This window comes from Hyperolius riggenbachi, chromosome 7 (genome assembly GCF_040937935.1).
Source record: "Hyperolius riggenbachi isolate aHypRig1 chromosome 7, aHypRig1.pri, whole genome shotgun sequence".
NCBI classification, from domain to species: domain Eukaryota; kingdom Metazoa; phylum Chordata; class Amphibia; order Anura; family Hyperoliidae; genus Hyperolius; species Hyperolius riggenbachi.
Genome location: NC_090652.1, coordinates 117,405,280 through 117,549,458, shown reverse-complemented (window position 1 = coordinate 117,549,458; position 144,179 = coordinate 117,405,280). Strand labels below are relative to the sequence as shown.

Below are 144,179 nucleotides of genomic sequence, written 5' to 3'. Positions count from 1 at the left end.
TGTAAAATCTCTGCAGCAATGCTCTCCTACAGAGATAAGAAATTATACACACAGATACATGGTGTTACTCCCCCTCCCTTTAGGACAATCAGCTCTGCTCAAATGCCTCTGAGTTCTGTTTGTGATGTTCACAGTTGGTTCCCATCATTGCTGAACTTATTGGCCTTAATTTTATCACCCTAGTTAAGCAAAAATATCTAAAGCTGGCTATACACACATCAATTTTGAACACTGATTCAATCTGCCAGTAACCTTTTGCTCATACATATCCAACCGATTAGCTTTCAAGCGATATTGTGCTGTTTATCAATCTTTGTGTGATGGGGCAGGGCAGGAACAGTGGGGTATCAATGGTCTATAACTTTTCCCTGCAGCAAGCAGTACAGCACTTGCAGTTTGATGGAAGCTTGATAGAGTTCTGCTGAAACCTATCAAAAATAAACTTGCTATGATAGAGGTTGATCACTATCCAATTGAATTCTAATGGAATAATGATCAATCAGCTATGCATATTGGGGCATTATTGACCTGTGTATGACTACTGGGAATGAGGGAGTGAAACTGACAAATTTGGTCTTGCAGTGAATCGTCCCCAATCTTGCTTTGTGAGATCCTCACAACCTGAATTCATGGTACACACCATGCAATTTCCCATCAGATAGACGGGTCATATGGAATATTTCTGACAGATCAGATCCGATTTCCAATCATTTTTTTTATCAATTTTGTATAGAAATGTGAAAGTGTGGAAAAACGATTAGAAATCCATTTGGACCTTCCGGAAATAATTTATTCAACATGGTATGCATGGTGTGTACCAGGCATTTCAGTCAAATTTGCCACATAGCAGGCTTAGGCAACAATGAAGAAGTACAAGGGGCAATTACATTTTCTGTGTAAACAAACATGAAGTTGGTGATCTTAACCACTTCCCGACCGCCCACTACACAGGGGCGGCGGGGAAGTGGAGCCCTGCAGGACGGCCTCACCCACAGAGGCGGCGGTCCATTTAAGGGCATGGGCGGAGCGATCGCGTCATCCGTGACGCGATCCTCCGCCGGCGCCTGTCACCGTTCGCTCGCCGCAACATCCCGCCGGCTATACGGAAGCGCCGGCGGGATGTTAACCCCGCGATCGCCGCATACAAAGTGTATAATACACTTTGTAATGTTTACAAAGTGTATTATACATGCTGCCTCCTGCCCTGGTGGTCCCAGTGTCCGAGGGACCACCAGGGCAGGCTGCAGCCACCCTAGTCTGCACCCAAGCACACTGATTTCTCCCCCCCCTGCCCCAGATCGCCCACAGCACCCATCAGACCCCCCCCCTGCCCACCCCCCAGACCCCTGTTTGCACCCAATCACCCCCCTAATCACCCATCAATCACTCCCTGTCACTATCTGTCAACGCTATTTTTTTTTTATCCCCCCCCCCTGCTCCCTGCCCCCTCCTGATCACCCCCCACCCCTCAGATTCTCCCCAGACCCCCCCCCCCAGACCACCCCCCCCCTGTTTACTGTATGCATCTATCCCCCTGATCACCTGTCAATCACCTGTCAATCACCTGTCAATCACCCGTCAATCACCCATCAATCACCCGTCAATCACCCCCTGTCACTGCCACCCATCAATCAGCCCCTAACCTGCCCCTTGCGGGCAATCTGATCACCCCCCCACACCAATAGATCGCCCACAGATCCGACATCAGATCACCTCCCAAATCCATTGTTTACATCTATTCTCTCCTCTAAACACCCACTAATTACCCATCAATCACCCATCAATCACCCCCTATCACCACTTGTCACTTTTACCTATCAGATCAGACCCTAATCTGCCCCTTGCGGGCACCCAATCACCCGCCCACACGCTCAGATTGCCCTCTGACCCCCCCTTATCAATTCACCAGTGCATTAATTACATCTGTTCTTCCCTGTAATAACCCACTGATCACCTGTCAATCACCTGCCAATCACCTATTACCCATCAATCACCCCCTGTCACCCCCTGTCACTGCCACCCATCAATCAGCCCCTAACCTGCCCCTTGCGGGCAATCTGATCACCCACCCACACCATTAGATCGCCCGCAAACCCGCCGTCAGATTACCTCCCAAATGTATCGTTTACATCTGTTATCTTCTCTAAACACCCACTAATTACCCATCAATCACCCCCTATCACCACCTGTCACTGTTACCTATCAGATCAGACCCTAATCTGCCCCTTGCGGGCACCCAATCACCCGCCCACACGCTCAGATTGCCCTCAGACCCCCCCCCCCCCTTATCAATTCGCCAGTGCATTAATTACATCTGTCCTTCCCTGTAATAACCCACTGATCACCTGTCAATCACCTGCCAATCACCTATCACCCATCAATCACCCCCTGTCACTGCCACCCAACAATCAGCCCCTAACCTGCCCCTTGCGGGCAATCTGATCACCCACCCACACCAATAGATCGCCCGCAGATCCGACATCAGATCACCACCCAAGCGCAGTGTTTCCATCTATTCTCTCCTCTAAACACCCACTAATTACCCATCAATCACTCCCTATCACCACCTGTCACTGTTACCTATCAGATCAGACCCTAATCTGCCCCTTGCGGGCACCCAATCGCCCGCCTACACGCTCAGATTGCCCTCAGACCCCCCCTTATCAATTCGCCAGTGCAATATTTACATCTGTTCTCCCCTGTAATAACCCACTGATTACCTGTCAATCACCTATCAATCACCCATCAATCACCCCCTGTCACTGCCACCCATCAATCACCCCCTGTCACTGCCACCCATCAATCACCCCCTGTCACTGCCACCCATCAATCAGCCCCTAACCTGCCCCTTGCGGGCAAACTGATCACCCACCCACACCAATAGATCGCCCGCAGATCCGACATCAGATCACCACCCAAGCGCAGTGTTTCCATCTATTCTCTACCCTAAACACCCACTAATTACCCATCAATCACCCCCTGTCACTGCTACCTATCAGATTAGACCCCTATCTGCCCCTAGGGCACTCAATCACCCGCCCACACCCTCAGAATGCCCTCAGACCCCAGCCCTGATCACCTCGCCAGTGCATTGCTTGCATCCATTCCCCCCTCTAATCACACCTTGAGACACCCATCAATCACCTCCTGTCACCCCCTAGCACACCTACCCATCAGATCAGGCCCCAATTTGCCCCGTGTGGGCTCCTGATCACTCGGCCAAACCCTCAGACCCCCTTCCGATCACCTCCCCAGTGCATGGATTGCATCTATTTTCCCCTCTAACCACCCCCTGAGACACCCATCAATCACCTCCTGTCACCCCCCTAGCACTCCTATCCATCAGATCAGGCCTAATACAACCTGTCATCTAAAAGGCCACCCTGCTTATGACCGGTTCCACAAAATTCGCCCCCTCATAGACCACCTGTCATCAAAATTTGCAGATGCTTATACCCCTGAACAGTCATTTTGAGACATTTGGTTTCCAGACTACTCACGGTTTTGGGCCTGTAAAATGCCAGGGCGGTATAGGAACCCCACAAGTGACCCCATTTTAGAAAAAAAAGACACCCCAAGGTATTATGTTAGGTGTATGACGAGTTCATAGAAGATTTAATTTTTTGTCAAAAGTTAGCGGAAATTAATTTTTATTGGTTTTTTTTCACAAAGTGTCATTTTTCACTAACTTGTGACAAAAAATAAAATCTTCTATGAACTCGCCATACACCTAACGGAATACCTTGGGGTGTCTTCTTTCTAAAATGGGGTCACTTGTGGGGTTCCTATACTGCCCTGGCATTTTAGGGGCCCTAAACCGCGAGGAGTAGTCTAGAAAACAAATGCTTCAAAATGACCTGTGAATAGGACGTTGGGCCCCTTAGCGCACCTAGGCTGCAAAAAAGTGTCACACATGTGGTACCGCCGTACTCAGGAAAAGTAGTATAATGTGTTTTGGGGTGTATTTTTACACATACCCATGCTGGGTGGGAGAAATTTCTATGTAAATGGACAATTGTGTGTAAAAAAATCAAACAATTGTCATTTACAGAGATATTTCTCCCACTTAGCATGGGTATGTGTAAAAATACACCCCAAAACGCATTATACTACTTCTCCTGAGTACAGCGGTACCACATGTGTGGCACTTTTTTACACCCTAAGTACGCTAAGGGGCCCAAAGTCCAATGAGTACCTTTAGGATTTCACAGGTCATTTTGCGACATTTGGTTTCAAGACTACTCCTCACGGTTTAGGGCCCCTAAAATGCCAGGGCAGTATAGGAACCCCACAAATGACCCCATTCTAGAAAGAAGACACCCAAAGGTATTCCGTACGGAGTATGGTGAGTTCATAGAAGATTTTATTTTTTGTCACAAGTTAGCGGAAAATGACACTTTGTGAAAAAAAACTATTAAAATCAATTTCCGCTAACTTGTGACAAAAAAATAAAAACTTCTATGAACTCACCATACTCCTAACGGAATACCTTGGGGTGTCTTCTTTCTAAAATGGGGTCATTAGTGGGGTTCCTATACTGCCCTGGCATTTTAGGGGCCCTAAACCGTGAGGAGTAGTCTTGAAACAAAAATGACCTGTGAAATCCTAAAGGTACTCATTGGACTTTGGGCCCCTTAGTGCAGTTAGGGTGCAAAAAAGTGCCACACATGTGGTATCGCCGTACTCGGGAGAAGTAGTACAATGTGTTTTGGGGTGTATTTTTACACATACCCATGCTGGGTGGGAGAAATACCTCTGTAAATGACAATCTTTTGATTTTTTTTACACACAATTGTCCATTTACAGAGGTATTTCTCCCACCCAGCATGGGTATGTGTAAAAATACACCCCAAAACACATTGTACTACTTCTCCCGAGTATGGCGATACCACATGTGTGGCACTTTTTTGCACCCTAACTGCGCTAAAGGGCCCAAAGTCCAATGAGTACCTTTAGGATTTCACAGGTCATTTTGCGACATTTGGTTTCAAGACTACTCCTCACGGTTTAGGGCCCCTAAAATGCCAGGGCAGTATAGGAACCCCACAAATGACCCCATTTTAGAAAGAAGACACCCCAAGGTATTCCGTTAGGAGTATGGTGAGTTCATAGAAGATTTTATTTTTTGTCAAAAGTTAGCGGAAATTGATTTTAATTGTGTTTTTTCACAAAGTGTCATTTTCCGCTAACTTGTGACAAAAAATAAAATCTTCTATGAACTCGCCATACTACTAACGGAATACCTTGGGGTGTCTTCTTTCTAAAATGGGGTCATTTGTGGGGTTCCTATACTGCCCTGGCATTTTAGGGGCCCTAAACCGTGAGGAGTAGTCTTGAAACGAAATTTCTCAAAATGACCTGTGAAATCCTAAAGGTACTCATTGGACTTTGGGCCCTTTAGCGCAGTTAGGGTGCAAAAAAGTGCCACACATGTGGTATCGCCGTACTCAGGAGAAGTAGTATAATGTGTTTTGTGGTGTATTTTTACACATACCCATGCTGAGTGGGAGAAATATCTCTGTAAATGGACAATTGTGTGTAAAAAAAATTAACAAATTGTCATTTACAGAGATATTTCTCCCACCCAGCATGGGTATGTGTAAAAATACACCCCAAAACACATTATACTACTTCTCCTGAGTACGGCAATACCACATGTGTGGCACTTTTTTGCAGCCTAACTGCGCTAAGGGGTCCAAAGTCCAATGAGCACCTTTAGGCTTTACAGGGGTGCTTACAATTTAGCACCCCCCAAAATGTCAGGACAGTAAACACACCCCACAAATGATCCCATTTTGGAAAGTAGACCCTTCAAGGTATTCAGAGAGGGGCATGGTGAGTCCGTGGCAGATTTCATTTTTTTTTGTCGCAAGTTAGAAGAAATGGAAACTTTTTTTTTTTTTTTTTTTCCTCACAAAGTGTCATTTTCCGCTTACTTGTGACAAAAAATAATATCTTCTATGAACTCACTATGCCTCTCAGTGAATACTTTGGGATGTCTTCTTTCCAAAATGGGGTCATTTGGGGGGTATTTATACTATCCTGGAATTCTAGCCCCTCATGAAACATGACAGGGGGTCAGAAAAGTCAGAGATGCTTGAAAATGGGAAAATTCACTTTTGGCACCATAGTTTGTAAACGCTATAACTTTTACCCAAACCAATAAATATACACTGAATGGTTTTTTTTTTATCAAAAACATGTTTGTCCACATTTTTCGCGCTGCATGTATACAGAAATTTTACTTTATTTGAAAACTGTCAGCACAGAAAGTTAAAAAAATCATTTTTTTGCCAAAATTCATGTCTTTTTTGATGAATATAATAAAAAGTAAAAATCGCAGGAGCAATCAAATAGCATCAAAAGAAAGCTTTATTAGTGACAAGAAAAGGAGCCAAAATTCATTTAGGTGGTAGGTTGTATGAGCGAGCAATAAACCGTGAAAGCTGCAGTGGTCTGAATGGAAAAAAAGTGGCCGGTCCTTAAGGGGGGTAAAGCCCTAGGTCCTCAAGTGGTTAAAGGACACCCAAGGCGAAGATAAACTAATGAAATTAACGATTGTATCCTACTTCCTTCTCCTAAAAAAATGACTTTTTAAGATATTCCACAGTTTTATTTTATGTTTAAATCTACTTTTTAAATTTTAACTGTTTTATTGCTTTTGTTGAATGACACATTCGTTGAAGTATGCCAGAGCTAAAATCAATGAACTATTGACCCTTTTTATCTCTTTCCTGGTCTCAGAAGCCATTTTCTGCTAGGAAAGTGTTTTATAGTTGGAATTTCCTACCAGTGAGGGTCACACTGTAGTCACTTCCTGTCTGAGTCAGGACTGAGTCAGCCACTTACATACCTGATATTTAACTCTTTCAGAAAGAGAAAGAAAAAAAAGAACACAGCATTGCCATTTGTGTGCTAGGCACTGTACATACCCATGTCTATCTCATCATGTCACATGTCACCTGGTGTATCCTTTAAATCTGCCTCGCTGTACTCACTTTTGTTGCCAGTGGGTTAGACATCAATGGCTATGTGTTGATGTTATTTTGATGGCACAGCAAATAAATTTACACTATTACGCAAGCTATACACTGACTGCTATACATTGTATCACAGCGTCATATCTTCCATGCTGTCTGTCCCATAAACGGTGAAATACAATATTTACAAAAATGTGAGCGGTGCACTCATTTTTGTGAGATATTGTATACTGGGGAGACATGCTTTCAACGGGGCTAAATTTATTGCTCTGCTTGGGGCCCTCCATGGTTGTAATATGGCTCTGGATTATAGTGGTAAACAATCAGTAACAGAAGTACTGTGGAAGATGCCAGCCCTATATAAATGCATAATAATAAAAAGAATAATAATTACCAGTTGCAAAGTAACATAAACTACCTATGCAGCTCAGCTACTGTACTGCATAGAACTGGAAAGGTGGGAGAGTCAGCTTAATTGTGAAAACATCAATGCATAATGATTAGGCTATTAAGGTTATTCTTTTATGCTATTTTAAACACTTTTATAGATGACAACAACATTAATGATCTGAGCTCCGCCTAGAGAAATATATGCATAAAACCATAAGGCTGTCAATCCAGTTATTGCACTTTGTTTTTCTTCTTCTTCAGTTTTCTTGCTGATCACAAAATCTGTCAGCGGGTATAACAGCTTTTTGGAGTCTGTTAGCTTATTTTAATTTCTCTGTTTATAGATATAATTTATATTAATAGTTTATGTTAAAGGTAATGTGTTACAGGAAGAACACAGTGTTACTATACACACTGACACAGTGCCAAGCCTCTTTCTTCATTCCTAGGGACGTTGCCAAGTAATTCATTCTGGGAGACTGAATTGCCATTTCAGAATAAAAGGTGATGGGAGACCTCCAGGACACTGGGTTGGGGATTCTATGACCCTCTATGAAGTATGTGTGGTTGTCTGTAGGAGATACCACAGGATGCAATGCATTTCACATAATATAACATGTCACCTCCAGCAATTTCACTCATTCCTAGCCTCGAACGGTAGCTTTTCCTGACCTTCCTTACCTCAAATAATATGTAATAATACTAATTCAGAATAAGGAATCCCAATAGTAGCATCTGTGCCATTCTGAGAACAGAAATTCATATGAATTTGCACATGCCTGTTATCATAAAATATTTTGTTTCATAGAAGGTACACTTCAGAGGCTTTTGTAGCAACACCACCCCCCCCCCACCCTACATCTAGGGTAAAAGAATGGTCCACTCCAACTTGGGATTGGTAATAGAGTGCTAGCTGTACATCCTAGTTTAGGGGCGTAAATAGAGGTCACTGGCCCCCCTGCAAAATTTTGGATGAGGCCCACCTCCTCTCCAATCCCGCCCCCACCCCTCCCCCACTCCCTGCTTATTGCACAGTTAAACTTTGCAAGTATTCAGTTGGCTAGTGCACACTTGAATGTGTTTTTCTGACGCAGATAAAAACAGACAGCAGTTAAGCACTGCATGCATTTTCTCAATCAATTACATTAGCTTCTGTAATAAAACATGCAAGTTTTCACACATACAGTACAGACACATGGTGTGCAGAAAACGCACAGAGAAAACCGACAGACAAGTGTGCGCCTAGCATCAGCTTATTACACTCACTCTGTCCATTTTTGATGGAGCATAACTGCCTCTGCAGATTTCTTCAGCATCACTACATTACAGAGCACTTGGGGAGGGGTAGAAAGGCTGGTGGCTGGGCACTGTACGTACACAAGAGCCTGCTGAACACTGAATAGGGACTGTCTACAAATCTTTGTCTGCCAAACTTGATGATTCCATATCAGTGGCTGAGCAGATACAGTCATTAGAACAATCGTGCAGAGAGCAGAAAGCTTTTTCTCTAAAAACTAACAACATTTTCTTGAAGTTATATTAGCCAGCAATGAGCACATAAATGAAGAGTATCTTTATTAGGTAATTTATTTACAAAATATATCTAAAGTAACCCATATATAGAAAACTAGTACAAGAGACAGCCAAATATAATTTGAAATTAATTTTACAAATTTATTTTTGACCTTTTTAAAAACCCTTTATAGGATAGGTAATAATGTATGTTAGCAACAATATACAGTTGATTTGTAACAGTTTGAAACTCAAGTTCTAGAGCATGAAATATTCTCTTACATGCTTACTATGAGTACAAATTTTGCATACTTGTAATTTTGCATAGCAATTTGCAATTACAATACAAAATTGTAATGCAACATATCAGGAAAAATCTTAATTCATTTAATTTGTAACCCTACTCAGGAACTGTCATTTCTCAATTATGCATTATTTTCGCATAAGTTAGTGCCAGATTAAGCAGTTAATAGCAAAGCTTCCATACATGCAATCATGACCAGATTCCTACCTATGTTAGAGGGAATTGTGTGGTAACAGGTAAAAAAAAAACTGTTCAAAAAGACCTTGTAGTTTTTGAGAAAATCTATTTTAGAAATGCAAAGGAAAAATGTTTTTTAAATTGCAATTTTTCTGGGTTTAAAAACAATGTTTCCTTAGTTTATTTATCAATTTTCTCAAAATCTACAAAGTGTTTTTGAAACAATTGGCCTTATTTCCACAACTTCCCTTAATATACATGGCAATTTTGGTAACCATAGCTTGTATGAGGGCTTAGCTATTAATCGCTAAATTCAGAATAAAATTATGCGAAGTTTTGCGCAAGTATGCAAATTTACAATTGGATTATGTAAACATAATTGACTTAAATCGGAATTACCTATGGCCCTAATTTGGAAAATGTATGCAAAATTTTGCATAATCATAATTAGCAGATTACGATCATCATTAATGCTGACTGAATAGTTAAAGTAGGGGCCATTTTTAAGTAGGGGACCTCATATTGGTGTATTGGCCTAGTACAAAATCACTGCTGTCCATTTTAGAAACTAAGATCCTTCATTCTGACATTATCAACGTCAGAGTTCCAACTGCTGTGAGCGAGATTACTGAGCACAGACAGTTACAGTCTTTTCACTCCACTACATTCTCACATCCTACTTTCTACCCAACAAGTGTCATCAGGGTGACATAGAGGGAAGCATACCATCTTTCCTTTTGAAGTTCGCATTAAGCTAGGGATATAATGGCTGCAAAGCAACATATATACTGGAAGAGTAACAACTGCTATGACTTTGAACAACCTGTGGATATGGGTGGGGCCACTGGTTCTAAGTCATAGCAGTTGTTGCACAGCTATGTTTCTAAGCTTGAGAGGAGAGCACCTCCATAGTGATTATAATACAGGGTTGCAGGGTTGAATAGCTAAGTAATTCAATACAAATTCAGAGAATAGTTAAAAGACACCTGAAATGAGAGGGACAATTCCAGTTGCCTGACATCCTGTGGAGCTTTCATGCATCAGTAGTGTCTAAATCACACACCTGAAACTAGCATGCAGCAAATTCAGTCAACCATCTGATCCATGCTTGTTCAGGGTCTATGGCTAAAAGTATTAGAAGCAGAGGTTCAGCAGGATAGCCAGGCAATTTTCATTGTTTAACAGGAAATATATATGGCAGCCTCCATATGCCTCTCAATTCATGTGTACTTTAAGTAATTATTTAATTAATTTAATTTCATTAATACACAATTAATAGGAGTATATCTTGCTACTCACTGTGGTAGGAACACCATAATTTTTTTTCAAACCTTCAGTTATTCAGTGAAAATATATTGTAAAATAGATATAGCTGTAAAGCATTTACCACTCCCAGTGATTTGTGGGCACTAGCAAGGGATGCCTGAAGCCATCTTGACAAGTTAAAGTGCTACCCCATGGGGCCACTCTCTATCTATCTATCTATCTCTCTCTCTCTCTCTCTCTCTCTCTCTCTCTCTCTCTCTCTCTCTCTCTCTCTCTCTCTCTCTCTCTCTCTCTCTATCTATCTATCTATCTATCTAGCTATCGTTTCCCTCTCTTTCATCTTCCCTTTTCTCTCTCTCCATCTCCTTCTTTCTCACTTCCTCTCTCTCACTTTCTGTTTTTCACTTCTCTCTTTCTTTTTTTAATATTAAAGAAAGCTTTATTGAAGCATAAAAAAACAAAGTGGATATACAAACAGACAAACAATGACCAGTACAATATTCATAAAAAAAAACAGGGGGAGCATATACATACAACTTAAATAAAGTACAAATCTGATCCATCTGGAAATTGGGGGACTAAAACAACCCTACAGCGATTTCAGGGATCATCTCAAACATAAAGTCCAATAAAGTTTATAAGCTGACCGAACCTGTAGAAAAAGAAAAGCAAAAGCAAAAAACAAACACAACAAAATAAGACAAACCATGGCATGCCAAGTAGCATCAAATATGGGTCCTGATAACCAAGGGAGGGTGTAAAATAGATTAAAAAAAAAGAATACAGGGAGTTAATCGCGCATGCGCCGGACTTTCACGCCGGCCGCTGTGATGACGCGAGGCGGCCGGCGTGGTGACGTCAGCCGCGTCATACGCGGAAGAAGGAGCCCGACACTCGGCCGAGTGTCGCCGGGCTACCGCCGGCCAGCCATTCCGGAGCGGGGACTAGGAGAGGAGCCAGGATGCCGTCGTGGGACCTCCCGACCAGCACTGGGCTGGAGAAAGCCCCGGGTGAGTACAATTTTCATTTTTTAGTTGAGCTCAGTGTCCCTTTAACAGCTGTGTCTTTAATAATATTAGTGTAACCGTGCTTAAATAAACCTCTGCAGTGGAGTGCCAGAGACCGCTTTTCTTCATTTCATATTTAATAATATTAGATTTGAGTATCTTAGAAATCGAGGCCCATTAAACTGACCAGTCTGATAAAGAAATCTGAATTCCCAATTCACGTTTCTAAGCGCTCATATATAGCATCTACTCATCAGGATTATGTCAAAGAAGAAGGGTGTAAAGTAGCGAAATGAGACCCTTAACCACTTTACCCCCAGCGGTACGAATTTCTCCGCCCCTTTTTCCCCCCTAAAAAACCAGGGACGGAGAAATCCGTACCTTCCGCGCTACCGCCGCTGTCCGCGCTCCCGACGCTCGTGCGCGCACACCCGCCGCTCGTGCACGCCGCCGCCCGCTCGCCCGGAGATCAATGAACGGGAAAATCCATTCCCGTTCGTTGATCTAGCCCCCGCAATGATCTGCTGCTTCTTTCAGAAACATCATTGTGAGTCTCCCAGCCTCCTACTGCTTCCTGTAAGCGTCCTTCCGGACGCTTACAGGTCGCATGTAAACAAACACTCTGTGGCCATCTTGTGGCCAAATAGTAAACTACACCCTAAAAGCATTTTACATATTCAAACATAACATTTACACAATAAATTAACTCATTACCTCCCACACTCCCCAAATTTTATTTTTTTTTGTAATTAAAAAAAAAAAATACAATAAAAAAAACATAAATAGTTACCTTAGGGACTGAACTTTTTAAATATTTATGTCAAGAGGGTATAACACTGTTACTTTATAAACTGCGGGCTTGTAATTAGGGATGGATGCAAAACTGAAAAAAAATGCACCTTTATTTCCAAATAAAATATTGTCGCCAAACATTGTGATAGGGACATAATTTAAATGGTTTTATAACCGGGACAAATGGGTTAATACATTTCATGGGTTTTAATTACAGTAGCATGCTTTATTTAAAAACTATAATGGCCGAAAACTGAAAAATAATAATTTTTTCCCACATTTTTTCCTATTTCCCCATTAAAACACATTTAGAATAAAATAATTCTTGGCATAATGTCCTACCTAAAGAAAGCCTAATTGGTGGCGAAAAAAACAAGATATAGTTCATTTAATTGGGATAAGTAATGATAAAGTTATAGACGAATGAATGGAAGGAGCGCTGAAAGGTGAAAATTGCTCTGGTGGTCAGGGGGTAAAACCCCTCAGTGGTGAAGTGGTTAAATCTAGAAGACCCAAAATAAAGAGATTCAAATGTTTATAGTTCAATATTGGGAGGGAAGGGAATTGGAAACAAATATTTTTTTGAATTTGGCAATATCGCAAGGTTTCGCTAAGAGGGGCATCTTTACCAAATCTGAACACAAAAAAAGAAAAAAATTTCCCTCCCAACCAAAATTTATTAGCTGAGGTTAATGCCCGTTCTCTCCACCAGGAGAATACCTGAGGACTATTAAAAGCAGGGGGAAATTGCAGTGACTGGTATATAAAACTGCGTGCTGTCACGCAGGTGCAGTGAACATGAACAGGTATGCATGGACTGGTATTACAAATGTGCAGCTGTCACACACACAGGTACACTGAACAGGTATGCTGTGGCTGGTATATAAAACTGCGTGCTGTCACGCAGGTGCAGTGAACATGAACAGGTATGCATGGACTGGTATTACAAATGTGCAGCTGTCACACACACAGGTACACTGAACAGGTATGCTGTGGCTGGTATATAAAACTGCGTGCTGTCACACAGGTGCAGTGAACAGGTATGCACAGACTGGTATTATAAATGTGCAGCTTTCACACACACAGGTACACTAAACAGGTAGGCACTGAATGTGCTGGGCCTGGAACAGTATAGCAATTAGCAAGGGCCAGCTGCGACAGACAGGGCTGTATATGCAAGTGTCAGCGGGCCACACGAAAAAAAAAACACATCACAAGAACATTAGCTCTAAAAGAGGTGTTTTGGGGTGCTTTTTAGCAATAAGTATCAGCAAGGAGCAAGCTAACAAGCCTAACAACAGCCTAACTAAGCTTTCCCTATCTCATCTCCAATGTCCCTTCCTTCTCTCCCTAATATCTAAGCAGACTGAGTGAAAACATGGCCAACGCTGTTGCCTTTTATAAAGGGGGGGGGGGGTGGCTCCAGGAGGAAGTGTAGCCTGATTGGCTTCCATGTGTTTGCTGACTGTGATGTAGAGGGTCAAAGTTTAGCCCAATAATGTAGTATAGGGGGCGGGTCGAACTCGCATTAAGTTCACGTTTGATCGCGAATCCGAACCCGCGATGTTCACGTGAATAAGTTCGCATGCAAACCATTTGGGCCATTTCTAATGAGGACCAGCTTTTTAAAAGTTGAGAAATCAGCTTAAAGGGAAGGTTCAGGGAGGGTGGGTTAAAAATCAAAATCAAATTCCACTTACCTGGGGCTTCCTCCAGCCCGTGGCAGGCAGGAGGTGCCCTCGCCGCCGCTCCGCAGGCTCCCGGTGGTCTCCGGTGGCGCGCCCGACCTGGCCAGGCCGGCTGCCAGGTCGGGCTCTTCTGCGCTCCAAGGCCCGGAACTTCTGCGTCCCACGCCGGCGCTCTGACGTCATCGGACGTCCTCCGTGCTCTACTGCGCATGCGCAGTAGTTCTGCGCATGCGCAGTAGAGCCCGGAGGACGTCCGATGACGTCAGAGCGCCGGCGTGGGACGCAGAAGTTCCGGGCCTTGGAGCGCAGAAGAGCCCGACCTGGCAGCCGGCCTGGCCAGGTCGGGCGCGCCACCGGAGACCACCGGGAGCCTGCGGAGCGGCGGCGAGGGCACCTCCTGCCTGCCACGGGCTGGAGGAAGCCCCAGGTAAGTGGAATTTGATTTTGATTTTTAACCCACCCTCCCTGAACCTTCCCTTTAAAGAGAATCTGTACTCTAAAATTCTTACAATAAAAAGCATACCTGTAACGATCTGCTAGTGTGTGTGGGCACTAGCAGACAGATAAATAATAGACTTTTCCAGAAAGGGTAAAGTCTTACAGACAGTAGCAGTAGGGTATTGTATGAGCCGATGACCGATGACCGATTAATAGCAGAAACAAAATTTATAAATTGATTCAAAGCTGTGCAGAAGGGTTTGAATAAGGACAACAACTTTCTATATTGGTATGAGATTGATGATATATGAACTGTCTCAGCCACCCTAGCTGAACTTGTGAACTAAGAATTTACGATACCTCTGGGTCAATCCTAATATCAGGTCTGTGAGCAATAGAGTAAACAAGGATCCTTATCTTACCCCATTTAGATGGTCTGTTTGTATTAAGGTATCTTAATGACGTATTTATGCTTGAAAAAAATATCTGTTTTCCCTTTTGATGTTGCATGTATATAAGCTGTCTGTACCACCAGCTTGCAAACTAACAGGATGTAAACCTGACGAAGGCTGCAAGGCCGAAAGCTTGTTTATTCTTATTCATTTGTAGTTAGCCAATAAATGGTATCATCCTGATTTAACACTTCTTGTCTTACAGACAGTGTCAGTAGAAGGCATCACTAACACTGTGTACAGATAAACAATGGTCAGGTAAGCAGGGTCGGTAACAGATCTGACAGATACGGTAGAAAATCGGCAGACAAATACAAGGTTAGTGGACAGGCAGAGATCGGCAATAGATCAGATTGGCAAAGGTACAAAATCGGCAGGCAAGAGCTAAGTGAGTGTTCAGGCGGGGGTCGGCAACAGATCAGATTGGCAAAGGTACAGAATCGTGAGGCAAAGGGTAGTCAGTGAATCAGGCAGAAGTCAAACACAGTGTAACAATCAGTAATAATAATCTATATATATAATAGACTTATGCTTCATACACACTTGAGATAACAGTCTTTGGAAAATGAAAGATCACAGACCAATTTTACCCCATTCCATGTAGTATGAGAGCCATACTCTACACAGTCTATTCTATGGAGCTGCACTCCCCATCAGATAAAATCTTTGCAAGATGCTGCACACAAAGATGCCCGTACACACTCAAAAGATCATTATCTGCAAAAGATCTGTTCCTGCAAAAGATCCATTCCATGCAAAATGCATTATAGTCTATGAGATCTGCAGTTCATCATACACACTTGGTTTAACAGACTTCATCTGCATATCTGGCAATCATCTGCAGATCTGAAAATCCACCCTGTTGAATCTGATCTGCAGATGATTGTCTGTTAAACCAAGTGTGTATGATGATCTGCAGATCTCATAGACTATAATGCATTTTGCATGGAATGGATATTTTGCAGGAACAGATCTTTTGCAGATAATAAATCTTTTGAGTGTGTACGGGCATCTGTGTGTGCAGCATCTTGCAAAGATTTTATTTGACGGGGACTGCAGCTCCATAGAATAGACTGTGTAGAGTATGGCTCTCATACTACATGAAGGGTGGTAAGATTGGTCTGTGATCTTGCCTTTTCCAAAGACTTTTATCTCAAGTGTGTATGAAGCATAAGTGCCTCAACCTTCAAACAAGAAGAAGAAGTACTTTGCATGAGAAAATTTATGCGTGATCAAACACCAAGTTTAAGGCCTCTTTTCCACGGACTGTTGAGCTGTGTGCTCAGCAAGCAGTTACCAGGCAGCAGTGAGCAGTTACCAGGCAGCAGTGAGCAGATACCAGGCAGCAACAAGCAGTTACCAGGCAGCAGCAAGCAGTTATCAGTCAGCAGTGAGCAGATACCAGGCAGCAACAAGCAGTTACCAGGCAGCAGCAAGCAGTTACCAGGCAGCAGTGAGCAGATACCAGGCAGCAGTGAGCAGATACCAGGCAGCAGTGAGCAGATACCAGGCAGCAACAAGCAGTTACCAGGCAGCAGCAAGCAGTTACCAGGCAGCAGTGAGCAGTTACCAGGCAGCAACAAGCAGTTACCAGGCAGCAGCAAGCAGTTACCAGGCAGCAGCAAGCAGTTACCAGGCAGCAACAAGCAGATACCAGGCAGCAGCAAGCAGTTACCAGGCAGCAGCAAACAGTTACCAGGCAGCAGCAAGCAGTTACCAGGCAGCAGCAAGCAGTTACCAGGCAGCAGCAAGCAGTTGTGAGAGTTTGAGAGCCATTTCACTGCCTATTCACAGTCCATGGAAAAGAGGCCTTACCCTAGCAAGTCTGACATTGCAAATCTGGCCTAATTGGATATTCATGAGGCAATGCTCATGCAAATGCATGCACAAACCAATACCACAAAGCAGTCACCCTGCTACATGCTACATTAGCACTATCCGGCTTAGTGCACACCAGAGCGGTTCGGCAGCGTTTTGCGATCCACTTGCGGCTGCGGATACGCTTGGGTAATGTATTTCAATTGGCTGGTGCACACCAGAGCGGGAGGCGTTTTGCTGAAACGCATACTCCCGAGGTGAGGCATTTTTTTGGATTTCGGATGCGTTTCTCCCTGAATGTTAAGTATAGGAAAAACGCAAACCGCTCTGAAAAACGGCAGTTCAGAGCGGTTTTGCAGGCGTTTTTGTTACAGAAGCTGTTCAGTAACACCTTTACTGTAACAATATATAAAATCTACTACACCAAAAACGCTTTACAAAACCGCAAAATGCTAGGTGAAATGCTACAGAAAAATAAGAAAAAGCGGTTCAAAATCTGCTAGCATTTTGCGGATCTGCTAGCAGTTTTTGGTGTGCTCCAGGCCTCCAGGAGCGCCACGGGGAGGATTCCCAATGCCCCCTTTTTATACAACTGGGGGGACCGCAGGGTCCCAGGCTCTATCACTGCCTGGAAACCACAGCGGCACCCCGGAGGGGGAGGCTGGGTGGTGTTATAATTTAAGTAGGCCTCAGTTACTTGGCCTGAGTTTTATGGAAAAGGCTTGTCCGCAGTATATGCTTTTAAACTAAATAGAGTTTGTGATGCAGGCAGAGGCATCTCAGGGTCTGCGTGTAGCAGAGGATACACGCAGATACTGAGAACATGTTCCTAAAAGAAGGCCATCGGCCACTCTGACCTCAAATACGTACACCACAGGAACAGTAAACATCGGCCTTATTTACAAAACATCCACGTTCCTGCATCTGGGTCAAATGCCTCATTGATTATTAATCAAGTAGGTGTGTATGATGACACCACGAGTAGGGTCCACCAATAATCTGATCTAGGGGTGGCGAATATGATGTCACGTTTAACTCTTTCCTAGTCGGTATTAATAGCCGGACGAGCTGAAAAGGGGTCTCTCTCTCTCTCTGATTCCTGCTATGCTTCAAATACTGACTGGAACCCAATTATTTCTCTAAGTATGTTCTTCCTTTCTGTAATCTGATATAATGTATGCTGTACATAGGTAGTCTAGATGTAACATAGAGTAGATACAAGAAGACCTGGGTACTTTCAGAAGGAAGGTACTCACGCTGCTGTAACGCAACATGGAAGTCTGCTTTGCAAGGAGATGATAAACTGTATCTATCTGTATTTCTGTTACTTGAATAAATACCGTAAACATTGAAGGAGCCTGAGAAAGTCTATCTCCTGCTTGCTGTGTGTGGAGAGTCAAGTGATCTCACAGTCTGTGAGACGCAACTGTAAGAAGTTAATGGTGTCGAAGCAAGGTGATATAGAACAGGTTCTAACAGGTGGCGTGGACGACCCCCCCCAAGTTTGGCCAGCGCCGGGGAGAGCCGTCTGCACCCACCTCCCAATATTAAAAACAGGCACTTACCTTAACGTCCATTGCGTTCTGCTACATGCGCATTAATTTGGGGGCACCACATGAGAAAGGAGAGAAGCATGGGTCACCCCGAGCTTTAGAGCTCAGGGCTGGCTCACATACAGCACTCCAGAGGGGGGGGGAGGACAGGCGCACTCACTCCAGGGTTCACACCACCGGAGCAAGCCATCCACCACCTGCCTCCAAAGGATACAAACTGCACAAAATGCTTTCCATGAGAAAATTAATGCGCATGTAGCAGAACCCAATGGACGTTAAGGTAAGTGGCTGTTTTTAATATTAGGAGGTGGGTGCGGACGGCTCTCCCCAGCGCTGGCCACGCTTGGGGGGGGGGGGGGGGGGGCAGCTGCAGGACTCTGGAAAGAAGAGCTTCTGTCAGTTTTGCAGCTTGTGCTTGCAGAGGAATTTGCATACGTTGTCATGCAAATTGCCTGGCCACATTCATTGGAGGCGTGTACTATAAGTACTATGTCTTTCCCACAATGCTTCGCTGTTCATAAGGATTTCGTCCTATGTAACACTCCTGGTGGGGTGTCAGCCTTGCTCTCTGTTTGAACATCAGCTTAGAGTAATTCCTAAATCTGCGCTAGGCATATTTCCCTAGTGCTGTTAGGATTGTATTATCTGTATTGCCTGTTCTGTCTTGTCTTGCCTGTTTGCCATTGTCCTGTCCCTATGGTGGTTGACAGGAAATGGTTCTGATCTCTGTTCTTGGAGTATAGCTGGTGCAGCAGTTGCTACCAGCTATCTCTTCTGTTCTGTCTCCTGGGATCGCACTAGCTACTTTTTGCTAGCGCTGGGGATCCTTCTGTTCTGTCTCCTGGGATCGCGCTAGCTACTTTTCGCTAGCGCTGGGGATCCTTCTGTTCTGCTACTCTGTACTTGGATCGCGCTAGCCACTTTTCGCTAGTGCTGTGGATCCTATCTCTCGCTTGTCCCTGTTTTCGTGTGTCTGTCTGCTACGCTTGCTGGAGGCTCGGTGAGGTAACCGTTAAGCAAGCGCTCGCGTCCTCTGTTTCATGTTTGTCTGTTAATGGTTAGTTAGGCGTGCTTGTCTCTATTGTGCTTATCACGTGGAGACCGCGCATAACCGCGTGCACTGTTGCGAATGAGTGCGGTGTTCGCGGTTAGCTAGCATTTGTTATTTTCCGTATCTCCTCATTGTAGTATTTGCTGTGCCTTTGCTAACCTCGTATTCTGTTCTGATCTGCCTTGTGTCTCGTCTGGCGATCGCACCTCTCGCGATCGCGTTCCTATTTCATATCTGCTGTTGTGTGTGTGCGGTTGCGGGGTGGCGACTGGATTGGCACACACACATACAACCTGTCCCTTTGCTCATTCTCATTCGCAATCGCCTCTCTTGCGATTGCGTTCTGCGTTTTGTACAATTCCTGTCTGGCATTTGTGGGGGTACAGAGGATTGGTTCCTCTGCACTCCCCAGCGCCATCTGCCGACAGGAATTTTCCCTCTACGGGTGCGTAGCACCTTTTGCTGGGTTCCTGCAAATTATACGCTTGTGGAGGATTTCCGCCGTGTCAGCGCACGCGTTGTGCGCTGATCACGGGGAAAGTTCCACAATCGTTACAGTATGAACAGCCCAACCCAAAACCCCAGTGTAGACGGAATTTCTGATTTGTACGATTTTGTCGAGTTTGGGTCCTGTGTCTTTAAGAGCTTTAAAAGGCTAAATTCAGAGACCAAGGTGGAATTTCTTTCTGCATGTGTGAGGTTTTGTCTGAATCCCACCTTTCAGATTTCTGATCCGTCCACGTCGGCTCTTCTGTTTGCCTATGTGCTCTTAAAAGACGATTTGTTCACCTGGGCATATAATCTGTTAAAAATCAATTCTTGGAATGGTAATCTGTATCAGTTGCTTGCAGTGATATTCTCTCACTGGTTTAAACTGCCTGGCTTACCACCTGCTCTGATTGAGTGTGTAGCTGCTGATAAGTCAGCTGATCTTTCCCTTCCATGCAAAACTTTGCAGTATGACAATCAGTTCAATGTGTCTGTTGCCACTTCAGGTTTTATACAGCAGACATGCAAAGTGGCGAAAAAGAGAAAAACTAAAAAACGCAAACATCGGAATAAAACACTTCCTATTGATGTTTGTAATGATGTTGTTCCGTCTCCGGCTTTTTTGCCCCAATCCAAAGCTTATGTGGATCCTGCTATAGGTAGGATCGCACACTACATTAAAGCAGTTAAAAAATCTGTTCTTGTTCCTGAACTCCAACCCTATGGAGATTATCTGGATACTGGCCTGTTTGAACCCCCATTTGCTTCCTGGGATGTTGGGGCCTTGCTGGAGGAATTCGATTTTGATTGGAAAGCCTTTTGCGATTTTTACATCGCAAAAAGTGAAGATGTCTTGAATACTTGTCTTGACTCTATGTACCTTCTGATTGATTCTGATGAATGTGACAAGGATGATGTGGATCTGGTGATCTATGTATGGCAAACGATTTTGGATGAGTTGCGCACACACACCAACCAATTGATTCCAATAAAGAGACATCGTTGTCGGATGATTGTTCCTGCCTTTCTGGGGTAAAGCATGTGAGTCTTGACTTTGTGCAATCTGAAATGAATGAGTGTGCCGCTGTGGTTGATTCCTGTGCGAATCCTGAAGGATTCGCTTCTGACAGTGTGCAGTTTGAATCTGTGCGATCTGATGCCTGTTTCTCGGATGTTCCTGCAGATTGTGATCGGCATGAGTCTGCCGGTTTCCTCAAGGATGTGTGGGATCCTTTGTCATTTAGAAACAGATCTTTGAGATCTTCCGTCTGTGACCCTGCTATGGGGAAAAGTTCTCGACTATGCAGCGTCAAAAGTAAATTTAATATGCCTAATAAAGTTTGTCCTGTTGTTACTATTTCTTCTGTAGATGAGTCTCTGTCTCACCCTGTTCACACCTGTAAGGGCCCGTTGCCTGGGGACAGTTGCTTCAGGGTTTCGGTCCTAGATGCCTTGCAGTCTGCTCCGCAGATCGCGGAGGTTTGCGCTATAGAAGCGTCAGTTTCACAACCTAAAGTGAATTTTGATTCGCAGGTTTTGCGTTCTGATTCTTCGGATTCGACATTGTTAGCCGAATCTAAGAGTGAGATAGCGCTTCGGTTTTGCGAATCTGATGCTGAACCCTCTTTGCCTTATTCAGAGACGCTTTCTCTGAACCTGCCCTGTACCATGAATAACAATATGATGTCCAATCACACTGACATTTATGAGTCCCTTTCTTGCTCTGAGGGAAGTTTTGACTCTCCACCCTGTACTCTGGATGAGTCAACATTGCCTTGTACAATATCTCCTGCCCTGCCCCTAGAGGCTCGTCTAGGTATTGCTGCTATTTTTACTTGTTCTTCTGCAGTTTTGGAGTTACAAGCTAGTTTGACTGCCACACAGAATTCTGGGTACAGTGAGAATGAAGTTAGGGAGTCAGTGTGTGTTCCAGTAAATATACCTGTACATTCCCCTCATGATGATGAGATCCAGTCTCAGGTTATGGTGGAACCATTCCTGGGACATCTGCCCTGTCCACAAAATAAAGTTCCAGTTTTGCCCTGTAACATGGATAGTTCAGAATCCTTCCTAGAAAACTTGAAAAATGATGTTCCTGAGGTCTTGTTTGATGTTCTGGAGGTCTCCGAGTTCCTCCCAAAGGGTGCAGAACTTGTAGGAGATGTCTCCTGTCCCCCAAGTCCTTCTGAGGTGTTGCCCTCTTCCGTAGGCATTGCTGCCTTGCTGGCTACCTTTTCAGCTCTGGTGGAGCTTCAGTCATGTGTAGTCAATGATGATATTGCAGTCACAGAAATTTCCGAATTTGAATCCGAGTCTTCTTTTGAAAGTCCAGTGCTTGAGACCATTGCTCGTGATGATTCTCTGCCCAGTCCTGGTTTTGGTTTCCTCGTGCCGGACTCTGAGGTTGGCAGTTCCCCGACATATCCTGAGGTTTCTCCTGTGCTGGTGTACCCCAGTGTGCTCTGTGACCCAGAAAGCCCAAGTGTGCCTCGGTTACCAGCGTACTCAGATGCTTCCTCGGTGGAGACATGCTCTGATTTAGCCTGCCTGCTTGCATGCCCAGAAGTGGTCCCTGAAAGTCTTGATCTTGATGGGTGTCCTCGTAATTCTGAATCCAGAATTGTCATTGGTTCCATGGGGGTTCTTGGTAATTCTCCATGTGAGCCTGGTGATTGTTCTGCCCTCTTGGGATCTCTGTGGAGCTTCAAAAGGCTCTGGGAGATTCCGGGAGAAATTTTGCTTGGTCCCCTGGATAAGATCAACGGTGGCTTTTGTGTTGTAAGGGACACTTCGAACAGGTATTGTGGCAGGTTTGGTATTTTCGGACGCTCATTGGAAGGTGGTGGGTATTGTCTGGAGGGTGTCGATGGCTTCTTCTCTGGCAGTCACAGTCCTGATGGGTGTTATACTGAGACTGGTAGTACTGATGGGCATGTTTCGGTGGCTTCTCTTTCTGATGAGGTCGGTTTCGGGTGGACTGACTCTGCAATTGGACCTTGTCGGGCTACCCCGACCTTCATGAGTCTTCAGTTTGAGTCTGTTGCTAATAGCAGTTTTGAGGGTCGTCTGGAATTCGACCCTGGAGGGGGGGGTACTGTGATGATTTGCTCAGCTGCCTGTGCAGGCAGCCAGCCTTTTGACCATTGTTTTGATTTGCATGCTGCAGGACTCTGGAAAGAAGAGCTTCTGTCAGTTTTGCAGCTTGTGCTTGCAGAGGAATTTGCATACGATGTCATGCAAATTGCCTGGCCACATTCATTGGAGGCGTGTACTATAAGTACTATGTCTTTCCCACAATGCTTCGCTGTTCATAAGGATTTCGTCCTATGTAACACTCCTGGTGGGGTGTCAGCCTTGCTCTCTGTTTGAACATCAGCTTAGAGTAATTCCTAAATCTGCGCTAGGCAGATTTCCCTAGTGCTGTTAGGATTGTATTATCTGTATTGCCTGTCTTGTCTTGCCTGTTTGCCATTGTCCTGTCCCTATGGTGGTTGACAGGAAATGGTTCTGATCTCTGTTCTTGGAGTATAGCTGGTGCAGCGGTTGCTACCAGCTATCTCTTCTGTTCTGTCTCCTGGGATCGCACTAGCTACTTTTTGCTAGCGCTGGGGATCCTTCTGTTCTGTCTCCTGGGATCGCGCTAGCTACTTTTCGCTAGCGCTGGGGATCCTTCTGTTCTGCTACTCTGTACTTGGATTGCACTAGCCACTTTTCGCTAGTGCTGTGGATCCTATCTCTCGCTTGTCCCTGTTTTCGTGTGTCTGTCTGCTACGCTTGCTGGAGGCTCGGTGAGGTAACCGTTAAGCAAGCGCTCGCGTCCTCTGTTTCATGTTTGTCTGTTAATGGTTAGTTAGGCGTGCTTGTCTCTATTGTGCTTATCACGTGGAGACCGCGCATAACCGCGTGCACTGTTGCGAATGAGTGTGGTGTTCGCGGTTAGCTAGCATTTGTTATTTTCCGTATCTCCTCACTGTATTATTTGCTGTGCCTTTGCTAACCTCGTATTCTGTTCTGATCTGCCTTGTGTCTCATCTGGCGATCGCACCTCTCGCGATCGCGTTCCTATTTCATATCTGCTGTTGTGTGTGTGCGGTTGCGGGGTGGCGACTGGATTGGCACACACACATACAACCTGTCCCTTTGCTCATTCTCATTCGCAATCGCCTCTCTTGCGATTGCGTTCTGTACAATTCCTGTCTGGCATTTGTGGGGGTACAGAGGATTGGTTCCTCTGCACTCCCCAGCGCCATCTGCCGACAGGAATTTTCCCTCTACGGGTGCGTAGCACCTTTTGCTGGGTTCCTGCAAATTATACGCTTGTGGAGGATTTCCGCCGTGTCAGCGCACGCGTTGTGCGCTGATCACGGGGAAAGTTCCACAATCGTTACAATAAGAGGGGTGGCGCTGCCAGCGCAGTGTCCGCCCTCATTTTCAGTCAGAGTACCATGCGACCGGATCCCCGCAGGCATGCTGCTGACATCATACCTGCCACTGCGACCGGGTGCAGCAAAAGCCCCAGATGCGCTACCAGCGGAGGAAACAGCAACTGAGCTGGTAAGCGTAGGATTACTGACATTACTCCACCCCATGACATTGCTTTAGTACAGTTAGCCGTAAGTGTAAAGGAACAAATAATCGCTCAGAGAGTCTCCCCGACGGGGACTCTGCCTGAAACTGGGCTAATGATTACAACAGATCAACTGATAATTCAGTTGCCGAAACAACAATATGTTCAGGAAGTATATTAGGAGTGGTGGGTAAAGACTCTATAGGGTCAAAACATCCGGATAAGGCATCAGCCTTGATGTTCTTGCTCCCAGGTTTATATGTTATAATAAACCTGAACCGGGAAAAGAATAAAGACCAGCGTGCCTGCCTGGGGTTCAGTCTCTTAGCTCCCTCTATATACTCCAGATTCTTGTGATCCGTGTATACAGTAATGGTGTGTTCTGCCCCCTCCAACCAATGCCTCCATTCCTCGAATGCCATCTTGACAGCCAGCAATTCCCTATTACTAAGGTCATAATTTCTTTCTGCAGAACTAAACTTCCGTGAGAAGAATGAACAGGGGTGCAAGCGTTCTGGTTGACCAGAATATTGAGATAGGACAGCACCTACCCCTATCTCTGAGGCATCCACTTCAACGATAAAAGGTCGGAGGACATCGGCATGCATGAGGACGGGGGCAGAACAAAACGCTTCCTTCAGAGTCTGAAAAGCCTGGGAAACCTAATCAGACCAGTGAGAGGGGTCGGCTCCTTTTTTAGTCATGTTTGTCAAGGGAGCTATAATAGTGGAAAAATTGCAGATAAACTTGCGATAATAATTCGCAAAACCAATGAACCTCTGTAATGGTTTCAGACCCAGTGGTTGAGGCCATTCCATCACAGCATCAACTTTCTTTTTGTTCATGGACAAACCGGAATCTGAGATATATCCCAGGAATGGAATTTCCTTGACCTCGAACACACATTTTTCAATTTTAGCATAAAGGGGGTTCTCCCTCAGCTTCTGTATCTCGAATTTCACATGTTGGCGATGAGCATCAATATTTTTAGAAAAAATAAGAATGTCGTCTAAGTAGACGATAACAAATCTACCACGTACATCTCTAAAAAACTCATTCACGACATCTTGAAATACAGCAGGTGCATTACACAACCCAAAAGGCATCACCAGGTACTCGTAGTGACCGTCTTGTGTATTAACCACTTCACCACTGAGGGGTTTTACCCCTTGAACACCAGAGCAATTTTCACCTTTCAGCGCTCCTTCCATTCATTCGTCTATAACTTTATTATTACTTATCACAATGAAATGAAATATATCTTGTTTTTTTCACCACAAATTAGGCTTTCTTTAAGTGGGATACTATGCCAAGAATTATTTTATTCTAAATGTGATTTAATGGGAAAATAGGAAAAAATGTGAGAAAAAATTATTATTTTTCAGTTTTCTGCCATTATAGTTTTTAAACAATCCATGCTACTGTAATTAAAACCCATGAAATGTATTTGCCCATTTGTCCCGGTTATAAACACCATTTAAATTATGTCCCTATCACAATGTTTGGTGCCAATAGTTTATTTGGAAATAAAGGTGCATTTTTTTCAGTTTTGCATCCTAATTACAAGCCTGTAGTTTATAAAGTAACAGTGTTATACCCTCTTGACATAAATGTTTAAAAAGTTCAGTCCCTAAGGTAACTATTTACCCTATTTACTCACTGATAAGAAATTCCAACTATAAAACACTTTCCTAGCAGAAAATGGCTTCTGAGCGCAAAAAAAGAGGTAAAAAAGGGGAATTTCTTATCAGTGAGGGTCACACTGTAGTCACTTCCTGTCTGAGTCAGGACTGAGTCAGCCACTTACATACCTGATATTTAACTCTTTCAGGCAGAGAAAGAGAAAAAAAAGGAACACAGCATAGTTATTTGTGTGCTAGGCACTGTACATACACATGACTATCTCATTATGTCACATTTCAGTTTGGGTATCCTTTAAAGCTCTGTGTGTAACCCTTCCAATGCTGGTCTAGTAAAAAAAAAAATGCCGGTTGCATATAATATGCTGTAAAATAATGTTTTAGAGCAAAGTTGAACTGCTGGGTTATATTCCACTTTAGGTTATAAGCCCCTCTGAGATCTAATTTAGAGAATATCTGTGCCCCAGTGACTTGTGAGAACAAATCCTCAATAAGAGGCAAAGGATATTTGTTCTTAACAGTGATGTTATTAAGACCCCTATAATCAATGCATGGTCTAAGACCTCCATCTTTCTTTTGAACAAAAAAGAACCCTGCTCCGGCCGGAGAAGTAGAAGGGCGGATAAAACCTTTCTCTAAGTTTTCTTTGATGTACTCTTTTTATAGCTTTCTTTTCAGGACCAGACAGGGGTAGATATGACCTCTAGGAGGCATAGTACCTGGACGTAGATCTATAGGACAGTCGAAGGAACGATGCGGAGGCAATTTGTCCGCTGATTAGTTGGAGAACACATCAGAAAAGAGAGCATACTGCTTAGGAACCCCCTCTACAGACAGACATAGCGTGTGTAATTGTAGATTTCGTAAACGATTCTTGAAACAGAAGGGAGACCAGGACATACGTTGTCCCGAGCTCCAGTCAATTTGAGGAGAATGTTTTTGTAACCAGGGAAGACCTAGGACTACGGAACACCATGACATTTTCAACACACAAAATTGCATCTCCTCTACATGAAACAACCCAATCTGACATGAGAGTAGGGTTATTTGTGAAAGTGGCTGATGATCCTGTAGAGGAAAATCATCAATACTAGTCACGTAAAGTTTTTTTCTCCATGGGGATTAAGGAAATTCCCCATTCCTTCACTAACCTGGCATCAATAAAATTCCCTGCTGCTCCTGAATTGATGAAGGCTTGAAAAGTGTACTCACAATCCTTCACAGATATCTTAATAGGTAGCAGCAGTTTATTATAAGTGTGGGGTGATTGTGCATTGCCTATGGGTACACCCCTGACAGAACCTAGGCGGAGAAGTTTCTCGACCTCTTGACACAACCCTTCCTGTTTCCTTCTCTGTCTCTCCTGATCAGACAATTTGGTGTGTCCCAACTGCATGGGTTTGTCTGAGAGGGAGACAGAGCTGGAGGTTAACATGCCGGAACGTGAAAATGACCGGGATCTGCTTTGGTGATGATACCGGATCCTACGGTCAATCTTAATGGCCAAAGTACTGGCTTCCTCCAGAGTGCCAGGCTCAGGATGACCAATCAAGACTTCAGACACTTTATCAGATAAACCCAACATAAATTGATCTAACAGAGCAAAGTTTTCCCACCGAGAAACGACCAGGCTGCCAGATCAGGCTTCTTCTGCGCTCCAATCTGCATTTCACGCGGGCGCACTGACGTCATTGGACGTCCTCCGGGCTGTACTGCGCAGGCTCAGTTGTTCTGAGCCTGTGCAGTACAGCCCAGAGGACATCCAATGACGTCAGCGTGCCCACGTGAAATGCAGATTGGAGCGCAGAAGAAGCCTGACCTGGCAGCCAGCCTGTCCAGGTCGGGTCGGCCACCGGAGACCACCGGGAGCCTGCGGAGTGGCGCCGAGGGCACATCCTGCCCGCCACGGGCTAGAGGAAGCCCCAGGTAAGTGGATTTTGATTTTGATTTTTTTTTTTGCCTCACCCTGAACCTTCCCTTTAAGGAGGGGTTTACAGTAATCATGAAGCTTAATGAGGCAAGTGGGATATCAAGAAGGATGGTGTTTTAGTTTAAAACTTGGAGGGGTATTTGTTGCAACAGGGGCCCCGTAAGTCAGACATGTTAATAAACAGTTTTCTAATATATCTGGATGAGCCTTTGTGGAAGGAGTAGGGTAGAGGGCTGGTGGAGTGTGTCAGATTAAAGAGGACGTAAGTAAAGCTATTATACATACCTGGGGCTTCCTCCAGCCCCATACGCAAGGATCGCTCTCACGCCGCCGTCCACCGCTTCCTGTTTCCGCCGGTACCGGGTCCCGTAGTTTTGGCCAGTCAGCCAGTCGGCGGCAGCACGCGGCCAATTGTCCGCATCACAGGGGCTCCCTCCATACCCGTACGCGTGCGGCGCCATACTGCGCAGCCGCATGCGTAAGGGTATGGAGGGAGCCCCTGTGCATGCGGACATTTGGCCGTGTCCGCCGGAAGTAACGGGACCCGGTACCGCCGATAGAGGAAGCGGAGGACGGCGGCGTGGGAGCGATCCAGGCTTATGTGGCTGGAAGAAAGCCCCAGGTATGTATAAAATCTTGTTTCATTTTCCCTCTATGGCCATCTCTGGTTCCCTTTAAGTTCCTTCTGGCTCAATCTGAAAGTGTATATGCTTTCCTTTAGATGATTGTAACCAAGGGTCCCATATTTTGATGAAGGAAGTAGTGTCCTCATTAAGAAGGCTAGAGAGATAGTCATTTAAACATATTGTGTTAGTTTTCTGGATAATCAAGTGCCAATGGATGTCTTGTTTGCGCCAATGGGCAGCTATTACTTGTTTCGTGGCTGTGGAGATTTTTGTCAAAACAATGTTTTTACTTCTGGTGAGAATAGGTAATGGGAGGTTAAGTAAAGTGTTTTGTTATTTCGGGGCATACCTCTTTGTGAGTGGTTAAACTCATCCACTTGTATACCTCTGACCATAACATTTGGGCTATAGGACAGTCCCACCAAATGTGTCTAAAGCTGCCTCTAGTGGTACAATTTCTAAAACAGTTGGGGTCCTTGTCTGGAGAGAATTTATAATACCTATCTGGGGTTAGGTAAGTACGATGCAGCACTTTGAGGGATGTTTCTGTTAAAGAGACGTTAGTGGAACATTTAGGGGTCAGGTGCCATATTTTTTTCCCAATCCTCGTCAGCAATAGGGGATAAAAGGTCTAATTCCCATTGTAGTTGTGAATGAGATTTGTCCTCCAAGTTAAAGGGTGATAGTTGTTTGTAGATAACTGAAATTAGATGTTTAGGTGGTTTTCCAGAAAGATACATTTTTTCTAATGGTTTTTTTATCAAGTATTTGAGTTTTGGTGTAGGAGTTGTCAAAATAGTGATATAGTTGGCAGTAGCTATAGTGTTCTCTCAATGGGATATCGAGATTCTGGCAAAGTGATTGAAAGGAAATAAATGTGTCTTCTTTTTAACAGGTTAGAAAAGTTCTCTATGTGGTTGGAAGTCCACCAAGTGAAAGAAGTAGGGTTGTTGCCTGGAGGAAAGCCTGGGTTCATAACTATTGGGGAAAGGATGGAAGGAGCCGAGACTAGTTTGTATTTAAATTTACGTCTATTCCAAAGTTTGAGGGCATCAGTGGTTGTCGGGAGGGCTTGAGACCTTAGGGAAGACAGAGTAGTGTGAAGCCAGAAGGAACCTTGAAGTGAGTGAGGCGAGATGAGGGCGTTTTCCAACTCTTTCCATTTAGGGTTATAGGGTTTGTGGGTGGTTTAAAAAAGTTGAGCAATCCTAGCTGCTTGATAATATTTATAGAAGGACGGGATTCACAACCCACCCTGGGATTTATTCCTATACATTATATTAGCTTTAATTCTAGATCTCTTAAAGTTCCAAGTGAAGGAGTTAATATAAGACTGAAAAGATTCTTTTTGAGATCTAGGAATCTATGGGTAGAGATCTAAATAGGTACATTACTTTAGGGAAGATCACCATTTTTATTATGTTGATTCGGCTATCCAAGAGGTTGTCAATTTATCCCAAGCTTTGAGTTTAGTTCTCAGGGATTTAAACAGTGGTGGGAAGTTCAGATCATACATGTATCTGGGATTTTTAGGGATTTCTACTCTCAAGGAGAAATTAAGCTTAAGATGAGATTCATTGTCTAGTGACATGTTTAAAGTTAGGGCTTCTATTTTCTCATGATTGTATTGTAGGCCTGAGAGAAGAGCATTACTATTTGGGAGGGAAATCAGTGGTTGTTGAATTGTTAAAAGAAGATCGTCCGCGAAAGCGATGCTTTATATTCTCTGCCCTTTATTTTGATTCATTTAATCGAAGAGTTGGAGCGTATTGATTTTAATAGGGGTTCAAATGCCAGGGCAAATAGGGCTGTGGAGAGGGGGCATCCTTGCCTCGTGCCTCTATGGATAAAAAAGGGGTCTTAGTCCAGGCCAGATACCAAAACAGTTGCAGAGGGATTTTAGTAGAGGGTGCGGATAGTATCAGGAAACTGCCCTTGAAACCCGAATTTCTTAAGCACTTGGAATAGGTACTGCCAGTTCAGGGAATCAAAGGCCTTTTCAATATCAATGGCCATTAATATAGTAGGTGATTTGTTTCTACTGCTTTAATGTATCAAGTCCAGCAGTTTCCTGACATTATCCGGTCCTTGCTTAGATGGGATCAATCCACTTGGTCTGAGTTAATTAAGTCAAGGAGAAGAGTTGAGGCGATCTGCTAAGATTTTGGTCAATAATTTGTGATCTATATTAATTAGTGATATCGGGCGATCATTTTTACATAGGGATGCATCTTTATTCTCTTTGGGCATACCTACTACGGTAGCTTTGTTAGTTTCTTCGTTAATGCATTCTCTTTTCTTTATTGAAAGAAAATATTATTTATATAATTGAGGTGTCAGGATTTCCTGGTATTTTTTGTAGTATGTGTCAGTTAAACCATCGGGTCCTCGGGCTTTAAATGGTTTTAGGTTCCTGATCGCTGATTTGATTTCCTCTTCAGTTATGGGATTGTTCATAATTTAATTCTGTTGGGCAGAGATTTTGGGAAGGTGTAGGTCTTGGAGGAATCTATATCTCTTGGGTCAGATGATTTATTATTAGAGTACAATTTTTGGTAAAATTCTTTAAATAATGAAGAAATGTTGGTAGGGTTATGTGTTAGTCCACCATGGGGTAGTCTCAAGGGGTGGGAGGTATTCATTCTTTTTTTAGCTTGAATTTTCCTGATCAGTAGTGAGTGAGCTTTATTTGCTAGGGTAAAGTATTTGTGACCTATCGAAAGGAAATTCTTTGCTACTTCTTTAGTTAAGATGGTGTCTAGTTATTTTATCTTCTGGATGTGTCTAAGTATTGTAATTGACATATTTTAGGCATGGGTGGACTGCAATATGTTGAGTTCCCTTTCTAGATTTTCTTTAAAGTATTGTTTATTTCTCTTTAGATGTGATGTAAGGCCTCTTGCACACTGCAAGTGATTCCGATTCAGATTCCGCTTTTTAATCAGTTTTTACATCCGATTCAGATTCCGATTTGCAGTGTGCAGGGAGCAAACTGCAAATCGGAATCTGAATCGGATGTAAAAACTGATTAAAAAGCGGAATCTGAATCGGAATCACTTGTAGTGTGCAAGAGGCCTAAGCAGGGCCGGTCCTGGACTTTCTGCTGCCTGAGGCAAAGATCGTGAAGGCGCCCCCCCCCCCCCCCCCGGTCGACCCGCCCCCCCCTTAAAGCAAAATTAAAGAAGACTGCTTCAGTCTGCCCCTCTCTCTCGTGCCTCCTTCTTTGCCACTCTCCTGTGCCTTCCTTCTGTGCCCCTCTTCTGTGCATCCTGTCCTTCCCTTCTGTGTCCTTTCCCCATGTGCCTCCCTTCTGTGGCCTCTCTTGTGCCTCCTTCTTTGCCCCTCTCTCTTGTGCCTCCCTTCTGTGGCTTCTCTCTTGTGACTCCTTTGCAACTCTCTCCTGTGCCTCCCTTCTGTGTCCTCTCCCCTGTGCCTCCTTATTTGCCACTCTCTCTCCTGAGTCTCTCTGTCTTATGCCCCTCCTTGCAGTCACTGCCCACCTCCCTCTCCATGTTTTGATCCCCACTCCCATGTCACCATCTTCCTGCTCCCACTTAGCCCCTTTCTTGTGCCCGACCCCCCCCCCCCCCTTCCTTTCGACTTTGTCATCCCCTTCATTGATTCCTGTTCCCCTTGCCAAGCCCCCCCCCCCATATGTCTTCTATACTGATTCCATTCCAATTCCCTCCCCACAGTATGCCCACCATTACTAATTCCCTACTGTACGTCCATTACTGCCGGTGGTGCCCTGTATTATACCCCCGGCCCCATCTGCTGTACATAACATTACATAACATCCCCCACACGACCGACCAACCGACCGTGAAGAAAGCCTGAGTGAGGCAGCAAAGTGACTGACTCACCGGGGATGGGGTCTCCTCCCTCCGGGTCTGGCGGTGGCGATGGCGAAGGGTGGGCGTCGGGGATCTGCAGGCATTCAGCATGCATCCTGCACTGGCTGGCACTGGCAGGCAGGGGACAGACGGCTGCGGCGGCCGCGGGCATGCTCCATCCATCTCGGATCTCGCGCTGGCGGGCAAGGCCGGTGAGCGGCGGCAGCCAGGCTCATCATCAGTCACGGTCACGTCGGCGGCGCTCAGTGACTGACCGTGACAATCAGGCAGGGCAGCAGAGCGGGCGGCAGCCGCCGCCATCAGCAGGCTTAGGCAGCGTGCAGCCTTGGAGGAGACAGAGGCCGCAGAGCTCGGAGTCGTCGGACTCGGAGGCCGGCGGCATCATGTGGGTGACACGTGGCATCAGAACTGGCGGGCAGGCGGTGCACAGCCTAACGGGGGACGGGGCGGGTCAGCCAGAACACAGTCCGGACGGACTCGGTCTCGGCGGCGGAGGGTCACTCCCGGTGTGTGCAGCCAGGCACGGGGTCGGAGGCATGGTCGGGCACCACAGGAGCAGCCGGACTTCACTGCAGAGTCTGCACTGCAGCCTGCACAGCACTCTCTCCGGCTCCGCAGTCACTTCCTCTTTATGTCTGGTGCTGCTCCTCCACTTCCTGCCGCCTGAGGAACCCGCCTCACCCCGCCTCATTAGCGGGCCGGCCCTGGGCCTAAGGCTGATAATTTGGCCCCTTATAAAGGATTTGTGGGCATTCCACCAACAAGAGGTTGAAGTGGAGCCTGATTGATTAATTTGGAAGTATTCTTGGAGAGAGGAGGAGATTTGTGCTACATTTTGTTTAGAAGAGAACAAGAAGGGTGGAATTCTCCACTTTGGGCGTGAGGGAAAGTTTGTAAAAGATGAGATCTTGGTAATGACCATGGAATGATCTGAAATAGAAATGTGTACTATGTCTGATTGTTTCAAGCCTTTAGACAACAAAATGTAATCAATGCGAGCCACGCTCAAGTGAGGGTGAGAGAAGTGGGAAAAATCAGAGGTATTAGGATGGGCCTCTCTCCAAGAGTTGACCAAAGTTGATTCCCTGATAAATCTAAAAAAGGATCCAGGAGGTTTTGGCCTGTTTATCTTGGCCATTGAGCTTGAGCAATCCAATAAGGGGTTTAGAATCAGATTTAGATCACCTCCTATAATTAAACTTCCCGTACCATATTAGCTCAAGGCAGGAGGTATAGAATGTGCTATACTTAGTGGATGGCCCATAAATATTGATTATTGAGATTTTCTTATATTCCATAGTGTCTGTAACTATAAGAAGTCTACATTCTTTATCTCTTACTTCTTACTTTGTCACAAGTAAAGGAGGTATTCCTGTGGATTAAGATTGCCACCCCATTAGTTTTAGTTTTTGCATTATTGCAGAAATAAAAAGTGGGGTAATCTTTATGAAACAAAGCGGGAGTTTGCTGGCCCTTAAAATGGGTTTCTTGGAACAGAATGATATTTGGAGATTTGGCAGAGTAAACTTTAAAACATTTTGCTCTTTTAAAAGGGCTATTAAACCCTTGAGTATTATGTGATAACATTTTCATGCTCTGATTGGGAAAAAGAGAAAAATATTGGCAATAAAATCCACAAGTTGTACCTCGTCCAGCTCTTAAGCATCAATAAGCGTAATGGGATACCATCCAATAACTTCTTCTTATGACTACTCTTAAATACAATGAGAACATAATAGTAAAACAAACAAACGAACAGTACGCTGTTGTTTAACCTTCTATAGCGTAGAACAAAATGAAATAACATGGGGTCTTCAGATGTCAGGTATTGAGCATACCCGACTAGAAGAGCCAAGTGGAGTGCCATTTACTCTATCCCAAGATATGAGGGATATCTTATGAAGAAATGGTAGACCGCCTCCTCCTCCTCCCATCCATATCATGCAGTAGGGAATTGCAGATTTTCAAAACAGCTTATATACCATAGCTGGGATTTGAACCCAGGACCTAGTGTGTAGTAGGTATCTGTCTTACCCTCTAGACCATGACCCACACTACATGCTAAAGCTGGCGGTAGCATAAACCATACTTCCATTATGATCAATTCGATAGAAAAAGTAGCATGATTAAGGATTTGTACTTTTTGAAAAGCATGCTTATATACCATAGCTGGGATTTGAACCCAGGACCTAGTGTGTAGTAGGTATCTGTCTTACCCTCTAGACCATGAACCACACTGCATGGTAGTAGGTATCTGTCTTAGTGGTGCTCAAATACCCCTTTTCAAAATTCGAGTTAGGTCGAATTCGAATAGTAAATTATTCGAGATCAGTCGAATATTCGAGTCGAATAATTTTTACTATTCGATTCGACCTCGGAATTCGAGCTCACTATTCGAGTCGGTATTCGAGCTCATTATTCGAGCTGACTATTCGAAATGGCCTTAAATAGCTTCCAACACTTGTTTTGAGGGTGAATGATGCAAGAAACCTCTTTTTTTCCAAGTAACAACAGCAAGTGATTATGTGGGGATGTTCCTTTAAAAAAAAAAGTTGAAAAGAGAAGTTGTGTCCAGAAATTTGTTCAGTACTGTATATACTTCTTCTTCTTCTTCTTCTTTATCTTCTATATCTTCTTCTTCTATATCATCTTCATCTTCTATATCTTCTTCTTCTATATCATCTTCATCTTCTATATCTTCTTCATCTTCATCTTCATCTTCATCTTCATCTTCATCTTCATCTTCATCTTCATCTTCATCTTCATCTTCATCTTCATCTTCATCTTCATCTTCATCTTCATCTTCATCTTCATCTTCATCTTCATCTTCATCTTCATCTTCATCTTCATCTTCATCTTCATCTTCATCTTCATCTTCATCTTCATCTTCATCTTCATCTTCATCTTCATCTTCTATATCGTCTTCTTCTTCACTTATTTCTCTTTTCAAATTTTTTTTTTTTAAAGAAATGCAGCTATTTTTGAGCGTAACAAATAGCTGGTGGCGCACGCATGTTGGAAGCGCCATTGTATGTGCTCCCTGGCAGTGGAAACACACAGACAGCAGGAGGTAAATTCAGCAGCAGGAGGAGGAGGATGAGTGTGTGACAGCAGGCAGTCAATGAGGCAGGCAACGTGACATAATAGCCCTGGTACCTAGCGGTGATACCAGGGCTGTAAATAAACACAGCAGGCAGGAGGTCCCAGACAGCGGTCGTGCAGCCCACATTGTGTCCAATACACAACTGGGACAACACAGTTTTAAACCTGGGCACCTCAGAAAAATTAAACCTTTTTTTTTTTTTTTATGGTTTTGTAGTTTTGTTTTTACAACAAATTACACAGACAGATATAGCTATTTTTTGACGTAATAGCTGGTGGCAGAGTGGCAGCAGAAGGTAAATCTGTGTACCCTGGCGTTGGGAAACACAGACAGACAGACAGCAGCAGCAGCAGGAGGAATGGAGGAGTAATGTGAGCAGCTATTGTTTGACGTAATAGCTGGTGGCAGAGTGGCAGCAGAAGCTGATTCTGTGTACCCTGGCATTGGGAAACACAGACAGACAGCAGCATCAGCAGGAGGAATGGAGGAGTAGTGTGAGTGTGGCAGCAGGCAGGCAGCGTGACATAATAGCCCTGGTACCTAGCGGTGATACCAGGGCTGTAAATAAACACAGCAGGCAGGAGGTCCCAGACAGCGGTCGTGCAGCCCACATTGTGTCCAATACACAACTGGGACAACACAGTTTTCAACCCGGGCACCTCAGAAAAATTAAACCTTTTTTTTTTAATGGTTTTTTGGTTTTGTTTGTAAAACAAATTACACAGATATATAGCTATTGTTTGACGTAATAGCTGGTGGCAGAGTGGCAGCAGAATGTAATTCTGTGTACCCTGGCAGTGGGAAACACAGACCGACAGCAGCAGCAGCAGGAGGAATGGAGGAGTAATGTGAGCAGCTATTGTTTGAAGTAATAGCTGGTGGCAGTGTGGCAGCAGAAGGTAATTCTGTGTACCCTGGCAGTGGGAAACACAGACAGAAAGCAGCAGCAGGAGGAATGGAGGAGTAGTGTGAGTGTGGCAGCAGGCAGGCAGCGTGACATAATAGCCCTGGTACCTAGCGGTGATACCAGGCCGTAAATGAACACAACAGGAGATCCCAGACAGCGGTCGTGCAGCCCACATCGTGTCCAATACACAACTGGGACAACACAGTTTTCAACCCGGGCACCTCAGAAAAATTAAACCTTTTTTTTTTTTTAATGGTTTTTTGGTTTTGTTTGTAAAACAAATTACACAGATATATAGCTATTGTTTGACGTAATAGCTGGTGGCAGAGTGGCAGCAGAAGGTAAATCTGTGTACCCTGGCAGTGGGAAACACAGACAGACAGCAGAAGGGCAGTACACAGCAGCCCACTGTAGGTGTAGAATGTGTGGCTGCAGGCGACGTAATAGTCAAAGTGAACCAGGCTGGCTTAGTGAGCAGGAGCCAGGAGGTGGTAAAGGGTGGTAAGGCACATTAACGATGGTTCTTAGCCAGTTCATGTCCCCCTCTCGCCGACAACAGGGGCCAGGAACTCGCCTTCCACCCACGCCTGGTTCATCTTGAGAAACGTCAGTCTGTCCACAGACTTGTGAGACAGACGTGAGCGTTTCTCGGTGACCACACCACCAGCTGCACTAAAGCAGCGCTCGGACAGCACGCTGGAAGGGGGGCAGGACAGCACTTCCAGGGCGTACTGCGCCAGCTCGCTCCAGATCTCCAGGCGCTTGACCCAATACTCCATGGGATCAACAGGGGCATCGCTGTCAAGCCCGCTGTAGGACCCCATGTAGTCAGCCACCATGCGGGTCAGGCGCTGGCTGTGACCGGTGGGGGATGCTGCTGCATGCACCTCCTCTCTAGTCACTGCTGCCGGAGCCTCTACAGTCCTGTAGAGCTCGTGGCTGAGAGACAGCAGGTCTGTGGGGCGCTTGCTGCTGGATGCAGGCACCTGCTGCTGCCTCTGTGCTGGCTGCTGGACAGTGGGGGTGGAAGGCTGGGGGAAGGCTTCCTCCAAGCGCTCAACAAGGGCCTGCTGCAAGCTCCTTATTTGTTGCGCTGGGTCTGCTCCTGCAGGCGGCAGGAACTGGCTCAACTTCCCCTTGAGGCGTGGGTCCAACATCATGCTGATCCAGATGTCCTCCCTCTGCTTCATCTGGATCACCCTGGGGTCTCTGCGCAGGCACGTCAGCATGTGCGCTGCCATTGGGAAGAGGCGGGCCACGTCTGCTGGCACATCGACGGCAGTGCTGCTGTCCTCATCCTCCTCCTCTGCCTCGTCAGCCTCATCCTCTCTCCACCCCCGCACCAACTCAGCTGCACTGTGCTGATCCCCCTCATCAGCAGCAAGGTCAGGGACCTCCACCAAGTCCTCCTCCTCCTCCCCCTCAGAGGTGGACTGTGCAGCTGCTTGCCGCTCCTGCTGGTCCAAGGCTGCCGCTCCCTGTTCCAGCAAAGCATCGAGGGCCCTGTTCAGCAGACAAAACAGGGGCACCCACTCGCAGACCATAGCATGGTCCCTGCTCACCATGTTAGTGGCCTGCAGAAAGGGAGCCAGCACTAAGCACACCTGCTGCATGTGCCTCCAGTCATCATCGGGGACGATGGACGGGATGTTGCTGGTCTTGTCCCTTCTCTGAGCGGCGGAAACAGTGGCCAGGGCAAGGTACTGTTTGACAGCGCGCTTCTGTTCAACCAGACGCTCCAACATCGCCAGGGTGGAGTTCCAGCGAGTCGAAACGTCAAGGATCAGCCGATGGCGTGGCAGATCCAGCTCCTTTTGCACGTCTTCCAGGCTCGCACAGGCTGCAGCCGAGCGCCGGAAGTGACGCACAACGTTCCTTGCCGTTTCCAGCAGTTCGCCCATCCCCTGGTAGGTGCGCAAGAACTTCTGCACCACCAGGTTCAGCACGTGGGCAAGACAGGGGATGTGGGTCAGGTTTCCCCTGTCTATTGCGGCAACCAGATTGGCCCCATTGTCGGCCACCACCTCTCCGACTCTGAGGCCTCTGGGGGTCAGCCAAATCCTCTCCTGCTCCTGGAGTTTGGCCAACACATGGGTTGCCGTCAGCTTGGTCTTCCCAAGGCTGACCAAGTGCAGCAGCGCTTGGCAGTGGCGGGCCTTCACGCTGCTGCTGAGGCGGGGGGTTTGGCCAGGTGTGCCGGAGGATGGCAGAGGATCGGAGGAACCTGCTGCAGTTCCCCTGACCCTGCGGGGTGGCACCACCCACTGTGTTGCTGCTGCTCTCCCATCCTCACCCCCTTCCACCAAGCTGACCCAGTGGACAGTGAAGGACAGGTAGCGGCCTGTCCCGAAGCGGCTGCTCCAGGAGTCCATGGTGACGTGGACCCTTTCACCAATCGCTCCACATTGGCCATCACAAAGCGGTGCAGTGCAGGAATGGCCTTGCGGGAGAAAAAGTGTCTGCTGGGGAGCTGCCAGTCTGGGGCTGCGCAAGCAAGCAGCGCACGAATGTCGCTCCCCTCCTGCACGAGCGTGTACGGCAGGAGTTGGGAGCACATGGCCCGTGCCAGCAAGCCGTTCAGCTGCCGCACGCGACGGCTGCTGGGAGGCAGAGCCCTAACCACCCCCTGGAAGGACTCGCTCAAAAGGCTCTGGCGTGGCCTTTTGCTGGCACGGGAATCAGCAGACACAGCGGAGGAGGCCACTGAGGACTGTCTGCCAGAACAGGCCTCAGTGTCGGCGGCAGGAGTTGCAGAGGGGTGAGAAGCAGTGCGTTTCCGCACTCCTGCTGGTGCTGCTGGAGGAGCAGGAGGGCGGGTGGCTGCTGTTGCTGCAGCTGCTGAAGGCTGTGCAGTGATGGGTGTGGTGCCACTGCCAGCACCAGATGCCTTCAGCCTCTGGAACTCCTGATGCTGGTGGAAATGTTTCGCAGCAAGGTGGTTGATGAGCGAGCTGTTGCAGAACTTTAAGGGGTCTGCACCTCTGCTCAACTTCCGCTGACAGTGGTTGCAAGTGGCGTACTTGCTGTACACTGTGGGCATGGTGAAAAAGCGCCAGATTGGTGACAGAAACATCCCCCTACGGCATGGAAGCGCTGCTGCCTGTCTCCCTGTGGTGGTTGGGGGGGGGGCTTGGGGGGCTTGGGTGCGGCTGGTGGTGGTACTGGCAGATGCTGCTGCTGCTGCTGCTGAGCCTGAGACACCAGCAGGCTGTGGGACCTGCCTACTGCTGCTGCCAATGCTTGCAATGATGCGCCTCCTTGCAAGGCCCACAAGAGCATCCTCCTCCTCCTCCTCCTCCTCAGAGCTGCTGAGGACGACATCCCCTGGAGGTGGTGGCACCCAGTCTCTGTCTGTCACCGGGTCATCATCATCCTCCCCCTCCTGAAACATGTCCTGCTGGGATGAGGACCCCCCAAACTCCTCTCCTGATGCATGGATGGGCTGCTTGACTGTCGCCACAGTCTTGCTGTCCAATCCCTCATCCCCCAAAGTGCCCATCAGCATCTCCTCCTCAAAATCGCCAACAACAGCAGACAATTGACTCATGATGCCTGGGGTCAAAAGACTGCTGAATGACAGGTCGCCAACTGACGGTGAACTGGCCTCCTCCCCAGGCCCTGCTGGGTGGCTGCTGCGAACAGGGGTGGTGGTGAGGGTGGAGGCCTCGGATGCAGAGCTGATGGCGGGCTGCTCATCCTCTCCGTCATCAGTTGCACCACAGTGTCTGCATGCTTTTCCTCAATGGGACGTTTCCGACCCGGCTGGAGGAAAATCGGAGCAGGTGCTACACGCTGCTGCTGCTGTGTCTCTGCAGCGTGAGTTGCAGATGCTCCTGCTGGGCGGCGCCCAAGGCGTCCACGGCCAGTGGCTATGGGAGGAATGTTAGCCACTGACGCTGCTGCTGCGGAACTGTGCATGGTGGCGCGCCCGCGGCTTGCCACAATGCTGCTCCCTCTCCTCCTGATTCCCTTGCTGCCCTTCCCCTTGCCCAAACCGCGCTGGCTGCCACTTCCAGACATCTTCGATGTTTTGGGCGTATAGACAAAAGTTTTTTAAAAGGGCGGGTGAAAAGTGGGGTACTTTAATGGAGTGGGTTGGTGGGTGAGGTGACTGAGTGAGTGTCCCTAGTACAGTAAGTAAGTAGTAACAGTCAGGAAGTACAACTAGCAGTTACAATAATCAGTAGTAATCACAAGTAAATTTAGTGTGTGTACACTACAGACAGTGAGTGCACGCACGCGCAAACACGCGCAGGAGCTAGCCTATGAACAGTGACTGAGTGAGTGTCCCTAGTACAGTAAGTAAGTAAGTAGTAACAGTCAGTAAGTACAACTAACTAATTACAATAAGCAATCACTTATCAGAAGGAAATAGAGTGTGTGTAGTGTGTGTACACAGACAGTGAGTGCACACACGCAGGAGCTAGTAGCCTATGAACAGTGACTGAGTGTCCTAGACTCCTAGTACAGTAAGAGTAAGTAGTAACAGTAAGTACAACTAACTAATTACAATAAGCAATCAGTTATCAGAAGGAAATAGTGTGTGTAGTGTGTGTACACAGACAGTGAGTGCACACACGCAGGAGCTAGTAGCCTATGAACAGTGACTGAGTGTCCTAGACTCCTAGTACAGTAAGAGTAAGTAGTAACAGTAAGTACAACTAACTAATTACAATAAGCAATCAGTTATCAGAAGGAAATAGAGTGTGTGTAGTGTGTGTACACAGACAGTGAGTGCACACACGCAGGAGCTAGTAGCCTATGAACAGTGACTGAGTGTCCTAGACTCCTAGTACAGTAAGTAGTAACAGTAAGTACAACTAACTAATTACAATAATCAATCAGTTATCAGAAGGAAATAGAGTGTGTGTAGTGTGTACACAGACAGTGAGTGCACACACGCAGGAGCTAGTAGCCTATGAACAGTGACTGAGTGTCCTAGACTCCTAGTACAGTAAGTAGTAACAGTGAGTACAACTAACTAATTACAATATTCAATTACAATAATCAATCAGTTATCAGAAGGAAATAGAGTGTGTGTAGTGTGTACACAGAAAGTGAGTGCACACACGCAGGAGCAGCTAGTAGCCTATGAACAGTGACAGTGAGTGTCCTAGTACAGTTACAGTATATAACTACAATACTAATACAATCAGTAGTAAAGGACAGCAGAAATACTGGTATAGAATAGAGAGAAATAAACAGAGGACAGGAGGACAGCTGCCCACACAGGCAAGGCCCTGAGGCCTAAAGCTGTAAGCCTGCAGCAGCTGGCCTGTCTCTATGTAACACAAAAGCTACTAACTAAAATACAATGTCTAACTAACTAACAACAATATAGGTGTGTATAGGAGGTGTATGTGAGCAAAAACGCTAGGTAAATGACCACAATAAAGCTCTTGCTAAGCCAAAGCACAAAGGAGCAACTCTCTCTCTATGCAAGTCTCAGGCAAGGACGGAGAAACGTAACATGGCGGCCGCTATTTATAGGGTAGGGGCTGGCCAGGGTCCCCCTCTGTGATTGGCTGCCGTCAGAGGGCCTGGGAGCCCTCTGATTGGCTCTAAGGACATCAATCTGGGCTATGACGCTATTCGAGCTCGGTACCGAGCTCGAATAGCGCCGTTTGCTCGAATAGCTCGAATAGTGAATGGGCTATTCGAGTGTACGCGAATAGCCCATTCGAATAGCTACAGCTATTCGGAGCTCGAATACCGAGCTCGAATAGCTGGAAAAGAGCTCGAATATTCGAGCTACTCGAATATTCGAGCTCTGCTGAGCATCCACTGATCTGTCTTACCCACTAGTAAGGCTGAGGCTGGAGAGGCTGCAGCCTCAGGGCGCAGTGTAGGAGGGGGTGCACAATTCATTCAGCTGTCATTCCCAATTGTGTTTGAAGCAGAAAGAAATAAGAAAAGGTGATACATGGCAGCGACTGCAAGCCAGATAAGTAGAGATTAAGGTGTTGGGGGTGGGGGCCCTGGGGAACCTCTTAGTGTAATAGCAATCAGTGTGTGACAGCTGGGGTGGGAGGGATGGGGGGGCGCACTTTGCTGTCTCAGCCTTGGGTGCTGAAGGACCTTGTCCCACCTCTGACCACACTACATGCTAAAGCCTGGCCCTGAGTGTGGTTGATGGTCTAGAGCAGTGGTCCTCAAACTAAGGCCCGCGGGCCGAATGTGGCCCCCTAAGGCTTTCTTACCGGCCCCCCACACAGAAAATGTATTGCTTATAAATGCAGTCAGCTACATCTTTAAATATTGGTGGTCCACATATGGAATAGCAGTGCAGCACCCCCCATCCACATGGAAGCCAGAAAGCAGAAATTTTGCTGGTTTCCAATCAAATTCCACATCAGGTGACACTGCTGTCCAATTGGCTTGCAGATTGTCACCTGGGTATGCTTCACTGTCTGGTCCGCAAAGACTTCTACATCATTTTATGTTTACTCCGGCCCACCAGCAGTCTGAAGTATGTTGACCCGGCCCTCAACCCAAAACGTTTGGGGACCCCTGGTCTAGAGGGTAAGACAGATACCTACTACACACTAGGTCCTGGGTTCAAATCCCAGCTATGGTATATAAGCATGCTTTTCAAAAAGTACAAATCCTTAATCATGCTACTTTTTCTATCGAATTGATCATAATGGAAGTATGGTTTATGCTACCGCCAGCTTTAGCATGTAGTGTGGGTCATGGTCTAGAGGTTAAGACAGATACCTACTACACACTAGGTCTTGGGTTCAAATCACAGCTATGGTATATAAGCATGCTTTTCAAAAAGTACAAATCCTTAATCATGCTACTTTTTCTATCGAATTGATCATAATGGAAGTATGGTTTATGCTACCGCCAGCTTTAGCATGTAGTGTGGGTCATGGTCTAGAGGTTAAGACAGATACCTACTACACACTAGGTCCTGGGTTCAAATCCCAGCTATGGTATATAAGCATGCTTTTCAAAAAGTACAAATCCTTAATCATGCTACTTTTTCTATCGAATTGATCATAATAGAAGTATGGTTTATGCTACCGCCAGCTTTAGCATGTAGTGTGGGTCATGGTCTAGAGGGTAAGACAGATACCTACTACACACTAGGTCCTGGGTTCAAATCCCAGCTATGGTATATAAGCTGTTTTGAAAATCTGCAATTCCCTACTGCATGAGATGGAGAGAGAGAGAGAGAGAGAGAGAGATAGATATCGGAAAATTTCGTTGGAATTTCGTTGGAATTCCGTTTGAGAGGTATAGGAATTCTGATTTGACTATCGGAATTAACCTAATTCCGGCCGGAATCACGGAATTAATAAATCCGTGGAATTTTCCGAGCATCCCTAGTAAGAGCCTGAGTTGTCCACCTTATATGGGATTGACAATTACAAAGGTGTCGCTTAATAGGCAGACAGATGATGGTAAGGTACATCGTAATCACCAGGAAATAACAAGTGTACGGAAATTATATATATTTCAATTTTGCAGAGATAAAGTTTTCCTTGTGCTGGGGATATTAGAGGGGGTTAATTGCTTCTCTTTTAGTTTCTTGGAGGAAGAGTGGGGGACTTCAGTCCATTCTCTCTGGACTCTCTCTGGAATTCTTTTGCTGCTCTTAGTATTAGTTCTCTGATCTCAGGATAGTGGAGTTTCATTATTATGTCTCTTGGCTTGTCTGGATCTCTACCCAGTTTCAGTGCCCTGTGAATTCTCTCCATACGAAATAGTTCATCTGGCTGATTGGGCACCAGAGCTTCAAACATGGCAAAAATATATTCTTTATAGTCTTTGATACTTTCTGGAACTCCCTTGACTCTCAAGTTCTCTCTGCGTCCCCTATTATCAAGGTCCTCTAGCTTTGCTTCTGACATTGCACTAGCTTCCTCTTGTACTGCCATTTTATCTTGCAATCTCTTTAAGGCCTCTTGCACACTGCACGCGATTCCGATTCAGACTCCGCTTTTTAATCAGTTTTTACATCCGATTCAGATTCAGATTTGCAGTGTGCAGGGAGCAAACTGCAAATCAGAATCTGAATCGGATGTAAAAACTGATTAAAAATCTGAATCTGAATCGGAATCGCGTGCAGTGTGCAAGGGGCCTAAAGTGTCAGACATATCGTCCACTCTCTTCTCTAGGTTATTTGTTCTCTCCCCTTACTCCTCAATCTGAGAAGATAAAGTGTGTACAGCTGAGCGGATTTCCATTCTCAGAGTCTCTTTTAGATCAAGAAGCAGCTCTGAAATGTCTTTCAGCATTACAGTACTCACTGTGCTCACTGCGGGCGCTTCTTTAGCAAGCGCATCTTCCTCTCCTTGTCCTTGTTGTTTACCAGGTGCCATCTTGGAGCGTTCTTGCGGCCTGAAGAAGTCCAGTGAGGAGGGGAGTATATCTTTGTTCTTCCCAGTTTTAGATGTCATGCCCGGGTGCAGGTGGCTCTTATCCACCTAGCGGTGTGTGTATTGGGGTTTCAGGTGGGCATTGAGATGCGTAAAAGCCCTCCGAAGTAGGGTCAGATGCGGAGCTTACGGGAGAAGAATCCTCCTCGTGTCACGCCGCGCATGCGCTGAAGAATTACCTTTAAGGTCAGAAAAAGTGGCAAATTGTTCTTATAAATTAAACAGGTTAGGGAGAGTGGTAACTAATCTAGTTAAAACAGGAGAGCATCATCTGCTTATAGAGCCAATTTGATATTATCTGCACCATAACCAGCAATATCAGGATGTTGTCTAATGACAACTGCTAATGGTTCTAAAGCTTATGCAAATAGTAAGGGTGAAAGGGGGCAGCCCTGACGCGTGCCCCTTCTAAGAGTAATGGGAGAAGAGGTGAAACCTGGGATACGTATCAGTGGAGGGATTGTTATATAATGCTGACAATGCTGATAAGATAGAACTAGATAGGCCGAAGCCTTCTAAGGCTGTAATCAAGTATTATGCATTTGTTTGAACATTTGCATGCGAATGTGCGAAGGGTCAAATCTTTTTTGTAATCAAGTATTGCGATCCAACAGAATAAAAGGCTTTGCTAATACCAAGACCTAACTGTAACGACCGGTGAAGCACAGAGAGGTCTGATTACCGGTGATCTGCAGTATCACAGGAAATACAGACGTATACCAGATTATATGTGATCTGCAGTATCACCGATAATCCAATATACTAGCTAACCTCTGGTCACCTGAGTAGAGTGTTGTGATTGGTGCAACAGTAATACAGAGGACAAGCCTCAGTGCAGCAAGGAGAACTGCACAGATTCCTTCCGCAGATCTGAGCTCTCCAAGACGGGAGGAGTCAGACTGACAGTAGGAAGGACAGACTGAAAGTAACCTTCAGGAGGAAGGATCACTAACAGAGCGAGGAACCGCCTCTAACAGTAAGGTCGGTTCTCGAGGTCGGGCAAGCCAGGTCGTACACACACGGACAGATAAAGTACAAGATCAGGAGGCAAAGGCGGAGTCAAAGTACAGGCAGGGTTCAGCAACGGGGTATCAGATATATCGGGGTACAAAATCAGGAGGCAGAAGCAGAGTCAAGGAACGAGCCGGGGTTCGGCAACAGAGTATCAGAAATATCGAGGTACAAGATCAGAGTTCAGGAGAATAGTCGAGGCAGGCAAAAGTCAAAACAGATAATCACAATCAAACTAGTACTTTAAGCTATCAACAGAATCTAGCTTAGTGTAGGATTACAGCTCCAGCTGGTCCCGGCACACTAACGGATCTGACTACGGATCTGGGTGCTCCCACGTATGTGATCGCAACGCCAGACAAGATATGAGTGAACAGCCGGCAGTATATATACTCATACGTGTCCCCCAGCACCTCCCTGATTGCTGGACCAATGGGGAGCGGAGCTAGAGTCAGCTGACCTGCCTGATCAGCTGACTCTCTCCCGGATGTCATAAAGCTTGTTTGAGTGCGCGCGCGCGCGTCACTCTAAACCCTGTGGGACTACGAGTCCCAGCTACAGCAGCCCCGCTCTGTGGTGTCTCCGCAGCGGGGACATGTGTGCGAACCGCCGCGTCCAACGCGGCGGTTTCGCCGCGTTGCACAACATGCTGCACGGAGGCAGCCGCCTCATGATGTAAAGAGGCGGCTGCCTCTCCGTGTGATGCGGAAAGAGCCGCCCGCCGCTGGCTCATGGCGGCGGCTCTTCCGCGATTCCTCACACTAACATTAAAAATCTAGAATTAGTCAACTCTGCATCTTGTAAAATAGTAAGACTAGAACGAACATTGTCAGAGCCTTGTCTATCTGGGATGAATCCAGTCTGAGAAGGAGCTATACGATTGCCTACCATAGAGCCCAAACGCACTGCCAAAATTTTTGCAAATAGCATGGTTAGGAATTGAAATAGAGCAAAACCCACCTGGAGAGGAGTGATCAGCACAGGTTTAGGAAGTAATGTTGTATTGGCCATAAGCATTTCAGAGGGAAAATGTTTCCCTTTAAGAACATCATTAAACATAGTAGCAAGGGGTACAGAGAGAATCTCTGTGATTTTTTTTTATAAAATGTTGAAGTAAATCCATCTGGGCCAGTGGAGGATTTCAGAGATTTAATTGCAGTAGCAACCTCAACGACCGTAATAGAAGAGTTGAGAAGCTAAAGCTGATCAGAATTCAAAACTGGTAAATTAAGAGTGGAAAGCCAGGACTTAAGTGCGTTGGAGTCTGTGGAGACTTCTATAACTAAAAGTTTGCGATAATATCCCTTAAAGATTTTCAGCACACTGGAGGGAAGGTTTTCCACATTGCCTCTAGCACTAAGCAGTTTGTAACCAGGAGGTTTATAGTATTGGTTGAGTTTACAAGTAAACTGGGTTGAAGAATTATTACCTCTCAGTAAAAATTCAGCTTTGGAGAACTTCAATGCTTTTGCATGAGAATTGTCAAGCAGGGTATTAAGCTCCACTCTTTTGAGGTTAATCTCACGCAAAACACTATTATCCATGGCATTAAAGTGACGTTTATAGAGGGCATCTAAGTCAGCAGCAAGAGAAGAAATTCTCTGAGATCTATGGGCTACCCACCTGAGGGATGAAGGAGTATTATCAGTATTATTAAAGAAAAAATATTCATTACAGGCAGCCCTGCACCAGAGACAGCCGAGACAGGGGGCTCCGGAGCCCAGTTTGAAAATAAAAACTCTGCTTAGTAGATTGACAATTGTCCTTACATTTGAAACCATGGTTATGATATATGCAAATGTATCTAATAATAACAAGCAATACTTTTAAACAAATATTACAGCTCGCCTTCAAATTTTATTTATGTTTCTAAATCACTATTTTGGCCTTTTGGAAGGCATGGACATGATCAAGTTTCGAAGTAGAAAGTGGTGATAGGGTGTGTGACACTTTTAGGTGGTGGACCACAAGAACCAGAGCTCTGCAACCATTGGAGGGTGAGTATAAACTAGAAAGGCAGGGAATGTGCAGAACAGTAGGAAAGGTATATAACTAAGCAGTGTCCTCTTTGTATTATAATGTAAATGGCAATGTTCCCTAGCACAGTACAGTAGAGAGCAGCAGAGAGCTGCAGAACACAGCAGAGCACAGACACACACAGAGTAGAGAGAGGAGCTGCTTTCACTATGGAACCAGCTCCCCTGGCCAGGAGCTCGCAGGCACAAGAGCGCAAACAAGTAGGCATGCATCTGTGGCCATGCATGCACAGTAGCCCATGACTGGTTCAATTGGCCAGCTTTCGAGTGGCACAACGCAGTAGACCGGGAGGAAACCAAGGGACCTCTACGGGGCTGGAAGAAGATTGGCTGGTGTGCCCATAAATGATGCAATCTCGATTGTATGTACAACTGGTAATAAATTTATCAATTTCATACTGGAAATCAAGGTAATTTTGCTGCCACCGCTCTCTCTCTCTAGATTGAAACAGGTAGAAAGACCTCAGTGTAGCTATTCCTAAATGGAAAAAAGTGTTATTTGCAACCTAGCTAAGAAATCAACACTTTATAAAAATAAGACAATGCGGTAGTGTGTATCTTCTTGAGGACAGAGAGTTCTGGCATGGATCAGAATAAACAGATCAGAAGAGCAAAACTGGAACTATTAAATCGTTAGTTTTATTACTATACACAAACAATATACATTGGAGCTGACAAATAAATATATCTAGCAGCTGAACAGATTGGTAGTATAGAATCAAGTAAGAGATGAGAACATGAGGTAGGATGTCTGAAAGTTCTAAATATTGTGTTTGACTGAGTCCAATAAGCGATAAACTCTTTGTGCTGAAATAATCCAAAATGGCAACTGCCCTTGTCCTGCAGGTGTGTCGAGATGGTATTTCAACAACAGATGATAGACAATGAACCCAAGACAAATTGTGTCCCTGGGTTTTATTCACTTCTCCAGCTGGGAGTGGCTATGACAAGCAGTGAGTCCAGCCTTGTTGCAATTGGAGCTGGTGGCAATGCTTGACCCAGAGAAAGAAAATCTTGCAGAATATATGGATGTCGATTTCTCAATGCCCAAGAGTCATATTTGCATTTAGCAAGGCATATGCAACATGAATATTAAAGTGTAGAGTTGCACTGAGAACCTGTATTACTCCCAGTTCTGGAGGTCTGATCCGCCTTGAAATTTGTGAGAATGTGTGTCAGATTAACCTTTCTAGCTTGTCAAAAAACGAACATGTCATTGTTTCATGTGTATATTTGTAGAGCCTAGAAAAACTATTAAAGAGAATCTGTACTCTAATATTCTTACACTAAAAAGCATACCATTCTATTCATTATTTTCTCCTGTGCCCCTCTGTGCTGTTTCTGCCACTCTCTGCTGCAATCCTGGCTTGTAATTAACAGTTTTAGGCAATGTTTACAAACAAACTAACCAGCTTCTAATAGGCTCAGCTAAGCATAGTGTGTGAGTATGCAGGGGGCCTGCAGAGGGTGTGTATCGCTTCTACCAATCACAAGCAGCCCTGCACATTCCACACAATCAAGCTTTAGCCCGACAAACAGGACAGAGGAAAGATACATTGATTTATTACAGAGACAGTGTAATTAGGAAGAGCTGCAGTAAGCCCCAGCACATTAGAACAGGCATAGGAACTCATAGGATAGAAGAACTAAGGCTGAAAAAATTGTTACAGAGTCTCTTTAAATATGAAAATTATTAATTTTACAGTAAATCTTGGGTCACTGACCCTCGTACAGGCAGCTGTGTGAAAGAGGAGTACAGATAGGAATCAGTTACTCTTCTTTCTGCTGGGCAGAGGTGTGAAAAGTGCAGACAACTCTCCTGGGAAGATTGGACTTAAAGTGGACCTGAACTCAGAACTTCCTCTCTGCTTTAAAAAACAAATAAAACAACATTAAAACCTTTAAAACAGGGGTGTAAAACTCAAATAAAAAGTGGGCCAAAATTGAGCTCTGGGACCAAATCGTGAGCCAACCTCAATGTCTAGTAGCCTCCTCCCTCCCATATAAAGTTCCCTGGTGTGTAATAACCCCCCTCCATCCCCTATACAGTTCCTTGGTGTCTAGTGCCCCCCTTCTTCCCCTGTACAGTTCCCTGGTGTCTAGTGGCTCTTCTCCCTCTCCTATACAGTTACCTGGTGTCTAGTGCCCACCTCCTTTCCCTGTACAGATCCTTGGTGTCTAGTGGCCCTCATCTATACAGTTCCCTGGTACCTAGTGCTCTCACCCTCCCCATATGGCTTCCCTGGTGATCTAGGGTTTACCCTCCAATATAGCTTCTTTGGTGGTCCTAAGTGGGCCAAATATAATGCAAAGTGTGGAAACCACTTGAGGGCCAAATCTGATGGCTTCAAGGGCCAGATTTGGCCCACGGGACGGAGTTTGACATGTATGCTTTAACCTCCTGAGCGTTACGCCGCTCAGGAGGTTTTGTTACTTTGTCCCCCAGGATGATTTCATTTGCTGTAATGGCTGCAAAACCTTTAGCTAGCACTAGGCTAGCTAGTACAAATGTCCGGCACCCCCCGATCCAGCCAGTTTATACATTACCCAGCCTGACTCCAGCGATCGCTCAGCCTCCCCGCACAGCTCCGGTCTTCACTATGGGAAGGATCGCACATGACATCATGACGTCGCTGTTAACAGCCTGTGTTTACCGATGAACTTGCGCTTAGTTACAGATGAGGGGGAATTAGACAGGCTAAACTCTCTAAATATATACAGGGTGCATTTCTCTACGTTTTCTTTTTGTCTTGTGCAAGAGTTTAGGTCCACTTTAATGATTTCTGCCAATGTTAAAAGTAGATGCATGAGTTGTTACAGGGTGCTGAGACAAGTGTTAATTGCACTTAGGAAAGACCCTAACTCTAAAAGCCAAGCTAATTCACTCTGTACTGGAAAAGTTTAACTCTTTTGCTGCTGTGGCTTTGTTGTGATCCTATAATTGAAATATGATTGCATTAAGTTTATGATGCATTCAATATGAAATATTTCAAAGGTGTCACACCCTGAAGCTCCTATTTCCTGTGCCCTCCCCTGAAGGACAGGGGAGGATACAGGAAATAGATCTGTCTGAGAATTTCAGTTGGGCCAGTATTTTGAGAGAACAGGTTAGTTTTCCTTAGTATGTATAGTGGGTTTTGGATGGATGTCCGCCATGTGGTGGAAGTACTGTCAAGAACATTCACATGGTCTGTAATCCTCTCTCAGGGCTCGTTCCCACTAGAGGCGTTTTTCAAAATCGCCCTGAAAGCGCTTACAACATGAATCTCTATGAGAACGTTCACATCAGAGCGGTTCTTTTCCGATCCGCTCTGAAAATGCATGGGCCATTTTTGAGGCGATTTTGCATCAGTGGAAGGTATAGGAAAAACGCAAACACTCACAAAATTGATTTGTGCAGCGATTGCGTTTGCGTTATTAAGAATATATATATTGTATTTATTCTTTTCCGGATCAAAGAGTTAAATTCCTGACTGACGTCAGGAAGTGAAAATACGCAATCGCTCGGCAAAACCACTTAGAAAAAAAAAACAGCGCGTATGTAAACGCCGGGAATCGGATAAACACAACTCCACAAAACCCGGCCAACGCAGACGGACACGTGGACGTAACGCAATGTGAACAAGGCCTAAATGAATACCTTATGCTGTGAAATTTTATTTGTAAACTGACACGGATGCTTGTGTATTACTGGACAATGTTTGCTTACTCTTGTCTGTTAAAAAATGTCTCTAAATAATAACTAATATTTAAAAAAAAAAATACAACACTAGATTAAAACACCATGGCCCATATGCAATTCACTTTTTCACCCATGTTTTCTCCTAGGTGATATTTTCATTACTTGTAAATACAATGCATTTTAAATCACCAGCAGGCAAGAAAATACTCAAAATAAGTTTGATAGAAGTTTTTCAATTACTTTTTGGTACTTTTTCAGTTGGAAAATGCTGAAAAGTTATTTTAAAAAGAAGATTAAAAATTATCTCTGAGGAGAAAACTTAGAGGAAAAGGTGAATTGCATATGGCCCATGGCCCACATGCAATTCACTGTTTCTCCTGAGTTTTCTCCTTGGAGATCATTTTCATCTTCTCTTTAAAATAACTTTTAGGTATTTTACAATTGAAAAAGTACCCAACAGTTGGTAAAAAGTACCATCAAAATTGTTTTGAGTATTTTCTTGCTTGTTGGTGGTTTAAAAAATGTTTCATGACAAGGTGTGAAGCTATCACCTAGGAGAAAACTCAGCAGGAAAAGTGAATTGCATATCAGCCTATGTGCATAACCTTCTTATAGCTGCATACATGATTACATTTTTGGCAGAGATCTGGAATTTAGATGTGTTGTGGGTGGGAAAAAAACATCCAAGCCTGGAGGAAAACATTTACCGTAATTAATTGTGATCATTTAGCCTCTGAACAGGATCAATGCATCTCATAGGTAGAGGTGGCAGTGATGTGGATGATATCAATCCAGATCTCTGCTGAAAATCTAATAATGAGTGAGGAAAACTGATAAATGGTACCAAATAGATATTAACAGTTTATTTTGTTTATCATATGTAGTAATGGTCAATAAGATGTTAATAATACCGACTTGCATGCAAATTAAATTTAAAAGATTTGTATTGAAAATAATAGAACAGTATAGAAATCCCTGCACAGCAGGTTGAATTGTTACAAGTCTCACGTACAAGTTATTCAGTGCAGGCTGCATATGCTAAAACAACTTGTAAAGCAATTCGCCTGGGTCCTTAACAGCAGAAATGAAAACAGTAGGATATAACAGAATCCAAAAAAACAGTCTAACAGGTCAGGTGCTTCCAGTTGCAATAAATCACCGTCAGGAAGGTATGAACAAGGAACAATCAGTACTTATCAGATACCCAATCTTAAAGGACCACTATCGCGAAAAAAGTAGGCAGTTAAATTGACAGAACCGACAGGTTTTGGGCCAGTCCATCTCCTCATGGGGGATTCTCAGGGTTTTCTTTGTTTTCAACAGCATTTCCTGAACAGCAGTTTAATTGCCAAAATAGTAAGATACCAGCCAGCCTCACTACCCACTTGCACACGACTTTGTCAGTTAGACTTTGCAACTGCTGTTCAGGAAATGCTGTTGAAAACAAAGAAAACCCTGAGAATCCCCCATGAAGAGATGGACTGGCCCAAAACTTGTCAATTCTGTCAGATTGTAACTGCCTCCTTTTTTCACGATAGTGGTCCTTTAAGGCTGCAAGGTAAACACGAAAATGGTTTAAAAAAATGGCATCGCCATAGACTTGCATAACTTCCAGTCCACCGCATGTCGCTGCGCATGTTGCCCAACAATGCACAGATGCTCTTGCATTAGATGCAATGCTTGCGGTGCATCACATCCAGTGTGAAAGATCCCATAGGTTTTCATTGCCCTAGCGTCAACCTGTGGTAAAAAAAAGGGTAATGCACCGCAATGAAAATATAGCCTTTATGGTCAGGCAGCGTTTGCAGCATACTCCATCCATGGATCACAAGTTTTCTGGAATTGTTCTAACCTATTGTGCATAACTGCCAACATTCTTTCATAAATCATCAATGTATGTACTCTATGGATACCAGGCTCTAGAACCAAGGTGGGTTGCCACCACTGAGATGCTTGGTATGATTTGGCTGCCATGGCTATTAGTTGGCTTAAAGAGGAACTGTAACCAAGGATTTAACTTCATCCCAATCAGTAGCTGATACCCACTTATGAGAAATCTTTACCTTTTCTCAGATAGTTCATCAGGGAGGTCAGTATGGCTGATATTGTGGGGAAACCCCTCCCACAGTGTAATGTCACTCATGACCAAGGTCCTGACAGTTTCCTGTCTGTGAGCCTTATTGCATTGTGGGAAATAACAGCTGTTTCCAACTGCCAAGCAATCAGTATCTCCTCTGGGCATATGTAATTCGATAGAAAAACAACCTTTTAGCCTATTCCATTGTTAGGGGGTGTGGTTATAGATATTGTCAGTTGGTGCTGTCTGTTTTGTTTTTTTTTCATATCTGCCAGTAGTAAAGATGATTATGTGCAGGCTGCAATGTATCGATTCACTTTTTCCCCTTTTCAAGTTTCTCTTCAAGTGATTGGTTGGATACTTAGTCACATGTTTCTTATGACCCAGTAAAATTATAGCCATGTGCTTGGTGAAAGGCCTCTGTATCACTTGGGAAATAAATAGTGAAACTCTTTCCCAGAGCCTAGAGGCCATGGGGTATACCCACCACACATGACAGAGGGTGCCCTCCCTAAACCCCTAAAGCAAAGACTAGAGTTATCAGACGAGAGCTGATGTAGTCTGGAGGAGGTCATATAATTTCTATATAGTAACCTCACATTAGTTTCAATGGTAGAATAGTACTAGCTGCTTTTCATTTACGTGTGAAAGCGAGGTTGCCAAATAGAGGGAGTGAAGGATTCAGTCAGGTCCATTTCCTTATGCTCAAATGGGTTCTTCTGTGTCATTACAAGCTCCTAATAAAGATAGGAGATTATGCCCCCCTCCAGAAGCGAGTTGGTACACCAGGTCACCGTTTGTCAGATAGCAATTTCCTCCAGTAATAGTAGACCTGAACCAACAAGACATGACCATTAGGTAGGAGAGATAACCTGGGGAGAAAGGTTTGCATTTGTATTTATCGGCTGATATTCAGCACCACAGAATATGTTGGCGCTTTATAAATCAATAAAAATAATAAAGTTTTCTAAATGAAAACGGCTTCTGGTCAGTAAATCAAGCCATGTTTTAAAGGGTGCCTGGCATAAAATTAGCATTGCTTCTCATATCTACCATCAGGGAGGGCCTCGCTTGTAGACCCAATTTAAACCTAAATTGCCTTCTTTGGTCTATTGGGGCATTTCCCCTACACAAAAACGAAAGTATGACCTCCTGCAGAGGCTGCAAAGTACTGCAAAGAGGTAACCCCCACCAGAAGCACTGTAAAATAATAATAACATTTTAGGAGTCATATGTGTGGCTTTGATCCTTCCCAGCCACCATATCGGATATGGAACCCAAGTTCTGAGCAAGTGGAGAAGCTGCTTAATGAGAGGAACATAGTTAGTGGAGTATAGGGCGTTATAATAGTGTGCAACTTTAACCCATAGATTTTTAATGTAGTGGTTTCAAAATTGAAAGCCCGTGAAATCCAGGACTGCTGTCTGCGCAGATGTAGGAACATTGGTGAACATCATTTCAGAATTAGATTTATTCAGCTTGAGAAAGGCTAAAATTATCAAGAAAGTTAAGGAGGGCCGGGATCAAAGTTCGGTGATTTGTTAGGGTAAGGAGTGGACAAGGTCATCTGTAAAGAGTCATGACTTATATGATTACCCACGAATAGTATAGCCTAAAATAGCCGAGAGTTGACAAATTTTAGCAGCCAGAGGCTCAATGGCCAAGGCAAATATTGCTGGGGAGAGGGGATACCCCTGTCTTGTACCCCTGTATATACATATGGAATTCCATTCAGGGAAGTGTAGTTAAAGAATAGCTTGGGGAGAAGAGGGTCAGTATAAGAAAAGTGTTTATTAGAATAAAGCACCAGGCCACCAAGTCTATGGACAGTATCCAAAGCCTGGTGCAAAGGGATGAAGCCCACGTGGTCCCCATGCCAATGCCCAAAGGAAGTGATTCAAATGTTGGACCAAAATAGAAGCAGAAATTTTATAATCCGTATTTAAGAAGGATATTGGACACTCGTTTTTTATGGAGAAAGGGATCCCGATCAGGCTTAGGAATGACAGTCAGGGGAGAATACAAAGTTTCAGGGCGAACAGGTTTACCTGTGACCTGCATGCAAATTTAATGCAAAGTGTATGCAGCTTGGAATGAGGCCAGTTATAATCAGCAAAAAGTGAATTTAATTTGCATAATTCTGTTAAATTTGCATGCAAATATGATGTATTTGTATCTCATTACTCATTTCTCATCACCACCTGTAATCGTATCTATGATTAATGAATTTGGCAGGGATGAGATTCTTAACTTCTCTGAATGACAGTTAGCAATATGACTAGGGATGGACAAAATCCTAAAATTCTTGTTTTGGATTCTGTTGTGATTCTGTTGTGAACTGCAAGGCCAATCTCAGTTTCAAGTTCTTTTGTTTTGCAATGAAATGTACGATCAAGGTTAAAAATGTCCTATTATTCTAAATTGACAATAAATACATTTTTTTTAAATTAATAATCCCATGCCAAATATCCTCTAGAGCTTGACTGAAGAGGCCCTAGATGAGTGTATGCACTTGCTGCTCACCTGACCCACTATGTTAACAAATTGTGATGACTATGTCTAGGAGAATTCATGGAGAACTATGTGATTTGTTCATTCAGCTGAAAGAGTTGCAAAGCTCTGATTTGCTGTGATCACATCCTGCTTTAGAACATGATGATGACTAGCAAATCAGAGACTTACATATCTATCACCTGACCAAACTGATCACATGCTTCTCCATGAGTTCTCCTAGACACGACCATCACCATTAAAGTGGACCTGAACTCTTCCACAGGACAGAAGGAAAACATAGAGAAATGCACCCTGTATGAATTTAGAGAGTTTAGCCTGCTTAATTTCCCCTCATTTGAGTCTAATCACAAGTTGTAATTTGACCTCTGCCCTGTGTCACATGACTGCCATGGCAGAGATGGCAGATTAGCTCATTTGAAAGCACTGGATGGCCATGGCAGAGATGGCAGATAAGCTCATTTGAAAGCACTGGATGTAAACAATATGTCTGCTTCCATGAAAGCAGGGAGTAGACACACTGCAGATTTATTGCAGGATTTGTTTCAGCTGTAACAAATAAATGTTTTTTGTGTAAAGGTTATTATGCTGTTGCATATCTTTTAGAGCAGAAAGGACATTCTGAGTTTAGGTCCACTTTAAAGAAATTCACACAGAAGAGAGTTTATCAGCTATACCCTGTCCAGTCTGTTTTGTCAGTACTTTTCAGTCAGTCATGCCAATCCCTTTCCTTCAGTCAGCTATGTCAGTCTTTCTTTTCCAGCCAGTACTGCCAGTCCCTCTTGTGTAGTTGTTCCTGCCAGTCTCATCAATCCTGTACATTCAGCCCTGCCGGTCCCTCTGGTCTAGCTAGTCTTACCAGGATGTTTTGTCCAGTCAATCTTGTGTAGTCAGTCCTACCAGCCCATCCTGTCAGTCTAGTTCAGTTCTGTCTTGTGCAGTGCAGGCATCTGATCATGAGGCAGCTCACTCCCCTCCCAGAGAGCCTCTGTCCTTTTTTATGTAGAGTCCTGATTAGAGTGTAAAGAGGTTACTCACCCTGCTCTTGGCTTTCCACTACAAGATCTCCCTTCAGTCAGAGGCACCTCTAGCCACTTAAAGGGGCACTATGGCGAAACATTGTAAAATCTAAAATGTGTACAAACATAAACAGATAAGAAGTAAAAAAATTTCCAGAGTAACATGAGCCATAAATTACTTTTCTCCTATGTTGCTGTCACTTACAGTAGGTAGTAGAAATCTGACAGAAACGACAGGTTTTGGACTAGTCCATCTCTTCGTAGGGGATTCTCAGGGATTTATTTATTTTCAAAAGCACTTAGTGAATGGCAGTTGCTCTGTCCAACTGCCAAAAAACTGTGTAGCGAGCAGGGAAGCTGGCCAGCATCATTGTTTAAGTCCTTTTTAGAGAATATCTTTATAAAGAATAAAAGCCTTGCTGAGAATCCCCTATGAAGAGATGGACTAGTCCAAAACCTGTCACTTCTGTCAGATTTCTACTACCTACTGTAAGTGACAGCAACATAGGAGAAAAGTAATTTATGGCTCATTTTACTCTAGAAAAAAATGTACTTCCTATTTGGTTATGTTTGCATATATTTTAAATTTTAAAAATTTTCGCCATAGTGCCCCTTTAATATAGTAGTTCCTCTAGCTAATTAATACTTGAGGGCACCACTAGCTACTTAATATTGAGGGTACCTCTGGCTACCTAATATTAAGGGGCACCTGTAGCTACCTATGACAGGCAAGGGAAGTAAGAGAGAAGTGATGGCTGGGCCAGTCAGCACACTTGCAGTGCAGTTCAGCGGGGGTTTGTAGGTTCATAGAGGGCAAAGTCTAAGGCAGGCATGGGCAAACTTGGCCCTACAACTGTTAAGGAACTACAAATCCCACAATGCATTTGCCTTTATGAGTCATGACTGTGGCTGTCAGACTCCTGCAATGCATTGTGGGACTTGCAGTTCCTCAACAGCTGGAGGGTCTAGTTTGCCCATGCCTGGTCTAAGGTGTCAGGACATCTGTACTTATAGGTTCCTGTGAGGTAAATCCGAACCTGGCAGTGCAGGCCTGTCAATCCTTTCTTAACCACTTGCCGACCGCACGCTTATACCGTGCGTCGGCAAAGTGGCAGCTGCAGGACCAGCGACGCAGTATTGCGTCGCCAGCTGCAGGCTGATTAATCAGGAAGCAGCCGCTCGCGGCTCGCAGGCTAAATGTAAACACAAGCGGAAATAATCCGCTTTGTTTACATTGTACGGCGCTGCTGCGCAGCAGCGCCGTAAGGCAGATCGGCGATCCCCGGCCAATCAGCGGCCAGGGATCGCCGCCATGTGACAGGGGACAGCCTGTCACTGGCTGCACAGGACGGATAGCGTCCTGTGCAGCCCGGTTCACCAGGGGGGGGGCCAAGTAGGAGAGGGAGGGGGGGGATTTCGCCACGGAGGGGGGCTTTGAGGTGCCCCTCCCCCCCCCGCAACACCCGGCAGGCAGGAGCGATCAGACCCCCCCAGCACATCATCCCCCTAGTGGGGAAAAAAGGGGGGCGATCTGGTCGCTCTGCCTGCACCCTGATCTGTGCTGGGGGCTGCAGAGCCCACCCAGCACAGATCAGCTAAAACAGCGCTGGTCCTTAAGGGGGGGTAAAGGGTGGGTCCTCAAGTGGTTAAAGGAGTTATCAGTCATTCAGTAGTAAAATAAGGGCTACTTACCCGAGGGCTTCGTCCAGCCCCAAGCTCCCAGCATGTCCCTCGCCGCAGCTCTCCCCGCAGCCGTTCGCTGCCTCTCCCTCCCGGTCCGCGGGGATGACGTCAGGCCGACCTGGAGGTCGCCCTGTACTGTACCTGCGCGAGTGGCACTGTCAATCACCGCCACGTGGATCGGAGCGTACTGCGCAGGCCTGACGTCACCACCGCGGACCGGGAGGGAGAGGTGTCGAACGGCTGCGGGGAGAGCTGCAGCGAGGGACATGCTGGGAGCTTGGGGCTGGACGAAGCCCCGGGTAAGTAGCCCTTATTTTACTACTGAATGCCTGATAACTCCTTTTAAGAAAGTCTGAAGTGAAAAAATGTTGCTACATTTACCTTTTAATTCGCTTCAGTACTCTCATTAGCGGTAACACCCCCCCCCCCCAAACCCCGGGGGGGAATCTGGCCGGCGCTTCCTGGAAGGAGCAGAGCTCTCTGCTGTAGCTCGGCCTCTTCTGATGTCAATTGTGGCAGATCGCCGCCTCTCCCCGCCCCTCTCACTCTTCCTTCACAGAGAGGGGCGGGGAGAGGTGGCGATTCTTCCAGCGATTGACGGCAGGAGAGGCAGAGCTACAGCTCATAGCTCTGCCTCTCAGGGCAGCACAATCCACAACCAAGTTGGTCATGGATGTGTGCCGGGGGTTTGGGGGGTCTGCAGCCCTCGTTTTGAAGCGGGGATGCAGCGGTTTACCGCTGATGAGACTTCTGAAGCTAATTAAAAGGTAAATATAGCACAAAAAAAAATTCTTTAACAGTCCAGTCCAATGCTATCCAGTCACTTCTAGTCCTGTGTAGTTCAGTTCAGGTCTGCCAGTCAAGTCTAGTTTAATTCTGTCCATCCTCGGACTGTCAGTCAATCCTGTTAGTCAGTCCTGCCCTATCCTTCCTACAGTGCAAGTTTTGTCCTCCTGTTCTTCTAGTTATTGGTAGACCCTGGTGAAGACCCATAGCAACTTAGATTCCATGCCTCGGATGAGCCTACGCCTACTGCCAAGTAGGTTAAATGGTTCTCTCCAAAAGTGAGTTTTTGGTAGGGACATTAGATTATAGGCAAGAATAAATAAAAACAATACATGTAGTTTCCTAGTAAGGCCCCGTTCACACTTGCGGTTTTGTCAAAACCGCACCGGATGTCCGGACCGCACCGTATCCGGACCGGACCTGATCCGTACGGTTCCTATCCGGATCCGGTCCGGATCCGGTCCGTTTGCATCCGGTTTCCGTGCGGTGTGAACACGGTTGCGGTCCGGATCCGGTTTCTTAAGGAGATAACAACCTGTTATTACCTGGGGTCTGGGAGGTCAGCAGAAGGGTCTGGGGTCATTGTTGGAGACAGGTGGACGTGTGGAGACCATCCGTGGATACAGAGACTGCAGTTGGGACCATGGATCCAGGCATTTTTTACTCGTATACCTGGGAATTCTCTGTTGTTCGCCTCCTCGTTATCAGACTAATCAGACATGTTGCTGCCTAGAGCTCCAGCATGAAATCGCTGCTGCCCCACCTGAACGCTGGGCCCATGTGGTCCCCATCCAAAATGCATAGGAAGTGGGGTAGAACGTCCGGTTTTTGTAGCCAGTGTGTTGTGCGCTCTCCGGTTCTCATTGGTTTCCATTGGCCGGATGGTGCAGTCCGGCTCCGCCCCGGATACGGCTGCCGGAGGAGCCGGACCAAAAAATAGCGCATGTTGGAACGGACGCCGGAGTCCGGATCCGGTCCGGATCCGGTCCGGCTCCGGTCCGGCAGAACGGACGCATGTGAACGGACGCATAGGCTTTCATTGCTATTGCCGTGCGTCCGTTCCGTCCGTTCTGCAAGCGGTCCGGCTCCGGCACGGCGATCCCGGACGGCCACCGCTAATGTGAACCGGGCCTAAGGCACACGTGTGTGGGATGTCATATACATGCCCTTACTAGGAAACCATGTGGGGCACACATGTATGTAGAGAGGAATGCGCCAGGAGCAGCGGAAGGACAACCGCAGGCCACGGACAGGTAATGTATACTTTATAAGGGGGCTCTGGGGGAACATTCTTCATTAAAGAAAACCTGTACTGAAAAAAAGTTCCCCTGGCGGGTACTCACCTCAGTAGGGGGAAGCCTCTGGACCCTATCGAGGCTTGCCACGTCCTCCTGAGTCCCACGCAGCCCCCGGAACGCACAGGCGACAATTTTTTGCGCTGTGCAATATTTACCTTTTCTGACTCTTCTGATGGAGATAGGTGGAAATAGCCGATCTCCGTCGGGTCCGCTCTACTGCGCAGGCGCAGGAGACACATTTTAATGTGTGCATCAAACCAAGTAAGCCTGACAAATCTGGCTTTGCAAATTTGGCCTAATTGGCTTCTCACGAGACATTGCTCATGCAAATATGCATTTGGTTTCGCATGCCAAAGTTTGCAGGGTTTAAAACTAATACCGCCAAGCAGTTGCCCTGCGGGGATTAGTTCATGCTACATTAGCACTATCCAGGAGCACCATGTTTAGGCTCCCCAATGCCCTCATACAACCGGGGTGCCGCGGGGTCCCCGGAGGGGGAGGCTGGGAGGTGCAGGCGCCCCCCAGCGTGGCCAGCACCGGGAAGAGCCGCCCGCACCTGCCTTCCAAAATTAAAAACAGGCACTAACCTTAACGTCCATTGCGTTCTGCTACATGAGCATGACTTGGGAGCTAACACATGAGAAAGGAGTGAAGCATGGTCCACCCCAAGCTTTGGAGCTCAGGGCTGGCTTTCACACAACACTCCAGGGGGAGGGTGGACAGGTGTAGACAGCTTGCTCCAGGGTTCTCACCTCCTAAAACAAGCCATCCACCACCCGCCTCCAAAGGGGGGATAGATGTGAAACACTACACAGAGAATTTAATGTGTGCATCAAACCAAGTAAATCTGACAAATCTGGCTTTGCAAGTTTGGCCTAATTGGTTTCTCACGAGACATTGCTCATGCAAATATGCATTTGCTTTCGCATGCCAAAGTCTATCCACCTTAAGGTGGCCACACACCATACAGTTTTTTAAATATCTGTTCAATTTAAGAATTGCAATCAATTTTTCTGACTGATTGTAACATTTCAAAAATATGACCAATGTACCACACACACATGTTTAATTTTTTCCCCAATTATGATAAAAATGATTGGAAATTCTGAGAAAATTACTAGGTTGTGTATATTAACAAACTGACAATCTAACACACACCATACCATCTTTAGAAAAATTAAAGAAAAATTTCCAGCATTCCGGATCAATAAAAAATCGAAAAAAAACAGGAAATCCGATCAGATTTTTCAGTCGAATGTAAAAAAGCTTTAAATTTTTTGGGGAGACCCGATCATATTTATCGAATTGCCATAAAATCTTTGCCTTCCTTTTCTTCTTTTGCCTCCTCTTCTTCATTTGCCAGAAAGATGCAAATAATTGTAACAGAAATATTTAATGTTAACGTGCATTCCGTTTGGAACTGGACTAATCAGATTCAGCAGAAAAAGGCATTTAATTGACTTTATTCAAAGCTGCAGCCAATCTGTATTTAATTTACATGCAATCAAAAATGATTTGTATTTTACTGACAATCTCTAATATGTAATGCATAATAAGTGTATGCAGGGGTGTTGCAATTGCACCCACAACACCATCGTTGCATGGGGGTGCAGAGTTTAAAGGATACCCGAAGTGACATGTGACTAGTGTTGGGCGAACACCTGGATGTTCGGGTTCGGGCCGATGTCAATGGGGACCCGAACATGCCGCAATACGGCCCCCCTATGGGGTCGCAGGCATAAGGGGGGAGCATGCCCCGATCGCGGGGGGGGGGGGGGTCGGAAATTCCCCCCACCCCCTCCGCTAGCGCTCCCCCCTCTGCCCGCTTCCCCATAAAAAAATTTGCGTAAAGTTAAATAGTACCTGGTGGTGGCTGCTGCAGTGGTGGTTGGCTGTGGCTGGCAGTGGTGTGAGTGAGGAGGAGGAGTCCGAGTAGGACGCGTTAAGGCCGGGCAGCGGGCGGTTCAGCGGTAGTACCCTTGTGGTACTTCCGCCCTTTCTCTGACCTCGCGTCCTCTACGTGATGACGCATACGAGGGTACACCACTGCCAGCCACAGCCAACCACCACTGCAGCAGCCACCACCACCAGGTACTATTTAACTTTACGCAACATTTTTTATGGGGAAGCGGGCAGAGGGGGGAGCGCTAGTGGAGGGGGTGGGGGGAATTTCCGACCCCCCCCCCCCACGATCGGGGCATGCTCTCCCCTTATGCCTGCGACCCCATAGGGGGGTCGTATTCGGCCGAACAGGGGCCCTGTTCGGCCGGGCATTGAGCAGTTCGGGCGAACCCGAACAGTTTAGCCGAACACCATTAGGTGTTCGGCCGAACTCGAACATCACCCGAACAGGGTGATGTTCTGCAGAACCCGAACAGTGGCGAACACTGTTCGCCCAACACTACATGTGACATGATGAGATAGACATGGGTATGTATAGTGCCTAGCACACAAATAACTTTGCTGTGTTCCTTTTTTTCTTTCTCTGCCTGAAAGAGGTAAATATCAGATATGTAAGTGGCTGACTCAGTCCTGACTCAGACAGGAAGTGACTACAGTGTGACCCTCACTGATAAGAAATTCCCTTTTTTATCTCTTTCTTGCTCTCAGAAGCCATTTTTCTGCTAGGAAAGTGTTTTATAGTTGGAATTTTTTTATCAGTGAGGGTCCGCTGTAGTCACTTCCTGTCTGAGTCAGGACTGAGTCAGCCACTTACATACCTGATATTTAACTCTTTCAGACCGAGAAAGTAAAAAATGGAACACAGCCTAGTTATTTGTAAGCTTGCCACTGTACATACACATGTCTATCTCATCATGTCACATGTCACTTCGGGTATCCTTTAAGGGAGCCCGCTTCTGATGAGGTGCAGATTGCTAATAAAAAAAAAAAAAGGAAGGGGGAGGTTAGAGGAGAGTACTGTTAAGATTGCTAAATTATTGTCGCAACCTGTAGCAGTATATTACCAATATTCGTACTATCAGCAGATAGTACTGCTAGTATGGCTAATATTCGTACTGTCGGCAGATATTGCAGCTAATATAAATCTGCACCATTTATCATATCTTTTTACAAGGTTTTCAATCCTCTTTTTGTAGTTGTATCACACATCTCACCTATGAGTTAAAGCAGTGGTGTAGCAATAGGGAGTGCAGAGGTTGTGACTTGGGCCAAAGGGGACCTGAAGGACCCACCCTCAACCATAGTATTAGCACTTTATTGGTACTGTGCCGGCAATTATATAGATGCTTTGAATAGTAGTGATCAATAACAGACTATTTCCTATCCTCTTCTTGCACCTCTCATATTGTGGTCGTCCTTGGTAGGTTTTGGTGTGCCATATCAATTGTTTTGTATAGAGTGGTTGGGGGGGGTGGGGGGGTGGCAACATAATACTTACACTGGGGCCCACAGCTCCTTAGCTACGCTGCTGAGTTAAAGGATTTAGGGGATGGGGGCTTCATGTTGTGGAATGGACCCCATCATTTCTTCTTTGCTCTAATTAGATTATTTACAGCATATTATAGACAACCAGCATTTTTTTTTTTACTAGAACAGCATTCACACAGGACTTAGAAGCTTCCCTGCCAGCGAAGCTGGACGCATACAAAGTTGTAGATAATTGGCCTCAATTCACTAAGCTTAACTCCTGTCTTTAATAACTCTTCAGAGCTGCTTTACAGTTATTACAATTATATCACTATGGTGATAACTGTAAAACAGCTCTGAAGCTTTATTAAAGACAGGAGTTAAGCTTAGTGAATTGACGCCAATGTTATCTTGTGTTTAATTGTACCAAGTGAGGAATGTAAATAAACACTTCTCTGACACTGCCGGGTCCCCTGAACACAGTCAGACAATTTAGAAAGCATTTCTGCTTGTTAGAACACGAATAAAGCAGTTATTATGCAATAAAATGCAGAGTCAGCTTTCAGAGCAAGAAAAGTGTTTTTTGGGAACTTATAATTTCTAAATGAATACTAATACTTATGCACAAAAGCAAATATGTAGGAAAACATGTTTTTATTGAATATTATGTCAGGGTTTTATACCGCTTTAATGCTATCGGATAAGTAGTTACTGGCATTCTGCAGTCACTGTGCCAGGATAGAAGAGGTTAAACTGACAGGCGCAGGTTAAATTACGCAGAAAGAATATTTTGTGTGCTAGATAAAAGCAAACGGCTGTTACATTATGGACCTCTGTATGACCGTCACACAGGGTAAATTAATAAGTTCTGACTCTAAATAAATAAGAAATATATATTCTAAAGTTAAATATCTTCTCCTACAATTCATGCAGTGTAATGCTGGGGGTCATACTTTCTGACCACCCAGCACAACAAGGCTAAGAGCTGGATAATGGAAGAAGCTACACAGGCTGCCCAGAGCAACTGCAGCTCTGGGCTCCCGATATCGCTACAAATAAGATGCAATGGCAGCACAGTGTGATGTTGCGCTGCTCTTGCGATAGCAAACATTAAGACAGATATAAGACAGGACTATAGATTGGAGCAGAACTAGTAGCAACCGCAGCTCACAGTCACATCCACAGAAGCAGAGCAAGCAGGCTAACGAAAGTAACCAGCAAGCATCCACACAGGCAAGACTACAGGAAAGAACGTAACTAATAGCAACACAACTACTGTATGCTAGCTAAGCATGGTCACGATAAGTGCAACCTACCGAAACGTGCTAAACTGACTAGCTAACACAGTAACTGAGAAATCTCCGTAACTCGAATAAACCACAACAACAACAACAACAAATAACATTTGTACAGCGCTTTTCTCCCGTGGGACACAAAGCGCATAAGCATGGCTCCGACCATCGTGGTACAGGGGAAGAATTTTATAAATCTGGAAATGCCAGGCTAAACAGGTGGCTTTTCAGTCTGGATTTGAATAGCTCCAGGGATGGTGCTGTCTTTACTGGATGTGGTAGGGAGTTCCAAAGAGTAGGGGCAGCATGACAGAAGGCTCTGTCTCCAGATTTTTTGAGGTGCACTCTGGGAGTGATCAAGTTTATAGAACTTGCTGATCTGAGGTTGTGAGAGGTGTGGTGCAGCTTCAGCAAGTCCTTCATGTATCCAGGGCCCAGATTGTGCAGGGATTTGAATGTCAGCAGTCCAATCTTGAAGAGTATTCTCCATTCTACTGGTAGCCAGTGCAGTGAGCGAAGGATCGGTGTAATGTGACAGTGGCGAGGCTGGTTTGTTAGCAATCTGGCAGCAGCATTCTGCACTAATTGCAGGCGGCGCAGGTCTTTTTTGGGGAGGCCAGCATAAAGGGCATTGCAGTAGTCCAGCCGTGATGTGATGAAGGCGTGGACTAGGGTTTGAAGATCCTCTGGGGGAATCAGATGTTTAATCTTTGCAATGTTCTTCAGATGAAAGAAGGAAGATTTAACTACAGATGAAATTTGGTTTCTGAAACTCAATTCCCCATCGATTAGTACGCCAAGGCTGCGCACAAGGTTGGAGCTGTTTATGTCTGAATTCCCAATCCTGATTGGTGTTGCTTTAGGATAAAGTTGCATAAAGTTGAATAAAGAAAATAACAAACAACTCAACTAATGGATGAATATATATTAGCAAGTCTGCATATATATTTATCAAGAACTAGCTAAGCACAAGTAATGGTGATTAACAAGACAGACGACAGACAGACAGACGGAATGTTCAGCCAATCTATTCGCTGTTTCAGCGACGGTGACATTCACACTGAGATAGACAAGACTAACAGGTAGGAGCAAACTAATGGCAACCGCTGCTATAGTTCGTTCTCAAGAACAAGGCTAGAAGGAATACTACCAGTCACCAACGTGGTGCTGGCAGAATCTAACTATCAGGATCAGAAGGATTTCACTGAGCCCCCGCAGGTCAGTAAACATCCAGCAGACATGAGAATGCAGAGCAAGGCATTATACATTTACAATAACAACTTCCACAGCATAGACCCAACGACAACTCAGAGAGCTGAACGCTATGATGGGCGAGGTCTAAAAGAGGAGGCAGACTTTTATGCTGGCATCAGCCAATGGATGCAAGCATGCAAATCTCCACACAGCTGAATGGTAATCATTCAATCCTGAGCTGGCTTGATTACCATTTGCTAGCTGAAAGACTATCATAACAAATGCATGCAGTACTATGCAACAACATGCATGCAGGAAATCCAGGGCTATCTGGCTGCAGTTCAGCTGTAGTAAGCCATTGGTGGAATAATGACAGCATCCTGAGCTGCCCAGAACTGCAGAGCAATTGCAAATGACAATGTGACTCATTGCGAATGCACAACCGAATGCAGGCTGACAAGCCAGAACTGTCCGTTTGCGGCTCCGCCGCAATGGACAGAAGACGCCACAGGAGGAATCCTTACATGCAGATAGACAACATGGGGGTTGATGCACAACATTGTGGTAATATTGCCGTGCAGTAACAGCGCACAGGAGTTTTACCCTTACGTCCAGCAGCAAGTACCATGACTTACACTATTAGCACATCCTGCGGTACTCAAATAGCACAAGCGTTGCTACTATAACTTGTGTTACTAATGGTAAAGCTCGTTAGTAACGTACGTCACCATAGCAACGGTCACGCTACTCTAGTACCGCGGTTTGTGCTAAAAGGGTAACTGGATGTACTTGCTACAGGAAATAAGGGTAATACTACCATGGGCTGTCTGTGCACAGCAGTATTACTGCAATATTGTGCATCAACCCCATGGTCTCTAGGTCCTACGTTCAGTACAATGTGTCAAACTTGAAAGGTTTTTCTTTGCCTTGCTTTTGTTTTATTTTTTTACATTAACCTCTTTTCCTGTTTGCATGGCCAGCCCAGCATAATTGTCTTCTGAACTCCACTGGATACACCACAAGGAAGAACCACTCATGTATCCTCCTCCTTCTATTGCTCTTACAGGGTACAGTCATGTGCCTTGATGTTTTTAGTCAAACACTACTTGCCCACTTCCTTATCCTTTCACTTCACCAGGAAAGCCCCAGAGAAGATTTCCCTTGGCCAGCTGCTTTGCAAAACCAGTTCTTTATTGAGCAGTAGGCTCTTCAATCACTGCACAGCTTTCTTCTATTCTAACTTTAGGTAGGTGCTAAGGCAACTGGATGCAACGCTGCTCACAGCAAACGGTACAATATTTCCAATGCAGAGAGCAGACACAGCCAATCTTTATGTTCCTTAAAGGGGCAGTATGGCAAAAATTAGGCTATTAGGGTAACCTGGTAGCATGTACATAATATTAAGAGCATCGGTTACTAAGCCTTTTTTTTTTAATGTGGGCTTGAAAGTTTTTTTGACAGCATATGCAGAGATTCTGCCCATTGTTTCAAACTATGCGACCTACTCCCCCCCCCTTCCCCCCCCTCAGTGCTGTTACACCTGATTTATGCTCTGCTTTCTCTGTTCTCAAGCTGTACTGGATATGTAGACTGCTCAGGGAGTGTCTAAAACCTCTCAAGCAGACATTTAAAAATACTTAATATCTGATGCTCCTACTATTAGGCACATGCTACCAGGGTTATCCTACTAGCCTAATGTTTGTGCCATAATGTCCCTTTAAACAGAGAGTCTAATTGCCCAGCAATAGCCTTAAGTTGGTTTTGAAGATTGACAAACATCCTACTAGTTTGGCTTTGTTCACACTGTCAGTTTTCTAGGCAATTAACTACATCATTTTGCTGACCTGTAACCAATCAAGTTAAAGCGGACCTGAAATCTTGCACAGGACAGAAGGAAAACAGAGAGAAATGTGCCCTGTGTATTTTTAGAGATAGGAACCTGTTTAATTCCCCTTTATCTTCAAGTAATCACAAGTATAATTTGATCTCTCAGCTGAGTCAGCACAAAAATGTGTCAGTCCTCGGCAGACAGCTAATATGTAAACACAGGATGTTAACTGTTTCTCTGCTTCCATGAAAGCAGGAAGTAGACACACTGCAAATGTATTGCCGGAGTTCAGTAAGCTATAACAAAGAAATTTATATATATATATATATATATATATATATATATATATATATATATATATATATATATATATTACTAGCAAATACTGTTGCCTAACTTTTAGAGTAGAGAGGAAGTTCTGAGTTCAGGTCCGCTTTAAATGCATTCAAAATGGGGCTGCACACTGATTAGTGGAGGTCATGCTTAACAGCAGCCAGGAAATCACAACATGCAGCATTGAAAGTAGCAAATGCCTAATTAGGCAGTTTTATTGAATTTATTGAGTGGTTTGCCCTGTAAAATGTACAGTGGAGATTGTCCTAAGGCCCCGTTTACACTTAATCAGTCGGTGTGCGTTAGTGTGCGTTAGGGCGCGTTGCTATGCGTTTTTCCATAACAGTGCGTTGGGAAGAAGATTTCAGTTAAAACGAGTTAAGTGTAAAAGAGACCAAAGGCAAACATGGGCATTACTTTCAGTTATAACTGAGAGCAACTGATTAAGTGTAAAAGGACCCTTAGGCCCCTTTTACACTTAATCAGTTGGTGTGCGTTAGTACGCGTTGGTATGCGTTAGTGCGCGTTGGTACGCATTTTTTCCATAGCAGTATATTGGGAAGAAGATTTCAGTTAAAACGCGTTAAGTGTAAAAGGTGCCATAGGAAAACATGGGACTTACTTTGAAAATCAGTTTTCTTTCCGTTTTAACTGAGAGCAACTGATTAAGTGTAAAAGGACCCTTAGTGGACACAAAATACTTAAAGAGGAACTCCAGTGAACATTTTACTGTTGGCAGGTGATGTAGCTGCTGCATGGTTTTTGGCAGTTGGAAACAGCTGTAAACAGCTATTTCTCACAAAAGTTCGAACTTTTCTTGTGGGAGGGGTTACTTGTGGGAGGGGTTTCACCACAATATCAGTTATACAGCTCCCCCTGATGGTCTGTTTGTGAAAAGGAATAGATTTCTCATGTAAAAGGGGGTATCAGCTACTGATTGGGATAAAGTTCAATTTTTGGTCAGAGTTTCTCTTTAAATAGTCTCAAAACTGCCAAAAATCATTAATACATGCTATATGTGATTTTACAGCTGTTTGCTAAATGTTTTGGGATGCTGAAGAAACCTATGGAAACACCGACCGAACATACAGTAAAGATTCCATGCAGATAGTGTCCTTAGTGAGAATTAAATCAGGCATCTTAGAGCTGCAAGATCAGAATGCCACCCATTATCTTTTTATAATCCATCAATATACAGTATAATTTTATGTGTATACACCAGCAAATACTGAAATATATGCACATGCATTACCATTCTTTCCAACTATTATTCTGATATTAATTGGGGCTTAAATAACAATCATTATAGGCGTACACATCAATTGATATTTATATCTGGATTAATATTGAGTAATTGAATACATAATTTCATGAATTTACTGCCAAGATTTTGTTCCCAATCTATGATGACCATGCAAATTTTAGCATTTTCTCCATGCCCTACTGAACAAATATTTTAGTTAAAGTGGTATAAAACCCAGCATTTCTTATTTGCACTAAAATATTATTTACAGCATATAATATACTACCACATTTTTTTCTTTAGCAGAACAGTTTTCAAAGGTTAAAACACAGGACTTACTTTTTCAATAGAATTCTCCCTGCAGGGAGATCCGCATCTGAACTGGTGATAACATGATCTTGTGTTTACTTAATTGTAGCAGAGAGGAATGTAAACATCCCCTGACTGTGTACAGAAACTTCTTCTAAAGGGGCCCATACACTGGTAGATTTCAGCCATCAATCGATCGATCTATAGACCCGATCGATCAGAAATCAATTCTATCGAATTAGCAGATTGATTTGTGGCCGATTTCCATCGATTTGATCTATCTGACTGGATGGAAAATCTAGGTCGATCTGCTGCTGGCAGCAGATCAATGGCCAATAGAGTTGCATTGGATCTAATGGTCCGATAATGCATTTAGATCGATTTCCAATAGATTTAATTCTGAAATCTATTTTAAATCTGTTCTTAGTGTGTGGCACACATCAGATAGATTCCTGTCAGATTAGACTTGACAAGCATCTGACAGAAATCTATCTGATGGTTGAGTCTGCTGCAAATCTATAAGTGTATGGCCACCTTAATGTGTCCTGAACCGAAACACTGCTCAGAAATCATTACTGGGTACATTACAATATAAATACACCAGTTATGAAGAAAATGCAATGGCAGCTTTCAGAGCAAATAAAACTATACTTTGGGAACTTGTAATTTCTAAATGAATAATAATACTTATGCACAAAAGCAAATATGATAACTGTACGGGATATAAAAATTAGGAAACACATATTTATTGAATATTATGTCAGAGTTTAATACCGCTTTAAGACTACCTTATTCATATAGTTTTTTCAAGAACATGGCTTGCAAAAAAGCCATAGAGTAAGGCTATTTTATGGCATAATAATTAAACCATATTTAATCATATAATACTTTCAATTCAAATGTACAGTGCCAAACAAAAATGTACAATTAAATGCGGTAAAAATGTTTAACATTTCTACTAAATATACAGTGGGTTGCAAAAATATTCGGCCCCCTTGAAGTTTTCCACATTTTGTCACATTACTGCCACAAACATGCATCAATTTTATTGGAATTCCACGTGAAAGACCAATACAAAGTGGTGTACATGTGAGAAGTGGATCGAAAATCATACATCATTCCAAACATTTTTTACAAATAAATAACTGCAAAGTGGGGTGTGCGTAATTATTCAGCCCCCTGAGTCAATACTTTGTAGAACCACCTTTTGCTGCAATTACAGCTGGCAGTCTTTTAGGGTCTGTCTCTACCAGCTTTGCACATCTAGAGACTGAAATCCTTGCCCATTCTTCTTTGCAAAACAGCTTCAGCTTAGTCAGATTAGATGGACAGCGTTTGTGAACAGCAGTTTTCAGATCTTGCCACAGATTCTCGATTGGATTTAGATCTGGACTTTGACTGGGCCATTCTAACACATAGATATGTTTTGTGTTAAACCATTCCATTGTTGCCCTGGCTTTATGTTTAGGGTCATTGTCCTGCTGGAAGGTGAACCTCCGCCCCAGTCTCAAGTCTTTTGCAGTCTCCAAGAGGTTTTCTTCCAAGTTTGCCCTGTATTTGGCTCCATCCATCTTCCCATCAACTCTGACCAGCTTCCCTGTCCCTGCTGAAGAGATGTACACCCCTCCCCCCCCCCCCCCCCGAGCATGATGCTGCCACCACCATATTTGACAGTGGGGATGGTGTGTTCAGAGTGATGTGCAGTGTTAATTTTCCACCACACATAGCATTTTGCATTTTGGCCAAAAAATTCCTTTTTTGGTCTCATCTGACCAGGGCATGGCTTGTGGCAAACTGCAAACGGGACTTCTTATGCTCTCTGTTAATAATGCCTTTCTTCTTGCCACTCTTTCATAAAGGCCAACTTTGTACAGTGCATGACTAATAGTTGTCCTATGGACAGAGTCTCCCACCTGAGCTGTAGATCTCTGCACCTCGTCCAGAGTCACCATGGGCCTCTTGACTGCATTTCTGATCAGCGCTCTCCTTGTTCGGCCTGTGAGTTTAGGTGGACGACCTTGTCTTGGTAGGTTTACAGTTGTGCCATACTCCTTCCATTTCTGAATGATCGCTTGAACAGTGCTCCGTGGGATGTTCAAGGCTTTGGAAATCTTTTTGTAGCCTAAGCCTGCTTTAAATTTCTCAATAACTTGATCCCTGACCTGTCTTGTGTGTTCTTTGGACTTCACGGTGTTGTTGCTCCCAATATTCTCTTAGACAATCTCTGAGGCCCTCACAGAGCAGCTGTATTTGTACTGACATTAGATTACACACAGGTGCACTCTATTTAGTCATTAGCACTCATCAGGCAATGTCTATAGGCAACTGACTGCACTCAGATTAAAGGGGGCCAAATAATTATGCACACACCACTTTGCAGTTATTTATTTGTAAAAAATGTTTGGAATCCTGTATGATTTTCGTTCTACTTCTCATGTGTACACCACTTTGTGTTGGTCTTTCATGTGGAATTCCAATAAAATTGATTCATGTTTGTGGCAGTAATATGACAAAATGTGGAAAACTTCAAGGGGGGCCGAATACTTTTGCAACCCACTGTAAAAGGTAAAACACTTATAAAGAACAATGACATTAAATAACAACAAATATTTTTGTTTGAGGTCCTTGTCAAATAGGTTTGTTTGAGGCCCTTGTCAAACTGGTGTGTTGCATTACTGTTTTACCGCAAGGTATTGCTGCGCCAATGAAAGTCTATGGAGCATTTCATTCCTGTCACAGTGTGAAGTGTTCCGCCGGAAGTGCCCTATTTGCCACAAAGGCAACAGCGCATTGTCAGGCAACTTGTGCGGGGACCTGCGGTGACCGGAAATCATTTAAGTCTATGGCAACATGTTTTTTTTTTATTTCGGCATTCGCATGCGGAAGCATATTTTTTCTATACACTCTTGCGCAATTCAAATTTTGGCCACAGGAAGTGGGCACTAGAGAGTCTCACTTCCTGCTTGGCCTGCAGCCAGTAGGGTGATTACCATGCATTGCCACGTGAATCCCCAAAGGCTCTTTTTAGCATTGCGGTGCAATGTGGTCATCGCATCGCTCCCATAATGACGATTTCCAGTGTGAAACCGGCCTGAAGCTGTTTAATTTTCACTATTTTCACTATATCATGTTATAACAACTTAAAATACTTTTATGCTCATATATTATGTACATTTTATCATATTGTATATATATTTTATCGTATCAGACTTATTGCAATCTATCATTTGTGTTACATTTCTAATATTCACAATATTGTACTTCTGGATAAATGATCGAATCATGGATCATCTGTATAAATAAAGTATAAAAAGAAAATGTGTTTGGGCAACATAAAAATATGTAGCTGTAAATAGCAAATGTATATTTAATTTACATAGACATATGATATTCATGTAGAATATACAGTGGGATGTGAAAGTTTGGGCAACCTTGTTAATTTTCATGATTTTCCTGTATTGTTTGTTACGATAACAGCCGTTTCGCGCTGTCTCAGCACTTGCTCCCGTGCTTGGCCGGGCCTGGACAAGCACGTGAGCAAGCACTGAAACAGCGCAAAACGGCTGTTGTGCCCGTCCCACCACAAATGGAAGACCACAGGCTCAGTTCAAGTTATGGCTTGAAGTGGCAGACCAAGCAAAATCTCGGATAAACAGAAGCGACGAATGGTGAGAACAGTAAAGAATAAATACAATGGGCTTGATTCACAAAGCGGTGCAAACTGTTTAGCACGGGTGTGCTAAACAGTTAGCACGTGAAGTGCCATTCGCAGACTTTTGCACACGCAAAGTGCCGCAATTTGCGCGCGCAAAAGTCCGCGATCGCGCAAATCGCTGAACTTTGCGCGCACAAAAGTTCGCGAACGGCACTTCACGTGCTAACTGTTTAGCACACCCGTGCTAAACAGTTTTCACCGCTTTATGAATCAAGCCCATTGTATTTATTTTCTGGATCAAAGGGCTTGATTCACAAAAGAGTGCTAACTGTTAGCACTCTTTTGTGAATCAAGCCCAAAGAGTTCACTTGCGTCAGGAAGTGAAAAACCGCATTCGCTCAGCAAAACCACTTAGAAAAGCGTTTTAAAAAAAATTGCGCAGGTTATCACCGGGAATCACAAAAAAGCTACAAAACCCACCCAATGCGGACAGCCACGCAAACAAAACGCAATGTGATCAAGCCCTTAGGCCTCGTTCTCATTAGGTGCGTTGAGAAACGTGTAAAATCACATGATAAAAAATGCATGCATTTGTGTGCCCTTTAGTGAGCGTTTCAGTGCGTTGCGGTGTGCTTTTTTTTAAAGTTCTGTGGAGGGGGTTAAAAAGATAAAATCCGACACTTACCTGGGGCTTCTATCAGCCCCCTGCAGCTGTAATGTCTCGCGCTATCCTCCTCCCATGCTCCGTTCCCTGCCGCCAGTCCCGGTCTAATCACGCGACTAATTACACTGCGGCTGAGCAGACGAAAATTAGACCAGGACCGGCAGTGGGTAACGGCGCATCGGAGGAGGACGGCGTGGGACATTACAGCTGCAGGGGGCCGATAGAAGCCCCAGGTAAGGATTTTATCTTTTGAGCCCCTCCACAGAAACCCTTTAGGGCTCGTTTCCACTATAACGAATCCGCATGCGGGCACCGCACGCGGATTCGCATAGGCAATGTAAGTGGATGGGGCCGTTTCCACTTGTGCGGCTGCGGCAGCGTTTTTAGGTGCGGCAGAAATCTGCACGGCAGGGCCGTCAGATTTCGCGTGCAGAAGGAATGTGCGCGAATCGCCGCTAATGTAACTAATAGGGAAATCGCATGCGGGGTGACCATGCGGTTTTTGATGCGATTTCGCATTGGTATTAATGTTAATTTACACAGGCAATGACATGGTTAAATTCGCATACAGCCTTACCTATGCGGAATCGCATGCGAAATCGCACCCGCATGCGATTTCGTCCACGGTGGAATGCAGGCGATTCCGCACCGCACTAGTGGAAACTAGCCCTTAAACATGTTTCCCTTATTGTAGCAGTAGCAGTTATCAAAGATTTGTGTTCAGATGAAAATGTGTTTGTTTTTTTCTTCAGTTAGAGGTAAAAAAATGCATGCACTTCTATGCATTTCTGTGCACTTCTATGCGCTAAAAAAGCGCACCCATTCTCTTGCATTGATGTGTGCTTCACAGTTCAACGCACAGAAATGCATGCAACACTACGTTTTGGTAACGCAGCTCAGCGCAGCGCATAGATGTGAACCAGGCACATTATTTACATGGGTAAATCAATACCTTGCTAAACGCACATGGCAATGCGTTGTGGAAAACACACAGAAAAGGCACTAATGTGAATGAGGCATTAGGCCTCATTCACATTGCGTTGTGCTGACGCTATCGCCGGCGCTGAGCGGTTTCTTTTTTTTTTGCTTTTGTTTTTTATCGCTCTGCTCTGCATGTTATAAGCGCTTTTTTAAGCACTTTAGCAGAGCAATTATTTAAAAACTTAGCCCCTGGAAGTGAATAAATACAATGTATTTATTAATTAAAGCGCTCGGGAAATCGCTATACAAAGCACTTTTTCAAGCGCTTTGCGATTCCCCTATACCTTCCATTCATGGCAAATCGCCCCAAAAATGGTACATGCAGCGCTTTTGTTAGTGGCAAGCAAGCGGAACACCCCAATGAGAACTGTCTCATTGGAAAGCATAGTGTAAGCGATTTTCCTGCGATTTGTACAAATCGCCTGCGCTTAAACATTCCAAAAAATGCCTCTAGTGTGAACGAGCCCTCAGACATTTATATTTGGGCAAATCCCTGTGCTTATATGAGACAAGGCAGGATAATTAGAAAGGCCATCCCTAAGACAGCTGAACAGGGAAAAGGGGTCCCTGTATATGGAAGAGGACTAAAGGGGAGCAACACATGGACGAGAGAAGCTGCTACCCAAGGGAGATGTAAAGCGTATATGGATTTTACACATGGAGGTGGGACTACAAATGGAATAGAAAAAGGGCTTCTGCATGTGGATGCTACACATGGAAGAGGGGGCTGCACATGGAATAGGAGGGGCTGTAGAACATGGAATCCAGCCTTGCATGTTCAGAGCAGTGATGAGCGAAAATGCCAATATTTTTTTCGCATTCACAAAAATAATGTTAAATTTGATACGAGCGAAAATGCCATTGATAATAAGTTTTGTTATTTTTCGCATTTTCAGTGTAAAATTTTGAGTGGTAAAAATAGTTTTCTGGAATTTTGTATAAAGTTTTGCGGGACAAATATTGATTCTTCCTGTTTTCGATAAAACCACAAAAACGTGAACATTTTCTCAAAATAAAAAATGACTGGTGAAAATTTGCAAGCAACACTGGTTCAGTGCAGGGTGAACTTATCTCCTGACAATCATAAATTGCCCAATAAAATGGAAAACCGAGAGCCCAATATAGTGTAGTATGTCAGAATTGTCTGATTGAATGATAAGGTGAGAACTATTATACTCACAAACATGGGTTACCGTCCAGGTAACCACTACAAAGGCAGGTGAGGAGATAAAGCCTGTCCTCACTCAGGGCTAAGAAGTCGCTCTCTGTAGAGTTGAGAAAAGGGGGTAGCACTCCCCTCCACCAGGAGTGGACACAAAGTGTTTGTATGTTGAACAGAGGCGCCAGCAGGATAAAAATTCATAAAAATTTTAAAAATTGCTTGGAGGAAGTGGTGGGCTTGCCTCCCATAAGCAGACAAGACGTCCTGTTTTTATATAAGTAAACACATTTATTATACGATACCCATCGTATAATAAATGTGTTTACTTATATAAAAACAGGACGTCTTGTCTGCTTATGGGAGGCAAGCCCACCACTTCCTCCAAGCAATTTTTAAAATTTTTATGAATTTTTATCCTGCTGGCGCCTCTGTTCAACATACAAATAAATTGCCCAAGTTTAGCCTATGCATAATTCTCCCAATGTCTATATCCTTAACCAGGGGTGTTAAGGGGGAGGAGTTCCAGAAAGTAATGCAGATCCAGTGAGAAATGCAAGTAGAGCGTTATACATTACCTGCTTTCTGCAGTGGGAGTGGGACAGGTGCTCTTCACACCTCTTCAGTGTACAAGCACTGTACACCCAATCACCATGCAGCTTCTATCCCTGTCACATGACATGCAGGGATGGAAGCCACATAGTGATTGGCTGTACGGTGCTTTCACACTGAAGTGGAGTGAACCAGGGGGGGACTAGAACCTTTTAGCCTGGGGGGAAAACACAAACTAGAGGCCTGTTTTCACAGCAGCCCCAGCCCAAATGACATCACATATATGCCAGTTGTCACGTGGGAAATATAGCAAGGACACTCGAGGGACAGCGTGACAGGTAAAGCATAAATGCACTGGCACCGGGGGCACATAATACATTTTGAGTTACAACGGCCGCAGTTCTCATCTCTCACACATATCCTGCCAGCAGCCCTCCTGGAGTCTAGGGACTGTCTTGTAAGCATCCCTTCTGGAGTCTAGGGACTGTCATAAACTTTTTAACCTAGACAATATCTTATGTAGCTGTGCACATGCAGTTAACAATAGTGAGAGACCAGACAGATTCTTTCCCATGGACCCTGCAGGCAAGCCTCTGTTCTGCATCATGCTGTGTATATTTACCAGTTTGCCCGACCTCTAACTGCTCTGTAATTGGGCATTTATTTCCCTCAGCCAGCCTAGTGGTTCACATTGCCTTATACAAAAACCTAAATGCCCCAGGCATTGTACCAGCCCTAAATCATTAAATGAGAGGCAGCCTGGGGGGAAATCTCCCCCCTTCCCAGTCCTCCCCTGGAGTGAACATACTGTACATTACTTGTCCGGAACACCTGTCCCTGTCCAGAAGCCGATAATACCGGTAGTTACGCCCCTGCCCTTTACATACTGTAATTTTAGGCAAGTGGATAGAAATGTGCCCACTTCACCTGCTTTGCAGTGAATTGTAGCACCAACTTGTGAATGTGTGGCACCTGTGTCCATGAAACTGTAGGGAGCTACACATTGCTATGCATGTGTAATATGAAATACTGAGTGCATTAAACATGCAGCTCTCTTAAATCCATAGCTGAGCAACCAGATATAAGAAACTTGCTTTGCTACATGGGTTTTGCATAAATAACTATGGGATCATTAAACGTGTTAGGTGTTATGTAACTCTAAACTAGATGATTAAGAACTTTATGTTCTGTACTCCACCTAAGGGGAGTATATATATTGTAAACATTTTAGCAATATACTCCATACGATATTCACTGACCACATACAGGTGAGAATCTATGAATGTTTTTCTTCATTTATTTGATTAGTGTGTTTGCGAACTCACTCTGCTGTTTATTATTACGCCTGTCTTTGCTGCAGTACAGACATTGTTATCACCCAAAAAATCTGTGCTAAGGAAAGAAAAAAACAAGTGCTTGTGATCGAAGGGATCACAAGCAGTTGTTTTTTTCTTTCCTTAGCACAGATTTTTTGGATGATAACAATGTCTGTATTGCAGCACAGACAGGCGTAATAATCAACACGATCCCCTGGGCAATTTAACAGATTTTAGGATATTTTTGTGGTTTCCTGTAAGCGCATGATTAGAGTTATCCCCTGTGAACAGGGGATAACTCTAATCATGCGCTTACAGGAAACCAGAAAAAATATCCTAAAATCTGTAAAATGCCCAGGGGATCGTGTTGATGCATCAGATATGAAAACAACCCCTTGCAGCACAGGAAGTGCACTACACAATTACTTTATTACTGATTATCTTTCTGAATCTTTATTACTGATTATCTTTATGAATCGGAATTTCAATGATTAAAGCAGACCTGAAGAGATTTTTTTTTTAAAAATCACTTTCCTGGGGCTTCTGCCAGCCCCCTGCAGCCGGCCTGAGCCTACGAAGTTTTAATTATTTAATTTATTTATTTAAGTATTTATATAACGCCAACATATTACACAGCACTGGACAGTATATTGTCTTGTCACTATCTGTCCCTCAGAGGGGCTCACAATCTAGTCCCTACCATAGTCCTATGTCTATGTATGTATCGTGTAGTGCATGTATCTTAGTCTAGGGCCAATTTAGGGGGAAGCCAATTGACTTATCTGTATGTTTTTGGGATGTGGGAGGAAACGGGAGTGCCCAGAGGAAACCCACGTAGACACAGGGAGAGCATACAAACTGCTTGTAGATGTTGACCTGGCTGGGATTTGAGCCGGGGACCCAGCTCTGCAAGGCAAGAGCGCTAGCCACTATACCACCATGCTGCCCAAACAATGTTACCAAACGATACTCCGTTCCCCCGCCGAGGCTCACTTTTGCTTCTGTCAGTCACCGTCCACTGAGCCTGCGCGCGCATGTCCTCATTCACGCTCCCGTTGCCGGTAACGTACTGCGCAGGTGCAATAGTTTTTCTCATACTGCGCTTGCACTGCGCGTACGAGGATGCGCGCAGCCAGAGCCGTGCAGGGGCAGTAGACATTGACTTACAAGTTGATGTGAACAAAAGTGAGATGTGGTGGGGGAACAGAGGATCATTCCATTGTGGGCATAGGAAAGCTGCAGGGGCTGGCAGAAGCCCCAGGTAAGTTTTTTTTTTTTTTTTTTTATCTCTTGAGGTCCACTTTAAGTAAAGCGTGAGCACTGCCTGCTCATTTGCAATGAAATGAAAGTTATTATTAGGGATGAGCAAAAATCATCACTGGCAAGTTTACAAGATTTTCATCAAACTTCTGATCAGTTTGCGAGAATCTTGCAATTGGCTAGCAAAAAACAGCAAACTATAGAACAGCCAACTGAGAGAAGCATTATAGACAATGTTAACTACAACATGATTCCTTTGCGTGCGTGCGTGCGTGCGTGCACACGAACACACACCCTCGCTAGATGAGCAACATAGAGGCTATTCTAATCCTTTTAGGCCCCGATCACACTGGGAATCGCAAAACACTAGCAAAATCACTAGCGGTTTTGCAAAGTGATTTTCTTGTGATTTTTCACTGTACAGAAATGCAGAAATTTTGGAGTGATTGCGTTCTGTGATTCTTTCAGGGCCAGTTCACACTCCGCGCTTTGCCCGCAATCGCTTTCGGCTCCTTGATTCAGCGCAATTTGCGCTTGTGATTCCCGTTCAATAGAACGAGAATACATGCGCAATCGCCCCTGAAAACGCTGCATGCAGCACGTTTGCAATTAATCGAAATCGCAACCGCTGCACTGTGAATGTATCCATAGGAATACAGTAGTAGCAGCGCTTTGCTGATCGCCGGCGATCAGCAAAGTGCTGAAGAATCACCCCAGTGTGAACCAGCCTTAACACTGAAATGCAATCGCTACAAATATGCTGCATGCACCATGTTTGAGATTTCAGCAAATCGCTAATCACTAGGTATCGCTACAGTGTGAACAATGCGATTGATTTGCACTGCCATAGCTCTTTTTCTGGCGCTAGCGATTTACAGACAAGCTGAAATCGTTAGTATAGCGCTCCAGTGTGAATGAGACCTAAACCAATGTCTTTCACACCTACTGCCATGCTCCTGACAGAATGATGCAAAGTTGCAAACACGCACAATTTTATGATAGCGTTTTAGAGGCAGAGTTAAACATCTTTAAATACTTTAGAGCATGGAGCAATGGCTACATGTATTGGGCAGTGAAAGGCCTGCTTGTTGGATATGCTGAGAACATTAACCACTTTACCCCCGCCTGTACGAATTTCTCAGTCCCTTTTTCCATCCTTTAACCCCCAGGGACGGAGAAATCCGTACTTTCCGCGCTCCCGCCACTGCCCGCGCTCCCGCTCGTAAACACGCCGCCGGCCGCTCGTAAACACGCCGCCCGCCACTCGCCCGGAGATCAATGAATGGGAAAATCCATTCCCGTTCGTTGATCTAAGCCCCGCAATGATCCGCTGCTCTCCGATGAGCAGCGCGATCATTGTGAAAAAAAAAAACACTTACCCAGCCTCCTAGTATTTCCTCCAAGAGTCCGGAAGGACGCTTGGAGGTCGCATTAAACAAAAAGTTACTGTGGCCATCTTGTGGCCAAATAGTAAAACTACACCCTAAACATTTTTCACATACAAATAAATTACTTTTACACAAAAAATTAACTCATTACCTCCCACACTCCCATTTTTTTTTTTTGTAATTAAAAAATTTACAATAAAAAAAAATACATAAATAGTTACCTTAGGGACTGAACTTTTTAAATATTTATGTCAGGAGGGTACAACACTGTTACTTTATAAACTATGGGCTTGTAATTAGGGATGGACACAAAACTGAAAAAAATGCGCCTTTATTTCCAAATAAAATATTGGCGCCAAACATTGTGATAGGGACATAATTTAAACGGTTTTATAACCAGGACAAAAGGGCAAATACATTTCATGGGTTTTAATTACAGTAGCATGCATTATTTAAAAACTATAATGGCCGAAAACTGAAAAATAATGAATTTTTCCCCACATTTTTCCTATTTTCCCATTAAAACACATTTAGAATAAAATAATTCTTGGCATAATGTCCCACCTAAAGAAAGCCTAATTGGTGGTGGAAAAAACAAGATATAGTTCGTTTAAGTGTGATAAGTAATGATAACGTTATAGACGAATGAATGGAAGGAGCGCTGAAAGGTGAAAATTGCTCTGGTGGTCAGGGGGTAAAACCCCTCAGTGGTGAAGTGGTTAAATGATAAAGAATTCTTGATCCAAAAGAGCACTGCCAGTTATCACCGTAGGTGTGGAGTGTGTCCTGTCATAGGCACCAGAGCTAAACAAGGTTTTGAGTGATTTTACATGGTTTAAGAGAAATACAATGTGTTTGAAATTTCCTCTGACGATTAGGGATGCTCTTTGCAACTATACTGCTACCATTGTTGTGCTAAGAAAAAATAAATGTGCATTACTGCATCTTGCCGTATATTGTACTGTATGTATGGGTCTAAATGACTGAAAACAGAGGTTGCAGGAATTTATGCTATGCAACATTTATTTTCATAAGACAGCCAAAAAGCAACAGGTGATGGGCTAAGGTGGCCTCTTATTGCATTGCTGGAAGTGACAGAACAAGCCCACCAGGGCCGGGCCGAGGCATAGGCTGGAGAGGTTCCAGCCTCAGGGCGCAGTGTAGGAGGGGGCGCACAATTCATTCAGCTGTCATTCCTAATTGTGTATGAAACAGAAAGAAATAAGAAAAGGGGATACATTGCAGTGACTGCAAGCCATATAACTAGATATTAAGGTGTTGGGGAGGTTGTGGGCTCTGTGGCCCTCTTAGTCTAATAGGAATCAGTGTGTGACAGCTGGGGTGGGAGGGGTGGAGGGGCGCGCTTTGGTGTCTCAGCCTTGGGTGCTGGAGGACCTTGTCCCTGCTCTGAAGCCCACTGACCTTATACTGTCAGTCAAAAGCCTGCAAATATCTTATACCCCAGATTACTAAAATGCCCATCAATAAAGAAAGAAAAGTTACAACTGTGCTAAATGCAATATGAAGAAAGTTTGTAAACAGCAACCAAAGTGAGTGAATTAATCTCAGTCATTACATAAAAAAGAAAATTACACAAAAGTAACAGGTAAATGGAACAAACACAAACTACAATAGTTTTGAGAGGGAAAGGGCATAGAAGGCCACTATCAAATATGGGGAAATAACGTACTTTATGATCTTCCACATCACACGTTGAGCAGCCTGTGTTTCGATGTCCTGTACAGCTTCAGCAGGAGGAGAGGAGAGCTGTTACAGCACAGCCTGGGTCATCAAAGGGGTAAGACAGGCAGGGTCTCTGCATATGCTGTCTATAACCTTTCAAGTACACATGTAAAAGAAAAACGCTTAGTATCTGTTGCTCCTAATATTATTAATATTGATTTATAGAGTGCCAACAAATTCTGTGGCGCTGTACAAAGTAAGAAACAAACATGGGGTACATAGTAAAACAGACAATGGTGTACACCAATATACAAAATACATAATGGGTGACAAAATACAAAAATGACAGAATACAAGATACAGAATTGGTATTGACAGTGATAAAAGTAACATGATGAATAAAATGTATATTGAGTTCCAGGACACAACAGGAGGAGAGAGCCCTGCCCTTGTACCAATATTAGATACATGCTACCGGGGTTATCCCAGTAGCCTAATTTTAGCCATACTATGCCTATAACTGTACTTCTATTCCCATTCTCATTACAGCAGTCCATGTTCTGGTTGGTAGAGGATATATCCATATTTATGTAACCCCACTTCCCTAGGATAAGTATCACTTACATTATGCACACAGGCAAATGTATTAGGGTGTGATCATTCAGGGCTACACCTTTGGTTTTCTATGGGGTTGACTGCCTATACTGAAGGACACACCTTTGGTTACCTATGGGGGAGAGCTACCTATACTGGGGGGGGGGGGGGGGCACCTTTGGCTACCTTATATGGGGCGGGGCACCTTTGGCTATACTATACTGGGGACAGAGTGAGGGCTCTGTGGGAAAAGGAGTGCCCTGTTTTGAGTATTTGAGTAGAGGCTCTGATTGTGTGAAGGGGTTGCTCTCCCTATGAGGGCAAGGTAAGATGCTGTCATTCAGGTGGTTCTGACTGGGGTGGAGGGGAGGGAGCTATTTCACAGGCGACTTCAGGCCCAACTCGCTGATTAACCTTCCTGCTGGTTAATTAAAACCGCCAGGGGGCAGCGCAGCACAATTTTAATTTTTTTTATTTTTTTAAACATGTACCTAGCCTAGCGCTAGCTACATGACAGCCGCTGTGCAGCGGCATCCCCCTACCCTCTTCGATCGCCTCCGGTGATCAAGCCCATCTGGAAATCCCGTTCTGAACGGGATTTCCATTAGGGCTTCCCCTGTCGCCATGGCGATGGGCGGGATGACGTCATCGACGTCGTGACGTCAAAGAGAGTCCCGATCCACCCCTCAGCGCTGCCTGGCACTGATTGGCCAGGCAGCGCACGGGGCCTGGGGGGGCGGCGTGGCGAGCGGTGGCTAATCGGCACGGAGCGGCGGCGATCGGAGTGCACACGCAGCTAGCAAAGTGCTAGCTGCGTGTTGCAAAAAAAAAAATGCAAATCGGCCCAGCAGGGCCTGAGAAATCAGCTCGGGCTTACCGCCAGGAAGATTAACTGAGCAACCAGCGGGACCAGGAGAGGATGCCAAGGAATTGTGATTTTAGGCAGAGCTCAGGGTCTCTTTAATTTATGTATCTCAGACAGGTAACCAATCCCACTAATTAGCCCAGGTTTGCTCAGCACAAAGCCTGCTTACGAGTGTTATAACATTACGTTTAAAAAAGTGAAGCTTCAGGCAGTTCTAGGAGTCTACATTTTATTGTTGGCGTGGTCCTCTCCTCCTGGGCTTTTATACACTTTACTCCTTGGTAAGTTCGTTTTTTCTCGATCTTCTCCAACTATTTAATATGTCATTTTCATACTCTTACCCCTCAGATTTACTCATCTGATACAACTGGGCTACATATTCCCACTTGGTTTCCTTCTATCTCTGCTTTTTCACTCACTCATTCTGAATCACTGTGATAAACACTTTCATTACATAAATAGGGAATACTCCCCTTATCTTCACCTACTCTTTATATATATTCGGTTTCAATTACTTTTTTGGTACTGTAGCTTCAATACATGCACTGTAATGGGCTGGTTGTAAATGTGAATGAACTGTATTTAGATATTTATATGGTAGTGCCTAATTGATTCCGTGCTATACTAATAATCACAACACACACTCATGCATATGTATATGCATGTCTGCTGGACTGGAGTATAGCACTAAAACATTATAAAGAACCAATTATAGGCTATTTATAAGCTAGTTTGGTCCTCTTGACTCAACACTGTGCCAGTTTTTCCATATAGCGTACATGCATATGAATATGCGTGTCTGCGATAATTGTGACACAGTGGGAGACTATTTTGAGCCAATTTGGACCATAAAGTTTGGAATTAGGTCGACTTGATGAACTAATTTATATACATACATAGTGTCTCTATTGTTGGACCAGTGTCACACCAACTGCATAAAAGTGAGTTTGCATGCATATTGGTATTCATGCTTACAAAATTTATGGGGTGACACCACATTTAATGGCCCAATAGGAGACACTTTTTATGTCTACAGTCCTTACCATTAATATTAAATTATCCTGGGATCACTGGAGCCTGGGAGGCCACGTCTTATTGTTGTTTAAATTGTTTTTAGCTAAATGGTTGTTGGTCAATAAAGAATTTGTTACAAGTTTATGCAGTGTCATAAGTTTTATCTTCTTTATCATAAGTTGAGGGTAGGTTGTCTTAATTCTTGTCTAATTGTGTATATTGAATAGAACAGGTCTAACGACCTTTACCCCCCCCCCCCCCCCCCCCTCATTTATGAGTATTCCATTTTGAATAGGGTTTGATCCACAATGATCATAACCCAACCTAGCTCAATTGTTTAAAGTGGACCCAAATTAAAAAATACAAGATTTTAGAAATAAAATCTATTTTCTAAATTATAATAATAAATAGCAGCCTTTTTTCAGCTGCATGATGACAAATATAAAATATTTTACATTTATTGGAGGAACCCCTCCCTTCTTTTCAAATTGCCGGGATTTTTCCGTCAAACTGGTGGAGTAGATGGTGTCTTGCAATGGAGGAATTGCTAATGGCTGCCACCTGTATAACCCTAGTTATGCAAAGAGAAGGGTGAAAAGCATGCACTGAAATGCTCATAGGCTTGAAGGAGTGTTTATTTATCTTTGTATGTGTCAGAGTGGTGCAACTAAATATTTTTAAATAAAAAATTCTTTGGTTTGGGTCCGCTTTAAGTTCAAATTGTGATTTTAGGACAGACCTCAGAGTCTCTTTAATTTATGTATCTCAGACAGGTAACCAATCCCACTAATTAGCCCAGCTTTGCTCAGCACAAAGCCTGCTTACTAGTGTTATAGCATTATGTTTATAAAAGTGAAGCTTCAGGCAGTTCTGGGAGTCTACATTTTATTCAGCCTGCATAGTAGCTTAAGATGACTGATATACTTTCAAACAATCTTATTTCCTTTTTTGGACAGGATGGCTGTTGTCGAAGCTCTCGGTCTCAATCCAAATGATGTGAATAGAGCACTGCAAAGCGTTGACAGTAAGTTACTGATTGTTATTTAAAGCGGATCCGAGATGAAAAACTAACTATAACAAGTAACTTGTCTATATATTTTATCTAAAGTTTAGATAGTTTACACAGCAAATCTAGCTGCAAACAGCTTTAATAGAAAATGATTATTTCTTCCTGTGATACAATGACAGCAGCCATGTTGTTTGTAAACATTACACAGAGGGAGGCTTATCTGTATCTTGAGCAAAAAAACCTAATCCCCCCTCCTCCCCTCTGCCTCTGAAATCAGTGACTAGTAACACCTCCTCCTCCTCCTGCCCAGACCGAGCTCCCATGAGCCCTTGCTACTGCATAGGCTCTCTGAAAACCTGTGGGCGTGGTTTATTTAGTTTATAAGGAATTAGAGTATTAAAACAAAACAAAAAAGTATTTGGCTTGAGGAATGCCCTATAAACAATAGGAAAGGAACACAATTATGCAATGAGTAAAAGTTCACCTCCGATCCACTTTAACCACTTTGGTCGACTTAAATAGGAACTTAATCGAAAAATAGTAGTAGGGGGATTGAACACATTGAGGTAAATGGAAGATAGATTAATAAATGATATATGTTTACAGTGCAAATCATTCATGTTGTTTGATCCACAATGAGCCTGCTAGTCATCATCTTTACTCCTGGCAGACAAGAAAAAAAATTAGTCAGCACAAACCTCTATTCTCTATACACACAATGACAAACATTGTTTGGCGGCTGGAAACAGCTGTTAATTCCAACAATGCAACAAGGTTTACAGACAGGAAACTGTCAAGCCCATGGTCATGACGAAAAGGTAAAGAATTCTCATGGGAAAAGGGGATATATATATATATATATATATATATATATATATATATATATACATGTATACAGTATATATATATATATATATATACACATACATACATACATACATACATACAGGTCCTTCTCATTAGCATATTGTGATAAAGTTCATTATTTTCTGTAATGCACTGATAAACATTAGACTTTCATATATTTTAGATTCAAATACACTACAACTGAAGTAGTTCAAGCCTTTTATTGTTTTAATATTGATGATTTTGGCATACAGCTCATAAAAACCCCAAATTCCTATCTCAAAAAATTAGCATATAATGAAAAGGTTCTCTAAATATATATTTACTGTATATATATATATATATGCATGGTGGCATAGTGGTTAGCACTCTTGCCTTGCAGCGCTGGGTCCCCAGTTCGAATCCCAGCCAGGTCAACATCTGCAAGAAGCGTGTATGTTCTCCCCTTGTCTGCATGTGTTTCCTCCGGGCACTCTGGTTTCCTCCCACATCCCAAAAACATACAGATACAATACATACACTACACGATACATACACATAGGAAATATGACTATTGTAGGGATTAGATTGTGAGCTCCTCTGAGGGACAATTAGTGACAAGATAATATACTACGTACAGCGCTGCGGAAGATGTCGGCGCTATATAACTACTACATTATATATATATATATATAAAAATATTTATATATATATATATATATATATATATATATATATATATATATATATATATATATATATATATATTGGTATTTTCTGAGATCTTTTGCTTGACAGTTAAAGCTGGTGCAGTAATGCAGTCAAGGAAAAGGAGTGCATGAAAAAAGGGATTGGCAACGAAATGGCGCGGGTGGATAACAAAATCTCATAACAATAAACATCGCTGTCAAACTTGGTTAACGATAAATACCATTCTAATAACAGACAGGAAATAATAACAAAAAGGTATTAACGTTAAAAATGTAATGTAATTCAAGAATACAGCTCAAAGGAGTTATCAGGAAAAAAAAAGTACAAATGAGCTTTACTCACCTGGGGCTTTCTCCAGCCCCTTGCAGCTGACTGTCCCACGCTGTCACCTCCGCTCCCCACCGCTGTCCCGCTGCAAGTGGCTGGAGAAAACCCCAGGTGTGTAAAGCTGATTTGTACTTTTTTTCCCTGATAACTCCTTTAACCCAACCCTACTCTCACACAGAACCCTCCCCTGGTGGTGCCTAAAACTAACCACTACCCTGGTGGCGCCTAACGCTAATTACCCCCTCCCCGGTAGTGCCTGACCCTAATTACCCCCCGGTGGTGCCTAACCCTAACCCCCCTAGTGGTGCCTAACCCTAACCACCTCCTGGGGTACCTAACCCTAACCACCCCCCCTCCCTGATGTTGCCTAAAACTAACCGCTGCCTGGGTGGTGCCTAACCCTAACCACTCCCCCCGGTGTTGCCTAACCCTAACCACTCTCTTTGCAGAAACACCCTTTTCCACATAGAAACGATAATATCTTTGATAACATAAAATCTGTACATATAAACAAAATAATGACAAAAACTAAAATGCTGTAAGCTTCTAAAATGATAACTACTTCAAAAACTATAATGTTCTAATGTTGTTAACGATATTTTTTATGGCGCCCGGTTTTCTGCTTTTTTTCACCATATTAATGGTAATTGCATTAAGGTCTATGGCGGTGCCTGCTTCGTCCACCCTTCTCCTGCACCCTTTTTTCCTGTTACCAAGAAAAGTATGCTTCACTGTACCTATATATGTATAGTATATGTATAGGGTTTAATATATGGAATGCAAAAATTAGCATTATAATAAGTTTGAGCATGCTGAGTAAGCCATGTTGTAACAGCTATGTTTGGAGAAAGTATCATGCTTGAACAAAAAAAAATGCACTGGAATGAAAGCTGAGGGATGTGAAAGATGTCACTGCGAACTTCCATTAAAAAAAAGTTACTTGCCAAGTTACTTTCAAATAGGATTTTTTAGAAAATAATAATGCAATCCTCTACATACAGTTTTTTGTGATAGTAGTCCTTTATTAAAGGGAACCTGAAGTGACATGAGGCATGACAAGATAAACATGTGATTGTACAGTACCAAATCTACTTCCAACTTGCCTGTGTTCACTTTTTGATTTTTTTCTTTTGCAGAGGTTAATAAACCAGTGCTTTATCTCTGCAGATGGACAGGACAGATTTCAGCAGCAGCTCTCCTGTCATGTCTATTTTCAATTCAGGATTCTTAAGTACAAATAAATAACTGCATCTATAACTAATCCTAAATATGACTTTTATGGAAACCCATAGTCTTAGACCACTATCATGTAAAAAAGTAGACAGTTAAAATCTGACAGAACCGACAGGTTTTGGGCCAGTCCATCTCTTCATGGGGGATTCTCAGGGTTTTCTTTGTTGTCAACAAAGGAAGAAGTGAAGGCAAGACTAAATAAATTAAAAATAGACAAGGCACCTGGCCCGGATGGCATGCATCCTCGGGTCCTAAGGGAATTAAGTTCAGTTATAGATAAACCCCTTTATCTTATCTTTTGTGACTCTCTTGCAACTGGCAGAGTCCCAGTGGATTGGCGTACAGCCCACGTTTTCCCATTATTTAAGAAGGGCAAAAAATCTGATCCAGGAAATTATAGACCTGTAAGTTTAACATCAGTTGTATGCAAACTATTTGAGGGGTTACTAAGAGATACTATACATGACTTCATAGTAGAAAATAATCTTATTTCTCAGCATCAACATGGGTTTACTAAAGACAGGTCCTGTTTGACTAACATGCTCAGCTTTTATGAGGTAGTGAATGCTAATATGGATATTGGGAATGCTGTAGATGTGATATACTTGGACTTTGCAAAGGCCTTCGACACTGTTCCCCACAAAAGTCTGGTGCAAAAGTTGAGGATGCAAGGACTGGGGATAGGGAACTGGCTAATGGACAGAAAACAAAGAGTTGTGGTCAATGGATCATACTCAAAATGGGAGACTGTTAGCAGTGGGGTCCCACAGGGGTCTGTTCTGGGTCCAGTGCTCTTCAATTTATTTATTAATGACCTAGTAGATGCAGTAGTGAGCAATGTTGCTATTTTTGCAGATGATACAAAATTGTGCAGAATCATTAACTCTCAGGAAGATAGTGTCATATTGCAACAGGATCTGGATAGGATGGCTATATGGGCACATACATGGCAGATGAAATTCAATGTTGACAAATGTAAGGTCATGCATTTTGGACGTACTAATGGTCTAGCACCATACAAAATAAATGGGATACAGTTGGGGACATCAAACTTGGAGAAGGACTTAGGAGTACTCATTGACAACAAGTTAAATAATCGTACTCAATGCCAAGCAGCTGCAGCTAAAGCTAACAAAATTTTGGGATGCATTAAAAGGGAAATAAAAACTCGAGATGCTAGCATAATATTGCCCCTGTTTAACTCTCTAGTAAGGCCACATCTGGAATATGGAATTCAGTTCTGGGCACCACATTACAAAAAAGATATTGCAGTTTTAGAGCAGGTGCAGAGACGAGCAACAAAATTGATGCGTGGGATGGAAGGTCTCACTTATCGAGAAAGGTTAGATAAACTGAGTTTATTTAGTCTAGAGAAAAGACGCCTTAGAGGGGATCTAATTAACATGTATAAATACATCAGAGGGCAATATAATACCTTGGCGGATGAGCTTTTTGTCCCTAGGCCTTCTCAAAGGACTAGAGGACATGATCTGCGCATGGAGGAAAAATGTTTTAGCCATTTATTTAGGAAAGGGTTCTTTACAGTAAGAGTGATTAAGATGTGTAATGCATTGCCACAGGAAGTCGTTATGGCAAACTCTATACCTGCATTTAAAGGGGGCTTAGATGCTTTCCTTGCGTTGAAAGACATCCATGGTTACAATTACTAGGTAATGCCTAATGATGTTGATCCAGGGATTTTATCTGATTGCCATCTGGAGTCGGGAAGGAATTTTTCCCTTTAGGGACTAATTGGACCATGCCTTGTAAGGGTTTTTTCGCCTTCCTCTGGATCAACAGGGATATGTGAGGGAGCAGGCTGGTGTTGTACTTTATACTGGTTGAACTCGATGGACGTATGTCTTTTTTCAACCAAAATAACTATGTAACTATGTAACAGCATTTCCTGAACAGCAGTTTAAATGTCAAAATAGTAAGATACCAGCCAGCCTCACTACTCACTTGCACACTATTTTGTCAGTTAGACTTTGCAACTGCTGTTTAGGAAATTCTGTTGAAAACAAAGAAAACCCTGAAAATCCCCCATGAGGAGATGGACTGGCCCAACCTCTGTAGGTTCTGTCAGATTTTTACTGCCTACTTTTTTCGCAATAGTGGTCCTTTAAAAGCTAAAAATATCGGTTTAATGTTTTGAATGTCTCAGGTACATGATAGAGTGGGATGCGAAAGTTTGGGCAACCTTGTTAATCATCATGATTTTCCTGTATAAATCTTTGGTTGTTACGATAAAAAATGTCAGTTAAATGTATCATATAGGAGACACCCACAGTGATATTTGAGACATGAAATTAAGTGTATTGGATTTACGGAAAGTGCGCAATAGTTGTTCAAATAAAATTAGGCAGGTGCATAAATGTGGGCACTGTTGTCATTTTATTGATTCCAAGACCTTTAGAACTAATTATTGTAACTCAAATTGGCTCGGTAAGCTCAGTGACCCCTGACCTACATACACAGGTGAATCCAATTATGAGAAAGAGTATTTAAGCGGGTCAATTGTAAGTTTTCCTCCTCTTTTAATTTTCTCTGAAGAGTAGCAACATGGGGGTCTCAAAACAACTCTCAAATGACCTGAAGAGAAAGATTGTTCACCATCATGGATTAGGGGAAACATACAGAAAGCTGTCTTAGAGATTTCAGGTGTCTATTTCCACAGTTAGGAACATATTGAGGAAATAAAAGACCACCGGCTCAGTTCAAGTTAAGGCTCGAAATGGCACACCAAGAAAAATCTCGGATAAACAGAAGCGAACGGAGAGAACAGTCAGTCAACCCACAGACCAGCACGAAAGACCTACAACATCGTCTTGCTGCAGATGGAGTCTCTGTGCATGCGGCGCACTTTACACAAGGAAATGCTGTATACGAGATTGATGCAGAGGAAGCCTTTTCTCCGCCCACAGCACAAACAGAGCCGCTTGAGATATGCTAAAGCACATTTGGACAAACCAGCTTCAATTTGGAATAAGGTGCTGTGGACTGATGAAACTAAAATTGAACTATTTGGGCATAACAAGGGGCGTTATGCATGGAGGAAAAACAACACAGCATTCCAAGAAAAGCGCCTGCTACCTACAGTAAAATATGGTGGTGCTTCCATCATGCAGTGGGGCTGTGTGGCCAGTGCAGGGAATGGGAATCTTGTAAAAGTTGAGAGACACTGTAACGTTTGCGGAATCGTTTCCGTGGTCAGCGCACCAGACGTGCGCTGACGCGGCGGAAATCCTCCACAAACGTGTAATTGGGAGAACCCAGGTTAGGTGCAATGCACCAGTAGAGGGTAATTCCCACCAGCAGATGGAGTTGTGGAGTGCAGACGAGCACAGCCTCTGTGTTACGATTCATACTGTATCATCTCCTGCCTGCTGGTGGTGGTATTGAGTTGGTCTGCCCTGGACTTCCACTATCCACCAGCAGGTGGCTTATCATTACATTTAAGGACTTGCAGTTCTTTGTATGGCCTGCAGAGGCCTCTAATGTGTCTCTGAGCAATTACCACCAGATGCTTCCTATTACATGGACTATATAAGTCTGCCTCTTCCTGCAAGTCATTGCCAGAACTTCCTATGTTACAGGTCTGAGTCTCTGGTCACCTCTGTTCCTGATACCTGGTTTCTTGTACCCTGCTCTGTTATCTGATTACCTGCTGCTGACCCTTTGCTTGTCCTGACTCTGCTTCTGTTTATTCCTTTGTACCTTGCATGTATCTGATTACCCGTTGCTGACTCTGTTATTCCGTTTTGACCTGTCTCCGCCTGCCCCCTTTGATACCGCGTTATTGTATATATATATATATATATATATATTTGCTTGTACATATATATATCTCCTGCACGCCGTTTGTAGATAGATAGATAGTCAGGGTCTTGGTTATATGTGTGCACACTGTTTTGTTTGGTTTGCGGGAGATTCACTGTATATATTGTTTGCATATGGTTGTATGTTATTTGCATTATTTGGTTCTTAATAAAACACCTTTTGCACATTCCTGTCTCAGTATCAGTGTTTCTGCAAACTGTGGTCATTCCTTGCTTATTGTTCCGTAACACTCTGCTTGGCCACAGATGCCAGTTGGGAATTGTACGAGCAGGATCAAGCAGGGCAGAATAGCCCTCAAGAGAAATAGCACAGGGACAGACAGAATGTGTGTTCACCAATCTAGTCGCCCCCCAGCGACGATGAACACACATCAACAGAAAGAAAGCGCGAATGCAATCGCAAGAATGGCGATTACCAACACACATCAGACTGAGAAGGACAGAGCATGAGAGTAGCAAAGGCACAGCAAACAACAATGAGAAGATAAGGAAAATAACAAACGCTAGCTAAACGCGAACACCGCACTCATTCGCAACAGCGAACGCGTTTCTGCACGATCACCGCGTGTTAGGCGCCCAGTGATAAGCGTGCTACCCTAACTGACAGACAAACACGAAATAGAGAACGTGAACGCTTGCTAAACGGTTACCTCAAGCGTTCGTATCAGACAAGACAGACAGACAGGTGGGGGTGCCAGTAGCAACCGCTGCTCTGGCTAGCACCCCTAAGGCAGAGATACAGAAGGAGGCACTGCCACTACCACTAGGGCAAGTGCGATCCAGACAGATAAACAGAAGGGGCCACCAGTAGCAACCGCTGCTCTGTTTAACACCTCAAAGGCTGAGATACAGAAGGAGGCACTGCCACTACCACTAGGGCAAGTGCAATCCAGACAGATGGAGCAGCCAGCAGCAACCGCAGCTCTGGCCTACACTCCCAGACAGACAGAACGATTCCCTGTCGACCGCCGCTGGCGACAAGGCAATCAAGACACAGAAGGAAACACTGCCATTACCATTAGGGCTAATGCAATCCAGACAGATGAACAGAAGGGGCTACCAGTAGCAACCGCTGCTCTGGTTAGCACCCTCAGACAGACAGAACGATTTCCTGTCGACCACCGCTGGTGACAGGACAATCGCAACACAAAGACTGTACAGGCAAAACAGATAATACAATCTGACTGCACTAGAGGGAATGCCTAGTACAGTCCCAAGAATAACTCTAAGATAATCTTTAACAAACAGGCATGGCTGACACTCTAGTGGTGTTTAGCAGTAACAAACCATTAAAGTGACCAGCCAAGGATTCTGGGAGAACATGGTATTTATACTGCCAGCCTTCAAAGAAGGCAGGTAAGCAATTTGCATAATGAATGTATGCAAATTCCTCAGCAGCAGAGCAGGTCTGAAACTTGCAAAGCAAAGACAGGTCTCTTTTCCAGAGACCTGCAGCCCTCAGACTTAAGGAATGGTCAAACAGCTGTCTGTCTGTGCAGACAGCTGAGCGGATCATTACAGACACATGGTGTGAGTTAAAGAGAGCTGTCCATGCTCGGAAGCCATTAAACCTGAATGAACTAGAGATGTTTTGTAAAGAGGAATGGTCCAAAATACCTTCAACCAGAATCCAGACTCTCTTTAGAATCTACAGGAAGTGTTTAGAGGCTGTAATTCCTGCAAAAGGAGGATCTACTAAATATTGAATGTATTTATTTTTTTGTGGTGCACCTGCCTAATTGTGTTTAAACAATTATTGCACACTTTCTGTAAATCCAATAATCTTCATTTCACTTCTCAAATATCACTGTGTGTGTCTCCTGTATGATATATTTTACTGACATTTTTTATCGTAACAACCAACAATTTATACAGGAAAATCATGACAAATTGACAATTAACAAGGTTGCCCAAACTTTCACATCCCATTGTAGAAGGTTTTTTTTAATGTGATTCAGTTCCCATACAGACAACTCTTGAACTACTAATCTTTTACCTGTTTCTTGTTCTCAGATGTGTCTTTCTCAGCCAAAGAGCAGCTTTGGTCATTCCATCGTTCCTTCAACATGATATAGAATTTTTTAATTTTTTTTTTAACAAATGTATCTTATGACAGTAAAGAGCCTTGTGTCATAAAAATTCTCATGCCAGTTTGGCTTGTGACAGAGGACCTCAGTTTCATAAAACCTTGGACCCATGGCTAGATAGGGGTCTGCATGTCGCCAACCTAGATATATAACATCTGTCTCCCTGTAATTGCTTGGGATACACCCACTAGACAGTCTTATTGTTATTCCCTTAATGTGATCTGATCGCTGTACTATATTGCTATTTGTGCATGCACAGAAATTACATGCATATATCTGTGGTACTTCAGGTTTGGTTATGCCTGCCATGTGTTGTTATGCTCTGCTGAGTTTGACCCAAGTTGACTTTTACTTGTGCGAATTTGCTGGAATGTATTTTGCATTGTTGAACCAATCAATAAAGAGATTGTTTGAAATCTAATCAATGGGATTCCAGCAAAAAGGGTTAAAGAGGCTTGGGATTTTCATTTTTACGTTTTTGTTGTTGTTGTTGTTTTTTACTGCAAACAATAGGTATATTTGCCAGCAATCCTTATACAGCATTATTACTTGTGCTACTATTACTTAACGATTGCGGAATAATCTCCGTGATCAGCGCACAAGGCGTGCGCTGACACGGCGGAAATCCTCCACAAGCGTACCCACAAGCGGAACCCAGCTTTGGTGCAAGCACCAGTAGAGGGTGTAACGATCAGTGTAACACAGAGAGGGTCTGATTACCGGTGATCTGCAGTATCACCGAGAATATAGATATATACCCAATTATTGATGATCTGCAGTATCACCGATAATCAGATATATCTCTAACCTCTGGACACCTGAGTAATATGAGTGTTTGGTGCAACAGTAATACTTTGAGGAGGGTCCCCGTAAAGGGGGTACCAGGCAGTATGGGATACTGCCCAAAGAACCGGCTCCTTCCAAAGCCTGGAGCTCCCCAAGGGGAGGAGTCAGGCAAAGTGTGGGAAGGACCAGAGTGTGAGTGACACCAATGGTGGAGTGTCACTGACAGATCTGTGAACTATCTCTAACCAGAGGAGATAGTTCTCGAGGTCGGACAAGCCAGCTCGGCAACAGGGTATCAGATATAGCGAAGTACAAAATCAGTAATCAGAGGAAAGTCAGGAAAGCGGAAGGTCATAACAGGTAATAAACAATGCCTAGTCTTGGTGTGAGCTCCGTGATCATCAACACCCTGGAACTAGTCTGGAGAATAACAGATGGTAATACGGATTCCTAATCTTTGGGTGTAAGGTCCTTGATCATCAACACCCTGGAACTAGTCTGAAGTAAAACAGATGGTAACACCGAATTCCTAGTCTTGGGTGTGAGCTCCGTAGTCATCAACACCCTGGAACTAGTCTGAAGTATAACAGATGGTAACACAGAATTCCTAGTCTTGGGTGTGAGCTCCGTAGTCAACAACACCATGGAACTAGTCTGAAGTATAACAGATGGTAACACAGAATTCCTAGTCTTGGGTGTGAGCTACGTAGTCATCAACACCCTGGAACTGGTCTAGATAATAACACAGATAATATCACAGATACTGACAAGGTCTGAGTGCTACCACGTAGTGATCGCAACGCCAGACACCAGAGAAATGACCAGCACCCAGTATATATACACAAGCGCTCTCCAGCGTCTCCCCTAAGTGCTGGACCAATGAAACCTGATAGAATTGTCAGCTGATCGGCTAGATCAGCTGACACCCTTCTGACTGTCATAAAGGCTCTGCCTCTCTGCTCGCGCGCACGTCCTTCTGAACCTGTGTGGACTATCAGTCCCAGCCACATCGGACATGTGTTGTAATGCATCCGCTGGTTTGAATGCGGGGCCAGCCGCACCGCTGTCAGAGCATGCGGCGGTTTCCCTGCGTTCAGCCATACTGCTGGTGGTAGGCCCATGCATGCAAGCTGCCATGTTGAACGCGGAATCAGCCGCCCTACTCTGAGTACTCGCGGCGGCTTTTCCGCATTTTCTCACAGTACCCCCCCCCCCCTAAGGAGTGGACTCCGGACAGCTCCTACGCGGTTTCTCAGGATATAAAGCGTGGAACTCCCTCCTTAATTTATCCGCATGCATGCGACACTCAGGTACCCATGTTCTCTCCTCAATACCATACCCTTTCCAGTGAACTAGATACTGCACTGAGTTCTGTACAACACGTGAGTCTAAAATCTTTTCTACTTCGTACTCAGGTTGGTCATCTACCATCACAGGAGGAGGAAGAGTGGAACCTACATGAACTGCTGGCTTAAGCAGGGACACATGAAAGGATCTTACACCACGCATGCTGGCAGGGAGATCAATGGCATAAGTAACATTGTTGATCTTCCTGGTCACTGGAAAAGGGCCCACAAATCTGGGTCCTAACTTGGGCGAGGGCTGTTTCATCTACCATCACAGGAGGAGGAGGAGTGGAACCTACATGAACTGCTGGCTTATGCAGGGACACATGAAAGGATCTTACAACACGCATGCTGGCAGGGAGATTAATGGCATAAGTAACATTGTTGATCTTCCTGGTCACTGGAAAAGGGCCCACAAATCTGGGTCCTAACTTGGGCGAGGGCTGTTTCAGGGTCAAATGACGCGTGGACACCCAGACCAAGTCTCCTGGCCGGAACTTCCACTCTAAGGAGCGTTTCTTGTCAGCTTGACCTTTCTGACTTTGAAAGCCTTCTCCAAATTATTTTTCACGATCCCCCAAATGTTCTCAAAAGACTTTTGCCAAGCCTCCAAAGCTGGAAACGGAGTGGAAGCTACTGGCAGTGGGGAGAACTTAGGCAACTTTCCAGTTACCACCTGAAACAGAGAAAATCCAGAGGAAGAGCTTTTCAAATTATTGTGCGCAAATTCTGCAAACGGCAAGAACTTGACCCAATCATTTTGCGCATCCGCGACATAACACCTTAGAAACTGTTCCAATGACTGATTAATTCTTTCAGTCTGACCATTGGTCTGTGGGTGGTAGCCCTACGAAAATGACAGTTACATGCCCATTTGATGACAAAATGCCCTCCAAAATTTAGAAACAAATTGGACTCCCCGATCTGACATAATGTTTTCCGGAATGCCATGTAGCCGGAAAATGTGGATGATGAAAAGATCGGCCAACTCCTGGGCTGAGGGGAGACCTTTCAAGGGCACAAAATGGGCCATTTTACTGAAACGGTCGACTACCACCCAAATGACCGTCATGCCCTCAGACCTCGGAAGCTCACCCACAAAATCCATGGACAAATGGGTCCATGGTTCACTCGGGGTGGGCAAAGGCTGCAACGTTCCCACAGGTGCCAGACGGGAGGGTTTGCTTTTTGCACATACTGCACACTCTCTAACATACTCCTTGCAGTCAGTTGCCAATGAAGGCCACCAAGCACACCTAGCAACAAGGTCCTGTGTTCTGGTGGCCCCAGGATGTCCAGCATTTTTGTGGGAGTGGAACATCTGCAATATCTGGAGACGAAATGGCAGTGGTACAAACATCACCCCTTCAGGCTTCCCTTCAGGGACATCCTGCTGGAAGGGACTTAAAGTCTCCATCCAGTTTTTCCAGGTCTCTGTGGCTGCCAACACTACTCTCTGTGGGATAATAGTCTCTGGGTCTGAGGGCTGTGCTGTCTCTGGCTCAAAGCATCTGGACAAAGCATCCGCTTTAATGTTTTTACTACCCGGAGTGTACGTAATTACAAATCTGAATCTCGAGAAAAACAGTGACCACCGAGCCTGACGGGGACTCAATCTCTTAGCCCCCTCAATGTACTCCAAATTTTTGTGATCAGTGTAAACGGTAATCGTATGTTCTGCTCCTTCTAGCCAATGAGGCCATTCCTCGAAGGCCAATTTAATGGATAGGAGCTCCCTGTTGCCTATATCGTAGTTTTTCTCTGCTGGTGAAAACCTACGAGAGAAATAGGCACACGGGTGTAGTCTTCCCTGCAACCCAGAACGCTGAGACAGCACAGCCCCTACCCCGACCTCCAAGGGGTCCACCTCCACAATACAGGGATAGGAGGTGTCGACGTGTCTCAAAATGGGTGCAGAGCAAAACCATTCTTTTAAAGTGGAGAAAGCAGCCAGAGCTTCGGGGGACCAGTGGTTGGTATCTGCCCCTTTCTTTGTGAGACTGGTGAGGGGTGCTATGACTGTGGAGTACCCCTTTATGAACCTTCTATAGTAATTAACGAATCCTAAAAATCTCTGGAGAGATTTTAGTCCAACTGGCTGAGGCCATTCCAGGAGAGCAGAGACTTTGGCAGGATCCATAGAAAGGCCTGCGGTGGAAATTATGTACCCCAGAAAAGTGACAGATGTTACCTCAAAAATGCATTTCTCCAATTTAGCATAAAGCATGTTCTGTCTTAACTTGTGCAGCACAAATTTGACATGAGCCCTGTGCTCAGAGAGGTTATCTGAGAAGATTAATATATCATCCAGATATATCAGGACAAATTTACCCAACACTTCCCTGAATACTTCATTAATGAGTTCCTGAAAGACGGCCGGGGCGTTACACAACCCGAAGGGCATCACCAGGTACTCGTAATGCCCATCGGGTGTGTTAAAAGCCGTCTTCCACTCATCGCCCTCTCTGATCCGTACCAGGTTGTATGCGCCCCGCAAATCCAACTTCGAGAAAATCTTAGCATTGGTGACCTGAGTGAATAAATCGTCTATCAAAGGCAATGGATAGCGATTTTTTACTGTGATTTTATTCAGGCCCCGGTAATCAATTCATGGCCGAAGGCCTCCATCTTTTTTCTTTACAAAAAAGAAACCTGCTACGGCAGGCGACCGGGAAGGGCGAATGAAACCCTTAGCTAAGTTTTCACGGATGTACTCTCGCATGGCTACTTTTTCCGGCCCAGACAAATTGTAGAGATGACCTCTAGGGGGCATACAACCAGATCGGAGATCAATGGGGCAATAGAAGGGGCAATGTGGAGAGTTTATCTGCAGCTTTGGGACAAAACACATCTGAAAATTCAGAATATTGTTCCGGTACTCCCTCCACATGAATCCTGGTCTGACCCAAGGTCACCTTCACTAAACAATGATGAAAGCAATGGGCTGACCAGCTTGTTAGCTGACCAGTGGCCCAATTAATCTGAGGAGAGTGAAGGTGTAACCAAGGCATGCCAAGGATGATAGTGGAGGTTGTCATGTGTAACACAAAAAAATGCAACTTCTCCCTATGCAGCACCCCTATAGTGACTCCCACCTCTGGTGTCTGAGACAGAGGACGGTTACGTTGCAGGGGGGAATCATCCACTGCCGTAACTTGGATAGGTGGTGTTACCGGGGTGAGCGGAATACCCAATTTCTTAGCAAATTCGTAATCCTAAAATTAGCCGCTGAGCCCGAATCAACGAAGGCCTCAGTGACTTCAGATTTATCTTCCCATGTAATCGTACAGGGAAGAAGCAACCTTTTATCATCTAGGTGTAAAAGTTGTACGCCTAGGGTATTACCCCCAACTACTCCTAGGCAGTAGCGTTTCACGATTTCTTAAGGCAATTCCGTACTCCATGACCCCCCTCTGCACAATAAAGACATAACTGCTCTGAAATCCTGCATCTCCGCTCCACTTGAGACAACTTAGACCGGCCAATCTGCATTGGCTCGGGTGGAGGCGAAACGGGAGGAGGTGGAGTTACAGGAGGCGTAGCGTAGGACACCATCCTTACATGGTTTCTACCCCGGGTCTGTCTCTGATAACGTAACCTACGGTCGATCCTGATGGCCGATGAAATGGCCTCATCAATGGTCTTAGGTTCAGGCTGACTTAACATAAGATCAGAGACCTCATCTGACAACCCTGATAAGAAACAATCTAACAGGGCAAAGGTGTCCCACCTGGCTGATACTGACCACCTTCTGAATTCAGCAGCATACTCCTCGACCGGACTCTTGCCTTGACGTAACAACTTGAGCTTCCACTCAGAAGTCGAGGCAATGTCTGGATCGTCGTAAATTATTGCCATGGCTTTAAAAAATTCATCTACAGAGGTTAGGGCTAAGTCTCCAGCGGGTAGACTGTACGCCCAGGTCTGAGAATCACCTGATAACAAAGTCTTAATAAATGTGACCTTTTGGGCCATAGTTCCTGAAGATCTAGGTCTCAACTCAAAGTATGATAACACTCTACTCCTAAAATTTCGGAAATCAGATCTGTGACCAGAACATTTTTCAGGTACAGGCATACGTATGTCTGTGCTAGGAGGAGATCGCACATCATCCACAGCCGTCTGGAGGGTTTGTAAAGACCCGGACAAAGCGTCAATTAACGCCTGGTGATTACCCAGCACTTGGTTGATGGTATCCACCGAAGTGGTAAGTGCGCCCAGACGGTCGGTGTGTGCGTCCATTTGCATTTTTGGGTCTGGCGTTCTGTAACGATCGGTGTAACACAGAGAGGGTCTGATTACCGGTGATCTGCAGTATCACCGAGAATCTATATATATAAAATTGGATGTGTGTGTGTGTGTGTGTGTGTGTATGTATGTGCCGCGATCACTCGAAAACGGCTTGACCGATTTGAACGAAACTTGGTACACAGATCCCTTACTACCTGGGATGATATGTTCTGGGGGTCTCTCGGCCCCCCTGCACACCTGGGCGGAGCTACAAACAGCAAATCAGATTTCATCCATTCAAGTCAATGGAAAAAATGTAAAAGGCTGCCATTCTCACAGTAATCAAGCCAGAGTCCCCACACTTGGCACAGTTGGTCACTTGGTGACCGAGGTTACAAATCCATGAAAAGTGGGCGGGGCATAAAACAGCCAACCAAATTTCAGCCGTTCATTTTAAATGGGAAAATGTAAACTGCAGCCATTCTTACACTGTTAATTGCAGGGTTCTCAAAATTGGCACATTTGGTCACTGGGTGAATGCGATTAAGATTCAAGAAAATGGGTGGAGCCTACAACAGCCAATCAAAATTCACCTATTGATTTTCAAGGGGAATATTTAAACTGCTGCTATTCTTACACTTTTAATGGCAGAGGCTTCAAACTTGCTACAGTCGGTCATTGGGTGACTGGGGTCCAAATTCACTAAAGGGGCGGGGCCACATACAGCCAATCAGATTTCCTTGGTGGATAAACTGCTTCCATTCACACATTTTTGATGCCAGGAACCTGAAAGCTCACACACTTGGCCATTGAGTGACTGTGTGTCAATGTTACAAAAAGTGGGCGGAGCCAAAACAACTTTTACTGGGAAAATATAAACTGCAGCCATTCTTACACCGTTAATGGCAGGGTTCTCAAACTTTGCACAGTTGGTCATTGGGTGACTGAGATTAAGATTTTGGAAGGTGGGTGGAGCCTACAACAGCCAATAAAAATTCACCTTTTGATTTTCAAAGGGAATATTTAATCTGCTACCATTCTCTTATACTGCTAAAAGCAGACTCCTCAAACTTGGTACAGTTGGTCACTGGGTGATTAGGGTCCAAATTCAGAAAGGGGGCGGAGCCACAAACAGCCAGATTTGTTTATTTTTCAATGGGAATATACAAAGTATTGATACCAAGGACCCCAAAGCTGATAAACTTGATAATTGAGTGACTGTATGTCAAGGTTTGAAAAAGTGGGCGGTGCCAACAACTACATTTTTAACATGGCAGGGTTCCCAAACTTTACACAATTGGCCACTGGGTGACTGGGATGAATATTCAGAAATATGGGTTGAGCCTACAACAGCCAATCAAAATGTACCTATTGATTTTCAAGGGGAATATTCACACTGCTACCATTTTTACACTGTTAGTGTCAGAGGCCTCAAACCTGATACAGTCAGTCACTCGGTAACTGGGGTCCAAATTCACTAAAGGGGTGGAGCCACAAACAGCCAATCAGATTTGTTAGATTGATTTCAGCCATTCTGTTATTGGCAGGGTTCTCAAACGTGACACAGTTGGCCACTGGGTGACTGGGACTAATATTCAGAAAAGTGGGTGGAGCCTACAGCAGCCAATCAAAATTCACCTTTTAATTTTCAAGGGGAATATTTACATTGCTGCCATTCATGCACTCTTAATGGCAGAGGCCTAAAATCTGCTACAGTCAGTCACTGGGAGACTGGGGTTTAAATTCTGAAGGAAGCAGGCCAAAAACAGCCAATCAGATTTGTTTAATTTCAGTGGTAAAATGCAACTTATTGATGCCAAGGACACCAAAGCTCATAAAGTTGGTCATTAAGTGACGGTATGTCAAGATTAGAAATAGTGGGCGGAGCCAAAAACAACTAACTTTTTACATGGGAAAATGTAAACTGCAGCTTTTTTTACACTGTTAATGGCAGGGTTCTCAAACTTCACACAGTTGGTCACTAGGTGACTAGGATTAATATTCGGAAAAGTAGGTGGAGCCTACAAGAGCCAATCAAAATTCACCTATTGATTTTCAAGGGGAATATTGAAACTGCAGCCATTCTCACACTGTTAATAGCAGAGGCCTCAAACCTGCTGCAGTCGGTCGTTAAGTGTCTGGGGTTCAAATTCAGAAAAGGGGCGGAGCCAAAAACAGCCAGATTTATTTGCTGTATAAACTGCTTCCATTAGCACAATTTTGATGCCAGGAACCCAAAAGCTCACAAACTTGGTCATTGAGTAGTGACTGTGTGTCCAGGTTACAAAAAGTGGGTGGAGTTAAAAACAGATTTTTCTGGGAAATTGTAAACTGCAGCCCTTCTTCACTGGTAATGGCAGGGTTCTCAAACTTAGCTGGTTACTGGGTGACTGGGATTAATATTCAGAAAAGTGTGTGGAGCCTAAAATGCCAATCAAAAATCACATGTCACTTTTCAAGGAGAATATTAAAATTGCTGCCATTCTTGCACTGTTAATGGCACAAGCCTCAAACCTGGTACAGTTGGTCATTGGGTCACTGGCGTTCAAATTCAGAAAAGGGGACAGAGCCACAAACAGTGAATCAGATTTGTTTCATTTCATGGGAAAATACAAATTATTGTTGCCAAGGACCCCAAAGCTCACAAACTTGGGCATGGAGTAGTGACTGTGTGTCCAGGTTGCAAAAAGTGGGCGGAGCCAAAAACAAATTTCACTGGGAAAGTGTAAACTGCAGCCCTTCTTACACTGTTTATGGCAGGGTTCTTAAACTTTGCCCAGATGGTCACTGAGTGACTGAGATTAATATTCAGGGAAGTGGGTGGAGCCTATAATAGCCAATCAAAATTCACCTGTTGATTTTCAAGTGGAATATTTAAATTGCTGCCATTTTTACACTGTTAATAGCAGATGCCTCAAACCTGCTACAGTTGGTCATTGGGTGACTGGGGTTCAAATGCTGGAGAGGGGCAGAGCCACAAACAGCGTATCTGATTTAATTTCTATGGGAATATACAAATTATTGATGCCAAGGACCCCAAAGCTCACAAACTTGGTCATTGAGTGCGCTTTAGTGTTAGAAAGTGGGCGGAGCCAACACCAGTCAAATACATATCCGGGCAACGCCGGGTCATCAGTGGGTGGAGACAAATACAAATTTCACTGGGAAAATGTAAACTGCAGCCATTCTTACACTGTTAATGGCAGGGTTTTTAAACTTTGCGCAGTTGGTCACTGGGTGACTGGGATTAATATTCAGAAAAGTGGGTGGAGCCTACAAAAGTGAATCAAACTTCACCTATTGCTTTTCAAGGGCACGGGCCTCAAACCTGGTACAGTTGGTTATTGGGTCACAGGGGTTCAAATTCAGAAATGGGGTGGAGCCACAAACAGCCAATCAGATTTGTTTCATTTCAATGCAAATTACTGATGCCAAAGACCCCAAAAGCTCACAAACTTGGTCATTGAGTAATTGTATGTTAGGGTTAGAAAAAGTGGGCGGAGCCAACACCAGCCAAATACATTCCCGGGCAACGCCGGGCAATCAGTTAGTACAGATATATACCCGATTATTGATGATCTGCGGTATCACCGATAATCAGATATATCTCTAACCTCTGGACACCTGAGTAATATGAGTGTTTGGTGCAACAGTAATACTTTGAGGAGGGTCCCCGTAAAGGGGGTACCAGGCAGTATGGGATACTGCCCAAAGAACCGGCTCCTTCCAAAGCCTGGAGCTCCCCAAGGGGAGGAGTCAGGCAAAGTGTGGGAAGGACCAGAGTGTGAGTGACAGATCTGTGAACTATCTCTAACCAGAGGAGATAGTTCTCGAGGTCGGACAAGCCAGGTCGGCAACAGGGTATCAGATATAGCGAAGTACAAAATCAGTAATCAGAGGAAAGTCAGGAAAGCGGAAGGTCATAACAGGTAATAAACAATGCCTAGTCTTGGTGTGAGCTCCGTGATCATCAACACCCTGGAACTAGTCTGGAGAATAACAGATGGTAATACGGATTCCTAATCTTTGGGTGTGAGGTCCTTGATCATCAACACCCTGGAACTAGTCTGAAGTATAACAGATGGTAACACAGAATTCCTAGTCTTGAGTGTGAGCTCCGTAGTCATCAACACCCTGGAACTAGTCTGAAGTATAACAGATGGTAACACAGAATTCCTAGTCTTGGGTGTGAGCTCCGTAGTCATCAACACCCTGGAACTAGTCTGAAGTATAACAGATGGTAACACAGAATTCCTAGTCTTGGGTGTGAGCTCCGTAGTCATCAACACCCTGGAACTGGTCTAGATAATAACACAGATAATATCACAGATACTGACAAGGTCTGAGTGCTACCACGTAGTGATCGCAATGCCAGACACCAGCTGACACCCTTCTGACTGTCATAAAGGCTCTGCCTCTTTGCGCGCGCGCGAGTCCTTCTGAACCTGTGTGGACTATCAGTCCCAGCCACACCGGACATGTGTTGTAATGCATCCGCTGGTTTGAACGCGGGGCCAGCCGCACCGCTGTCAGAGCATGCGGCGGTTTCCCCGCGTTCAGCCATACTGCTGGTGGTAGGCCCATGCGTGCAAGCTGCCATGTTGAACGCGGAATCAGCCGCCCTACTCTAAGTACTCGCCGCGGCTTTTCCGCGTTTTCTCACAGAGGGCAATTCCCACCAGCAGATGGCGCTGTGGAGTGCAGATGAGTACAGCTGCTGCACGGCCACAGATGCCAGATGGGGATTGTACAGATCAAGACAATGCGGAGCTGAACAGCCCTTAAAGAGAAAGAGCACAGGTACAGGATGAATGTGTGTTCACCAATCTAGTCGCGACCCTGCGACGGTGAACACACATCAGCAGAAACAAAAGTAGGAACGCGATCGCGAGAAGAGCGATCGCCAGAAGTGACACAAGACAGATCAGAACAGAACACGAGAGAAGCAAAGGCCCAGCAAACGACAATGAGAAGTAATGAAAATAACAAACGCTAACTAAACGCGAACACCGCACTCATTCGCAACAGCGAACGCACTCTACCAGGAATAGTCAAGTATGCCAATACCTATGTACAATTCATAGTATAATGTAGTCATATACATAGTATAATGTAGTCATAGACAAGACAAATACCAGCTTTTCTCCTGGCGGACTCAAAGTGCCAGACCTGCAGCCACTAGGACGCGCTCTATAGGCAGTAGCAGTGTTAGGGAGACTTGCCCAAGGTTCCCTACTGAATTGGTGCTGGCTTACTGAACAAGCGGAGCTGAGATTCGAACCCTGGTCTCCTGTGTCAGAGGCAGAGCCCTTAACCATTACACCTTCCAGCCACATAGTTAATGCATTATTGAATGTAAGGTGACTAGAGTGCCCATTCAATAATTCAGAACATAGTTCTATTTATAATAGTTCTATATATAATTATTAGGTATTAGTATTAGGCACAAAAAGATTCTACACAGGGATTCATAGAAAATACTATGCACAAATTTGTATTCACATAAATAAATGACAATGTATTGCATATACGCAACCAAATGCGCTAAAGTACTAATAAAATTTCTCACTGTTAAGGTTGTAAATAGTTAAAGAGGAACTTTAAGCAAGGTTTGAGGGAGAGGAGAGATTTTACAATGGGTAAACACTTACTAAATGATCTATAAATGTATATTGTAAAAAAATAAGCTATTCCTCTTTAAAGGACTTATCCTTGTTTCTAGTGAGGTATGTGCCAGTGACCTGAGCCAGGATGGAGATAGGTGTTTGTGTGTGTGTGTGCGTGCGTGTGTGTGTGTGCGTGCGCGTGCGTGTGTGCGTGCGTGTGTGTGTGTGTGTGTGTGTGCGTGCCTCTGATGAAGCAGTATTGGCTACGATAAGCATTAGGCTAGTTTGGGAGCTGTTGTCACTGCCTGGGCGTAGATTTCAACTTCCTCACCGCATGCTACCGCCAATTGCGCCTCTCCTGCCACTACAGCTCACTCGCCCTGCTTGTCGGTATGACAAAACAGCTCTGTGAAATGAAATTGGCTGCTGACCTTGTGGTCACTGTGAGGCAATCTCATTGGCTCACATTGATCACAATGTCAGGAGCCAATGAAATCGGCTCCTGACCGTCTCACAGAGCGAGTGAGCTTCAGCAACGGGAGAGCAGCACGATGGCGGCGTATCCATTTGGTAAGACGCAGGTAGGCCTTGTTTTTCATACCAAAGGTCTCTGGTCCTTAAAGGGAACCTGAACCGAGTGAAATGATTTAAAGGAAACACTTGTTGTACCTGCAAATTAACATTACATACTTACATACTCGCTGTCAGCTCCTCTCAGAAGCTCACCATTTTCTTCTAACAATGATCACTTCCTGCTCTGACAAGATTTTGTCAGAACTGAAATATATCAGTTGCTGTCAGTTATGACTGAAAGGACAACTGATGTGCAAGGTAATGGGCATGTTTCCTTATGGCTCACATGGACGATATTACAGTTTAATAATGTGCTGACCAGGAAGCTGTTACATAGTCATCGCCATTTTTAATATGGGGGACAGAGAATTCCATTGATCACAGTGGACAACCAGGACGCAGGAGAGGAGAAAAAGATTGATGAGTAGACTACAACGTATGACATGTGTTTATGTGACTTTTAATTTTCAGTTCAGGTTCCCTTTAAGGGACCAGAGACCGCTGATACCAAAGTGGTTAAAGAAGCTAAGTTACTGCTTGTGTTTTAATTTTACATAACACAGTGTGAAAAGTGTGAAAGAATGCTATGGCAGAATAGTTTAAAATTCTTTACAGAGGCGACGTTAGCAAAGTCAGCATCTGTACTATCCATACAAAACAGGAAATTTAGGTGCCAGGTGCTACGGAAATTTGAAAGCCCCATAGGCGCCAATGTTAATTTCGGAATAAAAAACCTGAGTCCACACGGGAGTTCATTCAGGTTAATTTTTAATACGGTCAGTCCCCTAGTATTGTACACAAATATACAGCCTCTTCATATGCTGAGTACCATCAACACATTGAAAAGATCTGAAAAAATCAGAAGAAAATAGTTCCTTGTGCATTAAACGGTACAGGTATGGGCAATCCCCAATAGAGAGTCGCTCACCTTATGTCGAGGTTCGAGTACTGATAAGGTTTTTGTGGCCCCCAAACAGTACATATTTTGTGCCCCCAACTCCACACACACACACACACACACACACACACACACACACACACACACACACACACACACACACACACACACACACCTGAAGGAAATGGTACACAAAGCCCTATGTGGTGAAAATGGGCGTGGTCATAACATGATACTGCATAGTGCTATCATGTCAATATGGACCAAAAATCTCTGAAGAATGATGTGAAGAATTAACCTCCCTGGCGGTATGATTATTTCCAGATTTTTGGGTCTTTCCAGCACATTTCAGACCCTAAAATAAGGAAAAAAATCATGCCACCAGAATACCAGCAGCAGCCAGCAGATTCGGCACCGGACTGGGGCCATGTGAGTTACTAATCACAACTGATTGTGAGGCCCCAAGCCGTGTCCATCACTATTTACAAGCTTATCATTTAAAAAATATTAGTAATACCTTCTTCACATGCATATTAAAAAGTTCAGACCCTTAGGTAACTATTTATGTTTTTTTGTTTTAATTTTTTAATTGTAATTTATTTTTTCATTAATTTTATTTTGGGTAATTTGTGGTGTGGGAGGTAAACAGTTAGTTTTAAATGTAGTAATGTGTATTTATTTAATAAAAAAAATGTATGTAGATGTAGTTTACTATTTGGCCACAGTCAATTTTTCTTTTGGTCCTGTAAACGAGAGCCCTCGCTTCCAGGAAGTGTAGGGAGGACGGGAATCTTTTTTTTTTTCTTCAGAAAGATCTGGGCTTCTCAAAGGTGGCGGCACAAGAGCACGCGGGAGCGTGCAGCACCGTAGCAGCAGCCTTTTGGATGCAGTAGAAACATCCAAAAGGCTAAAGTGGGTAAGCAAATATTTAAAGGACAGTTGAAGTGAGAAGAATATGGAGTTGGTCATATTTATTTCTTTTTAAACAATACCAGTTGCCTGGCAGCCCTGCTTATCTATGTGGCTGCAGAAGTGTCTGAACAACACACCTTAAACAATCATGCAGCTAATCTTGTCAGATCTGACAATAACGTCAGAAACACCTGATCTGCTGTATGCTTGTTTAAGGTCTATGGCTAAAAGTATTAGAGGCAGAGGATCAGCAGCTACAGCTAGCCTGGATAGCCTGGCAACTGGTATTGTTTAAAGAGACTCTGAAGTCTCTTTTTTTACATGTTTTTGTCATAAATTCCTGTTCAGCATGAATGTCCCTGTTGAATCGCTGCATCCCCGTGGCAGATGGGTGATTTATTGCTGTTTAATAGCCCTGCAGAACTCCGTAGCTCGCAGGGCTTCACTTCCTCAATGAGGCAGAGCTTCAGGCTGTAGTTCTGCCTCCTCCGCAGTAAATCTCTGCGGATCACCACCTCTCCTCGCCCCTCTCAGTCTTCCTCTCACTGAGAGGGGCGGAGAGGAGGTGGAGACCCACGGAGATTGATTGCAGAGAGGCTGAGCTACAGCTCAAAGCTAAGAGAAGCCCTGCGTGTCAGGGCAGCACAATCTGCGACCTGCAAAGTCGTAGAACTTTGCAAGTCAATTACACAGCAATAAATCACCCATCTGCCACAGGAATGCGGCGATTCAAGAGGGGCATTCATGCTTAACAGGAATTTATGACAAAAGTAGGGAAAAAAAGAGACTTCAGAAGGAAATAAATATGGCAGCCTCCATATCCCTCTCACTTCAGTTGTCCTTTAAATGATACTCGCTTGCTGAGGTTCCATTCTCATTAAGGAGAATGCCAGAACAAATGGACCATACCCAGAGGCAAGACTTACATGGTGATTTATTACCACCAAGAGATTTTAGCTGAAAAGTCAGTATTGCCTTTGTCAGCCTCAGCATAAGGTGAGCAACTCTGTATTGGGGCTAGCCATGCATGCATGAAAAAAGGGACCTGGAAAAAAGGGCGCAGGGTTTGCCAATAGTAGAATCTTGCTAAAATTAGCAATATTCTACTACTAAATTTCCATAGTAGAATATCGGTAATATACAGTATACCGATTTTTTATTATGGCTAAACCTAACTCTACTCTCACACAGTACCCTACCTCTACCGATGCCTAACCCAAAGACCCCCCTGGTGGTGCCTAACCATAACCCCCCTCCCCTCCGGTGGTGCCTAACCCTTAGATCCCCCTGGTGGTGCCTAACCCAAAGACCCCCCCCCCATTGGTGCCTAACCCTAAGACCCCCCCTGGTGGTGCCTAACCCTAAGAACTCTCCCCTGGTGGTGCCAAACCCTAAGCCCCCCCTAGTGGTGCCTAACCCTAAGAACCCCCCTGGAGGTGCCTAACCCTAAGACCCCCCCCCCCCAGTGCTGTCTAAACCTAACTCCCCTTAGTGGCGCCTAACACTAAATCCTCTTCCTTAACCTAACACCCCCCTGTTCTGCAAAGCCATCATATGCGGCTATGAAAGTAAATTTGGCCACCCAGAGGCAAACAATTAGCGACAAGAGGAGCCATTTTTCCATACATGCTTGCGGGAAAAAAATGGTTTGCGGATAACTACATTGTTGCATTGCATAGCGGGCGCCCTAATTTACCTTCATAAGCACATATCCAGACATCATTTGCGGTAAAAACTGTAAAATTGGGTGCCCTGAAGCGCCTGCTAACCGCTATTTTTCCCGTAAGGGCTCCTGCGCCCTTTTTCCCTGCTTCGGTTAACCATATGCTGGGAACACACGATGGAACGTCTGGTCCGATCGATGGGAATCGGATGATTATTTCCGACCTGTTTGATCTCTTTTTGATCGATAAAGGGATGAATTTTGCAAGATTATTATTGGAAAATCAATCCCTTTATCGAACGGGAGCAGTTTGGACATACAATACAACTTCCTGTCTGATTACCCGTGGATTGGACAGGAAATTGCATTGTGTGTTCCCAACATTAACCATAATGTTTAATGCTCAAGGAACACTTTTGGCAGTTGGCTGATGGTGTAATGGTTAAGGGCTCTGCCTCTGACACAGGAGACCAGGGCTCAAATCTCGGCTCTGCCTGTTCAGTAAGCCAGCACTAATTCAGTAGGAGACCTTTGGCAAGTCTCCCTTACACTGCTACTGCCAATAGAGCGCGCCCTAGTGGCTGCTGCTCTGCTCTGGCGCTTTGAGTCCGCAAGGAGAAAAGCGCAATATAAATGTTATTTGTCTTGTCTTGTCACTTTTCTGTGGATTTTTTCAAATGTCAATATCGGTTACATAAGGAAATTTGGGTGCCTTGTGCCTTCTTCTTGCAGTTTTTATATACTTGCTATATTATTGGGCACTGATATTTTACTGGGGACTGATATTAGCATGGGCACCTATTGGACAGTCAAATTTCCGTGGGCACCAGTATTTTTACAGCAGTGAAGGCAGCGGGTTTGTTGGAGGACGATTAGGGTTAGGCAGTGGTGCTGGAAGTTTATATGGAAAGGCATCCTTGGAGCAGGGGTCAATTAGGGTTAGCGTATCGTATTGGTGGGCAAGGTTAGGTGTCGTAGGAGGATTCAGTTAGGGTTTGGCATCAGTAGGGGGGGGGTCAGTTAGGGTTAGGCATAGTGAGGGGTAAAATTAAAACATAGATAAAACTTATAGGAATTACCATTGACCTTTAGTAGATTTTTACAGATCAGACGTTCTCTCCGACAACCATTTTTCCGGGCGCCTTTTTTTCTTGCATGCCTATCCAAAGGCATATGATTTGTCAATATAGCAAAATTTGATAAAGATAAAGAGAATTATTCTGTTTGTTTCTGTGTCTTTTCAACAGAGCCAGAGTCATTTGAGAGCAAAAGCTTTTTCCGAAAGGCTGGCGCATCTAACGTGAGCGCAGAAAACTGCAAGAAGGCTTTTGACATTTTTGATCGCGACAAGTCAGGAGCACTTGAGGAAGCAGATCTTGTGTAAGCATACATTTTTCTTTTAATTTTTTCTAAAATTAAAAAAATGGAAACAGCTGCATGGAGTTTGTATGTTCTCACCATGTCTGTATGGGTTTCCTACAGGTTTTCTCCCACATCCCAAAAGCATACAGAGACATTAATTGGTTTTCTCTTAACATTGACCTAGACTTGGACTAATGACTTAAGGAATTCAATTGTGAGACCCTCTAAGGGACAGATGTACTCTGTAAAGTGCTGCAGAAGATGTCAGTTCTATATAAATACTATAGTCTGGCCAGAACCAGCTTCCAACACTGTCAATAAAATCCTTCTTTATTAAACTCTTCTGGACGGCAGTGATTGAAATCTACACCCTGTTTGGAGGCTGTTATTCCCGCCAGGGCGTAGATTTCAGCTCACTGTGTTCTCGCCGCTCCTGCCAATCGCATCACTCTCTTCCTGCCACAACTTACTTGCCCTGCTTTCGGTATGACAGCAGAGCTCCGTGCGCTAATTGGCTCCTGACCCTGTCATCAAATGAGCGGCAATTCAGTGCGGCAGTTCGTAATTTTTCGGTGCCAGCTGTCTCTGGTCCTTAAGGGGCCAGATACCACTGGTACTGAAGTGGTTTAATACATGTGCGGATAAATACAAAAATCACTTTCTTCGGGGAACAAAGTCAAAGTGAAGTCCAGCTATTGTATCTCTTCTTACAATGGATCCAAAATCTCATCTGGTAATCATATTCATTCTAATTTCCCTTTCATCTGCATGCACAGTCAACTGAACAAATGTTGCTTCTCACAATGGGGCTGATTCACAAAGCTTCTCTGTTATCTTCCCTACTTATTGGCTCACAATTTATCTCTCCTTAAATGACTTAAAGTGAATGGGAACCGCAATTAAAAAAAAGGGATAGATACTTAACCAAGGCGAGGGAAGGCTCTGGGTCCTATAGAGCCTTCCGGCTCCTCTCCTGGTCCCCTTCGTTCCAGTGCTGGCTCGCCCGGTAGCAGTATTTGACTAATTTAGTCAAATACTGCTTTACCCGGCCAAAGGAGGCTTCAGAAGTCTTCAGGGAGCCCGAGTACTCCTGAAGAAGGGCAGCCCTGTACTGCGCCTGCACAAGCACACTCTCTTGCACGCTCACGCCTGTGCAGTATGGAGCTGCATGTCTTTGGGAGGACACGGCTCCCGAAGACTTCCAAATACCCTTTCGGCAGGGGATTAAAACGGGGGGGAGCCAGCACAGGATAGAGAGCACCGAGAGAGGAGACGAAAGGCTCTATACCACCCAGAGCCTTCCCTCTCCTTAGGTAAGTATTTGCTTAATTTTTTTTTAAATGCGGTTCCCATTCACTTTAACTTATGATTCATCTCTCCTTAACTGACTTAACTTGTGGTTTATCTATCTTTATTTAACTTAAATTACTCCCAAGGTGAGTTTGAAAAAATATTTTTACTTACCTGGGGAGAAATACTCTGTAGTCTGAAAGGCAAAAAATAACACTGGCTGTGCATTAAAGTAGACACCCCTTTTGAGAATGTTTTGTTCCAATAGCGCTAAATTCTACACACAATGAATTAAAGCTTTTGCCTCTGATATTTAACATGAAAAGTAGGAAAATGTTTACACAGCTACTTAGACATTATTTGTACATTTGAGCACCACAAGACATGGGACAAGCACCATCAAATGTACACAAGGCTTGTGGGTACCAGTAATTATATCAATTGTGTGCAGAAAGGCCAATGAATACAGTAATCAAACAGCAAAGAACAAAGGATGGCCCTCAATGAACCGCATCACAACAATATTAAAGGAATACTGTAGGGGTGGGGGGAAAATGAGTTGAACTTACCCGGGGCTTCTAGTGGTCCCCCGCAGAGGTCCTGTGCCAACGCAGCCACTCACCAATGCTCCGGCCCGCCTCCGGTTCACTTCTGGAATTTCAGACTTTAAAGTCTGAAAACCACTACTCCTGCGTTGCCATGTCCTCGCTCCCGCTGATGTCACCAGGAGTGTAATGAAGTGAGGAGAAACTGGTGCAGCGGAACCAGAAACAGAGCCCAACAGTAAGTGAAATGGCAGAGTACAAGTGACCGCGCCAAGAGAGGCACTATGGAAACGAAGAGACCAACCTCGAGTGTTGAAACACTGTGGCAAGTACGCCAGTGATAGGTAAAGGTAAGCTTACCAGGAGAGGACTGAGCGAGAGGGCGCAAGCGTGCACTGCCACGGTGATTCAACACTCGAGGTTTCAACACCACTTTCTCCTCACTTCATTATACTCCTGCACACTCAGCTTTTTTCCACTCTTTTAACACCCGTGTGTAACACAGAGAGGATCTGATTACGGGTGATCTGCAGTATCACCGAGAATGCAGATGTATACCCGATTATTGATGATCTGCAGTATCACCGATAATCAGATATATCTCTAACCTCTGGACACCTGAGTGTTGAGAGTGTTTTGGTGCAACAGTAATACTTTGAGGAAAGCACCCATGTAGCGGGTGCTAGGCAGTATGAGATACTGCTTAGAGGTAAGTTCCTTCCACTGGTCTGATGCTCCCCAAGGGGTGGAGCCAGGCTGAGAGGGGGAAGGACCAGAGAGTGAGTGACACCAATGAAAGAGTCACTGGCAGGACTGTGAACTATCTCCCAACAGGGAAGATAGTTCTCGAGGTCGGACAGGCCAGGTCGTTAACACACAGACAGATAAGGTACAGAGACAGGAGACAGAAGCGGAATCCTAAGACTAGCAGAGTTTGGCAACAGAGTATCTGAATGACTAAGGTACAAAATCAGAGATCAGAAGAATGGTCAGAAAAGCAGAAGGTCATAACAAATTATCAACAATTCCTAGACTAAGGTGTGATTTCCTTGGTTGTCAACACCTTGGAAACTGGTCTAGATGATAACACAGATAATAACAGAATTTCCTAGACTAAGGTGTGAGCTCCTTGGTCATCAACCCCTCGGAAACTGGTCTAGATAATAACACAGATAATAACAGAATTTCCTAGACTAAGGTGTGAGCTCCTTGGTCATCAACACCTTGGAAACTGGTCTAATGTAACACAGATACTGACAAGGTCTGAGTGCTACCACGTAGTGATCGCAACGCCAGACACCAGAGGAATGACCAGCACCCAGTATATATACACCAGCGCTCCCTAGCGCCTCCCCTAAGTGCTGGACCAATGAAAACTGAAAGAATTGTCAGCTGACCGGCCTGGTCAGCTGACACCCTTCTGGCTGTCATAAATGCTCTGCCTCTCCGCGCGCGCACGCGTCTTTCTGAACCTGTGTGGACTATCAGTCCCAGCCACACCAGACATGTGTTGTAATGCCTCTGCTGATTTGTATGCGGAATCCGCCGCACCGCTGTCCGTGCATGTGGCGTTATTTCCGCGTTCAGCAGTACTGACAGAAGTAGGCTTATGCGTGCAAACTGCTGCGTCGGACGCGGAATCCGCCGCCCTGTTCTCTGGGCATGCGGCGGTTTCCCCGCGCTCCGTCAAGCCAGTGAATGCAGGTCTCTGCGCGCAAGCTGCCATGTTGAATGCGGAATCAGCCACCTTACTCTGAGTACTAGCGGCGGCTTTTCCGCGTTTTCTCACAGTACCCCCCCCCCCCCCTGAGGAGTGGACTCCGGACAGCTCCTACCCGGTTTCTCAGGATATAGAGTGTGGAATTCCCTTCTTAATTTGTCCGCATGCATGCGACACTCAGGTACCCATGTTCTCTCCTCAATACCATACCCCTTCCAGTGCACTAGATACTGTACCGAGTTCTGCACTACACGTGAGTCTAAAATCTTTTCTATTTGGTACTCAGGTTGGTCGTCTACCATCACAGGAGGAGGAGGAGTGGCACCCACATGGACTGCTGGCTTCAGCAGGGACACATGAAAAGATCTTACACCACGCATGCTAGCAGGAAGATCAATGGCATAAGTAACATTGTTGATCTTCCTGGTTACAGAAAAAGGGCCCACAAACCTGGGACCCAACTTGGGCGAGGGTTGTTTCAGAGTCAAATGACGTGTGGACACCCAGACCAATTCTCCTGGTCGGAACTTCCACTCCAAAGATCTTTTCTTGTCAGCTTGACCTTTCTGACTTTGAAAAGCCTTCTCCAAATTATTTTTCACGTTTCCCCAAATAGCTTTAAATGATTTTTGGCAAGCTTCCAGAGCTGGAAACGGAGTGGAAGCTACTGGTAATGGGGAGAACTTGGGCAACTTTCCGGTTACCACCTGAAACGGAGAAAATCCAGAGGAAGAGCTTTTCAAATTATTGTGCGCAAATTCTGCATATGGCAAGAACTTGACCCAATCATTTTGCGCATCCACAACATAACACCTTAAAATTTGTTCCAAAGACTGATTAACCCTCTCCGTCTGACCATTGGTCTGTGGGTAGTAGCCTGACGAAAATGACAGTTCCATGCCCATTTGATGACAAAATGCCCTCCAAAATCTAGAAACAAATTGGACTCCCCGATCTGATACTATGTTTTCCGGAATGCCATGTAGTCGGAAAACGTGGATGATGAAAAGATCGGACAACTCCTGGGCCGAGGGGAGTCCTCTCAAGGGCACAAAATGGGCCATTTTACTGAAACGGTCGACTACCAACCAAATGACCGACATGCCTTCAGACCTCGGAAGCTCACCCACAAAATACATGGACAAATGGGTCCACGGTTCACTCGGGGTGGGCAAAGGCTGCAAAGTTCCCACAGGTGCCAGACGGGAGGGTTTGCTTTTAGCACACACTGCACACTCTCTAACATACTCCTTGCAGTCTGTTGCCAGAGAAGGCCACCAAGCACACCTAGCAACCAAGTCTTGTGTTCTGGAGGTCCCCGGATGCCCAGCATTATTGTGTGAGTGGAACATCTGCAAAATCTGGAGACGAAATGGCAGTGGTACGAACATAACCCCTTCAGGTTTTCCCTCAGGGACATCTTGCTGGAAGGGACTCAAAGTCTCCGTCCAGTCTTTCCAAGTCTCTGTGGCTCCCAGCACTACTTTCTGTGGGACAATGGTCTCTGGGTCTGAGGGCTGTGCTTTCTCCGGCTCAAAACATCTGGACAAGGCATCCGCCTTAATGTTTTTACTATCCGGAGTGTAAGTAATTACAAATCTAAATCTCGAGAAAAACAGTGACCACCGAGCCTGACGGGGGCTTAATCTTTTAGCCCCCTCAATGTATTCCAAGTTTTTGTGATCAGTGTAGACTGTAATTGTATGTTCTGCTCCTTCTAGCCAATGACGCCATTCTTCAAAGGCAAACTTAATGGCTAAGAGCTCCCTGTTGCCTATATCGTAGTTTTTCTCTGCTGGTGAAAACCTCCGAGAGAAATAGGCACACGGGTGTAATCTTCCCTGCAGCCCAGAGCGTTGAGACAGCACAGCCCCTACCCCGACTTCAGAGGCGTCAACCTCTACAATAAACGGATAAGAGGTGTCTACGTGTCTCAAAATGGGTGCAGAGCAAAACAGTTCTTTCAAAGTGGAGAAAGCAGCCAGAGCTTCGGGGGACCAGTGGTTGGTATCTGCCCCTTTCTTTGTGAGACTGGTGAGGGGTGCTACGACTGTGGAGTACCCCTTTATGAACCTTCTATAGTAATTGGCAAATCCTAAAAATCTCTGAAGAGATTTTAGTCCTACTGGCTGAGGCCATTCCAGAACAGCAGAGACCTTGGCAGGATCCATAGAAAGGCCCGGGGTGGAAATTATGTATCCCAGAAAAGCGACAGATGTCACCTCAAAAATGCATTTCTCCAATTTGGCATAAAGCCTGTTTTGTCTAAGCTTGTGCAGCACAAATTTGACATGAGACCTGTGCTCAGAGAGGTTGTCTGAGAAGATTAGTATATCATCCAGGTATATTAGGACAAATCTACCCAACACCTCCTTGAAAACTTCATTGATGAGTTCCTGAAAGATGGCCGGGGCATTACACAACCCGAAGGGCATCACTAGGTACTCGTAATGCCCGTTGGGTGTGTTAAAGGCCGTCTTCCATTCATCGCCCTCTCTGATCCGCACCAGGTTGTATGCACCCCGCAAATCCAATTTCGAAAAACTCGTAGCATTGGTGACTTGAGTGAATAAATCGTCTATCAAAGGTAATGGATAGCGATTTTTAACTGTGATCTTATTCAGTCCCCGGTAATCAATGCATGGCCGAAGGCCTCCGTCTTTTTTTTTTACAAAAAAGAAACCTGCTCCGGCAGGCGACCGGGAAGGGCGAATGAATCCTTTAGCTAAGTTTTCACGGATGTATTCTTGCATGGCCACCTTTTCTGGCCCAGACAAATTGTAGAGATGACCTCTAGGGGGCATACAACCCGATCGGAGATCAATGGGGCAATCAAAAGGGCGATGTGGAGGTAGTTTATCGGCAGCTTTGGGACAAAACATGTCCGAAAACTCAGCATACTGTTCCGGAACTCCCTCCACATGAATCCTGGTCTGGCCCAAGGTCACCTTCACTAAACAATGACAAAAACAATGGGCTGACCAACTCGTTAGTTGACCAGTAGCCCAATTTATCTGAGGGGAGTGAAGGTGTAACCACGGCATGCCAAGGATGACTGTGGAGGTTGTCATGCGCAACACAAAAAACTGTAATTTCTCTCTATGCAGCACCCCTATAGTGACTTCCACCTCTAGAGTCTGGGACAGAGGATGGTTACGCTGCAGGGGGGAATCATCCACTGCCGTAACTTGGATAGGTGGTGTCACCGGGGTGAGTGGAATACCCAATTTCTAAGCAAATTCGTAATCCATAAAATTTGCCACTGAGCCTGAATCAACGAAGGCCTCAGTGACTTCAGATTTATCTTCCCATGTAATCGTACAAGGAAGAAGCAACCTTTTATCATTTAGGGGTGAAAATTGCACGCCTAGGGTACTACCCCCAATCTGCATTGGCTCCGGGGGAGGCGAAACGGAAGGAGGTGGAGTCACAGGGGGCGCAGCGTGGGATACCATTCTTACATGGCTACTACCCCGGGTCTGCCTCTGATAGCGCAGCCGGCGATCTATCCTGATGGCCGATGAAATGGCCTCATCGATGGACTTAGGTTCAGGCTGACTCAACATAAGATCGGAAATCTCATCTGACAACCCTGATAAGAAACAATCTAAAAGGGCAAAGGTATCCCACCTGGCTGATACTGACCACTTCCTAAATTCAGCAGCATAATCTTCCACCAGACTTTTGCCATGACGTAACCATTTGAGCTTCCTCTCAGAAGTCGAGGCAATGTCTGGATCATCGTAAATTATAGCCATGGCTTTAAAAAAATTCCTCTACCGAGGTTAGGGCCAAGTCTCCGTCAGGCAGACTGTACGCCCAGGTCTGAGAGTCACCTGATAACAAAGTTTTAATAAATGTAACCCTTTGGGCCATAGTTCCTGAAGGATTATGTCTCAACTCAAAGTATGATAACACTCTACTCCTAAAATTTCGGAAGTCAGATCTGTGACCAGAAAATTTTTCAGGTACAGGCATTCGTATGTCTGTGCTAAGAGGAGATCGCACTGATTGAAGTTCCTGAATAGCCCCAGATATCTGACAGATCTGGGTCTGTTGGTTCAAAACTGCTGCGGAAAGTTGGTTTACCGCGGTGGTCAGGACTTCAACATGGCAATACAGTGCATCCATTTGGGTTTGGTCTGGCGTTCTGTAACGATCGGTGTAACACAGAGAGGATCTGATTACCGGTGATCTGCAGTATCACCGAGAATGCAGATGTATACCCGATTATTGATGATCTGCAGTATCACCGATAATCAGATATATCTCTAACCTCTGGACACCTAAGTGTTGAGAGTGTTTTGGTGCAACATTAATACTTTGAGGAAAGCACCCGTGTATCGGGTGCTAGGCAGTATGAGATACTGCTTAGAGGTAAGTTCCTTCCACTGGTCTGATGCTCCCCAAGGGGTGGAGCCAGGCTGAGAGGGGGAAGGACCAGAGAGTGAGTGACACCAATGAAAGTGTCACTGGCAGGACTGTGAACTATCTCCCAACAGGGAAGATAGTTCTCGAGGTCGGACAGGCCAGGTCGTTAACACACAGACAAATAAGGTACAGAGACAGGAGACAGAAGCGGAATCCTAAGACTAGCAGAGTTTGGCAACAGAGTATCTGAATGACTAAGGTACAAAATCAGAGATCAGAAGAATGGTCAGAAAAGCAGAAGGTCATGACAAATTATCAACAATTCCTAGACTAAGGTGTGAGTTCCTTGGTCGTCAACACCTTGAAAACTGGTCTAGATGATAACACAGATGATAACAGAATTTCCTAGACTAAGGTGTGAGCTCCTTGGTCATCAACACCTTGGAAACTGGTCTAATGTAACACAGATACTGACAAGGTCTGAGTGCTACCACGTAGTGATCGCAACGCCAGACACCAGAGGAATGACCAGCACCCAGTATATATACACCAGCGCTCCCTAGCGCCTCCCCTAAGTGCTGGACCAATGAAAACTGAAAGAATTGTCAGCTGACCGGCCTGGTCAGCTGACACCCTTCTGGCTGTCATAAATGCTCTGCCTCTCCGCGCGCACGCGTCCTTCTGAACCTGTGTGGACTATCAGTCCCAGCCACACCAGACATGTGTCGTAATGCCTCTGCTGATTTGTATGCGGAATCCGCCGCACCGCTGTCCGGGCGTGCTGCGTTATTTCCGCATTCAGCAGTACTGACAGAAGTAGGCTTATGCGTGCAAACCGCCACGTCGGACGCGGAATCCGCTGCCCTGTTCTCTGGGCATGCGGCGGTTTCCCCGCGCTCCGTCAAGCCAGTGAATGCAGGTCTCTGCGCGCAAGCTGCCATGTTGAATGCGGAATCAGCCGCCTTACTCTGAGTACTAGCGGCGGCTTTTCCGCGTTTTCTCACACCGTGCATATTTTATGCAGGGTGCATATGCACTTGCTATTTCAGTTCACTAGTGGCTCACACTTATTTTTCACTATACTTTCCAGTGTATGGAGGACTTTGCATTGCTTTATTGGTTCATATTATTCATATGGATATTTTTTACAATATGTACATTATAGGGCTACATTTATCTGTGCAATTGTTTTTATGGTTTTAATCTTGATATGGATTTCATAAAGGCTTGATTACTTCATTAATATTGTTGTGGTGCAGTTCAATGAGGGCCATCCCTTGTCCTTTGCTGTTTGATTGGGATCGGTTGAAAAGGGCGCCCGAGCTGCCTGTATGAAAAGGGCGCCGCCATAGACATCAATGTTATTTCTGGAAATATGGGCTACAAGGTGTAGAAAAGGGCGCCCGAGTTTTGATATAGGCTACAAGCGGGCTCCCCTTTGTAGCCCATATTTTTTCGGCTACAAGGTTTTCAGCTACAGTAAGGTGCCCCTTTGTAGCCCATATTATTGCCTTTTTTTGTAGCCTAAGTTTTTATATGGGCTACAAGTGCTGGAAGACGAATTATTTCATTCCCCCACTATCCATGGCGGCCTGGAGGGGGAATAGTAATTAACACATCCTGGAATGTTTTTGTAGCCAAAGTTTTTATAGGGGCTACAAGCACTGTAAGCCGAATTATTTCATTCCCCCACTATCCCTGGCGGCCTGGAGGGGGAATAGTAATTAACACATCCCAGAGTTTTTTTTCTAGCCAAAGTTTTTATATGGGCTACAAGCGCTGAAAGCCGAATTATTTCATTCCCCCACTATCCATGGCGGCCTGGAGGGGGAATAGTAATTAACACATCCCGGAGTTTTTTTGTAGCCGAAGTTTTTATATGGGCTATAAGCACTGTAAGCCGAATTATTTCATTCCCCCACTATCCATGGCGGCCTGGAGGGGGAATAGTAATTAACACATCCCGGAGTTTTTTTGTAGCCGAAGTTTTTATATGGGCTACACCAGGCGCCTTTTTTTTAGCCAAAGTTTTTATATGGGCTACACCAAGCGTCTTTTTTTGTAGCCGAAGTTTATATGGGCTACAACAGGCGCCTTTTTTGTAGCCGAAGTTGGTATATATGGGCTCCACCAGGCGCCCTTTTTTACCGGCGCCCTTTTCATGTAGACCCGTTTGATTATTTGTACATTGTCATTTTAGAACACTTGAGTATTGATAGTGTTCCTTTAAGGTACCCATACATTTTGGCGGCCGATCAACCAATGGACATATCTCTCTCTGATCAAATCTGATTGGAGAGAGATCTGCTGGCCACCATAAACCCATAAACTGCAGGCCCATTTCCGACTGTTTCAGCTTGAAATCTTTCGGCAATCAGCTTTGTGATGCCGCCTCATCACCTCGTCGCCCCCAGCCAATGTCCCCCCTAGTGCACATATACCCCCATGCATTAATACTTTACCTGTCCGCCGCCCGCCACTGTGTTCGGACTTCTCTCCCACGTTCGAGCCCCTGGTGTTTGCCGTCACATTGACCACACACATGCGCCCCTCTTGCAATCCATTCAACGCTGCGTAATATGTTGGCACTTTATAAATAAAATAATAGTGAGGCAAAAACCCGAAAGAGGAGTCCAGCTACAGCGGTGGGCAGCGGACAAGTAAAGCATTAATGCAGGAACAGTGGGGTGCATGTACACTAGGGGGACAGTGGCCAGGGGTTTCTGTTGTGTTCTTCGCCACCTGATGAAGTATGTTGGCCCAAGATGTTCCAGCATGTCCGATCGATTTCGGCCCAAAATTGGTCACATCATCAATCCGGCATGCTTTTGGCGGCACCGATTTTCATCCGATTTGGTAATAATTATTGAATCGGATGGTCGATCTACAGATGTATGGCCACCTTTCCGGTTAAAGTGAAAAATAAGTAAGCTGTGTCAATCAACCCCATTGTCAGCTGTTGGAGAAAAACATTTTAACCATTAATACCTACATTTTCAGATAAATACTGTAACATGTAATCAAGCATTCACTGATACTCCTAGGAAAAAGTATGTAATGTTGCATTGAAGTGTCACCTGTGCTCCTGTCCCTGCCTCCAGTTCACTTCTGGAATTTCCGACTTTAACCACTGCGCCTGCGTGGCCATGTCCTCGCTCTCGCTGACGTCGCCAGGAGCGTACTGCACAGGCACAGACTGCACTGGACCTGCGCAATACACTCCTGGTGACTTCAGCAGGAACAAGGGTGCGGCCACACAGGCGCAGTGGTTTTCTGAATTTAAAGTCGGAAATTCCAGAAGTGAACCGGAGGCAGGGACCGGAGCATCGGCAAGTGGCTATGCGGGGACAGGACATCTGCGGGGGACCATTAGAAGCCCCAGGTAAGTTCAGCTCTTTTTATCCCGACACCCCTACAGTAGTCCTTTGAAGAAGAACTGGCGAGTGGCTATGCGGGCACAGGACATCTGCGGGGGACCATTAGAAGCCCCAGGTAAGTTCAACTCTTTTTCCCCAACACCCTACAGTACTCCTTTAGGTACCATAGAAGAAAGTGGACAGTCAGAAAGTAACTCCACATACTTTTCAGAAGTCATTTTAACACCTTCAGGGACCCTAAAGGGATCAACCAGCTCTCTTCCCATGATTCCGACCCCAACCATGACTCCGCCAGCTTCTTGCTGATGTCCCAGCCTTGCTGTTACATGGTGGCCGCCCACCAACCATCCACCACTCTACTCATCTTGAGCATCCAGGGTTGCATGGCACTCATCAGTAAACAAGATTGTTTACTGTTTTACAGATAGCAGTATTAGGAAGCCATGAATGACTTCCCCATATAGTTGTATAAGGTAACCAAGTACTGTATAAGGTAGCCATAAGTGCTCCCAAATTAGCAGTATTAGGTAGTCCTCTAAATCATAGGTTCTCAACGTGTGGTACGCGTACCCCAGGGGGTACTTCTGAGGGTACTAGGGGGTACTCGGGCTTGATTATACTTAACCAAAAATAACAAATTTAGAGTTTTAGAAAATGATAAATATTATTTAAACAGCACCAAATTAGTATTTTAGCTAATTAAAAGCAACAGTAAATGCTTGGAAATGGTTTAGAACCAATTATAATGTACTAGGATTAAATATATATTTGTCAAGGGGTACGTGTGATAATGTTTACTATGCTAGGGGGTACTTGGTGAGTACAGGGTTTTAAAAGGGGTACATACCAATAAAATGTTGAGAAACACTGCTCTAAATCACCCAATTAGCTGTATTAGGTAGCTAGATGTACTCTCCAAAAGTATTAGGCAACCATTAGTCAGGAGCAATCAGGATAAAAGGATGCCATTCCACTCATCTACTATCTATTTGAGTGTAAGCAGTATGGCCTTATGTACAGGGCCGGGTTTCTGCATAGGCTGCATAGGTTGTGGCCTAGGCCGACAAATAAAAAAAAAAATTAGGGGCAGCAGAGGGGCAGTAAGCATACTGCAGTACAACTAAATCAAACCTAATCTGTCCGCTGCGGCAGACCCGCAATAGAGTTTGCACTGTGGGAAATAGTAGCGGACACGGGCGGCTATGAGTCTAGGATAGGAAGAACTGCAGCCGCTTGTCACACTCACCTCCCCCCTCACCTCCAGCACTGAAGCCTCGCTGTAGATAGCCAGATGCTTATCCTGCCGCCACCAGTCGCCTGTCACACTCACCTCCCCTCTTACCTCCAGCGCTGAAGCCTCGCTGTAGGTAGCCAGATGCTTCTCCTGCTGCCACCAGCCGCCTGTCACACTTACCTCCTCTCTTACCTTCAGCGCTAAAGCCTCGTTGTAGGTAGCCAAATGCTTCTCCTGCTGCCAGCAACCTCCTGTCACACTCCCCTCCCCTCTTACATCCAGTGCTGAAGCCTCGCTGTAGGTAGCCAGATGCTTTTCCTGCCGCCACCAGCTGCCTGTCACAATCACCTCCCCTCTCACCTCCAGCTCTGAAGCATCACTGTAGGTAGCCAGATGCTTCTCCTACCACCAGCATCCTCCTGACACACTCCCCTCCCTCTTACATCCAGTGCTGAAGCCTCGCTGTAGGTAGCCAGATGCTTCTCCTGCCGCCACCAGCCGCCTGTCACAATCACCTCCCCTCTCACCTCCAGCACCGAAGCATCACTGTAGGTAGCTGGATGCTTCTCCTGCCGCCAGCATCCTCCTGACACACTCACCTCCCCTCTTACATCCAGTGCTGAAGCCTCGCTGTAGGTAGCCAGATGCTTCTCCTGCCGCCAACATCCTCCTGTCATACTCACCTCCCCTCTTACCTCTGGCGCTGAAGCCTTGCTGTAGGTAGCCAGATGCTTATCCTGCCGCCAACAGCTGCCTGTCACATTCACCTTCCCTGAAGCATTTGGGTATCTACAGGGAGGGAGAAGCATTTAGCTATCTACAGGGAGGCAGGGAGAAGTCTTTGGCTACCAACAGGGAGGGGGGGAGGAGAAGCATCTGGCTACTTATACTGCAGGGGGGGAGGGAGCATCTGGCTACCTATACTGCAGGGGGGAGGGAGCATCTGGCTACCTATATGGAAGTGGGGAGTTATTTACCAACTTATACTGAAGGGGGGTGTTAGGGGAGCGTCTGGTGAAAAAACTGGCCTTGGGCGGTAAAAAGTAAAAATCCAGCCCTAGTTATGGAAGGCACAGGGCAGATGGAGGAGGAGGAAGGGAGATTTCCTTCAAGGCAGCAGGACAAATAGGGAACAGTTGTAATCATCAGGAAATCATCAAATATACCAGCACTCCGTAGTTGCAAGAAATCATGCACCTTTATTGAGCCGTCATATCCACAAAAGTAGCCGACAATTGTTTCGGGGGGGGGGGGGGGGGGGGGCTCGCAGGGTCCCCCTTTATCAAGGCGTGTGGTGTGAGTACTCAGGGCTGATTCTTCTTGGACATCCCCAAAGGCACTTGAACTTGACCTAATGAAGCAGTATGTAACCGCAAAACGCGTTGTCTGATGTGCATAATAAAACGTTAAACTTTTATCGAAAACAGTGCATGTCAGACCGTGTTACCCTTTGTGTTCTACAAGTCAGAAAGGAGAAGAACAATAGGATGACTAAACCACCAATGCCACAGTACTCTTGTAGCCTGTTAAGCAAGATTTCATGATAAACTGAATCAAAAGCCGCTGAGAGATCGAGCAGTATCAGGATGGAACGCTCAACTCTGTCTCTGGCTATGACCATCATTGCAAATCTGAACAAGGGCTGTTTCACAACTGTTGTGCTTCTTGAAACCAGATTGTAGGGAGTCAAATATTTTGTTCCTTGATAGCCTGATTTTTAGCTGGAGATATACAGCCTTTTCAACAACTTTTCCCAGAAAGGGGAGGTTGGAGACAGGTCTGAAGCTGGTCATAGTAGTATTCGGATCTAGAAATGGTTTCTTGAGTAGTGGCCTGTTGATTTTGCAACGTTACTGAGAGTCGCCAGCCCAATGCAATTTACACTAGCCAGACCGGGGAAGGGGGAGGGGGGGCGGGGGAGAGACATTTAGGAAATGGGCTGGTAAGTGAGATATATGCATACCCACACGATTTGCTCAGGGTCCCTTTAAAAAGTACAAACAGTAATTTTTCGAAACTTATTTTGCCTTTGATATATGTCCCTCTGGGCAGGGCCTTGCTCCTCATACCTTCTTTTATGCAGTAGTTTGTCCATTTGTTCTAAATATGGAAAGAGACTATAACAAAAGTTTCCCTCTATTAGAAGTCATTGGAGTTCTCTGTGACCACTAGGTTGAAGAATGTTTGCACAGAAATCTGCAAACAGCTGGTGAATAACACTTAAGGTGAGTACACACATCAGATAAAAGTATTTGGAAAATGAAAGATCACAGACTAATTTTACCCCTTTCCATGTAGTATAAGAGCCATACTCTACACAGTCTATTCTATGGAGCTGAACTCCCCATCAGATAAACATCTTTGCAAGATGCTGCACACAAAGATGCTGTACACATGCCACAGATCAGTATCTGCAAAAGATCTGTTCCTGCAAAAGATCAGTTCCTGCAAAATGCATTGATAGTCTATGAGATCTGCAGATCATCATACACACCTTGTTTAACGGACATTCATCTGCAGATCAGACAATTATCTGCCGATCTGAAGATCCATCCTGGTGGATCTGATCTGCAGATAATTGTCCGTTAAACAAGGTGTGTATGAGGATCTGTAGATATCATAGACTATAAATGCAATTTGCAGGAACAGATCTTTTGCAGGAACAGATCTTTTGCAGATACTGATCTTTTGAATGTCTACAGCATCTTTGTGTGCAGCATCTTGCAAAGATTTTTATCTGATGGGGAGTTCAGCTCAATAGAATAGACTGTGTAGGTATGGCTCTCACACTACATGAAAGGGGGTACAATTGGTCTGTGATCTTTCATTTTCCAAAGACTATGGTCTGATGTGTGTATGCACCTTTAAACCTAGTACACACTTTTAATTATGTCTGGCCAATCACTGACCAATTTTACCATCGTTATGTAGTAGAAGGCCTCTTGCACACTGCATGCATTTCCGATTTTGATTCCGCTTTTTAATCGGTTTTTACCTCCGATTCAGATTTTTAATCTTTACTGCATGCTGCATTTTTTGATCCGTTTTTCTGTTGAATGTATTCAGGGAAAATCGGAATTGAAAATCGGAATCAGAATTAGAAAACGAATTTGCAGTGTGCAGGGAGCCTAAGGGTCAACATATTTTGAATACTTTTTTACCTGCAAATTGTGCAGGTAAACTCTCATCCCTCCCGCAGACGCAGCCACTGAAACTGCGTACCGCCAGGAGGGTTAAGAATGTTTATTCTGAGGTGTGTGCGCGTGCGTGCATGAGTGTGTGTGTTTTGTTTAAACTGATTACAGAAGGTGTTGAAGTCACCGTTTTTGTATGTAAAGTTAGGGCTGGGACCCACTACAGTGCTTTTGGCAGCGTTTTTGGATCGTCATGAATCGGCGGTTATTCTAAAAACTGCTTTGCCAATGAAAGTCAATGGTGGTGAACCCACTACAGCAACTGCTGTTATACCTAATCGTATTTGTAGGTCATGCAACATTTTGGTAGCGATTGCTCCTGATATAGTGATGATCGCAATCAACGAATTACGATTACGCAAATTTTCGTGTACATTTTCACAATTTCCCCTATATGAAATTACAATTTGTACATTTCTTTGATTTCATATAGTCATTCGTAGTTTCTCATAAAATTTCGCGTAATTTTTGTGTAGTTTTGTGCCGACTTTGGCAGTGAATAGCAAAGTCCCCATACATGCTATTCCCACCAACACTGCTACTTAAGTTAAGAAGAATAGTGGTACAAGTAAAAAAAAAATAATTTTCCAAAAAGACCTTGTAGTTTTTGAGAAAATCGATTTAAAATTGCAAAGACAAAGTAGTTTTTAAACTTAGAAAAATAACAGTTTAAGAAACATTTTTCTTTGCATTTTTTTAAATCGATTTTCTCAAAAACTACAAGGGGCTCGATTCACAAAGCGGTGATAACCCAGTTAACCTCTTGACGACCAGCTAACGCCGATTGGCGTGGATTGGTTACCATGGAAACGGCCGCTCGATCGAGCGGCCTTTCCATGTCAGTTCACGGAGGGTGTCTCCGTGAACAGCTGGAGAGCCGCCGATGGCGGCTCGCCGGCAAAATGTAAACAGGCGGGGAAGAAATCCCCGCTGTTTACATCATACGGCGCTGCTGCGCAGCAGCGCCGTAAGGCAGATCGGCGATCCCCGGCCTCTGATTGGCCGGGGATCGCCGGCATATGATAGGCTGAAGCTTATCCTTCAATGCGCAGGACGGAAATCCGTCCTGCGCAGCACACAGGGGAAGGGAGAGGGAGGGAGCTGGCGAGAGGGCGGAAAGCGCTGCGGAGGGGGGCTTTGAAGAGCCCCCCCCCCGCTAAGCAACTGCAGCCGGCGGCGATCAGACCCCCCCAGCAGGACATCCCCCTAGTGGGGAAAAAAGGGGGGTAGTCTGATCGCCCTGCTGCACTCCTGATCGGTGCTGCGGGCTGTAGAGCCCACGCAGCACCGATCAGTGTAAAATCCCCTGGTCGGCAAGTGGTTAAAGACTTTAGGCGTGATAACCATTTTATCATGCCTAAACTCAGTTTAGGCGTGATAAGTTTAGGCATGATAAGTTTAGATAAGTTTAGATTGCAAACTCCCGCGCGCAAAGCAGCGCCATTAAACTCTATGCGACGTTTCGCACACCAGACTTTGCTAGCGCAAAACTTTTGATCAGCTGTGCACTGCGGTGCTAACCCAGTTGGTGCTATAGTTATCATGCCTAAACTTATCACGCCTAAACTTATCACGCCTAAACGTATCACGCCTAAACTTATCACGCCTAAAATTATCACGCCTAAAATTATCACGCCTTAACTTATCATGCCTAAACTTATCATGCCTGAACTGAGTTTAGGCGTGATAAGGGGCATTTCACCAGCGTGCTAACAGTTTGCACCGCTTTGTGAATCAGGCCCAAGGTCTTTTTGAAACATCCTTTTATTGACTTGAACCCACTGTTCTCCTTAACATATGTAGCAATTTTGGTGGCAGTAGCATGTATGGAGGCTTTGCTATTAACCACTAAAGTCGGCACAAAATGATGTGAAATTTCATGTAAATTACGCAAAGAATTACGCGAAATTATGAAAAATTACTTTTACATACGAAATCAATTAAGATTTTCCCTGAAATTTCACATTACAATTACGATGCGTAATTGCGAATTGCAATGCGAAATTTATTACTGAATCGCTGTACAATGTGAATTGTAGGTGATTTTTAAAGCATTAGTACGAGCCAGAATCATGCTTCTCCCTGAATCCTTTGCAAATGTGAGATTGTAAATCGCTAATCGCAATCACTCACAAATTGCCAGCACTTTTATAAAATGCTTCAAAAATCGCCGGAAAGTTCTCCTTTAATCCCATGCAAAATGGTAGCAGAAATGCTGAACGATTGCGATATCGATAAGTGACTGCAAGTGGGTTCCAGCCATTACTGCATTTCTGCCTTACATGGCAGCTTACGTCTTTCATTTTTAATGCCAGCTATATCCTAAAGGGTTTTGATCAAGGTGCCAGAGATCTGAGTTCACGTGAGACGGACGGTATACTCAGGGATTTCAGCGCTGAGAGCGGACGCAAGATAGGATTGGAAGGTAAGCAATTTACATCTTTTATAAACACTAACAAAACAATTGACTGACGTTCTCCTGAGCTACAAAATGCTGGAGAACACTATCAATCCCTTAATCTTGGCCTGGATATATTAAAAGGAACCCAAGGTGAGAAACATGTGGAGGCAGTCATATTTATTTGCTTTTTAACAATACCAGTTGCCTGGCAGTCCTTTGGCCGAAGTAGCGTCTGAATCGCACACCTGAAACAAGCATGCAACGAATCTTGTCAGATTTTTGTCACAAACATCTGCTCTGAATGCCTGCTCAGGGTCTATGGCTAAAAGTATTAAGGTGCATACACACCTACTGATTTTTTTTATCACCCTAGGGTATCAGGACCTGATCCCCTAGGACAGGGGTGCCCACACTTTTTCGGCTCGCGAGCTACTTTAAAATTTGCCAAGGCCAGGAGATCTACCAACGTCCCAAATGCTAAGCACGCCCCCCCCCCCCCCCCCCCGGCGTAGGTTAGCCAGGTGTATGTGCCTGCAGCATAGGTTACGTGCCCTCACTATAGGTTAGCCTGGTATATGGGCCCTCAGTGTAGGTCAGCCAGGTATATGGGCCCTCAGTATAGGTTAGCCTGGTATATGGGCCCTCATTATAGGTTAGCCAGGTATATGGGCCCTCAGTGTAGGTTAGCCAGGTATATGGGCCCTCATTATAGGTTAGCCAGGTATATGGGCCCTCAGTGTAGGTTAGCCAGGTATATGGGCCCTCAGTGTAGGTTAGCCAGGTATATGGGCCCTCAGTGTAGGTTAGCCAGTTATATGGGCCCTCAGTGTAGGTTAGCCAGGTATATGGGCCCCCAGTGCAGGTTAGCCAGGTATATGGGCCCTCAGTGTAGGTTAGCCAGGTATATGGGCCCTCAGTGTAGGTTAGCCAGGCATATGGGCCCTCAGTGTAGGTTAGCCAGGCATATGGGCCCCCAGTGTAGGTTAGCCAGGCATATGGGCCCCCAGTGTAGGTTAGCCAGGCATATGGGTCCCCAGTGTAGGTTAGCCAGGCATATGGGCCCCCAGTATAGGTTAGCCAGGCATATGGGCCCCCAGTGTAGGTTAGCCAGGCATATGGCCCCCCAGTGTAGGTTAGCCAGGCATATGGGCCCTCAGTGTAGGCATATGGGCCCCCAGTGTAGGTTAGCCAGGCATATGGGCCCTCAGTGTAGGCATATGGGCCCCCAGTGTAGGTTAGCCAGGCATATGGGCCCCAAGTGTAGGTTAGCCAGGCATATGGGCCCCCAGTGTAGGTTAGCCAGGCATATGGGCCCTCAGTGTAGGCATATGGGCCCCCAGTGTAGGTTAGCCAGGCATTTGGGCCCCCAGTGTAGGTTAGCCAGGCATATGGGCCCCCAGTGTAGGTTAGCCAGGCATATGGGCCCCCAGCGTAGGTTAGCCTGGCATATGGGCCCCCAGTGTAGGTTAGCCAGGCATATGGGCCCCCAGTGTAAGTTAGCCAGGTATAGGAGCCCCCAGTGTAGCTTAGCCAGGTATAGGGGCCCTCAGTGTAGCTTAGCCAGGTATATGTTCCTGCAGCGTAGGTTAGCCAGGGTCCTCTGGACTCCTGGAACCTCCGGCAGGCAGGCCGCTGGCCAATAAGAACGTCGGGTAGAAGACGGCAAGACGCGGCGAGGAGAGAGGGAAGAGAGAGGCGGTGCAGCCGCTACGTCATGGCTGGGGGCGGCGCCGGGCATGTTACAAGCACGCACGTTGCAGGCTGCCCGCCGCCGCCCTCAGCCATGACGTAGCGGCCGCGCCGCCTCTCTCCTCCCTCTCTGGTCGACGCGTCTTCTCCCCTGCATTCTTATTGGCCGGCAGCTAAACATGCTGCTGGCCGCAAAATTTAATGAGACGCGGCCAAGAGGCCGCGATCTACAGAGAAGGCGATCGCGATCTACCGGTAGATCGCGATCGACCTATTGGGCAGCCCTGCCCTAGGACGACATCGATGGCTGGCTTGTACAGGCGTGTGTCAGCTATGTAGCTGATGATGCGTTCTGTTGCTATGCAGGGGGGGGGGGGGGGGGCGGAGGATCAATGAAGCGGCACTTGCATGAAGTCTCATGGTGGGGCAGATAATGAGATCGGTCGGCATGAGTTTATCGCCATCACGAATCGCTTGCAGGTTGGGGTTCGGGGGTTGGCAGTCACTGTACACACGACTGACTATCGGCTCAGGCATTCATTATCGACCGCCTGAGTCAGGCATGTGTACAGGCCTTTCGAGGCAGTGGATCAGCAGGATATCCAGGCAATGTGCATTTTGTTTCAAAGGAAATAAATATGTCAGCCTTCATATATCTCTCACCTCGGGTTCTCTTTCAAAATTATGGCAAAATTAGGTGGTAAACGTTTTTTAAAAAGTAGACAAAAAGGGCAGTGAACAGACCGCTCAGACCAGATGGGGTAAAGAGCTGACGCGTTTCGGGCAGTAGTAAGCACTTAGCCACAGACAAAAGTAGGAATCCCCTCAACTGATCTGTGCAATAATTAATTTGGATCTTTATATTTTGATTTCTAATAGGAACGTTTAAACATTTTGGGTGTTTGAACGCTCAGGAAGGTTAGAGATAGGAGTTTCTTAGGGGCAGGTTGGGTTTAGGTGTATCAGTTATGATTAGAGGAAGTTTCAGTGAGGTTATTGCTGATCAGAATAAAGGTGGCCACACACCATACAATTTTTTTAAATATCTGTTCAATTTAAGAATTGCAATACATTTTTCTGACTGACTGTAATATTTCAAAAATATGACCAATGTACCACACACCTATGTTCAGTTTTTCCCCAATTATGATAAAAATGATTGGAAACTCTGAGAAAATTGCATGGGTGTGTATATTAATAAATTGACAATCTAACACACACCATACAATCTTTAGAGAAATTGAAGAAAAATATCTGGCATTCCGGATAGATAAAAATCGAAAAAAAAATGGGAAGTCCGATCGGATTTTTCAGTCGAATGAAAAAAAAGCATTCGATTTTTTCGGGAGATCCGATCGTTTTTATCGAATTGCCGTAAAATTGATTTCAGAGGCAGAGGGGAGGAGGGAGGAGAAGAGGGGACTAAATTTACACACAATCTGATAGCGTCTCCAGCACTCAGCCTGTGACAATGTGATAAACAGAACATGGCTGCCCTCATTGTATCACAGGAATAATACATCACAAACTTTTGAAGCTGTTTGCAGCTAGATAACTGTTATCTAAAGCTTAGATAGTTTACACAGCATATTTGTTATAGTTAGTTTTTCATCTCAGATCCGCTTTAAGGATTTAATTTAATTTGCTTTTTGGCCACTAGATGGCACTAAGCCCTATCCTGGAAGTCACCAGGAAGCGTTCAATCTTTGTTTTTTTTACAATTTGTGACGTTTCATTTTTATGAATCAACATGCCTCTGGTTGGAGGCATTCTGATTCATTCACAGGGAATCATTTGCCTTTTGCAATCGATCCCTATATTAGCAGCGGGGAATAAGCGCATACCCAACAGCTACAAGACGCGCACCTCCCACAACAAGAATATATTCGTCCAGATTGCCACTGAGCGGCTCCTGCTGGACAAATATATTCGTCCACTTGGGCTTAATCTGGTAAATATACATATCACAAATTAGATCACACATTTAAAAAATTATATACAAATGAAGAATGAGGGACTTTAATAAGAATTACCATTACGTTGAAAATAAGACACAAATGTTTTAAATAATTATTTTTTAAATTCCAGAATTCACTGCCTTTCTGTCATCTGCATAGACCAAAACTAAAAGAATTCAGAGATGGACCCTGAGTATGCAACAACGATATCTCCATTCCTGTACTGTCTCATAGTACTAGTAAAATGTATGTTAAATCTCTCTGGAACTACTGAAAAGTATTTTGCATTGTAGAAGTATTCTGCAAATGTTTAATATACCAGTACCTAATGTTTTGGGGCACTTAGGGACATATTCACTTAATAGCAGTAAAATGTATGTGAAATTTTACCGATACTTGCGCCAGTTACCTAGCATGCATTGAGTATAAGCACAATCCACATTACCTAGTTAGCCTGCACTACCCTACTTGACTAAGTACACTAGCAACACGCAGGTTACATTTGTACTAGTTGAGCATTACTAACTGGAATTAATAATGGTAAAATTGCTGTGCATTAGCTGCGCATGACAAATTTACTGCTGTTTAGTGAATATGCCGCTTAGTTGCTCATCTGTCTGCAATACAAACAAATGAAAATAAAAACATCTCTAAATAAGAAAATTGTTTGATTATTCTTTCACTCTATACGTCTTTATCTATTAAAGGTAAAGTTACTTTTTTGAGACCATAACTTAACTTCTCTCCTTATGTTAGGATGTGTACACACAATTTTGGTTGGCCGATTGGTCAGTCTTACTGCTCCCAGGTAGTATGAAAGCCAACAGAGTTTTAATGCTATGAACAGAATGTGCAGGCAAGCTCTCATACTAATGGCGTTGGTATAATTGGCCAGTCACTGCCTGATTAAAATTGGATGTGTTTACACACTCTAACAACTAACAGATTAGTGTTACTAACAGAGACATTCTCACACAGGCTTACAAAACACCTGTAATGAAAACAGAGCCCCCCCACCCCCCTTCCTGGAGCCTCTGGATCCTAATCAGACTTCCCAATCCCCTATCCTCTCCTGCAGCCCCGGCCTGGCAGACAAGCCTGTTGGTAGATTTTCGAAGGGCTGCCAGGGATGGATTGGGGATGCAGGACAGGACAGGGGGAAGCCTCAGTAGGATCCAGAGGCTTCCCCCTCCCAAGGTGAGTATACCCAGATTTAGCTTGTTTTTTCATCACAGGCGTTTGATAGGTTTACTTTTAAATTTTGTTGCTGGAAAATGTCTCTAGTCACCCAATCCTGATCAGCCTTATCTTTTTAATGGTCCCTAGAAAGGAAAAAAAATCCAATAACTTTAGAAGTTTACTGAAATGCAATATAATGACACTATTCTTGTATATTTTAAGGCTAGTTTCACAGTGGTCATAATGACCACTTTGTAAGGTGGCTTGCTGCACTGCAATGCGCTGTATACGCTCACAGTGCAGTGGGTGTGGTATAACAGCATGCGGCATTGAAACATAATGCATGCAGTGCTCTACCATAAAATGTGAGCGTTAACAGTTACAGTGAAACATACTTTTTACTGACCTTTCCTTTTTTACTTTTTACTGCATATTTTTTACTGCAGTGGCTGGATAGAGGCTCTGCCTCTGACACAGCAGACCTGGGTTCGAATCTCGTCTCTCTCTGTTCAGTAAGCCAGCACCTGTTCAGTGGGAGTCCTTGGGCAAGACTCCCTAACACTGCTACTGCCTATACATCCCAGTGGCTGCAGCTCTGGCACTTTGAGTCTGCCAGGAGAAAAGCAGGATATAAATGTTGTTTGTCATTTGTATTTGTCGTACTGACAAATATGCTTTACTGTATGCAGTGCACCATGCAGATAACACGCGGCACCACTTTTATGTTCCGCTGCGTTGCCTTCCTACCTTTATAGGGAACACAATGCAACGCCCACTGTGAACCTAGCCTAAGGCTTAACATTTTTCCACTGCATGTCGCATAAATGTCAACTCAAGTTTCTGGACAAATTATACATACACACCCACATACACACACTATGTTCATTGCAACCGTACAATCTTCATATTGGGTTATGAATAACCCATCTCAAATATGCTAGCATCAAAATTCATGAGATGTTAATAATTCGGACTTGTTTACAAATTTATACAAACTTTGCATTAAAATAGCATGCAAGCATCTCACCGACCCTTTTTAGTCAAGAGTAAAGCTGAATACACACATGAGAAATGAGGAGTAAATCTGCTGCATAGGTTTGGTAGGAAGGTTTAAACGACATGCAAATGATTATTATTTAGTATTTACCAGTATATAGTGCGGACATCTACTGCAGCACTTTACAGAGTATATATAGTCGTGTCACTAACTGCCCCTCAAAAGGGCTCATAATGTAATCCCTAGCACAATCCCTAGCATTGTCACGTGTTCATTGCATTGCAGTCTAGGCCCAAATTTTAGGGGGAGCCAATTAACTTATCAGTATGTTTTGGCGATGTGGGAGGAAACCAGAGTACCTGGAGGAAACCCCCACAGACACTTGGAGAACATACAAATTCCTTGCAGATGTTGCCCTGGCTGCAAATACACACAATAATCAATATCTATTTGATACTAATCTTTTACCTTGCACCACTACACAGGCAATCAGATTACAGTAGAAGTGTGACTAAATATTGTTATATTTAACAAGAATTACTTTAACTGCAGTATAGTAATGAAACCACAAGATGTCAGTGTCTGTAAAGTGCTGTGATGATCTCTATGGTATTGCGATCTCTTGTATCTATTCTGTGTTCCTTTCTTCCTTTCTATTCTAAGAAAGCTGCATTACCTGATGGTTGTGTACGCGGGCGCCGCTACACTGGGGCCAACCCCCCCCCCCCCCCCCCCCCCCCCCCCCCACACACACACACACACACACACACACACACACACACACACACACACACACCTGGTATCATTGTACCACTCTGAGCTAATTGCTAAAGATGAATGGGCAAAAATACCTGTGGAGGCATGCAAAAAGCTGGTCTGCAAATAAAGGAAGCGTTTGATTGCTGTAATAGCCAATAAAGGCTTTTCTATTGAATGATTATTGAGAAGGGTATTAATAATTTTGGACTGGACACTTGTTGCTCAAATGTAAATAAAAGCTGAGTAATGTTTTTTTTCCCCACAATAATGTCTCTTTTGGGAGACACCTATGTTATTTCTATTTTAGACACCTATTTCTATTTTCTATGTTAACCACTTCCCAACTGAGGGGTTTTACCCCTTGAACACCAGAGCAATTTTCACCTTTCAGCGCTCCTTCCATTCATTCGTCTATAACTTTATCATTACTTATCGCAATGAAATGAACTATATCTTGTTTTTTTCGCCACCAATTAGGCTTTCTTTAGGTGGGACATTATGCCAATAATTATTTTATTCTAAATGTGTTTTAATGGGAAAATAGGAAAAAATGTGGGAAAAAAAATTATTATTTTTCAGTTTTCGGCCTTTATAGTTTTTAAATAATGCATGCTACTGTAATTAAAACCCATTAAATGTATTTGCCTATTTGTCCCGGTTATAAAACCGTTTAAATTATGTCCCTATCACAATGTTTGGCGCCAATATTTTAATTGGAAATAAAGGTCATTTTTTTCAGTTTTGCGTCCATCCCTAATTACAAGCCCATAGTTTATAAAGTAACAGTGTTATACCCTCTTGACATAAATATTTAAAAAGTTCAGTCCCTAAGGTAACTATTTATGTATTTTTTTTAATTGTAAATTTTTGTTTTGTTTTTTTAATTACAAAAAAAAAATTGGGGAGTGTGGGAGGTAAAACATGCTTTAGGGTGTAGTTTTACTATTTGGCCACAAGATGGCCACAGTAACTTTTTGTTTAATGCGACCTGCAAGCGTCCTTCCGGACTAGAAAGGGGCTAGGACTAGGAGGCTGGGAGTTTGTTTGTTTTCTCACAATGATCGCGCTGCTCAGCGGAGCAGCAGCGGATCATTGCAGGGCTTAGATCAACAAACGGGAATGGATTTTCCCGTTCATTGATCGGCGGGCGGCGTGTTTGCGGTGGGAGTGCGCGCTAGAGCGAGCGGGAGCGCGGGCAGCGGCGGGAGCGCGGAAAGTACGGATTTCTCTGTCCCTGGGGGTTATAGGATGGAATAAGGGACGGAGAAATTCGTACGCGTGGTTAATTACTTGCTGGTTGAATAAAAGTAACTTTAAGTAAAAATTTGCCAGGGGTATAAATAATTATGGGCAGCATTGTAAGTAAGTCAACATTCAGTCACTTTTGCCTGGTCCATGCAGGTTGGCATACTCATGAGAACTGAATATTACTACAAGGGTTTTCAACACAGAATAAATATTGATTTCATACAGCAAATTAATCAGAGATAACCTGAATCAAGCAATTCTTTGTGAATGTATTCACCATAGACCAGCCAGCCGTCCTTCAGATCTTCTCGATTAAAACCTCCAGAGTATGATGCTCAGGAAGCCAAAGTGCCCCTGGTGGAGCTTACTCAGACTTCATGCGGAATTGTGACCTTCAGGGTAGTTCCCTGTGTCGCAGACTTTATATATTTTAGTTTAGTATTGTTTTTGTTTTCATTTTCTTCATTTTATGTATTATAATTTCTGTTCAATAGATTATGAATCAATTGAATCTAATAGGTGTATATGTAATATTGTAATATGTAATAAAATAATCTAATACCTGCGCTGGGGTCACTGCCCGATGCAGCCATGGGGATTTCATTATCAGCACATGTGCTGATAGTGTAATCCCCGCGTGAGTACTTAAGATCAGACAGAGATGTTCGGCGGCTGCAGCAGGCAGTGACTCCAACGCACGTGTGCTGATAAAGTAATCCCCGTGCGGGTACTGAGGATAGGCCAGAGACATTCGGTGGCTGCAGCAGGAAGTGGTGGATGGGAGAAGAGGATCAGGAGAAGCAGGACAGGAGCCAGGAGCACGGCGGCAGGAGCAGGTAATGTATATACCGCTTCCCTGCGCACCTCTGCATCATGAAATCCGTACCTTTGCTGGATAAGATGTATGCACTTTTCCCCAAAAATTTAGAGGAAGAAAAAGTGCATCTTATACAGCGAGAAATACGGTAGGTGTTCTGGTTATGGATAGTAAAAAACATCCTATCTTTCAGTTATGGAATATATTTTCTCTGTTTTAGTTTATCCTTCCTTTAACCTTACCTATCCTTTCCGCCCCTCCCATCTTGCCCTGCCCTTCCTCTCCTTTTTACCTAGTCCTATCCCCTAGTCCCTTCCCCACAATTGTCAGTTGTTCACTTAAAGTGAACCTCCAGACTAAAAATCTACTACGGAGGCACTGAAAAGGCTTGGTGTTTCTTAACAGTTTCACAGGATCAGAACTTTGTTTATCTTATCCAAGCCTAATTTTTAGCTGCACAGAAGCTAAGCTCTGCCCCATCAAAGAAAACTGCCCAGGCATTTTTCCCCGGATACTGTGCAAAGCATGAAGGGATTTCTGATGTTGTTGTTCTCGTTGCCTAGCTACTGGGAGAGGTGATCAGGACATAGGACAGTTGCAACTGTGTCGCATGCTCCCTGTCACCTCCTTTCAGCCAAAAAGACAGCTGCCCTTAATAATTTCACAAACATTTGCCTGTTCTTTTAAAACAGGGTGGGTAAGAGATTACATAACCTATCAACCTAATCAACATAACTAATGTTACTTAATGACAGTATGTTTGTTTAGGCTGAAGTTCCCCTTTAACTGCTAGTGACCCAGCCTTGGCATGTGTAATTATAATTGCATATGTTATGTTTGCTCATTCTTGCACTATGATTGATGCTTGACAATTTTCCTGCACCCTGTTAACATTCAATAAAACTTAATTGTTAAAAAAAAGTAATTTATTTTCAGTTGTTTAGATCTTGAAACTTTACATGCATTAACCTTTGCTAGAAGCAGAATAGTATTTGTGGAGGTACACACTTTAATTGTTACAATTGAAATTCTCAATTTCAGCCATCATTGTGGATGTGGTCAACTGTCTGTACAACATTTCTACAGGTACATAGTAAGCATCTAAAAACTAAAAAGGCAAATTGGGACTAAAAACTTTGATTATTACATTTTTTTAATACTGATTGAATGGAAATGTGAGCTGTCAAACATAAATATAAAAGGCCCATCATGTTCTCCCCTCTTAGTTGCTACAGACAGAGGTAGCTATGATTATTTCCCTTACTCTAATTGTGGAGGCAGGAAAGATGTGTTTCACATGAGGAGCGTCTTTAATAAATAAGTGATGTACGTAACCTGAGATTTAAGAGTGACCTCAATATAGTGTAACATCAAATGCATCCTTAGATGAAGCTTCTTTGAACTCTTGTAACGTATCTCCCTGTTGGGATGCGCATCATTTTTTCTAGAGAGTTTAATTTCAAGAGTTTGACTTCTCAGACCAATGCAAACAGTGTATGAGATGGTTACGCCTCACGCTAGCGGACAGGTAACATCATTTATTCACAGTGTTCACGAATGGGTCACAAAAGGATAGATATTGCTAAGAGTGTACTTGAACTGACATGTGATAAGGTGACATAAACATAAATACATAGGTTTCCTTCGTGCAATATCCAATCATTAGGGAGTATTCTCAGGTGAATGCCGAATGATGCTCCCATGTCCCAGGTGATGGGGAGTGAGGTTTTGCACTGTGGTGCAGTCCTTCAGCACCACGGCACTGTTGCCTGACTCCCCAGAGATACGCGCGCACCCGCCGAACATCCGCCACCGTCTTCCGCCGCTGCATCTGGGGGTCTACTTTAATAAGTGAGGAGACCCCCCCAGAGATCCATGTCGGGCTGTCCACAGATCACCAAAGCCCCCCGTAGCTGAGGCAGGTACCCCCGGCCATTTTACCTGTATCTCCGCCGAATATCTGCCACCCCTCAACGCAAAGCATCTTTGAAACTCCTGCTGGGGCTCCCGATTGATCCACTGTCTGAACCAATGAAAATAACATGCGTTAGCTGGTTTATACCTGCTTTTTGGAGGTCTAAGCTAACACTCATGTTTAAAGGGAAGTATTGCTTCCTGGAAGCATGAAAAATGCAATAGGATAGGGTTTTAAGAACTCACTGGGCGATAATATCGCCCATGCGAGTGCTTTATAGTCCGAGGGAGGGTGCTAAATTTAATTGTATCAGGCGATGCTGCCATCCCCTAATTTAAGAACTTGCCAGCGCTTATCACTGGCAAATTTGCTAATTGCATATTGACCGTGGTGTACTGCTCATGCTAATAACTTGTTTGAGTTAACTTTTTATTTTCTATATTACAAGGGTTAGAAAACTGGGCTTTTAGTTATACAAATAAGGCAGTCAAATGGCAGTTAAATTCAGGACACTCCTGAAAAGTTATTAGAAGCCATAACAATTTTAATTAGCTGAGGAAAAGCTGCTGATAACAAGACAGGTCTGTAAAGTTCAAAGGCTTTGAATTCACTTGTTTTGAATGAAGCTGATTTTATTTCACACAGGTTAGAATGTTGTCTTTGAAATTCAGCCCTGGAGTCTCGTAATTTTATTTTCTATTTATTAACATAAGTACTACACATTTTGGCCCATACGCAATTAAGTTTTTCTGAGTTTTTTCCTTGGCGATAATTTTTTATCTTTGATTTAGAATAACTTTTCAGGACTTTGCAATGGTACCAAAAAGTAAGTGAAAAAGTACTATCCATATTATTTTGAGTATGTTTAAATGGCATTTTGTTGACAATTTAAAAATATCACCTAAGAGAAAACTCAGGAGAAAAGGTTAATTGCATATGAGCCACAGTTTATTATCACATTTAGCTTATTTGCAGTTCTGGTTTGCTTTAGCACATCAACTGGCATTGTTTACAGATGTTTACAATTAATAAAATCACAAAAAGTCACAAATATACTGCCTGTACAAAAAAAGACTGAATGTTTTGAAGACCATCAACCTTCTAACAAAGTATGATGTGTACATAATGGCACCATTTCTATGGGAGGGCCTGTCCAGAGACCTGAATCACTCCATTCATGTAGCATTAGCAACTAATCAGGTGTTATGATGTATTAAATTATACTGGCATGGAGGAATCCAAAAAGAAATAAGTAAATAAGCCATTAAAAGTGATGACCCATGGCTTGAAATCAAATACTTAGGTTTAATTAGACAGTAAAACTATGCATTTCATGGCCTGCCCCCTGCTTCACAAGGTAATATGCACAAGTAAAATGTACAGAATTCATGAGACCATCTTTCACTTGCAAACATCAAAACTTAGTAAAGCAAACTTGGTTATACCATAAACATGTTAAGTTGTCCTATGAAGGAACTTGAACATCAGAAGAAATAAAATAGTTGGATACCTAGAGATTTATTAATAGAGTATCGAAGTTCCCGAGGCAGTCTTGCACAAAAGGACTGTCTAATTCCTCCACTCTGTAGCTCTCATTTTCTCTAATATAATTATGTGAAATGTAAGCTTTAAAACTAAAAACCTTCTACTCTCACTATCTAAATTACAATAAATACATACATAGCAAAAATTGATAATGTACAAAAATGGCACAGTGCATACAATAACGATCATAGATATTGTAAAGTGTCCAATGCTGAGAAGTCCACAATCAATTCATGAACACGTTATCTATAAAAAGTGCACACTGGGAGTTGCAAAAAAACGATCTCATAATCACTGTGAAAAATGCAAGACAAATTCTACATACAGACCTCAGTCAGAGTGACGACTAGGGGGAACTAACGTGTGTCGATGGGCTGAACGCTTCATCGGAGCTTGTTACAATGCTGAATGTGCATTCCACCATTCTCCTTACTTTACTCAATCTGTAATTATAAATTATTTTTCGATTTGTTCATTTTCTTGATGAGTAGGGACACATTTTATGCGCTGAGAGGCCAAAATCCTTTTCCCAACAGAATCATAGGAGAATGATTGTGAAGTTGTTGCAGGCCAGTGTCTTAGTAGTGGTAAATCATAGCCTATTTACTCCATTTTTGGAGGGGAAAATGTACCCCTAAACACAATATAATTACTAGAATGTCAATTTAGCCCTACATCAATACAATGTCCCTTATGAAATTCGCTTTTTCACTGAGTTTCCTCCTGGGTGGTATTTTCACACCTGGGCCCATATGCAATTCACTTTTTCTCCTTTTTTCAAGTTGATATTTTTACTCTAT

At 44.4% G+C, this 144,179-nt stretch overlaps 1 protein-coding gene across 1 annotated transcript; it reads left to right on the top strand.

Moving 5' to 3' along the window:
• Nucleotides 1-48,311: 48,311 nt before the first annotated feature.
• Nucleotides 48,312-135,582, top strand: LOC137525640 (parvalbumin beta-like). Its single transcript, XM_068246793.1, has 5 exons — nucleotides 48,312-48,388; nucleotides 86,690-86,757; nucleotides 113,026-113,158; nucleotides 131,187-131,296; nucleotides 135,050-135,582. Exons 1-5 carry the CDS (start codon nucleotides 48,324-48,326, stop codon nucleotides 135,076-135,078), a joined length of 405 nt encoding a protein of 134 aa, XP_068102894.1. The 5' UTR covers nucleotides 48,312-48,323; the 3' UTR covers nucleotides 135,079-135,582.
• The last annotated feature ends 8,597 nt before the right edge of the window (nucleotides 135,583-144,179 follow it).

Bases quoted from the DNA above. Each gene is read 5' to 3' on its own strand.
- LOC137525640 (XM_068246793.1), top strand. From the start codon at position 48,324: ATGATGCAATCTCGATTGTATGTACAACTGGTAATAAATTTATCAATT. The intron at 113,159-131,186 runs GTAAGCATACAT...TTTTAATGCCAG, and splicing joins CTTGAGGAAGCAGATCTTGT to CTATATCCTAAAGGGTTTTG. The intron at 131,297-135,049 runs GTAAGCAATTTA...TTTAAATTCCAG, and splicing joins ACGCAAGATAGGATTGGAAG to AATTCACTGCCTTTCTGTCA.